Consider the following 106,550-nt stretch of genomic DNA (forward strand, 5'->3'; position numbering starts at 1 on the left):
ACTGGTCGCTACAAGAAGTTCTCGGCGAAGAAGCAATCACCGAACCAGCTCAACTATACAAGCGAAAGAAATCAAGCAGAAACTAGAAGCTACAGAAACGACCCAAAGAGTAAAATTTGCTATAAGCAAGATCAATGTCAACGGTGTGGGCGCGTATACACGAGAAAGGCAAATGTCTCGCATACGGAGCGAAATGTCGAAAGTGTGAAAAACAAAATCATTTTGCAATCGTCTGTAAATCACGTCCATCACGAGTTCCCGAAGAAAACAAAACGAAGAGAAGATAAAATCATCAGTATCGACGTCATAATAAACCATGGAAAAGAGAGACGCGAAACCGCCCTTACGTTGATAAACCAGATAACGGAGAACCATACATAAGACACATCGAAATAAAAGAGAACTCGACGGATTCCAGTTCCAATGACAGCTCGTACGACCAAGACTTTATACAACACCTTCGCATTAAACAAACAAATCGGGTGAACAGAAAAAAATAATCTAAATTTTGCACGATGACAATTAACAATGTACCAACAGAAATTGAACTAGATAAAGAATCTGACGCCAACATAATGGTTGAAGAGCAATTTGGGCGACTTCAGAGAATGAGACCCGAAATTCAGCTGAAGTAATCCAGAACAAGCTTCGAGCACTTTTGCAAGACATCCCAGTGTTAGGAGGATGCTCGGTGACCATCAGAAACCAAACGAGGGAGACGCGAACACGCATCATTGTTATCAAAGGAAAAAGTGGACTTTTTATCACCGATCGAAAGACCCACCTTATCCAACTTGCATAGGCATGGTTAATGACGAGACTAGAAACCTAGACGAGGCGGTAAAGGGAACCACCACTACAAACCCGAAACTCGAAGAGATCTTCAAAAAGTATGAAGCAAGATTCCACGGAATAGGAAAGGAGAAAGAGATTGGAAAGACATTGAAATCCATTTACCTATGAACGAGAATGCAACACCGGTAGCTCAGAAGCCAAGACGAGTGCCATACCATTTACTAGAGCCTTTAGAAGATCGCATAAGGGAGTTAATCAAAAATCACATTGTAGAGAAAGTCCCTGAACAAGAAGAAATAGAGTGGTGTTCACCCCTCATGGTATAGCCGAAACCGAAGAATCCCAAGGACATTCGGGTTAGCCTTGACCTTCCCTAAATCAGTCCATGGCAAGAACAACACACGTACAAACACCCATCACCGTTGCACAGTTTTGATAAAATCGATCTCAACCATGGTTATCATCAATTTGCACTTGATGAAGAACCTGAAGAATCTTTGTACTAGATGAAGAATCGCGAAGATGACAGCGATGCCGCAACAACTATGGGAAGTCGTTAAACTTGACCATTCCCTAATGGAGAATACGCAATGGTACTAATATAGACCCGTTTTCGCGCTATCCGGAAGTAGAATTCGCTCAATCGATTGCAATTGGACCGGTCAGAGAGAGATTAAAGAAAATATTCGCAACACATGGAATCCCAAAAGCAGTGCAAACGGACAATGGCCCACCATTTAACCCCGATGAATTTAAGTTGCTTGCCAGAGAGAATGGATTCACCCATAAACTCGTGACACCTTACCAACCAAATGATCGCTGCGATTGCAAAACAAGACCATATCAACCCTCATGAAGCAACATATGACATGCTACAAGCATATCGAAGTACACTACATCCGGCGACAAAACGCACACAATACGAGTTGTTACTGAACTGACAAGTCAGAACAAAGCTGGATCACTTTCCCACGCAAACATCATCCAAAGATGACGTTGTGAGACGGAATGACCAGCGAGACAAAGAAAAGCAAAGAGAAACCAGGACAGACGACATCGATCGAAGGAATACAGAGTAAAGACCGGAGACGCAGTAATCGTTAAACGAGAAACAAAGAAGAAAGGAGAAACGCCGAAATGAACCATATGTATATGTGATAACAAAAATCAAGAGATCGATGGTAAAAGCGAAAAGAATGAATGATCAGAAAGCGAAATGCTGAGACATATCTCGTTTCAAACTGTTAAAGACAGACAACCACCCGAAAGAGAATCGACGAAGCCCTGAAACCCTAGTACCACCACCAGCCGAAGGAGACACACCTATTCGCCAACAAGAACCCCCGAGTGCAGAAACAGAAAATGAAAGACAGCCTCGAATCGAGAGACAAGAAGAAGCACAAGGACTGTGAAGATCAACCCGACAAAAAAGTCGACATTTGAAACACATTTAAAAGAGTGTACGACATAAGATAAGTAAATGAATAGAAAGAACATATTCTGGAACAACTCGGTTGATATTAGGATTATACTGTATAGAGAAGGCTATACATTATTACGTCGGACGCGATAAAAGTAAACTTACTAACTGATAGGGAGGAGATGTAACCTATTACTAATAATAGATATAACATTAATCATATTACTAATTAATATACATAAACATGCCATCAAGTAGAGTTCTTATTGTGTGGATTTAAATATAACCACAACACATCACTCTTGAAAACAAAATTGCTATTGAGTGCCTGCGTTGGTTTTGAATAGATAAATGTAAATAATATAATTCCAAAAGTATTACAATAGACACAACGCTATGGTACCTACATAATTTTCTAGCGGATGCATGGGGACGAGTTGAGTGTATGGATACGAACTCTAGAACAAAGACAGACTACAGTACGGCTCAGAAGTAACCTAATGCGACAAACGCGTTCAGAACGCGTTGCAGTGTTTTCACTTAGACGCTTCGTGTGCCTTCGGAAATTCAGAATAAATTATCGAACAGCCAGTCAAGAGGGTCCCCAATAGGCCTTTTCAATCCCGAATCCCGCACCATATTTACGACCCATCCCCCAATCCCGATAACAATTTCTAGCCTATCCCGATCCCGTCGATCCAGACAAAATCCCGACTAGATTGCGTAGCAGGTGGTCAGTCTGCTACGCAAGTTAGGACAGTTAGATTCCGACTAAAATGATAATAGTGTCAGACCGTGTCAGTCTGGTGCTCTTGTTTATACTGACTATAATAGCCCCGCGGGCAGAAACTGTCCGAAAAAAACCTACAAAAATACGCGAGTTTTACTGTAGTTTTTCCAATAATTTGTAAAAAACGACTCAACAGAAAGATAATTCGTCTATTTAATATTCGACCTGTGGTCGACTAAAGTGGATGATTTGTCCAGCATAACAAGTCAAATAAATGAAGTTGAATTACAAGGCAAACTTTACCGACCCATATTATCAGTATGCCTAACGAATGAGGTGTGAGACGGATAGTTCTTTCATAAGAACAATTGCAATATTTGTGAACGGACTACTATACACGGCTAGTAGATTATAAAAAGGGGAAGCTCTAAGTATATTCCCTATTGTCCCTATTGCCAGTGAACACAATTCCACGGTCTCTAAGTAGACACAGTGTTGAGAAATGTCGATCTTGTCGATCAAAACGTAAATAACTAGATTAGCTGTTTCAATAAAAATTCCTTATCCCGATTTTTCTTCACTCCGATCCCGTATCACGTTCGTAAAACTTCGTAAATCCCGCGTCCCGCAACTTTCAAAAATCCCGAATCCCGCTCACTATTTTTTCTAGATCCCACTTCCCGTTGCCAAAATAATCGTAATCCCGCATCCCGCAAAACCTATTGGGGACCCTCAGTCAATATGCTTATGCTACGGTTCGTTAATTCCGCTTTTAGCTTGCGGGACAAGCGCTATTTTATTTCGCGTAAAAATAAGCGCATGTGTGACTTGTGTATCTCATTCGAAAATGATAGTAATATGTATGTAGCATCTTGAGAAATTCGGACTTGATGGCCTAAGGATATGCTATGCTTAACCAAAACCAGTATTTGGCTGGGAAAACGCTGTTAAAATTGCAGGACTCTTATTACCGTCTTTCATCAAAGAAACTTTCGTAGTAATAGTAATAGTAGTTCGGTACTATTAGGACTGTAGAGGGTGTGTCAAAGTTTCAAGTTTTTCTCTACGTAAAACTTACCGCTGCGCAACTCGGCCGATAATTAAACACAGTTACGATGACTGGAATCTCTTCTCCTCGGATGACGGAGTATGGTAGCGTCATTGAAACAAAGAACGGTTGAAAAGCTCTGAGTGTCGACGTTTCTGAAACTCCGATACCTGTCTTGGACGAAATAGCGAAACCATTTGCCACCCAACTTGTGATTGTACCTGGCACAGTTACTTCAATTGTCTTGTTGCCTGATTCACTAAAGAGGATGAAATTAAATTGTAAAATTGTGAAAAGATCGCTCCATATTAAAACAATGCTGAAAGGATCAGCTCCACATTAGAACAATTATGAAGGATCAGCATTTTGCGGGCTAAAATGATAAATTTGCTGGGCTGAGATATATTTTAGCCCGCTGATCTAAGCCACTGAGAAGAATGACCGAAGTGTTTAACTATTGCATAATTTTTTATACAAAAATTGCCCTTTAAAGTTGATATAATAGTAACACAGTTGATGTTCGCGGGCATAAATGTGTTTTTAGCCCGCCTCAGAACATATTTTAACCCTCGCTAAAACGGTTGGGCGAAAATGATTTCAGAGTCGGGCCAAAAACACATTTATGCGCGCGAACATCAACTCTATTCTTATATTAGAACAATTAATTATGAAAGGACCAGCTTCACATTAGAACAATTATGAAAGCACCAGCTCCACATTGGACAATTATCATACGAAATACGATTGATTAGAACTAGAATCTTCGTGCAAATCTTACTCGAGTTTTTCATTCGACCATAACCATGTCTCTGGGAAATCTTTGCGATTTTTGACCGCCTTTTGCTTCGCTGGTATTCTTTCATTCTTTATCTCAGCTTGTTCAGGAATTTCGTAGTCACTTCGCTCAACTGGTGGTGAAGGAGGGTAGTCTTTAATATTCAAGCAAAAAAACATAGTAAGTGCTTTGAAATTTCTTATTAGTATCTCTACGAATTCCACCATGGTACAAGAGTAGCCCAAAATTAATCTTTAAAGGTCTGGACCGGTTACGCGAAAGCTGGATAACGCTATCCACCGAAAATAAGACTTATTTCAATCAATCTAAAATTGCCCATTGTTTGATATAACCTGGATTAAAAATCAGTCGGACAGAACTGAATATATGAATAAAACCCTTAATTATCGTTCTAGTTTCGGCCCTGTCAACAACATTGAATGGGGTAAAGGAGGGAGCTTGAACAACTGATAGTTGCTTTATAGGTAAAGTTTAGAGTCATTTCCGCTCTCAATTACAAATGTCCCAATTATGTTTGGTAAACTAATACCTGCCCAAAATACATGCTCGGAATCTAAGAGTAGAACCGAAGCGTCGATTCGTTGTGCGTGGCAAAGGTTTGTTGCGAATTTTTAAATGGGAAATAAATCGCCCATCAACAAGAGATTATCATTTTTATTATTATTATCAATTGAATCTCAAACAATTGGTTATTCAGATCAATTTACAAGAATTTTGTTTCTAATGTTATATCTAAGAATATTATCTAAACTATATTAGGAATATTTACAATTAATGTTGTGTGTACATTATTATGAATTTAAAAAATATTCAAGATTAAAAATTTTTAAGATTGTCAATTTCAATTATGCTATTGGGCAAAGAGTTCCATAGTGATACTGCTCGATATTCCGGCAAATGATCGTTGTCCTGTAGCAGATCTATAGCACGTTATTAGTATTTTTTTCATTTACTGATGATCTTTTTTGAAATAGTCCAGGAAGATAATCAGGCATGGCCAGAAATTGCGGACATGGAATATGCAGATTGCCGTAGCAAATTTGCATATCTGTCCAAATATTATTTGTTTGCAGAACTATAAATTATATTGCGCATTCTTAAATTTCGGAAAATTTGAGAAAATCATTGCATCTTTGCAATTTGCCCCGTTTGTTTCTTGTAATTCGTGTCATATTAAAGATCCTGAAGTAATATTTTGCTGGTAAAGGTTTATGTCGGCTCTGCATTTTTATTTTATTTCTACGCTATTACGGTTTTCGTTTTATATGGTATTCAACGTGATAAATGACCAAAACTTTGTTTTGAAAACGCAGGACGAATACTGATAAAACATTTTGAAATACTGCCTCAAAATATTATGGTTAACTTTCTCTGCAACGAGCAATTAAGGCAAATTATAATCGACCACCTAAAGCTGTATTTATAGCGTTTAGTACTGTGCGCATTACAGTTTACTATAAGCTCACGAAGCTTTATTTTGACACCATATGCAAATTTAGGCAGAAGATGATACTTTCCAAAGTCTTGAAACAGCGTTTAATATATGTTCCTCAAAACTTAGTGTTAAGTTTAATTGTATACCAAGATCTCTTGCTGAACCAATTGGAGTAATCCTTTTCCCAAGCAGAATTACATGAATGTTTTCCGGTAGTCTTTGTAACATTTTGCGAGTTCCTAATACAAGGATTTATTAGTAAACTATTATGACTGCACCAGGCTGCTATATTTGCCAGGTCTTCATTAATTTTTAACATTGCTTCGCCAGTGTTTAAAAGAGAAACGAGGGATATAATTTTGAGTGATTCACATACGAATTCAATTCAGCAAAAACCGGAACTTCAGGCAGCTCGTTTAAATAAATGTTGAACAGACTTGCTCCCAATACTGAACCCTGTGGTACTCCAGGAGTAATATAGCCTTGTTGTGACACCACTGAACCTATCCTTACTCTCTCTTCCCTTCCAGTCAAGTAGCTTCTAAACCATTCCAAAGTATCAAAACTAAGACCGAGAGTTTGTAGCTTGGTTAAATGTTTGCAGTGGTCTATGCTATCAAATGCTTTTGAAAGATCTAATAACACCATAATTGTGAGTTGTTTCGAGTCCATTGCTCTAATCACTTTATCACTTTATATATATATATATATATATATATATATATATATAATGTATATATATATAATTTATATATATATTAATTTATATATATATATATATATATTTCTAGCACGTCAAGAAACTTTTTATTAAATTCATTTATAATATCGTTCACGTTATCTTTAAGGAAGATTTCTTGCCATGGTACTTGATATAAGTCTTCCAAGAAACAATCAGTCATATAGTTCTTATAAGATCTCATGCACGCATATATATGACTAGCTGGAGGTTTCGTTATTTTAAGTTTCAAGCATGCGTAAATTAGATAACGATCACTGATGTGACATAAAACCACTCCCCAGTCTTCCACTAAGTTCATGTTAGATGTCATAGTAATTATCAATAAGAGTTGATGTTACACGAGTAGGCTCCTCCAGATGAGTTAGATTTACACTCGTGCAAAAGTCAAGTAATGCAAGTGTCTCCGGCGAGTCTGGTTTCAAGAAATCACAGTTTAAGTCACCTACAACAATTATTTCGTTTCCCATTGTAAGAGCATGTGCGTAGCTTTCCACAAAACTATCCAGAAAACATGCATGAAACTGGACAAGATAGTCAGGTTTGTATGTCACAAAAAGAATTATTGATCTCAGATTCTTAAGTTGTATTTGTATCCATAACTGATGGAATCCCGATTCAGATGTCCCAGTTATGTCTTTTAGACAGCTGACGTTTATTAAAGAATGAGTATAGTTACAAACACCTGCTCCAGTCTTTCTCATACGGTCCAGTCTTGTCAATTTATAACCTTTAATTTAAACTTCTGCATTTGTCACATTAGAATTTAACCAAGTCTCTGATAGTGCCAAAATGTCATAATTACCACTTTGCATGAGCTGTCGAACCTGTATGAGATGATTTCTGTTTTTTATTGATCTAACACTGAGATGGGCGACTTTGAGTTTTGACGTGTTTCCATTGAACGATTGGTTTTATATTCTTTGTTGAAACTTTCACTGTAATTAGGTTGTTGGGATCGCGTCCACTTCCTTTGTACCATTTGTTGACTGAGGGGGTTCAGGGAGAAATTATAGTTGTAATAAAAGCCCTTATACATAGGTGAAGAGATTTTCGCCTTGGGGTACTTCATCCGTCGGCTTGACTTTAATTATTTTCCCTAATTTTTCTTTTGCATGGTTTCCACAATTTACAGGTCAAATATTTAGGCCAGAAATTTTCTGCAAGCACTTTATCTAGTACGAACGGCAGCGCAGCAGAGGGAATTTGCACCTTAGCTGATAATGTTCACGGCCTCTTCCTTGGAAAGATTGTGATATAAGTTGTATTAATATATTAATACCTCTCCTTTCAAGATAAGAACGAATATCTTTCTCACTTACACTACTGTCAATTCCGGTTAAGAATAACCTTTTCGTTCTGCTATGTCTACGTGCTACTGTACGCGGCCAACAAAACGATCATCACCATTATCATTGGTTATTTTATTACCGTTTTCTTGTAAATTTCTACCGCTTCATTGGTTTCATTTTCATTGATCTTCGTGGTCTTATTGTTCATGACTGGGGTGAGTGTAACAAATTTGGCATATATTAACTGGTTTACTTTTTCAGTCTCATCATTCATTACAGTAAATTCATTTACAGTTTCAAATTTATTTTCAGGAATTAATGCACAAGCACGGCTTTGAGGGTTAGAAAACTCATCACACAAGCTAATATTATCGCCTTCCCTGTTTGTTATCACTAGTGATTCCAATGTGGCATTCGTATGCAAACCATTCTGACTCAAATTGTTGACATTACATTCAGAGGCTTCGCTTTTTGGCGATTTCAGTAAATTAACAGAATGTCTACTGTTCTTAACCATGGAGTCTTGAAGATTCGACATTACGTCCGCCATATGCAAGACTGCATTCGACACAGTTCGTAGCTACTAACTCGCTATTAATAAGCTGATCCTCTTCTGGACTCTAAATCTCATCATAGATGCTACAATTTTTTGTATTGGTAGGCAGTTCACTACAGCAACCGCCAGAAAATTTGTTCTTTTGAACGTGCTCGTTCAACAAGTTGTCATCGGCAATACTATTTGTCTGAGAAGCTCGCTGAGACAAAGTAGAAACTAGCTTAGATTCCATAGATTTTGCATTAATACCATTGAAATGTAATAGTTTTTTCTCGCTCCACCAGACAATCCTCGGTAGATTATCACAATAAAAGACTTTCTTATCACCACCAGGAAAATCCCATTCGCCATCCAACTGTAAAAACTCAGTTGTCATACATTTGACAGACGAATAATCGCCAGTCCATGCTATCTTCAACCTTTTTTCAATGATCGATATATCATATTTGTTGTTTTAATTAGAATTAAGCGACATAATGCTTTCATCAGTTGAAGAATTCGTTGTGGAGATCTTGGAAATGTACGGAGCAGAATCACACCAGAAGACTATACAATATAGTTCCGGTCTTATTCTTGGACAATGTTTTGTATGGATTTTTAAAAGGAAATGGCAGTAGAAAACCTTTCTGTTTTGTTGAAAAGAAAATTTACACTCCTTACTTCGCAAGATATTGGCGATCAAAAACATCAGCTTTTGAGATATATCCGCCATCTTGTTTTACAATGAGATCTAATTACGTGACGTCAAAAGTAGGGTTGACGCTTAAAAAATAACAACTACGTGTTTACGCTTTAGTTTAGAACTCTTACAATTCAAACGTTATAATTTGAGACACGTGTGATTGTAGTACCATGAAACTCATCGCTTCACTGCATCGTTAATCTGAAGTTGCAAAACGAATTTTCACCCAGCTTATGACATCATGCATATCAGACCAAGAATATGCATATCCAAAATGGCGGATGGAAGATAATTTCATTCGAAAATATCTTGAGAAGTAATACAGTTAAAAATATTTTTAAACGAATTTTTTAAATAATCATGACTTTCTTTTAAAATAGAGAAAGATAATTTTCATTGCCGTTTCCCTTTAAGTTGGAATATATATTTTTTCATAAAATATACAAAATTCAATATAAATTACCATTGCTTGGATAGCCCGAACCCTCCGTACCCAATTCCAATGTACATTGTTTCGTAAAGATGTGTAGATTTGATAGGAAAACAAGACCAGCCACCTAAATGAGGGACAGTTTTGTATTAGAATAATGTCTGTATTAGAGAGATGTCTACATACATTAGAGAGATGTCTGCATTAGAGAGATGTCTGCATTAGAGAGATGTCTGCATTAAAGGGATGTCTGCATTAGAGAGATGTCTGCATTAGAGAGATGTCTGCATTAGAGTGTTGTCTGCATTAGAGAGATGTCTGCATTAGACAGATGTTTGCATTAGAGAGATGTCTGCATTAGAGAGGTGTCTTTATTAGAGAGATGTCTGGATTAGAGGAATGTCTGTATTAGGAGAGAGATGTTTGCATTAGAGAGATGTCTGCATTAGAGAGATGTCTGCATAAGAGAGAGATGTTTGCATTAGAGGGATGTCTGCATTAGCAGAGAGATGTTTGCATTAGAGAGATATCTGCATTAGAGAGATGTCTGCATAAGAGAGAGATGTTTGCATTAGAGAGATGTCTGTATTAGAAGAGAGATGTCTGTATTAGAGAGATGTCTGCATTAGAGAGATGTCTGCATAAGAGAGAGATGTCTGCATTAGAGAGATGTCTGCATAAGAGAGAGATGTCTGCATAAGAGAGATATGTTTGTATTAGAGGGATGTCTGCATTAGGAGAGAGATGTTTGCATTAGAGAGAGGTGTCTGTATTAGCGAGGTTTCTGAGATGTGTTTTGGACGATTCCTCTTAGAGGGTAAATCTATAGAATTAGATTTAATAAGATACATCAAAGGCCGCAGAGACGTCTTTGCAGTCTTCCCACAACGGCGCAATACCACGTTTTCTTCTCCCCCAGTGTTCCCAATAGTTGCACTTTGGGTTAGAAGACCATGTTTTGCTTCGATGCTCCTGTAGATATGGACGGACCTGAAACAGAATAACAATACTATACAGTCATATACAAAATATCTACTAAGAGAGTTATTTAAATACTTCATGCTACCGTGTTTTGCTGCCAATTTTACAATAGTTTCAATGGTACCGTAGAGTAATCTCACTGTTTACCTTATCCTTTGTTAACTTGTTCTCAGATTTCAAAATGTGAATGCTTTTGTCCAGGGCCACGTACGCCACACGTGATCCGGGCGAAGCCTTCAATATTAGCTTCGCTTTTTCTCCCGGATTTAGTTCATTCTCCGCAAAACTCACCGACACCTTCAAAAGTGCGATCATTGAAAAATTATACGTTGAAGTTTATACCTTAAAGTGATCTGATGTTGTACAGAACTCATGTGAGTAAAGTCAAGACTCTCCTATGTTCTCTCTCAGTTGACTGAGTTGAGCATGGTTAGATCATGCAGAGGTAGCCCATGTCCTTTAATGTGAACTATATTTAAAAGGGAGTCTCTGCGTAAAAGCGGACCACTGGATCTGAGCTTGAAAAATAGATTTCTTTTATATTTTTACCGTCGATACTGTTATCTATCCGGACTAAAAAAGTTTATCTATGTATATTTGACCGCCATTTATCTACATATATTTGACCGCTATTTTATTTTTATTATCATTTGTTACCTAGCAGTAAGTTTAGAGTTGGTTAAAGCCAAATATAACTTCTAATAAATTATATTCATTAACAATGGTTACGACAATTTAACCAACTTAATAACATTTATTCATTAAAATGGATACTTTGCTGAAACCTGTTCGTTTGGACTTCGATCCTAACTTTCCATCTGCAGCTAAGGAATGGAGGCATTGGCATAAAACATTTTCGTGTGGCAGCAATGCTTCGGATAAGTATAGAACTCAGTTAATTATGTATCCCATAATGTGTATGAATATATTGAGGTCTGTGAAGATTAAATAAATTGTTTATTAAAACGCCAAACGAAATTTTTGTACGACACTTGCTCGCAACAAGGAAACAAAAGCCAGCCGAAATGCTTGTTGAATTTATTCAAGAGCTTTGTAGAGTAAGTAAAGATTGTAATCTTAAGAGTGTTACTGCCGAACAGTTTAGCGAGTATTACTGTCTTCTGCATTAATTCGTCAGTGACTTTTGGAGAACAGTAAACTAGATTGAACATTTAGTCTGAGCATGGTAAAAAATCTTGTCATTAAATCGCTTTGTCTTTGTGTTCAGTTTCTCGCTTTAATTTATTCATTTGCCCACCCTTGCAAGAGATTAGTCACGCCAAAAGCAACGATGCATTTAATCCACTGCGCGCAACGAAATATACGTCAGCTCTATAGGGACCGTGCGTTGCTCCCAGTATGCGTTATTTTTAGCGAAACTTCGACAGTTTAATGAGTTTATTAAAAACCTTTACTACTTTTAGACGGTTAAACAAAATCTCAATTTCAGCTTCACATTTTTGCGCGCAAACTGGAAGCCCTCTCAATATCAGTGGATAGGAACACCCCTCCCGGAACATAATTTTGTTAATGCAAAAACAAACTTGCCCTAGGTATACCAGATAAGTCTTAACTATGCCTAGGAACACAAAAAGTTTCTAAATTTTGCAAATTATCCTGAAAAACGAGAATTTTACATTCGCGACATTTTTTTGATGCACCCTGTATAGGCACTGCTCGCATTTAAGAGACATGTGGTCATTATGATCTAATTTAGTCTAATTTATGACGTAATAATTCTAATAAATTTCGAGGTGACTATTGATTTTCCTGCATTCTGATTGGTCAAAATTCACTGTCTCTGAAGTTATAGTCACTGGTCAGTGACTACAGTTTTTTGTTGTTGTTTTTCAAATTTTACGTAATTATAAATTTTTATGAAATTATGTTGATTATTATTTGTAACACAATACACTAAAGCAATTAGTCGCCTTAGGCTCGGCGATTAAAAGCCTATATTAACTTCTGCTTCGATTCAGTGAATATGGGCTTGTAATCAGCTCGCATTCTGCGTGGTAAATTTGTATAGTGGAAATTATGGAGATTAAATTATAGTGCATGGTATGAATAATGTAACAGTTTGCAAAGTGTCTACTGTTAGTTATGAAAAGTACGCTTTTTATTTGCATTGAAAACAATAGAAATAAAACATTACAAATTGATACAGCGAGATATACTAAGGGTACGTGCTGCAAAACAATAATCGTTTACAATTGGTATGAATATCCTGTGGTTACTTTAATTTCCTCTTTTTCGAGCGGTGCGCTTGCAAGCAAAAAGTTGTTTCTTGATTTGACGCATCATCGCCCTTCCAGTATACCTATAGATTGACGTCTCAGAATTCAGCACAACCGTAATCTTACGGCCGTCATCTTGGAAGTAATTGTTTCGACCAATCACAATGGATTGTTCCCTGTCGTAGATCTCATCACATGGACAGAATTCTGGAATGTGATACTCCAGCTCTTTTTTCATAATACGCCTCCCTTTCTCCTTCGAGTCCTTGGAATATGCTTTGACAACTCTGAGCATGCCTCGTGAGGATTTCATTCTTGTCACTGAGAAACGGAATAGAAAAAAAAATATTACCCAAAAATAAGTGATAATGCTCATTATTCAAATATTTTTAGTATATAATTTTTTTACTAAAGAATAATTCTTTTTAGTGTATTAAAAAAGGTGATTATTACACTTTTTAGAACGCTTTTCAACTTTCTTTTGCGAAAACGTTGTTTCATTTCAATCGCCGTAAAATGTCGGGATATTTGTTTACATTTGCAAAACATGTATTTTCTACAGTAGATTCGTTTTTTAAAAAAATCACCTTTTAATTATAATAAAACAATTATTCACCTCAGACTCAGTTAATATCTCCAAATAGAGCTCACAATTTCGTCCCGGTTTTTATTGAGCGATATTCACCTTCGGTGAATATTTGTTAATTAACTTGTGGGCCGGGTAGGAAGGACAAGGTTTGAAAACTTGCTAGCAGAAAAAGGCGATGTCAACTCACCGGTACTGTTACACTCAATTATAGCATCCAGAATCTCCAAAGTCACACATCTTGGGCACTCAGCGCCAACTGAAAAATAAATGACAGCCAATACATCGAGCTGACTCCATTAAACGGAGGGTGAAGTATAGAATTGCCACTGGTGGATTTTTCTTCCCATGTGAAATAATATGAAAATTTTGGAAAATATGAAAATTCCCAATATTCAAATTAGGTATTTCGTAAGAAACCATGATCTAGGTTCATGTGTGTATTTTACACACCTCTGTTGCCATAGCATTCCGTCTCACCAATTCTGTACATCACTTTAGCTTGGCGTTCTGTAAAAAAAAGATATTGATTTGAACACACCAACTTAATTAGGATGTTCAAAAATCGAGTGAAGTTGGATAAATAAGTAGACGGTTATCTTGGCAAGCCTAGGCCGTGCATGCAAGTTTCCTTTATTAGAAAACTTGGTATTCATGAATTTTATGCTTTGAAAATATCAGGATAACTCGAAATACCGGGACCGGTTGTATCAAAACCGGATAGCACTATCCATGAGATTGTCGTTTTAACCGTTCTAAGGCCTGAGTCAAAAAGACAAATGTTTCTTCACCTGGTTCATAGTAATCATAGACTTGAACAACAGCAAGTCTCAGTCTCTTGACAAGTGTGTCTTGGTGGATGTCAATGGAGAAAGTAATATTCCTGATCTACATGTAAACACGGAAATATATGTTGGTAGTAGAAGCTAATTATTGGTTCAGTCATATGGAGAAACGACACTAGATCAATAAGAGATAATCCTTGCAAGCTCTTGTATAGAACTGATAGAGGAATCAAGATATAGTAACCTTGAAGATTTACGATAGTTACCTCATCGAAGTAAAGCTGTACGTTCTGTCCATCAATGTCGTAACGTTTGAACTTCAGTGCCGGATCATTCCTTAGCTAAAAAAAGAAATGACGAGATATGGTTACTGTGGTTTCCGAGACATCGTGGCGAATTCACGTATATCGATAGGTTTGGGACGACTGCATTTAAAATTTCTCTGTTTCATACAGAAATTGAAATCTTACATTTTCCAAAGATTCCTCTCTCACACTAAATCCAGTAACTAGTTTAATATCCACCACGGCCATGTTAGAAACATCCTGTTTGAGCAAGCTTAGGTGGAAGAAATTACGTAGAAACATTTACGTAGTTGAATAACCTTCAAAAATACAATTAGTTGAGAGGGATCGGATCGATAGGTGTTTTCGGGTTTGTAGTGGTTGTTTGGAGCTCCGCTTTTTCTCCCATACATTGAGTGTCCTAATCCTAAGTCAAAAACCAGTAACAAAAGGTTTCTAAGCGCCAATTGTGGACCCTTTTGCTGCATAAAATTGAATTTACTACAAGCGAAGCACTTCTTACTTTGTGGTTATTTCCAGCTTTAATGGACTACATTGGGTCGTTTCTTCATCAGGAGCTAAACTTCTCGTACGAACATCAACTTTAATATCAAATGCTGGAACATGTTCCGGTTCAGGGATATTATACTTCACTGACGCCTAAAGAAATGCTTCGTTTATCATTTCCCATAAAAGCCATTGGTTAAAAAGATAAACGATGAGGTCTATTGTTGCTGTTTTTTATACCTGTACCAAAGCACAGCCCACGCCCTGACCCGTTACTTCCAATTTACCGGGAATGATCTTCTGAGGAAGCTCGACAGTTTGTAATGTCAGTTTATTCGCCATTGTTACCACGAAGTTGTGGTTGTAGTGATCACCTATCTTCAAAGATCCCGTTAATTGAATTGAATTAAAATCAGTGCTGTCCCCATAAGCTCGTTTTGCAAACTCGGCTACCGCTTGCAGAGCAACACAAGTGTCCTATAAAAAGAAATTTACAATGTATCAAAATCCTTCCTGTTTTATACTAGAAAAGATCAGGAACAAGATTTTAAGCGTTCTCACTTTAGGCCGAAACTGAAATGTCTAATAATTTCTGGAGTAAGAATGTAAGATCTTTAAGCCATCCATTTTATTGACTTCATTAAAGATCTTACCTGTGTTGAAGAAAATCCACCTCGAGAGTTTCTTTGTCTCGATAACCAGCGAATAATATCCATAATTTCATTATTTACCACGCCTTCATCAATTGGCGTTTGATGTAAAATTGAAAGCAAGGCATATGCTGTCATTTCTACGTCGGCTGATGATTCATGAGGGTAAAATCTTGGATTCTGCGCAGGTTTAATTCCATTAGTCCAGTACATTTGATCCTCTGTAGAGAGGGTTTATAAACGTGTTAATTTTTAGTTAAATATGTCTGTAGGACATCAAAATAATACCTTCATGGTGCTACCTATGCATGATCAAAGCATGCTAAATCAAGTTAACTAAGAGAGAACACAGGAGAGACTTAACTCTACTCACATGAGCTCTGTAGAACATCAGATCATTCTCAGGTGGCCCACAATCAAAACATACTCTTGTTATTTGGCTTACCTTCCTTGGTTGCCTTATTTTTTAATATTCTGAGCATCCTCTGAGCGTCAGTATGGTTTGCTAATGTCAAGGCGTACGTCACAAGGGCAGTTGAATAAGTATCGGTGATCGTGTTAAATCGATTTACGATACACCTGAGAGCTTTGGACACCATGGTGCTCTGAAGAAGAAGAACATTGTATATGCCGTGAATAATAATTGGACGTTTTGAGAAAGAATTTCTTATAAAGGAACAGAAACTTTTTTTTTGTTTGGTTACTAGAATGTTGTTAAGCTTACATTTGTTGTTTCTCCAGCTTCCAAAAGGGCCGTGGTCACATAGGCTGTGATTGTATGTTCGGTGTTCACGCCCCCCTAAAACACGAACAAAAAAGACCATTCAAATGGTTTTCCAGACGACTATGAACAAGCGTTCTTAATCTGATGATGGTCTTTATTTTTTCGAGTGTTGGATTGTCTTAAGTGATCTATCTTACAGGGGATTTCTTTTGGGGAGGTTGACTCCATTTTCTACATTTATCTTAATCCTTAAGTTGGTATCCTCGCGGAAAACGCGTTAGTATCTTAGAAACTTCATGTAGCATTTCATCAATTATATAACTAGACCTTCAAATTACCTGTAGTCTTCTATTAAAAACTTTTCCGTACTGTGGAAAACATCCGTTATCCAATTGTTTGATGCGAAACCATCTGAAACTGCGTTGGACGTCAGCACCATCAACAAAAATGTATCTTTTCGCCCGGGCAAATGATCGAACTACAAACGCGGTCAACCTGAAAAAAAGTAGTGTTCAGGAATCACATGTGTTGTACTTAGGTTGAAAGAATCACCGTAATATTTTTAATATTTTTCATAGGATAATAGTACACACTTACATCATACTTCCTTCACTGTCAGATTCGCCAAACGCACTGTACGAGCCGCTTCTTCTTTTGTAAATCAATTCTCTTTGATAACCTGATGAGATAAATATCAGAGAAAATGTTGTTAAAATGGTTGAAATAATGCCCCACTTTTCAGGAAAAGAAAAAAACCCTGCTACTGTATGCTTTTGCTAATAAATTGGTACAAATCGAAAAACATCCTGCTGTTTCGTACTAACCAACTTTCATAAAGTTTTCAGCTTTACTCTTGATTCCTTCTGTCGCTTGGTTCGTCTGAGTCAAGTAATCCATGATGTAGATATTGGGTGCGAAATTTGCCATATTTTGTTCACCACAGCCATAGGGCATGCGCAGTAGGTCATCTAGGTTCATCATTGCTGGTCCCATGATGTCACCTGCATAAGAGTGGAGGTCACGTGATAGTTTTCAACCACATCTAAAACCCTCTGTGATTCTACTTTAACCTTGAATGTTCAGAAAGGCTCTAAGCATGCCTAAATCAGTCAACTGAGAAAGATCTTTCAACTGAGGGTAAAATACTGGATATTGAATTACCTATAATAGTCACTGTTGGGTATATTGATCCTGGTATGTAATTCGCAGGTACTCTGAGGTTAAACTCTTCCGTGTGTTTCTTGTCTAAAAAAAAGGAATTGTTTTACCAAAGACCAGCAGAGGAGATGAACGACCAAATCAAACTGACGGTCCTTACTTCCCGGACAGAAGAGTGTTCCCTGAGTGAACTCCTTCCGGATACCTTCAGCCTGAAAAGAACAGAATTTCAAGGTTAAATGTAACAACCACTTTCATTTTAATTAGTTTCGATCTTGAAACAACAGCGATTATGAAGACAAACGCAACGAAATTCATTTTTGCGACGTTTTGACATTGTCCGATGTCATTCTCAAGCAAGCGAATTTATTACATTATGGTGCATAAAGCTACATATATATACATAACTAAGACAGTAGCGTTAAAAGAACAAAGATAATAAGGTATTGTTCTACGCAAATTGTTTGGTGCGGACAGAGTCTGATTGTACATTGAGACCTGGTTCACACTTGCTCCTAAGAACCGGAGTTCCATTGTATTACCTTCCGATAGACAAAACATTTGGCGCACCAACGACCTCAGACAAAGGGACAAGTGCGCCCTAATATAGAACAAGTGCGCCCTAATATAGAACATCTTTATTGATTAAGGAATCGAACTTGGTGCTACACTTTTTTATAGCTTTAAAACCACTGGCAGGAGGAGCATGCAGTTGTAAGGCCATGTTCCGAAAAACGATGCTTGCGTCAAAGATTTGATGAGCACAGGTACTCGATCCGCAACCGGCAAGCATCGTTTTCCAGAACATGGCCTTACAACTGCATGCTCCTCCTGCCAGTGGTTTTGAAGCTCTAAAAAATTGTAGTACCAAGTCCCATTGCTTAATCAATGAGATGTTCTGTATATTAGGACACTTGGTTAACCCATCGTTAAATGTACAATAAGACTCTGTCCGCGCAAAACTATTCGTGTAGAACAATACCTTATTATCTTAATTGTTATTTCAACGTTATTGTATCATAACATCTCATTTGCTTGAGAATGACATCGGACGATATCGAAGACCGTTAGACTACGATATACGACAATGTAATTGGCTTTATTATATTGATTTTTGGTTAAAAATAGTGTTATTAATTCCCAAATCGCACTATTTTTTAGCATTAATCACATCATTTATAAGCCAATGAGATTGAAGCTCTGCACCATCAGATTTAGTATTTCAGTGTAACTATCTAATCAAATTACTAGGGAAAATGGCACAAAATTCTATTATTTTGAGTTTTAAATGCCCTGCAAAATTTCTTGACAAAAATAGATAAAAATTACTCACATTTTACACCGTTTACGGTTCTTTCAGCTAATAAATCGTTTTAAATTGGTTTAATTTTTTGTTAGATTTCAAAATAAATATAATAACGTGGAAATTGCATTGCGTGTTGTGCAATTTTGGTGTGAAATCAAACTTGTGATTAAAAATCGTTACATATTTTGCAATCACGCGTTTGATTTCACACCAAATTGCACTCCACTCAGTGCAATTACCATTATTAATCACACGAACGTAGAGATCACATTAATGTGTATGATCAGCAATTTTTGAATGTAGAGATCACACTTGCAGATTATGTTCTTGTCAAGTGTCAATTGCTCTTCAGTTTCTCCGACCTATTATCTATTATTTCTAAATTATTAGTTTTACCTCGACAAGTAGTTTTCGTGTGACAGCATCGTAGACTGGAATTGTGTTATTAGAACAGAGTTTCGCCAATGACGTAGTACTAGTTGCCATGACCGTGAGAGGAATGTGTCCGAGGTTAATAGGAATGATTGTGAACTTCACTGATTTTCCTTCGCTGCCACAAACGCAGAGTTTGTTGATATGATACGATGTCACTTTGTAGTCGGCCTGCTTGTGGTTCAATTCTAATTTTATCTAAGGAAGAAATCCCAGTGCTGTGTGTGAAAAACTGTTTTGCAGGATATAGTTATATGCTATAATATTGTATTCATACCAAGATTAATGAGAGGTATATCCGTTTGTAGTAACCCATTGCTAGTAATAGATATGACATTATTTCATATCACTAATTAATATAACATAAACATGTCAATCAAATCAGAGTTCTTATTGTTACAACACAACATTTAGCGACGAGAAAAAAACGGGAAAAATTCGAAAAAAGATAAAAAGGAGTATGTCAGATACCAAAGCAGCGGAAGCACAGCCAAGTACAAGTACAACTGCTGGGCCTGTAGGAGCAACCACAGAGCTCTATAACCGTAATAAATTGACAACTGAATATTGCACCATTTCAACTGACCAGAGATAGCAACGATACAGCCGTACGCTTGGCGAAATGGAAAAGGACTTATTATATATGGAGGTCAAGAAATCTAGATGACTCTTTACCAGATCCCAATCTCGAAGATGACGAGGGAGAACAAAATGAATATACGCGCTTTATTTACAAGCTCGATCAGTATTTCTTGCCGAAAAAGCAAGCGAACAAACTTGGTACAGCAAGACGGCGAACCGATAGCGAATTATTATGCCCGAATCAGAGAAATCGCGAAAAAGTGTAGCTATACCGATGAAAACGATGCGATACGAGACCATTAATTTTGATCAAAACAATGAGGAACAACGCGATTCGTGTCAAAGCTATTCGTAAAAACTGGTCACTACAAGAAGTTCTCGACGAAGAAGCAATCACCGAACCAGCTCAACTATACAAGCGAAAGAAACCAAGCAGAAACTAGAAGCTACAGAAACGAGCCAAAGAGTAAAATTTGCTATAAGCAAGATCAATGTCAACGGTGTGGGCGCGTATACACGAGAAAGGCAAATGTCTCGCATACGGAGCGAAATGTCGAAAGTGTGAAAAACAAAATCATTTTGCAATCGTCTGTAAATCACGTCCATCACGAGTTCCCGAAGAAAACAAAACGAAGAGAAGAGAAAATCATCAGTATCGACGTCATAATAAACCATGGAAAAGAGAGACGCGAAACCGCCCTTACGTTGATAAACCAGATAACGGAGAACCATACATAAGACACATCGAAACAAAAGAGAACTCGACGGATTCCAGTTCCAATGACAGCTCGTACGACCAAGACTTTATACAACACCTTCTCAATAAACAAACAAATCGGGTGAACAGAAAAAAACAATCTAAATTTTGCACGGTGACAATTAACAATGTACCAACAGAAATTGAACTAGATAAAGAATCTGACGCCAACATAATGGTTGAAGAGCAATTTCGGCGACTTCAGAGAATGAGACCCGAAATTCAGCTGAAGAAATCCAGAACAAGCTTCAAGCACTTTTGCAAGACATCCCAGTGTTAGGAGAATGCTCGGTGACAATCAGAAACCAAACGAGGCAGACGCAAACACGCATCATTATTATCAAAGGAAAAAGTGGACTTTTTATCACCGATCGAAAGACCCACCTTATCCAACTTGCATGGGCATGGTTAATGACGAGACTAGAAACCTAGACGAGGCGGTGAAGGGAACCACCACTACATACCTCAGAAGCCAAGACGAGTGCCATACCATTTACTAGAGCCTTTAGAAGATCGCATAAGGGAGTTAATCAAAAATCACATTGTAGAGAAAGTCCCTGAACAAGAAGAAATCGAGTGGTGTTCACCCCTCGTGGTATAGACGAAACCGAAGAATCCCAAGGACATTCGAGTTAGCCTCGACCTCCGAATTTTAAATCAGTCCATGGCAAGAACAACACACGTACAAACACCCATCACCGTTGCAGAGTTTTGATAAAATCGATCTCAACCATGGTTATCATCAATTTGCACTTGATGAAGAACCTGAAGAATCTTTGTACTAGATGAAGAATCGCGAGGATGACAGCGATGCCGCAACAACTATGGGAAGTCGTTGAACTTTACTTCTGCGAACCATTCCCTAACGGAGAATACGCAATGGTACTAATATAGACCCGTTTTCGCGCTTTTCGAAAGTAGAACTCGCTCGATCGATTGCAACTGGACCGGTCAGAGAGAGAGATCGAAGAAAATATTCGCAACACATGGAATCCCAAAAGCAGTGCAGACGGACAATGGCCCACCATTTAACCCCGATGAATTTAAGTTGCTTGCCACAGAGAACGGATTCACCCATAAACCCGTGACGCCTTACCATCCAAATGATCGCTGCGATTGCAAAACAAGACCATATCAACCCTCATGAAGCAACATATGACATGCTACAAGCATATCGAGGTACACCACATCCGGCGACAAAACGTACACAATACGAGTTGTTACTGAACTGACAAGTCAGAACAAAGCTGGATCACTTTCCCACGGAAACATCATCCAATGATGACGTTGTGAGACGGAATGACCAGCGAGACAAAGCAAAGAGAAACCACGACAGACAACATCGATCGAAGGAACACAGAGTAAAGACCGGAGACGCAGTAATCGTTAAACGAGAAACAAAGAAGAAAGGAGAAACTCCGAAATGAACCATATGTATATGTGATAACAAAAATCAAAAGATCGATGGTAACAGCGAAAAAAATGAATGATCAGAAAACGAAATGCTGAGACATATCTCGTTTCAAACTGCTAAAGACAGACAACCACCCGGAAGAGAATCGACGAAACCCTGAAACCGTAGTACCACCACCAGCCGAAGGAGACACACCTATTCGCCAACAAGAACCCTTAAATGCCGAAACAGAAAATGAAAGACAACCTCGAATCAAGAGACAAGAAGAAGCACAAGGACTGTGAAGATCAACACGACAGAAAAAGTCGACATTTGAAACACATTTAAAAGAGTATACCACATAAGATAAGTAATTAAATGAATAGAAAGAAAATATTCTGGAAATACTCGGTTGATATTAGGATTATACTGTATAGAGAGGACTAAAAAAACATTATTAAGTCGACACGGCGCGTAAAAATAAGCGCATGTGTGACTTGTGTATCTCATTCGAAAATGATAGTAATATGTATGTAGCATCTTGAGAAATTCGGACTTGATGGCCTAAGGATATGCTATGCTTAACCAAAACCAGTATTTGGCTGGGAAAACGCTGTTAAAATTAGATGACTCTTATCACCGTCTTTGATCAAAGAAACTTTCGGTAGTTAAGCCATTGTTTTTAGTTTTTATTTTGTACACATTTAAATAATGTATACAGTAGTCACGGTAATTACCGTATTTCGAATTTTATTCATATCATACTGTGCCTTACATGTAAAACAATTGAAGTTCCGATATTGTGAAACTAAGCTATTTCAGTTAACCATCGCATGTATGTTCATTCCCTGCACTTCATTCCTTGTCGGCGACAACACAGCATTCAAACTGTATCGAAGTCCTGCAACGCGTTCCGGACGCGTTCAAGGACGCGTTCGGAAGGCGTGCTGGAACGCGATTGGAAGGCGTTCTGGAACGCGTTCGGAACGCGTTTTTGATTAGGTTATTTCTGAGCAGTACTGTACCCTGATTGGTTTAGTGTATTCACTAGAGATGGTATAAAGTCGCTAATTGGTAGCTTTTCTATAGGACTGTAGAGGGTGTGTCAAAGTTTCAAGTTTTTCTCTACGTAAAACTTACCGCTGCGCAATTTGGCCGATAATTAAACACAGTTACGATGACTGGAATCTCTTCTCCTCGGATGACGGAGTATGGTAGCGTCATTGAAACAAAGAACGGTTGAAAAGCTCTAAGTGTCGACGTTTCTGAAACTCCGATACCTGTCTTCGACGAAATAGCGAAACCATTTGCCACCCAACTTGTGATTGTACCTGGCACAGTTACTTCAATTGTCTTGTTGCCTGATTCACTAAAGAGGATGAAATGAATTTGTAAAATTGCGAAAAGATCTCTCCATATTAAAACAATGCTGAAAGGATCAGCTCCACATTAGAACAATTATGAAGGATCAGCTCCACATTAGAACAATTATGAAGGATCAGCCCCACATTAAAACAATGATGAAAGGATGAGCTCCACATTATATTAAATTTGGCGGGAATTGCAGTGCATTTTGCGGGCTAAAATGATAAATTTGCTGGGCTGAGATATATTTTCCCCGAGCCGGTGCGGAGCACCATGCGAGGGTACTAATTCGGCTCGGATATTTACACCCACGATGTGCAAAGGCGAAATCAAAGTTGTCCGCCATTATGCAATGGACCTCACGCCATGGACGGTCTTCTACGTTATGCGCATGCGCCAGTGTAAACTACTAAGCTCTTGATTGGTCGAGACAAATATTTGTATTTTTAAACCTGCATATATAACTGTCATTTCGCAAAATTTTGAAGAAACTTATAAATATATTTTCATATTATTTATATTTTCATAAATATGGAATATATATATATTTTTAATTAGTAATTACATTAGAGGGAAACTCAAATGTGGTCAGGACTTTTTACGGTTTAACAAAAAAAGACTAAATTTTCGACCAAATTCACCGTGTATAATGAAGTCGGAAACTTTTTTTTGATTTTACACTTGAAAATAAGACCCGGCACAGGTATAGAAAGTCATTCTTTTGTGGTAAACACAACTTTAGTATTCTCAAACGTATTTCACTACAAATCTGAATGTGTTATGTGACAGACGACATTATAATTTCATTTATAAACTCCGTTTTTTTCAAAATATTCGCGTGCAAAAACCAGTCGAAGCGTAAACATAAAACTTCGGAAGTCGTATGAGACGTCTGATGTTATATTTCATGGTAATTAATAATTAAAATAATTTACCATAACAGTGACTATAGATGAGTAACCTAACTTCCAGAAAATGGTTAGAATCTTGTCGTATTTTTGCCATTTTTTTTCACAAAAATATGAGGGTAAACTTTGATTCTTTGAAAATATACGGCCGTTGCAGTGTTGGTTGCGAGTTGCTATGACTACAGTGCTTCCGCTTCCAGAAATATATTTCCATACTTCTCTTTTCACATACCAACAATACCAAGTACCCTCCAAACACCCCAACCCACAAAAAATTTTCCAACTATCATGTCACCATCCCTATGCTTAACTAATTTCGCTTAACCGAGGCGAGGGGTTGCTGCATGCATGTCTTTCTAGTAGCCCGCTGATCTAAGCCACTGAGAAGAATGACCGAAGTGTTTATCTTCGAGCCGGTGCGGAGCACCGTGCGAGAGCACTAATTCCGCTCGGATATTTACACCCAGGATATGCAAAGGCGAAATCAAAGTTGTCCGCCATTATGCAATGGACCTCACGCCATGGACGGTCTTCCACGTTATGCGCATGCGCCAGTGTAAACTACTTAGCTCTTGATTAGTCAAGACAAATATTTGTATTTTTAAACCTCCAAAACTGTCATTTCGCAAAATTTTGAAGAAACTTATAAAGTATATTTTCATATTATTTATATTTTCATAAATATGGAATACATACATATATATATATATATATATATATATATATATATATATATATATATATATATATATATATATATATATATATATATTTTATTACTTTGGACGGAAATTCGAACTTTTGATGATGAACAGGACTTTTGACGATTTAACAAAAAAAAGACTAAATTTTCGATCGATTTCAACGTGTATAATGAAGTCGGAAGACTTTACACTTGAAAATAAGACCTGACACAGGTATAAAAAGTCATTCTTCTGTGGTAAACACAACTTTAGTATTCTCAAACGTATATCACGATGTGTTATGTGATTGACGACATTATAATTTCATTTATAAACTCAGTTTTTTCAAAATATTCGCGTGCAAAAATCAGTCGAGGCGTAAACATAAAAGTTCAGAAGTCGTATGGGACTTCGGATGTTATATTTCATGGTAATTAATAATTAAAATAATTTACCATAACACTGACTATAGATGAGTAACTTAACTTCCAGAAAATGGTTAGAATCTTGTCGTATTTTTGCCTTTTTTTCACAAAAATATGAGGGTAAACTTTGATTCTTTGAAAATATACGGCCGTTGGGATTTTGGTTGCGAGTCGCTATGACTACAGTGCTTCCGCTTCCAGAAAAATATACCAAGTACCCTCCAAACACCCCAACCCACACAAAATTTACCAACTATCATGTCACCATCCCTATGCTTAACTAATTTCACTTAACCTAGGCGAGGGGTTGGTGCATGCATGTATTTCTAGTCTATTGCATAATTTTTATACAAAAATTGCCCTTTAAAGTTAATATAATAGTAAAACAGTTGATGTTCGCGGACATAAATGTGTTTTTGGCCCGCCTCAGAACACATTTTAACCCTCGCTAATCGCTAAAACGGTTGGGCGAATATGACTTCAGAGTCGGGCCAAAAACACATTTATGCGCGCGAACATCAACTCTATTCTTACATTAGAACAATTAATTATGAAAGGACCAGCTTCACATTACAACAATTATGAAAGCACCAGCTCCACATTGGACAATTATCATACGAAATACGATTGATTAGAACTATAATCTCCGTGCAAATCTTACTCGAGTTTTTCATCCGACCATAACCATGTCTCTGGGAAATCTTTGCGAATTTTGACCGCCTTTTGCTTCGCTGGTATTCTTTCATTCTTTATCTCAGCTTGTTCAGGAACTTCGTAGTCACTTCGCTCAACTGGTGGTGAAGGAGGGTAGTCTTTAATATTCAAGCAAAAAAACATAGTAAGTGCTTCGATATTTCTTATTAGTATCTCTACGAATTCCACCATGGTACAAGAGTAGCCCAAAATTAATCTTTAAAGGTCTGGACCGGTTACGCGAAAGCTGGATAACGCTATCCACCGAAAATAAGACTTATTTCAATCAATCTAAAATTGCCCATTGTTTGATATAACCTGGATTAAAAATCGTCGGACAGAACTGAATATATGAATAAACACCCCTAATTATCGTTTTAGTTTCGGCCCTGTCAACATGCATTGAATGGGGTAAAGGAGGGAGCTTGAACAACTGATAGTTGCTTTATAGCTAAAGTTTAGAGCCATTTCCGCTCTCAATTACAAGTGTCCCAACTACGTTTGATAAACTAATACCTGCCCAAAATACATGCTCGGAATCTAAGAGTAGAACCGAAGCGTCGATTCGTTGTGCGTGGCAAAGGTTTGTTGCGAATTTTTAAATGGGAAATAAATCGCCCATCAACAAGAGATTATTATTTTTATTATTATTATCAATTGAATCTCAAACAATTGGTTTTTTAGACCAATTTACAAGAATTTTGTTTCTAATGTTATATCTAAGAATATTATCTAAACTATACTAGAAATATTTACAATTAATGTTGTGTGTACATTGTTAAGAATTTAAAAAATATTCAAGAAAATAGTCAAATAGTTTACTTTTAAAAATTTTTAAGATTGTCAATTTCAATTATGGTATTTGGCAAGGAGTTCCATAATGATACTGCTCGATATTCAAATGATCGTTGTCCTGTAGCAGATCTATAGCACGTTCCTAGTATTTCTTTCATGTACTGATGATCTTTTTTAAAATAGTCCAGGAAGATAATCAGGCATGGCCAGAAATTGCGGACATGGAATATGCAGATTGCCGTAGCAAATTTTCATATCTGTCCAAATATTATTTGTTTGCAGAACTATACGTATTGCGCATTCTTGAATTTCGGGAAATTTGAGAAAATCATTGCATCTTTGCTATTTGCCCCGTTTGTTTCTTGTAATTCGTGTCATATTAAAGATCCTGAAGTAATATTTTGCTGGTAAAGGTTTATGTCGTCTCTGCATTTTTATTTTATTTCTACGCTATTACGGTTTTCGTTTTATATGGTATTCAACGTGATAAATGACCAAAACTTTGTTTTGAAAATGCAGGACGAATACTGATAAAACATTTTAAAATACTGCCTCAAAATATTAAGATTAACTTTCTCTGCAACGAGCGATTAAGGCAAATTATAATCGACCACCTAAAGCTGTATTTATAGCGTTTAGTACTGTGCGCATTACAGTTTACTATAAACTCACGAAGCTTTATTTTGACACCATATGCAAATTTAGGCGGAAGTAGAATTTTAATTATGTCCGAATTTTCTGGCCATGAAGATGTCCATTTAGACACTTGAAAGTCAAAATGCCAATAAAGTATTGCAACATGCTAGCAACAGGTAACCAGTTTAATTGTTTGAGTACTTGTGAGATAGGAGCATATTTTCTTCTCCCTGTCATCATTCTCGCCGCAAAATTTTGAACTCTTTGCAGCTTCTCAATATTTTTCTTTGTAGTACTAGACCATACAGTTGAACAGTAATACAGTTTTGAAAATACTAAGGATGAGATGATACTTTCCAAAGTCTTGAAAAAGCATTTAATATATGTTCCTCAAAACTTAGTGTTCAGTTTAATTGTATACCAATATCTCTTGCTGAAACAATTGGAGTAATCCTTTTTCCAAGCAGAATTACATGAATGTTTTCCGGTAGTCTTTGTAACATTTTGCGAGTTCCTAATACAAGGATTTATTAGTAAACTATTATGACTGCACCAGGCTGCTATATTTGCCAGGTCTTCATTAATTTTTAACATTGCTTCGCCAGTGTTTAAAAGAGAAACGAGGGATATAATTTTGAGTGATTCACATACGAATTCAATTCAGCAAAAACCGGAACTTCAGGCAGCTCGTTTAAATAAATGTTGAACAGACTTGCTCCCAATACTGAACCCTGTGGTACTCCAGGAGTAATATAGCCTTGTTGTGACACCACTGAACCTATCCTTACTCTCTCTTCCCTTCCAGTCAAGTAGCTTCTAAACCATTCCCAAGTATCAAAACTAAGACCGAGAGTTTGTAGCTTGGTTAAAAGTTTTCAGTGGTCTATACTATCAAATGCTTTTGAAAGATCTAATAACACCATAATTGTGAGTTGTTTCGAGTCCATTGCTCTAATCACTTTATCACTTTATTGCTTTAATCACTGGCTCATTGCTTCAATCACTTTATAATCACAATCACCATTTTCACAGGTGCATGTATTATAATATATATACATATATATATATATATATATATATATATATATATATATATATATATATATATATATATATATATATATTTCTAGCACGTCAAGAAACTTTTTATTAAATTCATTTATAATATCATTCACGTTATCTTTAAGGAAGATTTCTTGCCAAGCATGGTGGTACTTGATATAAGTCTTCCAAGAAACAATTAGTCATATAGTTCTTATAAGATCTCACGCATATATGACTAGCTGGAAGTTTCAAGCATGCGTAAATTAGATAACGATCACTGATGTGAGATAAAACCACTCCCCAGTCTTCCACTAAAAGCTCATGTTAGATGTCATAGTAATATCAATAAGAGATGATGATTTTTCTGTTACACGAGTAGGCTCCTCTATCAGATGAGTAGATTTACACTCGTGCAAAGGTGAAGTAATGCAAGTGTCTACGGCGAGTCTGGTTTCAAGAAATCACAGTTTAAGTCACCTACAACAATTATTTCCTTTCCCATTATTTCCTTTCCCATTGTGTGTAGCTTTCCACAAAACTATCCAGAAAACTTGAAACTGGACAATATAGTCAGGTTTGTATGTCACACAACCAGAATTATTGATCTCAGAAGTTGTATTTGTATCCATAACTGATGGAATTCTGATTCAGATGTCCCAGTTATGTCTTTTAGACAACTGACTTTATTAAAGAATGAGTATAGATACAAACATCTGCTCCAGTCTTTCTCATACGGTCCAGTCTTGTCAATTTATAACCTTTAGTTTCAACTTCAGCATTTGTCACTTTAGAATTCAACCAAGTCTCTGATAGTGCTAAAATGTCATAATTACCACTTTGCATGAGCTGTCGAACCTGTATGAGATGATTTCTGTTTTTTATTGATCTAACATTGAGATTGGCGACTTTGAGTTTTGACGTGTTTCCATTGAACGATTGGTTTTATATTCTTTGTTGAAACTTTCACTGTAATTAGGTTGTTGGGATCGCGTCCACTTCCTTTGTACCATTTGTTGACTGAGGGGGTTCAGGGAAAAATTATAGTTGTAATAAAAGCCCTTATACATAGGTGAAGAGATTTTCGCCTTGCGGTACTTCATCCGTCGGCTTGACTTTAGTTATTTTCCCTAATTTTTCTTTTGCATATGGTTTCCACAATTTACAGGTCACATATTTAGGCCAGAAGTTTTCTGCAAGCACTTTATCTAGTACGAACGGCAGCGCAGCAGAGGGAATATGCACCTTAGCTGATAATGTTCATAACCTCTTGCTTGGAAAGATTGTGATATAAGTTGTATTAATATATTAATACCTCTTCTCTCAAGATAAAAACGAATATCTTTCTCACTTACACTACTGGCAATTCCGGTTAAGAATAACCTTTTCGTTCTGTTATGTTTACCATTATCACCATTATCATTGGTTATTTTATTACCATTTTCTTGTAAATTTTCTACCACTTCATTGATTTCATTTTCATTAATCTCCGTGGTCTTATTGTTCATGACTGGGCTGAGTGTAACAACTTTGGCATATATTAACTGGTTTACTTTTTCAGTCTCATCATTCATTACAGTAAATTCATTTACAGTTTCAAATTTATTTTAAGGACTTAAAGCACAAACACGGCTTTGAGGGTTAGAAAACTCTATCACACAAGCTAATATTATCACCTTCCCTGTTTGTTGTCACTAGTGATTTCAATGTGGCATTCGTATGCAAATCATTCCGACTCAAATTGTTGACATTACATTCAGAGGCTTCGCTTTTTGGCGATCTCAGTAAATTAACAGAATGTCTACCGTTCTCAACCATGGAGTCTTGAAGATTCGACATTACGTCCGCCATATGCAAGACTGCATTCGACACAGTTCGTACTAACTCACTATTAATAAGCTGATCCTCTTCTGGACTCTAAATCTCATCATAGATGCTACAATTTTGTGTATTGGTAGGCAGTTCACTACAGCAACCGCCAGAAAATTCGCTCTTTTAAGCGTGCTCGTTCAACAAGTTGTCATCGGCAATACTATTTGTCTGAAAAACTCGCTGAGACAAAATAGAAACTAGCTTAGATTCCATAGATTTTGCATTAATACCAATGGAATGTAATAGTTTTTTCTTGCTCCACCAGATAATCCTCGGTAGATTATCACAATAAACGACTTTCTTATCACCACCAGGAGAATCCCATTCGCCATCTTATAGCTTTTTTCAATGATCGATATATCATAGTTGTTGTTTTGATTAGAATTAAGCGACATACTGCTTTCATCAGTTGAATAATTCGTTGTGAAGATCTTGGAAATGTACGGAGACATGAAGGCAGACAAGAGAGTGCAGAATCACACCAGAAGACTATACAATATAGTTCCGGTCTTATTCTTGGACAAGGTTTTGTAAGGATTTTTAAAGGGAAATGGTTATAGAAAATATTTCTGTTTTGTTGAAAAGAAAATTTACACTTCTTATTTGGCCTTTTTACATTAATTTTTTTTATCATCCTTACTTCGCAAGATATTGGCGATCAAAAACATCGGCTTTTTAGATATATCCGCCATATTGTTTTATAATGAGATCTAATTACGTGACGTCAAAAGCAGGGTTGACGCCTAAAAAATAACAACTACATGTTTACGCTTTAGTTTAGAACTCTTATACAATTCAAACGTTATAATTTGAGACACGTGTGACTGTAGTACCAGAAAATTCATCACTTCGCTGGATCGTTAATCTGAAGTTGCAAAACGAATTTTCACCCAGCTTATGGCATCATGCATATCAGACCAAGTATATGCATATCTAAAATGGCGGATGGATAATTTCATTCGAAAATATCTTGAGAAGTAATACAGTTAAAAATTCCTTGAACGAATTTTTTAAATAATCATGACTTTCTTTTAAAATAGAGAAAGATAATTTTTATTGCCGTCTCACTTTAAGTTGGAATATATATTTCTTCATAAAATATACAAAATTTAATATACATTACCATTGCTTGGAAAGCCCGAACCCCCTGTACCCAATTCCAATGTACATTGTTTTGTAAAGATGTGTAGATTTGATAGGAAAACAAGACCAGCCACCTAAATGAGGGACAGTTTTGTATTAGAGTAATGTCTGATGTCTGCATACATTAGAGAGATGTCTGCATTAGAGGGATGTCTGCATTAGAGAGATGTCTGTATTAGAGAGATGTCTGTATTAGAGAGATGTCTGCATTAGAGAGATGTTTGCATTAGAGAGATGTCTGCATTAGAGAGATGTTTGCATTAGAGAGATGTCTGCATTAGAGAGATGTCTGTATTAGAGAGATGTCTGGATTAGAGGAATGTCTGTATTAGGAGGGAGATGTTTGCATTAGAGAGATGTCTGCATTAGAGAGATATCTGCATTAGAGAGATATCTGCATAAAAGAGATGTCTGCATTAGAGAGATGTCTGCATTAGAGAGATGTCTGGATTAGAGATATGTCTGAATAAGAGAGATGTCTGCATTAGAAAGATGTCTGGATTAGAGATATGTCTGCATAAGAGAGATGTCTGAATTAGAGAGATATCTGCATTTGAGATATGTCTGCATTAGAGATATGTCTGCATTGGAGAGATGTCTGAATTAGAGATATGTTTGTATTAATGGGATGTCTGCATTAAGAGAGAGATGTTTGCATTAGAGAAATGTTTGCATTAGAGAGATGTTTGCATTAGAGAGAGGTGTGTACTAGAAAGATGTTTGAATTAAGAGAATGTCTGAATCAGGAAGCTGTCGGTATTAGAGAGATGTCTGTATTAGCGAGGTTTCTGGGATGTGTTTTGAAAGATGCCTCTTAGAGGGTAAATCTATAGAATTAGATCTAACAACTTACATCAAAGGCCGCAGAGACGTCTTCGTAGTCTTCCCACAACGGCGCAATACCACGTTTTCTTCTCCCCCAGGGTTCCCAATAGTTGCACTTTGGGTTAGAAGACCATGTTTTGCTTCGATGCTCCCGTAGATATGGATGGACCTGAAACAGAATAAAAATACTATACATTAATATACAAAAATATCTACCAAGTGAGTTATTTAAATACTTCATGCTACCGTGTTTTGCTGCCAATTTTACAATAGTCTCAATGGTACCGTAGAGTAATCTCTCTGTTCACCTTATCCTTTGTAAACTTGTTCCCAGATTTCAAAATGTGAATGCTTTTGTCCAGGGCCACGTACGCCACACGTGATCCGGGCGAAGCCTTCAATATTAGCTTCGCTTTTTCTCCCGGTTTTAGTTCATTCTCCGCAAAACTCACCGACACCTTCAAAAGTGCGATTATGGAAAAATTATACGCTGAAGTTTATACCTTAAAGTGATCTGATGTTGTACAGAACTCATGTGAGCAAAGTTTAGTCTATCATGTGTTCTCTCTCAGTTGACTGAGTTAAGCATGTTTAGATCATGCAGATGTAGTACATGTGTTTGAATAAGAGCCACCTTAAAGTGATCTGATGTTGTACAGAACTCATGTGAGTAAAGTCAAGACTCTCCTATGTCCTCTCTCAGTTGACTGAGTTAAGCATGGTTAGATCATGCAGAGGTAGCCCATGTCCTTTAATGTGAACTATATTTAAAACGGAGTCTCTGTATAAAAGCCGACCACTGGATCTGAGCTTGAAAAATAGATTTCTTTTATATTTTTACCGTCGATACTGTTATCTATCCGGACTAAGAAAGTTTATCTATGTATATTTGACCGCCATTCATCTATATATATTTGACCGTTATTTTATTTTTATTATCATTTGTTACATAGCAGTAAGTTTTGAGTTGGTTAAAACCAAATATAGCTTCTAATAATTTATACTATATTCATTAACAATGGTTACGACAATTTAACCAACTGAATAACATTTATTCATTTAAATGGATACTTTGCTGAAACCTGTTCGTTTGGACTTCGATCCTAACTTTCCATCTGCAGCTAAGGAATGGAAGCATTGGCATAAAACAATTTCGTGTGGCAGCAATTCTTTGGATATGTATAGAACTCAGTTAATTATGTATCCCACAATGTGTTATTGTGTATGAATATATTGAGGTCTGTGAAGATTACGATTCAGCGGTTGAGGTATTAAATCAATTGTTTATTAAAACGCCAAACGAAATTCTTGTCCGATACTTGCTCGCAACAAGGAAACAAAGCCAGGCGAAATGCTTGTTGAATTTATTCAAGAGCTTCGTAGATTAAGTAAAGATTGTAATCTTAAGAGTGTTACTGCCGAACAGTTTGGCGAGTATTACTGTCTTCTGCATTAATTCGTCAGTGACTTTTGGAGAACAGTAAACTAGATTTGAAATCTGCTTTTGATCAGGCTAATGCACTGGATTTGGCGCAAAAGAGTGCTGAAACATATGTGGCACCCAATATTCCTACTGCAGCAGCAGTAGCAGCAGTCCCTTCAGCCGACGAGCTGGTAGGAGCTCATGCATTAGATGATCTCCACTTGCTGGAACTTTCACAGCGAAAATATGTTATTTTTGTGGACATTCAATTCATAGCAGGAAAAGCTGCCCTGTTCGAAATTGTGTGTGTGAAAATTGCGGAAAAAAGGGACACTATGCAAAAGGCTGTAAGTCAAAAGGTACAACAAATAGCCTCACAGCTTCAATGTTTTCACTCAGTTCAATTGTTGCGGCTTGCCCAGAATCGCTGAAGCAAGCATCTGTTATGGTCTCTGCTAATGGAAAAAGGTTGACAGCACTTTTTGACTCAGGAAGTTCTAACCGGTATTATCCGTGAGGAACTGGTGAATCACCTAGGTCTTCATATCCACTCATCAACTGAAAATGTAACTATATGGCCCTTAGTTCCCTAACGTCGCGTGTTGCTGGTCATTGCTTTGCTGATATTCATCTTGAAGAATATGTATAACCATTTTTCTACTATGCAATGTAGATACCTAATTTCTGGAATAAGATAAACCTTTGACACAGGTTACAACATTTCCACTGGATTCCAGTGCTTTGACTGCATTCAACAATCTCAAACATGGGAAAGCAGCCCTCTCCCATATAGATGAGAACCTTCCTTTTGTTGTTGAATATGATGCATTTGAAGTCGCTCTTTCAGCTACACTTAACCTTAACCGAGCTGGTCGACTAGTGGCAATTATGACAAGAATGCATCACGCAGCGAATATGCGGTATCCTGCAGTCGAGAAAGAGGCTATGGCGATTGTGGACACACTTAGGAAGTGGCAGCACTCCCCAGTGGCGTTTATGTTCGACAGCAGGAAGCGTACAAAGTTTAAGAATAGTGATCCAGTCTTTGCGACTCGAGCTTCGGCTTTTCAGCTACTCTATCGAGTGTCGTCCTGGGAAGGACAACGTTGGTCCTTCACGTTTCTATGAGAAATGCGGGAAGTGACAATTTCCGGGGTTTTTCGTATGTCCGCATGATACAAAAAATCCATTAATGCACGAATCTCCAGCTTTTGTGTAATTACTTTCGCTGTCATTGCTTAAAATATTATATTCAGTTAAAAAGGTATTCTTAAATGTTCCATGTTCGAATATAAATTATGTTTAATAAAAAACCGTTATTAGTATTATTATGATCTATCCATTTTGCTATCATCGAGTTTACTTAATTTGCATTAATCTCAAGCTTTTTAATGAGCAGTATTTAAAAACTATTTTAAGGAAATAATCTTAATGCCAGTCCACGAGAATACGTACAAATATTGTTTGGGAGATAGATCAGACATTAAAGAACATTTCGCATGATTTGAGAATAGTGATGTTATTATACTAATTTTCGTAATTACAATGCCATAATTGAGAATTTCGCAATAGTCTAAATACTATAATTTTTTAATTTAAGGCGGCTCCCTACAATTTTAAGAATATTGAAAACTAATGATTTAGATTGAAATTTTTGGCAGGAAATTTCTTGCTAAACGAAATGAAATTTTCCAGATATATTAACCAACATTCTAACAGTCGAATTGTCTCTGAGTATCACATCATTACCGTCGTTATGGTAACAATGGCGATTCAATATGGCTGTCATTTTACTTATTCACGCAGTTTGCTCCAAAACAAGTTCGGTTACCCCAATTTTTTATTTTATAAAAAGTTCTCTTGCAAAAAAATGGGAAATTTGAGCAAGTTTAAAAAAATTCTATAGAGCCAAAAAACTTCTATAACGAAAAATCACGTTTTTTAATTTTTAATAATTTTCGCTCTCTTTAGTGTATCCTAGAAACACCAACCTAGAAACTCCAGCTTCAACCAAAATAAGTAGTTTTGATTGTAGAAAAAGGGAGAAAAAACGGAATGTCATCCAGGTCTCGGCAACCTCAAAAATGAGCATATTTGATCAATTTGGGTCGGTGGACAAAAATTCGAGTAACGGCTGTAAAAAACACTTCACGACGGTTCTAACTCAGGTTTCTTAGTCAGGATAGATTAGAGTATCGACGAAAATCTATTTTTGAAGCTCATATCCAGTGGTCGACTTTCACAGAGACTCCCACCCAAGTGACCTGATGTTGTACAGACCAGCTCGTGCGCATAGAGGGAAGCGTTTCCGATTCGGTCAGTATCTACCAGGAGTTCTTACGAATCGCTTCTTACCTGATTTTCCAGTTTATCTTCTACATCAAACTCCACACTATCAGCAACAACTTCCTTGTCTTCTCTCACGTAATACACCATAACCCGACACGAAGGCATCATTTCCATTGTCACTGGGAATTCGATATCGAATTTCTTAACCAGTGGTCTCGTATTCAATTTTTTAAGTCGGTCAGGCGCGTCTCTCAAGGAAGGACCAACGCTGAGCATTTCTTTTACAACGGTCGGGAAGGCACCGTTGTTGGCATTACTGGTTGTTAATGCAGCAGTAGTGGTTGTACTAGCTGTGGTAGTTGTTTCCTCGACCAGGGTAAAATTATGGTGACGTGTTTTTTTTCCAATTTTCACAAATTTGCCCTTACACATAACCTAACAGTTTAAAAAACCAAAAGTTAAAATTTAATTTTACGGCCTTAAATATGGTTTCTGCATAACATCAGATCACTTTAAAGTAGCTGTCATTCAAGAACATGTGCAAACTCTGAATGATCAAACAATATGTGAGTTGAGTTAAGCATCTGTGTTATTTCAGTTGACTGAGTTAAAGTGCTCCTACACAAAAATGAATTTCACCTCTTCGAAATCCTCGTGAAACGTAGATAACAAAAATACTAAACAAAATTGCATTTGAGGCTTTTTTAGCCGAGTAATAGCGCTTTGAAATTCAAAATATTCAAAGTTGAACGGCAAAAGATTTTCAAAACCGCGAAGCCGGGAAATTGGTAACTAATACGTCACAATAGGAACCGGTCTGGTATCTCGCTGTTCGCCGCACATTATGAACAATAGAACCTTCGCATAACTTGGCGAAAATGTCCTCAATAAGCTCAGATACGGAAAGCGATAGTTACCAAACTGACGACTCAAATTGGAATTATGCGAAGTGATCGCCAGTGCCGACGATCAAAGTACAGACGATGAATCTAGCTTTGGGCCAAATGCTGGTGAACCCGTTACCGACGAAGAATGGCTTGATAGTTATCGCGAGAAAAAAAGTCTTACGACGATCGCTTACAAGAACTTCGAAGGAGACTTGACGAAATTAAGAAATTGGATGAATGGTAAATATTTTGTTTAAGTAATGATGTAGTTGAGCGTCTTTGGTTGCGCGACAAAGTTTCGTACATGCATACAAATCTAATTTTGTCTGACAACTGTCGTTTAGAACTCTTTAGCAATGCTAAAGAGTGTCAGTGCTTTATGGAAATTGAGGAGAGCAAAGAAGCTCTGAAGAGCGAACTTGCTATACAGGAATTGGGAAAAGAAACGACACTAGCATGCATTGTCGACCTTCCTGGGTTTAGCAGTGCGTGTTTGGACAGATGGTCGCTATGTTTAATAGTGCGCACAAAGAAAAAAGAACAATATCGTCAAACGAGCACAGAAGATATTAAGTAAGCACTTCATGGCCTCATTCACAAAAAATATTTTGCTGAACAAATGTATTAAGATATGAGTCGACGAGGCTTCAGTTAACCAGTCAGCTGCGATTCGTTATTTTATGGTAAATGAAAATATTGGTCCATATATGACATACATGTATATTTGAAATAATCACGAAATTTATAAATTTGTAGATTCTATCGAAGTACAGCATATAGAAGTTTCATAGGTTAGGTTTTTGGGCACCTTGGCAATTGAAGATACCCCTTACCAGCTTGTGCATATGAAGGTATAAGAGTAGAATTCCTCCAGCAAACAGGGAAGATTTTGTAGGATTTGTAAATGAAAAGGACAGCTCATAACAATTTGTTAGATATTAAAGAACAATTATTTATTTTCATTTACAGTAGAGATTGATTGCATTACTTTTTCTTTTTTTATTGGTTTTTGGGGCATTCCTTTATATTACTGTGTCCCTTCATTAGGTTTTTGCACACCGAACATCTATATGGTGCCCTTGTTTTGCCAGAGGCTGCTTTTGCTGCTGCTTCTTGAGCAAGAACAACTGAAACTAGAAATAAGACAACTTATATAATTAAGAATTAAAAAACGAGTCGCGTGCCTTTATGCTGTAATAATGCACGATGCTTGCTCTTGCTTTTTTATTGCAAGCTCTTTGCACCCTTTCTTCTGAAACATAGTGTTCATAGGGGCAGGTAGCATCTCTTTTAAATCCTTTCTTGCATTCTTGAGTGAATTTTTGGATGATGCTTTCAAAAACGTTTGGTATATTTCCTCAATATAGTCTAAAGAGAAATTCATTCAATCCAATTATATAATATTCTCCTAATGATTATTTGCAATATTAGAGGCATATCACACAGTCCACCACTCATTTTCATACCAAAGTTTTGATCTACTTTTGTTTCTCGCACTGTAGCATCACCATCTTTAAATTTGGGGTAGGATACCTTCACTTGTTGTGTGCCATCTTTTTTAGTTCTCACTTTTCGAGACAGGTTGGCATTAAAATGAACTGTTACCAGGATGTGTCTGCGTGTGGAGAATATTTAGCGAAACAACTACACAGCAAAAAATGAATTTCTTAAGAAATTGAATTTTCTTGTTTTAAGAAAATATTTTCTTGTTTCAAGAAATAATTTTCTTATTTTGAGAAAATATTTTCTTAAGATTTTTTTCTTCTTAATTTGAGAAAACATTTTCTTGAAATAAGAAAATTATTTCTCGAGAAAATATCAGAGATATCACTTTCTTATTATAAGAAAATGTTTTTCTTAAAATGAGAAATTGTTTTCTTAAGAAAATATTGAGATGTTAATTTCTTGTTATAAGAAATATATATTCTTAAACTAAGAAAATGCTCTTCGCAATAAATTTGAAGAATTTCAGCTGAGAGTAAACTTCAAAATTACTTGTGTTTCAAATGTTCCTTATTGTTGAAGTTTGTTGATTTCAAAAAGTTATATGGTTCATATTTTATTGTTTTTCGTTTTGATCATTAGATGATTTTATCAACTTAGCTAATTATCAGTATGAGTAAAGTGCCCTAGTCAACAATGGCGTGACATATTCGGTCAAGAAGTTGTTAAAATAGAACAAAGTCATAATATAATGTTTGCAAAATGCTGTTTTCATTTACAGAAATCCAGCGTGAGATAATTCAAAGGTTTAATTCTTATTATATGGTCCAGCCTGACGCAGAGCCTGATTATTCCATTTATCCCATTATGCCTTTCGAGCGTAGACCGCGAGGGAAATTTGAATACTTAACGAAACAACCTATAACGCTATTAACGCGTATTAAAGAAATATTGTTTTTATGGCGGGTAAGGCATTTGTATCTTGTTATTAACTTTATATATTACCGATAAAGATATGGACGTTTAGGATGTGAGAAAACATACACTATATCGGCGCAAATTTGTGGTATTTCATAAGGTGAGTTGATGTTTCACGATGTCATATGCCAACATGCTGATCGAGTGTGTTATTATATACAACGTATAAGCCTTTATTTCTTAGCCTTCGTTAGCCTTTATTCCACCCTATTATAGATCAAGAATTGTATTTAGGTCTTTCTTCATCGTTTAATGATTTGCGCTATGATTTTCCATGTTATTATCTGTTTATATAGTCAAATAGTTGGCTATAGCAGGGATAGCTAAACAATACCATAGAATTCCTCAGCAATTATGGCCTAGAATACCTCAGAGGAGCAACATAGAATAGTCCAATGTTGTGATATATATAACCTAGGAGCAGCAAATGGCAGTGTTTCTAATGTCTTTGTTTGAAATGTAGGATTAGAGTTGAGTTGTATTTTCAGATTGATACTAAATCCAGAGGGGTTATTAAATGTAACAGTGCTTCTCCACAGTAGGGTTGCGACTGTTCCAAAGGGTATAAATTGTGCATCAGAGTCTGCCTATATCATTAAAATTATCACAAAGCTCTCTATTTTGCCTTCAGATACATTTATCCATACATATTTTGTTAGGGACAATTTTTGGATTTAACACCATTTGATTTCATTGGATAAGGCCTCTATCTATATATTGTTTGAATTAATTACATGCAGTTTCATGGTGAATTGATTGGAATTTAAACTCTCATAGGGAGGTAGAAAAGCAGTGCAGAATGGGTTGAAGGATGGGTGTATTTGATAATGGTCTTAAAGTAGTTTTCTTAAAGATGCCGGTATTGCAAGCGATAGCTAAAGAATAGCTTAAAATTCCCCAGAGTAGCTAAATTATCATTTACCAGTATTTTTTGTTTGATGTACTCAATTCCTAACATGATTGCAAAGTTTTATTTTAAGTTAAGTGGGAACTGAGGATTTAATTATAATTGATATTTAAAAACATGTCAAATAAACACTGGACAAATACAAAACCTTCAAAGCCTGGGTGCAATATTATATATAATCATTTCTCTGTATTTCTAAATAATCATGTAGGGCCTATAATTCTCATGTATTAATGTCTGCTGTGTATTCTATATTATGACTTATGAATATTTTAGTAAATTTACATTACATTCTTACTTATAACAAAATATCATGTCAGAGTTTCTAGGGTTTCTTGAGAATTAACTTTTCTTATTATAAGAAAATATTTTCTTGGAAATATTTCTTATATTAAGAAAAATTTCTTAAGAAAATTTTTCTCATTATGAACATTCTATAAGAAATTTTGGACTAATTTCAAGAAAATTTTCTTAAACTGAGAAATTATTTGTGTGCAACTTTTCTTATTTTGAGAAAATTTTCTTAAGAAAAAAATTCTTAAGAAAAAAAGTAAGAAAATTTTCTTATTATTCTCCCAAGAAAATTTGAACTCATTTTAAGAAAATTTTCTTAAAATGAGTTTTTTTTTCTTGAAATAAGAAAATGATTTTTTGCTGTGTAACTACAACACTCACTATTACTGATTATAGACCATTTAGTGAAACATACCTGCAAACCCTCTAAACAACTTGTTTGGTTCAATGGTGAGGCTTGTTTAATTCCGTTCACAAATGAAGTTTTCAGCACTGCACCACTTAGCTTGTTGTATGCTGGAGAGTCTATAAAAAGGGAGAAGCAAGAGTAAAGTCATGTAAGCATACATACATATAAGTGCATCACACAATGTTATATATACCAGGTAGCATCCACTTTCTTGGTGTCAGTTCACCATGAGCACACTGTTATATAGTGGATCATCCAATCCATCATGCTTGTCAACTATATAACTCAGGAATGATTTGAATTTTGCAAACATGATTCTACCATTTCCAGAATGTGTGGAGGTGGCACACCAATAGAGATGATTAATTCCTCTCCATCTGTTTCCTTTGCCAACTTAGTAAAAACCTCGTGCAACTCTACAATAGATACCATGGATATACATTATACATTTTCAGATTTGGCCATCGACTTGATTAAATAACACTGAACTCACTCTTTTTCAAGTGCCATATGTCAAAATATCCTCTTAGAAAGTTTCTATCTCATGTATTTGAGACAAATGTTGAAACAACAATACCTTCGCCCAGGAGAAAATTCATACAACTCTGGAATCCTTCAAATTCCATGGCAGCTGCTTCCTACTTCATTTCGCTATTGGCCAAAGAAAAACAATGTTTTTGTATATCTATGTATAGAAAGAACTATGTAGGTATAGTATAGTGGTTTTGAAACAAAAGGAAAAAATCACACAAAAACTTTAATATTTATTACCTGTATCAAACTAAAATCAATTATTTCATTTGAGGTGCCATGAAAAAATTGTGTAACTACAATATTTTGCACAATGGCCTATGCTGTCATGTCTTTCATCACCAGAAATAACCAAAGAAGATTCCATAAACATATTGATGACCTTGGTGGGAGATCCTCCGGACACTAAAATATCTTCTTCCAGGACTAGTGAAAGTCCTTCTTCCGAATGGAATTCTCCTGTACTCGAAATGCTATCCATTTCATCATCTGTGCATTCAGCAGTGGATTTCGTGTCAGTACCGGTTGGAATGCCACATGGTAGCATTTCAGCATCCTTACGACCACACTCTGCTTCGCTTATAATCTTACACTGCACACCTAAATAAATGCGTAATTGTAGGAACCATTTGACTATTAAGACATCGCGAGTTTTCCCTAGAGCGCATGGATTCTTTTGCTTTTTTATCCTATATAGCAATAATGCCATTAATTATACTGCTTCTCTTAACTTTACCTTAAAAATGCATAAAAAGGTCTGTCTTATATATTTTTTAAAAAACTGTAAAGCGGTATATAGCACTGAAACACCTAGCTGGCAAATTGTGTATGCTGAAATATTATATGGGTTTTCCCTGCAGTGCGTACAATACCTTTGGAACGTTTCGCTTTAGCCATTTCATCATATTTCTGGCTTTAAGCGTGACATATTTGTTCCACGTTTTCCTCTTTTCCTTTAGCAAGTAAGCACGTCCAACGCAACCACCTGTCTCTGTCGAAACACTGTTTTTCTATAAGAGTAGAAAGTCTGTTTCAGAGACGCAAGTCACGCAACAATGTAAACACAATGAGGACAATGTCCTTCCGTGTTTTCTATAATCGATTCACGCTCAGTTCAGTTGTTACGCAAATTATTTCAGTATGATATGAATAAATATGAATTGTTCGCGTACATTGCCTCGAAGCATCACTAAAGATTGCCTCGACAATCATAGCTCCATCTTTGACCTATATTTTCAATCTTTTAATCAAAACAGGAATCTTTGTAGATGACTGGAAGATTGCACGAGTAACACCTATTCACAAATCAGACGATAGACGTAAATGTTAGAATTATCGAGCAACTTCTATTTTATCTGTAGTAAGATCTTTGAGAAAACAGTATTTGAACAACTATATTATTATTTAATTGATAACAATCTTTTGTCTGGGTATCAATCAGGTTTTCGACCAAAACATTCACGTTATTGAAAATAGAAATATTCGATCTAAAAGCCAGCCTCCATAAGCATAGCCTATATTGAAACCATCAAGAAATAAAAATCCCACAGCAATATAATCACAAATCATATAATATAAATGCAACGAAAGAGTATTTACCATTCTTTTGTCCCTCGCAGAAGTAGGTTTGCATTCCGGCGACGCAACTTTGGAATTGCAACTATCCCAATTTCAACGGTGGCTAACCTTGGTACTTTGCCGAAGATACTAGAAAAAATTTCCGTAAAATCTTCCTTGGCAAAGTGAACCGAACAAATACTTAAACTGGGAGTTGGATCCCATTTGGCTCGTTTCAAGCGCACGAGGTCTATCTTTTGCTTGCGTCTCTTTTTAGTTTCTGGCCTTTCGTCGCCAGAAAACGGTATAAAATGCAGCGAGATTCCTTTTCCCGCATTGGATACATTAGAGCAACCACCTACAATACATATACTCGGCATATTTTCAATTTGCGTGCATTTTTTGCGCTGTCGCCTTCAGTGAATAATACACGTTATAATGTTTTTCGCATGAATGACCTAGACCGGTTCCTATTGTGACATCACAACATCGATTTCGCACCAATCCCTTTTGCGCGGTTTTTATTTTATTACATCGCAAATACCATGTTTAAACGGGAATAACTTCTAAACTAAAATCGCTATTGCGATTCGGTTTTCGAATATCATATATACTGCCAATGAGAATCTAAATGTCTAAAATCCATTTTTGTGTTAGGAGCACTTTAAGCATGGTTAGATCACGCACAGTTATTACATGTTCTAGAATGAGAGCTACTTTGAGTGATCTGAACCTGTACAGAGCTCATGTGAGTCGAGTTAAGTCTCTCCTGTGTTCTCTCTCAGTTGTCTGAGTTGAGCGTGGTTAGATCATGCAAAGGTAGGATATGTTCTTGAATGATCTAATGTTGTACAGAATATATGCGAGACGAGTTAAGTCTCTGCTTTGTTCTCTTCCTATTTTATGCTGTGTGTTTTTTATTTTCCGAGCTCTGTAACCTGAAACCGCTACTTACAGTGTAATAAAAATCTACTTTCTTGCCAGTGTCCTTATGAGCTGTGTATCGTACTGTCAATGAAGCTTCGTTGCCAATCTATATAATATGAAAATCGTTTCAAGCAAATGATATTTACACTGGTAAACGACAAGATCTACTAGATATCTGATAGTTTTTGTGATGATCGTCCTTACCATAGCTGGAGTCTTCTTCTTAAGTATTTCAAGGTAACTGAAGCTTGGAGAATACAAAGGTGCGCTTAAAAACCTCTTTTGCGTATTAGCGTAGTAGCGATGGTGTTTACCGTACACTACATAAGAATTTTCGCCTAAAAGTCTCGCCTAGAAAAACATAGAGATCAGGTCATCGATAAACAGCTAACCGGTTGTTTACCAGTAGCGGCGTTAATGGGGGAGGGTGGGGAAAAGGCGCTGGCGGAGGCAACTAGCCCACCAACCTACTGTTCCGTGGTTCAATGGCTATACAAGCCTGATCCAAACGTCTAATTCGACGGATATATTATACATATTATACATAAGAGAAAGAAAATTTAACGTAATAATCCATCTACTCCATATTGACTGGAATTTTGCTAAAAGCAATGTTCTGTCAGAAATAATCAGATTTTTTATACCTGGAAATGCAAACTTTTCGCCACGTAAGTTTCGTCATGGATGGAATCTGTAATCAAGCCATTTCTGACAACAAATGTTTTGTCATAAAATATAGCATCTAAGTTATAATGATAGCCGTGAGAAATTGTGACGCGAACTTTGGCCCCCGTTGCGGGCGAGTCATCAGGATGTGTAACTTTAAGCTGTTTAAAAGGAAAAAATATCGCCACCTTTAAAAACTGCCAGCAAAGTACATAAGATTAGTAAAATTGTTACAATTTAGATACCCTTAAATTTTACTATAAATTGGAGCAGTTTTCAACCACTAGGAACATATTAATTAAGCTCCTTTCGTGCCCTTCTAAAATAAGAACGCGAGATGAGCTGTGTTCATCCATCACCTCTTTTTTTCAATCAAAGGAGACAGACTACACGGTTAGGGGTAACTATTATAGCTGTAAACATGAATTTTTACGTACCACATATGAGAAAGGTAGACCGGGCTTAAAATTATTTGAATTTCCATCAAATGATAGTTTAACTGAGCGCCTCGTGAAGTCTTTTGTTACAGCTTTCTTTTTTAATGTCACCCCGGTTACGGTTTCAGTAACTTGACTATCGACGACAAATTGTGATCCATCAATATTAATTATTTTATCCATATTTAATGCCTCTCGTGACATTGTAATATCTGTGCAGCCATCGATCTGAAAATATTGAAAAATTGTCAAAAAAATACGTACTATGATTTCATTGCTAGGAAAATTTCGCTGTTCTCAATGTCATCCATACAGTCCTAATCCAGAGATCAGAATGTTTCATTGTTTTTTCATTGCTTTGAAAATCTCTGTGTTGTTCATGCCATCCAGTTATAATCCAGAGATCAGAATCTTTTATTTTCTCAATTCAAAATATAAAAATCACCAAAAGAGGAATTAAAGAAGAAAAAAACACCTCCTTTGTAATGTTTTCGCATCTTGTAAAACTGGGAAACTTCCACTGCCAATACTCATAAGATGAATGTCTCAAACACAGTTGAGCAGTTAACATTCCTTTTACGTTTTTTCCGTGGGTATACCTATAAAAATACACATAGTTCATAATATAATGCAAAGGGAATCCATTAGTCCACAGCATGCCTTGGATTAAAAATTGGAAAACACGTAAAGATTCTCTAGGATTGTCTCCCATATTAAGATAACTTACTTAGCGCAAATTGAAGTTGTAAATTCTTTCTGGTCCAAAGCCATATAGGGTGGAAGTTTCATATTTACTTCGTACTTTGGTAAAACTAAGAAGAAAATGTTCTAGTTGAAATAAATACTTTTCTTCTAGAAACTGTTTATGATCAACTCATAAGACCTGCACGCAATATTTTTGCATCTGTTCTCCATACATTAGTTTTCTATTGATCATTGATGGATTAAATCAATGAATTTGTGAAATACTTATAGTTATATAAGGTTAAGACACTCAAATCAAGAACTTAGTCTAGTGGCAGACAGAAAGCTTTGCATGCAGTATTGAATACTTACGTGGTGTACCAACGAGCTAATTTACTTATTGACGTGAAATACTTAGGCTTCGGTCTAGAGAATATTTTCATCTTCTCCACTAACCATATTTTGAAACTTCAATTCTTTGTGATTCTCTTTTTTTCTAAAGGAGTTTATGTAAATGAAATTGGGATAAAACTATCTAAAATTTCCAATTTAAAGAAGTTCATTTTTTAAAATAATAATTGTGTGTTGAGACATTATTTTTAAGAGATTTTTAATTTAATTTTATTGAAAAGGCTGCATGTTTTTGAAGCTTAAGGAAGCAAGAAACTACTTACACCAACAATTACTGTGATGTCATACTGTCCTAAAACAGGCTCCTTGGATAACTGAAGTTCAAGGCTTGCAAAACCGTCCTGGAGTTCCACATTATCCCACTGGTTAATCCTTGAAGAGGAGACGCTCTATATCAAAGTATATGGTTTATATCCACTGCACAGATTTCCCTCCCAGTGTCTGTAATAGTTTAAATAAGACTAACTGCACCATACAATTTAACTCTCCTACTGTTGACTTTGATCAGTCGTTGAAATGAGGTGCTAAACTAATGTGGGAAAAGCTGACCAAAACTTTTCATTTGCCCCTAAATTATGCTAGCCTTTAAATTCAGGATGTTTTAACCCATATTTTTAGCCCAGAAACTAGGATGATTTTGCTCCATATAGTTATCTACGACTTTCAATTGTTATGGATTAAAACGTAAATTTTTTAGTTCCTCACCACACGAACGCTGTCAATCTGAAAAACAGGAAATTAAAAAACGGACTTAATAAAACAATCATCCATAATTGTGCGAATTGAGGTAATTGAGGTCAGGGGTGGATCCAGCACTAGTGCACTAATTTGCATGACACAAGAAAACGGCTGAGAATAGCAATTTTGTTTTGTAATGCAAATTAGTGCACTAGTGCTGGATCCACCCCTGATTGAGGTTTACCTTTCCTTCTTTTGGTTTGAGTTTCCTGTCAAGTACAATGATTCTCATGCGAACTTAAAAAAAGAACATGGTAATTTCAATACCTCAAAGTCATTTCACGCCTCGTTCGATCTCGGCTAAGCGGGATCATGTATTCATGTAAACAGCCCCTAAATCTGTTTATGACATGATTGGTTTAAGAATAATACAAGAACTTGATTATTCTCTTTATTCTGTTGGCCCACTGGGTGGGGTGATTGTCCGTGACGTGGAAAAGCTCATATGTTGCAAGGCCATATTTACATGCCCAAAGACCATCCTTTTTAAAGTTGGTTAAACAACTCTTACTTTTTTGTCTCGGTTTATAAATTGGCTTATCAGTTTGTATAAAAACAATATCGTCGTAACTCCTCCGTGTTACTTTCACGTTAACTTCATCCGAATTTTTAGCGCAAACATTTGCTTGAAGTTTAAAATATTCTTTACCACTTGTTACAACGTTTGCTGGAATCTAAATATAAAAGAGAATTCAAACCATTACTTCTGTTACACTTTCGTCTTTTTCATACTGCATACACCTCCTCTTTAGGTTAAATTTTGAAAGCTGAGCATTAAAGTTGAAGTTTAAAAGTGAGTTTTTTAGCTCTTAACTGGTCAGATGCCTGTGTATGGCAATGCCTGTTTTTATATAAAGTAAAAAATATACATTACATAAATTGGGAGATTTCCCCGTTCTCCTGGCTCAAAGGTACCATTCGCTGAGGCAACTAACCCAGAATTATATCTGGATTTAAGTGTAACATTCACTGCACAAGGCTTTGTTCCAAAAATTTGAACGTTGATTGTTTCATTCTGGTCAGTATAATAATGATAAGGCGTGGTGATGAGGTACTGGGTGTTCTCAAGGTCAATCGCGCTATATTTTGAGAGGAAAAGATTTTCTATAGTGTTGGAGAAATGCAGGCCGGTAAGCGGTGAGGTGTGTGGGCTTATGTGGTTCATGCAGTTGATTATTCTAGCTCAGTGTCGCTTGTATCATAGAGCAACCATAGAGATTATAAATAACACTAAAGGAGCCATAGAGGAGTCGTTTCAAACAGTAGTATATTTCGCGCCACTACACACTTGCGACGACGAAAAATAAAAACAAAACAAAAACAAAATAAAACCAAGGCGAATTTTCAACTCCGGAGTAATAAGACCCCACCAGTGGTCCCCACTCAATTCTTATCCAGGACGCCATATTGGATTTTTAAATTAGCGCTAAATCACGCGTGGCACTTCTATATTGGCCTGTGTAAGTTTGGAACTGCGAGTCTATGTTGTGTTCGTTGGTGACAACTTATCACATAAATGATCTTTAATCATTTATCTCACGTACCATAGAAAATTAAGTTAACTAGATTTATGCATGGGTAAGGCATGCAGTTGGCTCAAAAACTTGAAAGTATAGTTGAGGTATTTTGGCAGTAAAGAGCTAAAGGTTAACTACGGACTACGGATTACGAACTACGGATTACGGACTGCGGACTACGGATTACGGACTACGGATTACGGACTACGGATTACGGATTACGGAGTATGGACACAATCTTTAAAAAAAATCCAATGTTGCCTTCACTCAATAAAACATTTTGGCATTTTTTACATATTTTTTCAGGCTTTAGGTAAATAAAAGATTTTAGCAAAATTTCAGCATAGGTCACCAGACAATTTGATAACATGGTGCTATTTTCTGAAAATTAATGACGTTAGCAATAACTAGGATCCTCGTTACGCGTAGTGACTATGTCACGCAGCTAGGAATTTTATGTTTTTTTGTGCGCTTTTATAGGCTTGCTTTTTCGGCAGTGCAAACTGTTACGCAAATTATTGATTTGGAGCCGTTTTCTTTGGGACTTCCTCGAGATAACACACGATGGTTTTATGTATCAGACCACCTTTTAAACGATTTCAATTTGCACAGAGTCTTTATTCATTACTCTATGAAAGGCTATACAGCAACATTCAAACATGCAGTCGCCCATACGACGTGAACGAGAATAAACGCAACACAATGTTCATGTAAATGATATAAAAAACGGCGGTAAGCACATTCAACAAATTCCATATAGTTTTGCTATAATCCCATATCCCAGCTAGCACAATCACGTTGTATGAATTCGTTGTATTAGCGTTCGTCGAACGTTTGGATAACGTTATTTATTAACGTTGGGTAAACGTTTTTTTGTGAACTCGTAGGAACGTGGTATCAACTTTAGGATTAACGAGATTGCGAATACAGATAACTTATAGTCATCTGAGCCATTGTTCGCCAGCCTGTGAATACATGTAGATTTTATGTCACTGACATTGATTAAAACATTTCTAGCAAATTGACAAGACGGCTTCGACAAGTCGCGCTGTAACGTTAATCCTAACGTTGATACCACGTTCCTACGAGTTCACAAAAAACGTTTACTCAACGTTAATAAATAACGTTATCCAAACGTTCGACGAACGCTAATACAACGTTCATACAACGTGATTGTGCTAGGGGTATGGGATTATAGCAAAACTATATGGAATTTGTTGAATATGCTTACCGCTGTTTTTTATTTCATTTACATGAACATTGTGTTGCGTTTATTCTCGTTCACGTCGTATGGGCGACTGCATGTTTGAATGTTGCTGTATAGCCTTTCATAGAGTAATGAATAAAGACTCTGTGCAAATTGAAATCGTTTAAAAGGTGGTCTGATACATAAAACGATCGTGTTTTATCTCGAGGAAGTCCCAAATAAACCGCTCCAAATCAATAATTTGCGTAACAGTTTGCACTGCCGAAAAAGCAAGCCTATAAAAGCGCACAAAAACATAAAATTCCTAGCTGCGTGACATAGTCACTACGCGTAACGAGGATCCTAGTTATTGCTAACGTCATTAACTTTCAGAAAATAGCGCCATGTTATCAAATTGTCTGGTAACCTATGCTGAAATTTTGCTAAAATCTTTTATTTACCTAAAGCCTGAAATAATATGTAAAAAATGCCAAAATGTTTTATTGAGTGAAGGCAACATCTTCGCATTTTTTTAAAGATTGTGTCCATACTCCGTAATCCGTAGTCCGTAATCCGTAGTCCGTAATCCGTAGTCCGTAATCCGTAGTCCGTATTCCGTAATCCGTAGTCCGTAGTCCGTAGTCCGTAGTCCGTAGTCCGTAGTCCGTAGTCCGTAGTCCGTAGTCCGTAGTCCGTAGTCCGTAGTCCGTAGTCCGTAGTCCGTAGTCCGTAATCCGTAGTCCGTAGTCCGTAATCCGTAGTCCGTAGTCCGTAATCCGTAGTCCGTAATCCGTAGTTCGTAGTCCGTAATCCGTAGTCCGTAGTCCGTAATCCGTAGTCCGTAATCCGTAATCCGTAGTCCGTAGTCCGTAGTCCGTAATCCGTAGTCCGTAATCCGTGTTCCGTAGTCCGTAATCCGTAGTCCGTAGTCCGTAGTCCGTAATCCGTAGTCCGTAATCCGTACTCCGTAATCCGTAATCCGTAATCTGTAGTCCGCTACCCGCGTTTTCTACCATGCCATTGTTTTCAGATCACTGAGCTATATAATAATTCCTGGAGGACCGGCTCCTAATGTTTTTTTCTCAAAAAGTGAAGCAAGAAACATGGCGGATTTTTCGTGCTGACGCCAGATATGGTCCCACTGGGCAATAGTAATGACCACTGACACGGCTCAATATTGGGCCCGCTCCAACATTCACTCCCCCCTGCATATTTTTTGAAAACACTTCAGTTTTGCCAAGTTCGGGATTTTATCCCGAGATCTCGGGATTTTTTGAAGCATTTGGGATTTTTTTGGGATTTATTTCTCAAATGGTAATCTCGGGATTTTTTTAGGGATTTTTGGGAAAGGGAAGTTTGGAATTTGGGAAAAGAAGTTTTCGTTAAATTGACAGAAAAACATATTAAAAATCCAAGGTTCGTCCGCTTGTACTTAAAATACTTACTCAAAGTCACTCAATAAAGACTATTTGTACAATCGGTTATGCAGAGAAGTACCGCTTTATAAACGCACACTGAGCGGACTGGGTACTAGGGTGCACCACGGCTGAGAACTGGGGTCGAAATTAGAATCTCGGGATTTTAGTGGAAATCTCGGGATATTTCAGGCGCTTACTTGGGATTTTTACAAAATTATAGTTGGCAACACTGAAACACTTAGCGGTAAATTGTTTTCGTTATGAATTTTTATTTTTCGACCTTTTTTCTACTATTTGTTAATTTCATTTTAAGATCTACACACCTGACACGTACTTGTCGTGCTTTAAATGTGGCATACGATTACTAAAAGCTGAAAATTTTCAGTAAATAATGGTGATATTTGAAAACATTGGCGAACTAAAATCTCGAAAGTATTTGAATATGAAGTTTTCATATCATATTTTAAGAAAACGGAAATTATTTACGTTTTATAGGTATGCTTGGTTGGCTTAAGTCGTATTACATATTCACCATTTATGATATGAGACAGAGTATTAACTATAAACTACAGTTTGACTTTGTATGTGGGAATCAGTTCATTGTCATTGTGCTCACTCAGTCTTTCACTAGCTGGTTGAAAATCTCATGCTATATCATAGTGCTATATATGTGGAAAAAAAAATTATAATGAATATCACTTAGCCAAAGGGCAGCTGATTCTGAATTGAAAAAGGGCAGCTGATTTGAACAGGTCCAAGATTGCCAAACTACCTGAATAACCTGATCAAAAAACACAGGAATATTTTCCCCATTTGTCCTTTATATTTACCTTGGCTTTTTGCCAGCTTTTAAAACATAACTGACCAGTCTAGCAGTAAGCTTTGACAATATGAAAAATCAAATTATAAAGCATAAAAAACTGAGCAGATGTATGTAAGTTCGACTATGTTTCACATTAATTAGTGACCAAGGATCACCAAGCAGATTTTGCATCTTGTGTGTTTTAATTTTAATAGTTTGAATCCTGGGTTTGCATGAAAATGGTGATAACTCAGAGCTTTGTTTTGTATTTTAACCATAGGTATGCTGGTAGAGGATTTTTGGGAACAACACTTTTACTTTTGACCTAAGCAATTAGTATGTGGACTGCATCTGCTTTTGAAATGTTAGAAATTGAGAAAGAACTGAATAAAAATAGTGATATATTAACATTACTTTGCATTATTATAGACCATATAGGGTCTATCATAGTCATAATTGGTAATTTTGTATTATGTGTATTGTGTGTAGTTTTTGCCTAGATGGAAAGTAGGCAAAAATTTATTTTCCCACAATTGACATATAAATCAAGCATTCTTCTACTGTTTGACTCAGTTAAAATAGTCTCATACTCTCAAAAAATGGCAGTTTATAACACCTCTTTTGGACATGTCTAAATTAATAAACAACTATTCAGCTTGATGGCATAGATACAGATGGATACAAGGTTTAATAATAATAAAATGATATTAAACAATGCCCAGGCAAGTGCAAGGATCTGGCAAATAAATTTAAAATATATAATTTAGGACAAGAAATCCAAAGGATTGCAAAAACAACTCTACTTATAAATTCCATATGAGAAACAATTTATAAAACTATAAGCGTGAATCTCAATTCATTTTCTATAAGAGCTGTCAAAAATGCCATCGATGAAACTTCAGAAGTAAATATGAATCGGCTTTACAGTATATGAGTCGATATTCATCCCTTCTGGAGACTAATTGCATCAACTCACTGCAAAAAGAGTCAATTGCTTTTAAAGGTCGAAAAAATTGTAGAAAATAGTCGGATTCGTTTGAAAAAAAAACAAAAAACAAAAAATATTTTTCGAAGGCAGCCGGAGGGCGAAGGAGTGCGCCTGAAGCAATGTATCGCGGTTGTCAGTGGTCATTACCATTGCCCAGTGGGACCATATCTGGCGTCAGCACGAAAAAATCCGCCATGTTTCTTGCTTCACTTTTTTGACAGGAGCCGGTCCTCCAGGAATTATTATATAGCTCAGTGTTTCAGATATGCATATACATCAACATTAATATAAGAGATTTTCTACAATTACAAGATGTCTCTAGGGCTTGTCAACAGGCGCGCGGAACCCGTCAAAATTCTACACTTCAAATATTTGTTATATACTCGCAACCCTGGCATTCTAAACTAAAATTCCTATTTAATTGTACACGTCCATTATTCTTGTCTTACCCTTGTTAAATTGTGCTAAACTTAAAATAATCATGCTTTCTAAATTTATTGATATTTCCCGTACGCATATATTTCTTAATCCCATTTAACAAGTTCATTTCTTGGTTCCAAACTTCAGATATATTGGGTAATGTTAAAAATCCGTCTTCCTTTCGAACCACGCGACTTCACGCTGCGCGCTTTTTCGTCTAAACGAACGTGTTAACGCACAACTCGAGAGTGGGAGAGTAACTTTAACAATGCATGATGACGTCAGAATATGCGACCTTCCACGGGAAAACATAAAACGATCTGTCATAACGATTTTAACTAAAAATCTGAACGTTTTAAGTCGAGAATACGAACGGATAAATAAACGTTTAATGATATGAGAAGCGTTCGAACGATTTAGGTTTATGAACGGTTTTAACGAATTAGTCTGCAGGCTTGATGCGCGTGATATGATTGACGGAAAATTAATTATTAGCTCTATATGGCTATCTTTAAAACCATGCAGGAACGGGGAATCGAGGAACGGGGAACCAGTAACGGGGATCGGGGAATGAGAATCTCCGGAATCTTTAAAACCCGGAACGAGAATCTCCGAATCTTTAAAAGCCGGAATGCGAATCTCGAATACAGGGCAAGTGGCAAAAGTCATTCAATAATCAATATGAAACTAAGAAAGGAATGTGATGTCCACATCTGTGAAAAACGTTACAAAGTGAACTATCTTCTGTTCTCTTTTGTGTAATTGGGTGCATCACATCTTCTGTGATTAAAGTTGTTGAAAAGTAAGTTTTATCAAATCTAATATTACTATAATTGAGAGTAAGGTGCTACCAGTGTATAACCAGATTTGATTGATACATTTTTTCCACCAAAGCCGGTCGAATGCACATAGACAGCCCAATCTGATTTTAACCATACCACATTTAGGCCAGGAGGGGAAGTTTAACTAGATTTGAGCAGCTTTTCAACAAATGAAATTTATCATAAACGTTTCTAATAAATTAGAAGAAAGAAATGAAAGGCCTGCTTATAACAATGTTTGGCTTAACTTCATTGCATGGTCCCTGTCACTGCTGACTAGAAATTTTCTATGTGCAACAAGTATGAACTGCACTTGATGAGCATGCCATAGAAAATTTCCAGTCAGCAGTAGCAGGAAACCATAAAATTTCATTTGTTCAAAAGCTGCTCAAATCTAATTAAACTTAATTCCCCTCCTGGTCTAAATTTGGTGTGATTAAAATCAACAGGGCTCTCTGTGTTCATCCACCTGGCTCTTGTGTAAAAAATGTAAAAAATCTGGTTACACTGGGAGTACCCGACAAACCTGCTACTACCATTAGGCATTGAAATAGAAGGGCAGGGGACGGGGCAAGGGTTTCAGTGTTTTTCAGTTTATATGAGCTAGAACTGAGTGCTAGCTGTTCCAAACTACTCTCAATATTAATAGTAATATTAGGTTTGATAAAACTTACTTTTTAACAACTACACAAAAGAGCACAAAAGATAATTCACTTTATAACGTTTTTCACGGATGTGGACATTCCTTTCATAATTCCATCGAATAACGTATGTCCACTTCTGCCACTTAATTGTCCTGTATTTCAATGTGTAAAACCAGCACAACAAAATTCCAACCACAGAACTCAAGAGAAAGGCTCATTTTATCATAAAGTGACTGTTTTTACGCACAAAAGTTGATAGCGACTAACACAACTTGCTTATATCCTTATATAGCACGGGATGTTATTTTATCACTCATTTGTTTACATTATTCCATGTTTCTCATTCCGGGTTTTAAAGATTCCGGAGATTCTCATTCCGGTGTTATAAAAATTCCGGAGATTCTCATTCTGGGTTTTAAAGATTCCGGAAATTCTCATTCCGGGTTTTAAAGATTCCGGAGATTCTCATTCCGGGTTTTAAAGATTCCGGAGATTCTCATTCCGGGTTTTAAAGATTCCGGAGATTCTCATTCCAAATTTTAAAGATTCCGGAGATTCTCAATCCCCGTTTCCTGGTTCCCCGTTCTTGGTTCCCCGTTCCTTGATTCCCCATTCCTGGTTTTAAAGACAGCCAACATGCATCTGTTTTATTAACATGGCTGTAACATCATTAGGACATTATATTGAAATCCGATTATAATACATCTTGACATTAATTGAATAACATTAATTGAAATCCGATTATAATACATCTGGACAGGATGCGTAAAAACAACTGTCCGTGGGAGGAAATGCTTTCATGAGACATATAATCGCTTTTAAAACGGCAAGGGCTATGAAATCTCATAGCATAAAATTTTTAACTGATCATAATCTATTTTGTTGATTTCATGCACCATCGCCATATTTTCTTCGCAAAGCTAAAGCTGCAATTCGCTATTTCTGTCGCCATACTTTTCGATATAAGTGATATATTTTGTGAGCATACGACCACATATGCATGTGTTATAATGTTAAACGAGTACCGCAAGTCATTTATTATTTGCTAATTATAATTTCTTGTGATATTAAATGAATTAAATTCTTGGTGGTCACTATATTCATTAGGAAATATTTTATTCCCCTCCATATGTTAGAGAAACTACATAGTCAACTGTGTAAAAGTGTCTACGCTACCAGCATGAGCCTAACAATAGTAACCTAAAGAACAAAACACATAAATTGGTGGGGCAATTTTCGAAATCTTCAATTCAAATGACCGGCAATCCGCAAAGCATATAGCAGTGCTGCCGCCCATATAGAAACGACGATGCCAAATGTATGCACAGGGGAATTTATACTCAATATTTAAAAAAAAGCCCAATCCTCAACATCTTCGAGATATCTTCGAAATTGACACAATTTGTGCCTCCTGCTTATAGTAAAATTAACTAATCAAGATTTCCCCAGGCAGATGCATGATTAACACATGCATGAAAACGTTAATTCATTTTGTCTAGCAAAATCTTTTTCTTGTCTTGCATGTGCTGTTATATAATTATATATATTTCGAGGTCGCATCTACCCACATATTTTTTGAAAAATGTCAGCAAAGTTTGTAAGCAATTGTTCATTTGTTGTTTCAATGTGAGTAAATGCATCCTATTAAATTGTGACCACCAAGCTAACAACTACTCTAACCTCATGCCAAGCCTTTTTGAAGGTCTGACAACCTTTCATCTCATGTTTATTCGTATTGGAATGATTAGATAATTTTGACCCAACTCGCAAAGAACTTCACCCACGCGCTCATGAACTTTATTAGCTCCATTTCATATTTATTCATTTCGCCGCGCTATATCTGGCACTGGCAGCCTTCAAAGTGCAATGTTCATGCATGATCAAAATTTAATATCCGGACTGTAAGTTAATCAAAATTAGTGAATATCGACCTGTTCTCCAAGCAGCTGCCAAATTTAACTTCTAATATAACAATTAATAGAGTTGATTTTCGCGGGCATAAATGTGTTTTTTCTCCGACTGTGAAGCACTTTATAGATCAGCAGGCTAAAATACATTTCATCCCGCCAAATTTATCATTTTAGTCCGCAAAATGTACCACCATGCCCGCCAAGGTTAACATATAATGTTCATTTTTTGATGAATTATTGACATGGCTTAAAAAAGTGAAGATCTTTCAAATGCGGCACTATATATAGCGAAAAATCCGAGAGCTACAGGTCGAACTTAAATGTTTTTAATTATTATCGTCAAATATTGCCTTCTTACCTTCTTTGTGGTTTTATTAGTTTCATTACTCTCATACAATCTCTATCGTTTGTAAAATATGAGGCATTGAATTGCGCGTTCCACGTTTCCGATTCGAGGAGCTGGTCGAAGGAAGTCAAATTATAACCAAACAAGACGCCTGCTCAGGTGTTTACTCCGCATGCAGCGAAATATAATGCAGTTAGAGACAATGTTGCCTTTAAAGCAAAATTCTCGTAAGCATAGTTCTTAGTTTATAAATCGCTATCATATGCGATGACCATTGAATAAAGAGAAAACAAATTAAGATATTTACGCTCTATTATACTAAAATGCATAATCTCCCTTTTCTTTAGATCGCTCTGAAAATTTGAATCACATTGTGCTAAAATGTGCATACATCAATATAATTATATGAAGTAAATTCTGTGAATTGAAAGTCTAAATAAATTTGAAAAATGCATGAGTTTTATTCATGCCAGATCAAGTCTTTTTTTTAAACTTATATGGTTGACAAGTAAGATAATATCAGGCCTGATGATATGTAACGCGCAAAATTCCTCAATTCGTTTTAATATCGGCTTTTGTCTTTTTTCATACATTTAGAGACTTCCGACAGTTATGCAATTTAATTATCACCTTCCCAAGGCATATGGCTCGTAATGCTCAATATAATTATATAGCTTGCGACGTTGTTTGTGCCCGTGGTAATCTCTGGCTTTATGGAAGCTACAGAAGTATTAAAGTACAAATTGTAATCATTGCATTATCGGCATTAAAAAAACGATAAATTTTTGAAAGGAAGCTCTTTGAGTTTTTGATGTTAATGAAATAACAGCATGCAATGAATAGTAATATAGCCTTTCATGTCTGCATGACGCTCAGACGAAATCATGAAGCGCACGAAATAGCATTCGATTCGGCTAAAATTATACAACCTCATTAAAAGCCTACTTACTATTCTAGGATTATTTCTGTGTAATACATTCTGCGCTTCTTATATAAAGTTGTTACATTGCAAATGTTAAATCTAATGTTGAGCCAAAACCAATGCGATCGAACGAAATTCCGGCAAGCGTTTCAATTAACGAACGGTAAATCAAACGGATCACGGATGAACGCTTTTGGAACAATTTTCGGGCAATTTCGAACATTGAACAATCTCGAAAATCGCTCAGCAAATCTCACACGAACAATGCGAATATAAAAGATTGTAAGGTGTATGTCTAAGTTTATACTTCAGCATTTAATAGATCAATATTACTTCAGATATAGTAACAAACTTCATACAAACCTGGTTACAGCCGCAATCAGCAAAATAAGCGCAAAGCACCTGACCATTTTGACGCAGAAGTGTAAATGGAACTATGGAAGCATATAATGCAGACAATGCAACAGAGAACAAACTGGACATCAAATATATTCCCTTTTTCAACCGGAACTACCTGCTGCACCCACACGAGCGCGCCAGTGTGATGTCAAATCTACGACGAGGACGTAACATGAAACCAGCCGTTAATTAGTGGTAGGAAACCAGTTTTAATTTGTTTACAAATACGATATTGACTCTTTTTACCTTTATTTTTATTATTTTTATTGCTGTTGTTAAACTGTGAAAATTTTACACACGTTCGCGTCATATATTTGGTGGATTTTAAACTCGTTCTGTCGTTCATCAACCTTTCAACACGCCATATTAGCTGTGTGAAATAAAAGGTTTACGTGGAAATTTAGAAGCATTTGGACATTCTTTTTCATTCAAGATTTCCGGACCAATTTGATATAATTTCGAAGACTTTTTATCTATTCATTGCTTTACTATAAGCTATAGCTGTCAATTAAGGTCCAAAAAGAATTTTGGAAACAATAGACTCGTTTATTTGCAAAAAGCGGAACTTTTATTGTGATCGACAGCAATACACAAGTCCCTGGAGTTCTGCATTTATTCGAGTGGATCTGAAATATGTATATTCACATGAATTACTAAAGTTTACGCTTGTTTTTCTTGCACACGGTTTTCCTTGATGAAAGCCAAATGTATCAGTTTTTGAGGAATGCACTTGACTGGAAAACTTCCACAAAATCAATTATTTATGCTGTACAAACTTGGCAAGGTGACGATGCAGCCGTCCTTATAAAATTATTGCTTATTGGGTTCATTTTTTGTGTGTTGTGAGCGGTGCATTAAATTATTAATTAAAGTCTACTTATAACAGCGCTTAGTTTTAGAAATATTTCGACGGATTTAAACGCAACGTGCGAGCGGCTTAAAAATACATTTATCACGTTTTAATTTTAAATGAACAAACGACCCCTGGACGAGAATAAAATCCGATGAACCGTATTGCGCTTAACCGTTTTTGTGGATTTTAAATTCGCGAAAAAAGTTCAACAAAAATCTTCAATTCTTCATTCAATCCCCAAACAGTGAGGATGTAAAATCTCGCGATGGAAATAATAAACGCTAATAAATATGTAATACAAAGACTGCACCAATAGTTACGGTACAAAAATATGGATTTTTATTTGCATTGAGAACAATAGAAATAAAACATTACAAATTGATACAGCGATATATACTAACGGTACGTGTTGCAAAACAATAATCGTTTACGATTGGTATCAATATCCTGTCGTTACTTTAATTTCCTCTTTTTCGAGCGGTGCGTTGGCAAGCCGCAAGTTGTTTCTTTCATAGCATCAAAAAATTTGATGTGATTAAAAAAATTGATGTAGAGATTTGTTTTAATTAACTTTGATTAAGCTAACCGGCTTCTTAACAACTGGCCCCAGGAGGAGAATAAAATGCGACGAACAGTGTTGCGTTTAACTTTTTGTGGATGCATTACATGTTAAATTCGCGTTCCACAAACAGCGAGGATGCAAAAATTTCGCGATGGAAATAATAAACGCTAATAAATATTATTATTGTGTAATTACAAACACTGCATCACTAGTTATGGAATAAAAATATTGATTATTATATTTGCATTGAAAACAATAGAACAATAATTGTTTAAGCTTGTTATCAATATCCTGTTGTTAATTTAATTTCTTCTTTTGCGGGTTGTGCGTTTGCAAGCCGCAAGCTGTCTTACTATCTTTTTTATTTGAGGCTTCATCGCCTTTCCAGTATACTTATAGATTGTCGTCCCCGAATTCAGCACGACCGCAGTCTCACGGCCGTCATCTTGGAAGTAACTGTTTCGACCAATCACAATGGATCGTTCCTTGTCGTAGATCTCATCACATGGACAGAATTCTGGAATGCGATACTTCAGATCTTTTTTTATAATACGCTCTCCTTTATTCTTCGAATCCTCGGAAAATGCTTTGACAACTCTGAGCATGCCTCGTGCGGATTTCATTCTTGTCACTGAGAAACGGAATAAAGCAAAAGAATATTACCCAAAAATATGTGATGATGCTCTTTACACAATTGTTTTAATAAAGGACATAATTCTTTTTTTAAAGAAGAATTCTTTTGAACTTGTGGGAGACGACAACAATGCTTGACATCCTCAGTACTAGGAGAAAAAAAGGAATATCAACTCACCGGTACTGTTGCACTCAATTATAGCATCCAGATTCTCTAAAGTCAAACATCTTGGGCACTCCGCACCAACTGAAAACAAAAATGACAGCTAAAGCATCAACCTTATAAAATATGTAAAATTGCCACCAGTGGATTTTTCATCTTATGGTCTTTCAGTATGAAATGTATTTCTTAAATAAAGTATGATTTAGCTGCATGCATGTATTTAACACACCTCTGTTGCCATAGCATTCCGTCTCACCAATTCTGTACATCACTTCAGCTTGGCTTTCTGTTAAAGAGAGATTTTGATTTGAAGCCACCAACTTAGGATGTTCAAAAATCGAATGAAGTTGGATAAATAAGTAGACCGGTTATCTTGGCTAGCCTGGACGGTGCATGTAAGTTTCCTTTATTAGAAAACTAGGAAAACAAGATTCGCTTGTTCATGAATTCTTCACCTGGTTCATAGTAATCGTAGACTTTGACAACAGCAGGTTTCAGTTTCTTGACAAGTGTGTCTTGATGGATGTCAATGGAGAAAGTAATATCACTGATCTAAACATGGAAACATATGTTGGTAATAGAAGCTAATTATTAGTTCAGTTGTATGGAGGTGCAACACTAGTTGAATGGAGGATGATCCTTACTGACACACCAGGAAGAACAGTTTTGGACTGATAGAGAAATCGAAGAATGGAAACCTTGAGGATCAACGATAGTTATTAGTTACCTCATCGAAATAAAGCTGTACGTTCTGTCCATCAATATCGTAACGTTTGAAGTTTAGCACCGGATCATTCCTTAGCTGAAAAGAGAAATGACCAGAAATGGTTACTGCGATTTCCGAGGCATCGTGGCGAATTCTTAACCCAGTTGAAGAGATATCGATAGGTTTGGGGCGACTGTATTTGACACTTCCCTGTTTCATGCAGAAATTGAAAGCTTACACTTTCCAACGATTCCTCTCTCACGCTAAATCCAGTAACTAGTTTAACATCCACCACAGCCATGTTGGAAACAACCTCCTTGAGCCACCTTAAGTAGGTTTAATAACAGTGTGAGAAAATTGGCGTAGAAATTACGTAGAAAGAGTTAGCTAACCAAGTTAAATATACCCCCATGCCATACAGTAGATTAGAGGGGATTAATGTGTTTTGGGTTAATAGTGGTTGTTTCGGGGCTCCGGCTTTTCGGTCCTAATCCTTAGTTACTAACCAGTAACGAAAGATCCCTAAGCACCATTTTAGGCCCTTTTGCTGGATCAAACATTGAACTGACTACAAGCGAAACACTTCTTACTTTGTGGTTATTTCCAGTTTTAATGGACTACATTGGGTCGTTTCTTCATCAGGGGCTGAACGTCTCGTACGAACATCAACTTTAATATCAAATGCTGGAACATCTTCCGGTTCAGGGATATTATACTTAACTGACGTCTAAAGAAATGCTTCGTGTAAGTTTATCATTTCCCATAAAAAACATTGGTTAAAAGATAAACGATGAGGTCTATTGTTGCTGTTTTTCCTACCTGTACCAACGCACAGCCAACGCCTTGACCCGTTACTTCCAATTTACCGGGAATGATCTTCTGAGGAAGCTCAACAGTTTGTAATATCAGTTTATTCGCTATTGTTACCACGAAGTTGTGGTTGTAGTGATCACCCATCTTCAAAGATCCCGTTAACTGACTTGAACTAAAATCAGCGCTATCCCCATAAGCTCGTCCTGCAAACTCGGCTAACGCTTGTAGAGCAACACAAGTGTCCTATAAAAAGTAAATTATAATGTATAAAAATCCTTCAAAGCTATCAATAGCCTTTTTACTTTATACCAGACTTGAAGCTGTGCAACATTTCTAAGTTCAACATTTTTAAGCGTTCCCATTTTATACCAGAGCGGAACTGTCTAATCATTTCTGGAGTAAGATCTTTAAGCCATCCATTTTAGACTTCATCAAGGATCTTACCTGTGTTGAATAAAATCCGCCTTGAGAGTTTCTTTGTCTTGATAACCAATGAATAATGTCCATAATTTCATTATTTACTACGCTTTCATAATTTGGCGTTTGATGTAAAATTGAAAGCAAGGCATATGCTGTCGTTTCTACGTCGGCTGATGATCGCTGATAGTAATATCTTAGACTCTCCGTACGCTTGTTTCCAATTCCCCAGTACATTTGACCCTCTGTAGAGAAGATTTTTAAACGTGTTTATTTTTAGCTAAATATGTCTGTATAACATGAAATACCTTCGAGGTGGCCCTCGTTCAAGAACATGGAATACGTATCCATCATCTAACTATTCAACTGAGAGAGAACACAGGAGAGACTTATCTCCACTCACAATCAAAACATAAACAACCTCTGCTTGATCTAACCATGCATGCTTAACTCAGTCAACTGAGAGACAACACGTAAACGACTTAACTCTTTTTACGTGAGTATAACATCAAATTACTTGTTTACAAACACTGTACGACGCAATCTTACTTCATGAACTTTTATGAGGACACCATATTCTTACCCTTGTTATTTGGCTTACCTTCTTTGGTTGCCTTATTTTTCAATATTCTGAGCATCCTCTGAGCGTCAGTATGGTTTGCTAAAGTCAAGGCATACGTCACAAGGGCAGTTGAATAAGTATCAGTGATCGTGTCAAGTCGATTTACGATACACTTGAGAGCTTTGGACACCATGATGCTCTGAAGAAGAAGAAACATGTTCTTATAGACATAAAACTTCGTTTTTCTTTTTGCCTGGATATATGGGTATGGTAGAAAACGCGGATGCGGATAGGCGGATGCGGATAGTCAGATGCGGATGGATAAATTCTTGCGGATAAAGTAGAAAATGCGGGTAAACTTTTGCAGATACAGTAGAAAACGCGGGTAAATTCTTGCGGATAAAGTAGAAAACGCGGGTAAATTCTTGCGGATAAAGTAGAAAACGCGGGTAAATTCTTGCGGATAAAGTCAAAACGCGGCAAACATATAATAGCAATAAAGTAGCAAATTGTAAATTGACTGTTATTTTAGAAGTAAGTCTCGTTTTGACAACGTTTTGTTACTTTTTTAGTTATTTAATTATTTCGATCTTCGACGATGGGCGAAATAGCTCGTTTTTCCCATATGGCCCCATGTCCAACCATTTCTAATGTTTCCACTTGACCGTATTCAGACGACGGCAAATAATTTGGTAATTTTTTTTATTTAAACTTGGAAGCTTAAAAGCCATGTTTATTAAACAGAAGCCTAAAGCTGTTGTTTTCGCATGTCTTGGTTCATGTGATTACTTGCGCCAAAAGGCTTACGAAAAGTTACAAATCAAGAGGATGGCTTTTGCTATATTTGAAGTATAGTTTAACATAAGGGTTTGAGACGTTCCCGAAAGCAAAATAAGTCAATCACGAGAAATATAGGAGAATTTAAGGCATTTTGCCGCCTGCCTTTTGAGCGCCTTTCAAAGCAGTTGATTAATTTGAATTTCATGGACGAAAGCGACGGATTCGAGTGAAATCGTTTTCATAAATGAACATATTATTAATGACTGCCAGCTGATCTAGGTATAAAAATCAACCAATCAGAAGCCAGATCTTCGACAAAACTACGTAATTAACTAAGTAATTAAATCCGTAAATATAGCTAAAGTAACAAAACCTTGTCAAAACGCAACGTAAGTGGACTATTCTCCTAAAATAAAAATTAATTTACGATTGTTCGATAATAAAAGAATTTACCCGCGTTTTCTACCATTAACCGTAAGAATTTACCCGTGTTTCCTCTTTATCCGCAAGAATTTACCCGTGTTTTCTACTTTATCCGCAAGAATTTACTCGCGTTTTCTACCATTATCTACAAGATTCTATCCTCATCCGCCTATCCGCACACAAGTTTTCTACCATACCGGATATATGTATGTTGCTAAGCTTACATTTGTTGTTTCTCCAGCTTCCAAAAGGGCTATGGTCACATAGGCTGTCATTGTAAGTTCGCTGTTCACGCCTCCCTAAAACACACACAAATGAAGCATGTGAAAAATGGTTTTCCAGACGATTAAGGTGGCTCGATACAGTTTATTTAGTTGCGCTCTTGCGCGTGGAAACATTAATAGCCTCGCGATATTTGTCTAGTTTCATTTTCGAACGCACTGCCCAAACCAGCGTGAAACATAAACATAAATACTGTTATCAAATTCAGAACAATCAGAACAGCATGCTTGGCGCGTGTTTGTTTCACGTGATGCGTGTTTTGGACCACACGCGTGTAATTGCACACGTCTTTAAAAAATTCCATTTTTTGAAAAAAAATTATTGCGCACGTTTTCGTACGTAATCGTTATTTCGTACGGTGACCTACGCTGAAATATTGCATGCTGTATTGTAGCTAATACCTACTACATATGCATGTGTCTCATAATACCAAAAAAAAATTGTATCATGGCAAAAAAATTATCGAAAAAATGTCACTTTTGCATTTTTCAAAAATTTGGCGTTGCAGATTTTTTGCTAATTTTTAGTTTTCCTTCGAAGTAAAATCCTGCACGAAAAAAGTTGGGGGTCACCGTGCTTCTTTTCCAACTATCCGAGGCAATTGGTCATTTTGGAGTGAATTTTGTACATGCATGTCACCATAGCAACGGACGATCTGTTACTAAAACTAATACCATTAAAACATAGAGACATTAAAATATATAAAAACTCCAATATCTCTGGAATAAATCATAAAAATGTGTTGTTTGAATGTGTGAAAGTGATGAACAATGGAATTTTTGAAAACTGTATCAAGCCACCTTAACAGCAAGCCTTTTTTACCTGATGTGTGGCTCTTTAAGTGTTTAATTGTCTCGAGTTATATATCAGTATGCTACCTAGAAGTGAATGGTATTTTTCCTTGGAGAGGTCGGCTCTTTAGTGCTTCAAAATTAATAATGGTAATTGCACTGAGTGGAGTGCAATTTGGTGTGAAATCAAATGCGTGATTACAAAATCAATAAAGTGCAATTTCCACTTTATTATATTCATTTTGAAATCACACAAAAGATTAAACAAATTCAAAACGATTTATTGGCTGAAAGAACCGTAAACGGTGTAAAATGTGAGTAATTTTCATTCATTTTTGTCAAGAAATTTTGCGGGGCATTTGAAAATTCAAAATAATAAAATTTTGTTCCATTTTCCCCTGTAATTTGATTGGATAGTTACACTGAAATACTAAATTTGATTGGTTATTGTGGTGCAGAGCTTCAATCTTATTGGCTTATAAATGATGTGATTAATGTTCAAAAATAGTGCGATTTGGGAATTAATCACACTATTTCTAACCAATCAGATTTCAAGAAACACCATTGATTTAAAATCTCAAAAGGAATATAATAAAGCTTTTAATCTTAGTACTTGGACAACTCACTAACACTTCGTGTAACATTTACCCCAGTATATAAGTAGACAAACATAGCCCATCAAATTACCTGTAGTCTTCTATGGAACACTTTTCCGTACTGTGGGAAACATCCAATATTCAATTGTTTGCTGCGGAGCCATCGGAAACTGTGTTCAATTTTGGCATCATCAACAAAAATATATTTCATCGCTCGAGCAAATGATCGAAGTACAAACGCGGTCAACCTAGGAAGAGGAACACCAACAAAGATTGAATGCAGTCTTAAAGGTTTATGTTCAGGTTTCCTGAGCCCGATTATGGCAAAAACATGCGTGGGACAACATGCATCCTGCATGATTCCCCATGCTTCTATGTCAAACCACTAAAAACTCTTCAATTGACTAGAGGAAGAAAAATGATAGATTCATTAGCATACGCTGCTGTCTTAAGAAATTTCCAAATTTTGACGTATTGTGTAAAACTGCTTCTCCCTACAGAGAATGCAAAAGGGAATATATTTTCTTTGGGGTTTTTATTAAATTTAAGATATTACTTTGATATACACGGTGTTTACCAAGAGTTTATACTTATTGTTTATATTTGCAAGTTTGATGTTTTATATAAATGTTTTATGTTTTTCATATGATAATAGTTCACACTTACATCATACTTCCTTGACTGTCAGAATTGCCAAACGTACTGTACGAGCCACTTTTTCTTTTGTAAATCAATTCTCTTTGATAACCTGAGGAGATACATATCGGAGCAAATGTTTTAGTTGAGGTGGTTGAAAAAATGCCCAACTTGTCAGGAAAGAAAAATTTTGGCTTTTTATGCTCTTGCTAATAAATTAGTACACATCGAGAAATATTCTGCTGTTTCGCACTAACCAACTTTCATAAAGTTTTCGGCTTTACTCTTGATTCCTTCTGTCACTTGGTTCGTCTGAGTCAAGTAATCCATGATGTAGATATTGGGTGCGAAATTTGCCATATTTTGTTCACCACAGCCATAGGGCATGCGCAATAGATCCTTTAGATTCGTCATTGCTGCTCCCATGATGTCACCTGAGAGTGGAGAGAGTTAATAAGATCACACGACAGTCGTCAACCACATTTAAAACCACCCTACTTTGATTCAATGTTAACCTCAACCTATCAGAAAGGCTCTAACCATGCTTAACGCGGTCAACTGAGAAAGAACACATTTTCATGGCTTATTGCGAATAAATTATGATTCCCATGATTTGTCGCCAGGCAACAAGAAACATGCACGTGAATGATTTTGACCAATCGCGTGAGTAGATTTAGGACAATGCACGAAGATTGTATATTAACTATGCTTAACTCATTCAAGTGAGAAAAATGTGTCAATTGGGGGTAAAATACTGCAAAATTATATTGAATTACCTATAATAGTCACTGTTGGGTATATTGATCCTGGTATGTAATTCGCAGGTACCCTGAGGTTAAACTCTTCCTTGTGTTTCTTGTCTAAAAAAACAAGAAATCTTTTACCAAAAACAAGCAGAGGAGATGAACATCCAAATCAAACTGACGATCCTTACTTCCTGGACAGAAGAATGTTCCCTGAGTGAACTCCCTTTTGATACCTTCAGCCTGAAAAGGAAAGAGTTTTCAGGTTAAATTTAACAACCACTTTAATTTTACTCCATAAGAAAATTGAGCATCTTTAATTTGTTAATTGAGCATATATTATCACATGTAAAATCTTCCGAATTTCGTTATACAAACTGAATTCGGTCAAAAAAATTTGGTTATGTTATTTGTTAACTTTGTTCAACCATAAAACGTACTGACCGTATTCGAGTTCCCTCCGATGTAATTAGAATATTTATCAGTCATGGACCAGTGAATTCAAATAAGACTGGAACGCTCACTCTGCCGGAAGTTTGAAGCCAAGATGGCGGAAGCCTATCTTGTAGGTATGATCAAGGCCTCCACGCGGAAATTTCGTAGGTAAAATGGCGGCAGTATTGGACTCAAAAGAACTGGAAGGCTTGCTCAGGCCAGAAATTTGAAGCCAAAACCTGGGGTCATGCCCAGTCGTTTCACGCAACTAAACACGCGATTTTTTTTCAAAACTTAAAAAATAACACTTCAACATGCTAGCACTAAAAATCTGTTTTAGAAGACATAAAGAACATTTTCCACAGCATTTTTGCGATCAAAAGATCCGTGATAACTACAGAATAAAGTAGAGGAGTGAAGCAGGGTCAATTCAAAAGTGTTTAATTGAATTGTTTATCAACTTACAGTCTAACAATATTTATTTAACAACAAACTACTTTTAAATTTTCTTTTTTATATGTGTAAACCACTGAGTGGTGCAAACCTTTTTGAAGTAGTGATCGTTTTCAAACTCTTTACATTTTCCTCGCAATTTCGCCGCGTCAGGGCTGTGGGGTAACGGTATTCTTTAGTTATAATCTGAATTGATTACAAAATTATAGCTTAAATCGTCAAAATAAACGATAAATCTGAACGAATGTAACTTCGCCACTAAACAGTTCATGTTTTCCTTATGCTCACTCCTGAAAAGACCCTCGCGAGAATGTCTCGCAACATGTACACGCGTGTCTGGGGGTAAAAATTTGCCTTCAAGAGTTTTGGCTATTTTAATCATGAGGTAGCCTTCCAGTTCTGCTGAGTTCAATGAGGCTTCATGATCCGCCATCTTGGCTTCACTCATTAATGAGGGACAGGCAGAGAGCGAACGTTCCAGTCTTATTTGAGTTCACTGTTAAAGACTCCATTTATAAATACATTTATAAATTTTATCAAAATTTTGTATCGTAATTTGTACCTTCGCATCGGCTAGGGAATAATTAAGTTTACCTCGACGAGTAGTTTTCGTGTAACGGCATCGTGGACTGGAATTGTTTTATTAGAACAGAGTTTGGCCGATGACGTAGTTGCCGTGACCGTGAGAGGAATGTGTCCGAGGTTAATAGGAATGATTGTGAACTTCACTGATTTTCCTTCGCTGCCACAAACGCAGAGTTTGTTGATATGATACGATGTCACTTTGTAGTCGGCCTGCTTGCGCTTCAATTCTAATTTTATCTAAGAAAGAAATCCCAGTGCTGTATGTGAGAAACTGTTTTGCAAGATAGAGTTATATGCTACGATACTGTTTCTCATACCATGGTAAATGAAAGGCATACCTTAAAAATTAAATTGCTATGGAGTGTCTGCATTGGTTTTTGAATAGATAAATGAAATCCTATAAGAGTTACATTTGTACGGCATTTGCACCTCAGACAGACTATCCCGTTTGTCGGTAGCGTTGGTAGCATTTCTTTTACCAGGGACCGGTGGTTCGAAAGGTGGATGAAATTATCCGCTGGATAAAACTACTTATATTAAATTTATAATTGTTAAGAGGCATTTTAACTTCAAAATTGTGAAGTTCAGTCTTGGGCATGCCATTTTTTAACGTTTATCCAACTTTCGCACAACCAGCCCCAGGACTGTACAGGATGTGTCAAAGTTTGTCTCCACTAAACTTACCGCTGCACAACTAGGCAGATAATTAAACACAGTTACGATGACTGGAATCTCTTCTCCTCGGATGACGGAGTATGGTAGCGTCATTGAAACAAAGAACGGTTGAATAGCTCTGAGTGTTGAAGTTTCTGAAACTCCGATACCTGTCTTCGACGAAATAGCGAAAGCATTTGCCACCCAACTTGTAATTGTACCTGGCACAGTTACTTCAACTGTCTTGTTGCCTGATTCACTAAAGAGGATGAAATTAAATTGCAAAATTATTTTTTAGGCTGAAATAGGTTGGATTTAAATCTATGTAACCAGATTCATTATGAAAGCACCAGCTTCCAATTAGAACAATTATATGTAAAAGCGTCAACTCCACATTACAACAATTATGAAGGGATGAGCTCCGCATTGGATCAATTATGAAAGGAATAGGTCCACTTTATTCAAAATCATTATAAGATTGGAAGTACAAGACTTTGTTTAAAAATCTTACTCGAGTTTTTCATCCGACCATAACCATGTCTCTGGGAACTCTTTGCGAATTTTGAACGGCTTTTGTTTTGCCAGTATTTCTCTTTCACGATATTCTTCCTCGCATTTAATGTACAAGCAAAAAACACAGTAAGTGCTTCTTCTTAGTAGTATCTCTACAAATTTCACTATGGCACAAGAGTAGCCGAGATATAAACTGGGGCCGGTTGTACGAAAGCTGGATAATGCTATCCATGCACCGATTAATTTCAGTTGCTCTAAATTTGCGCATTGTTTGATATAACCTGGATTACACCTAAAATCAGTTTCAACAGTCGGAAAAAGTTCACATGGTGGGCAAATAACTTAAAACCAAAAACCAAACAAATTTTCCACCAGCATTCTGTAAAATATACAAAATTTAACATGTTACTACCCTAGACTTTCTCTGGACTGCGTTGTTGCCATTGTTGGGCTATAGATTTGTAAAAATGAGAAGATTTGAGAGGAAAACGAGACCAGCCGCCTAAAATGAGTAAAATCGAACCGTGCTTGTGCTATAGCGTTTGCTTCCGGAAGAAATCTAATTTCAAAAAACGTTACAGAAGGTTTTCAATAGTAACATACAGTATATCTTTGCATATTTTACTTAATGCTTTGGGATTTCGTATGTTTTTCCGAACTTTTCTTGCTATAAACGCAATATTTTGGTCGATAAATTAAACTAACAAATCAGCTAAAAACACAAAATATTGGAAACCTATACGGAGACATGAGAACAGACAAGACAGAACTGGTTCGTGCCAGCACACTATCATATAGTTCCGCTGTTCTGGTCTTGACAATAATTTTTAAAAATAATATAAAAATTTTCCAAAGTTAATATGTTACCGCTTTCTGGAGCTTCCGTAACGACTTCTGGAGCTTCCGTAGAGGGTCCCATACGATAATCCGGTTTTGGACATGGTCTTGTAACAATACGAAGATTCGAGAGGAAAACGAGACCAGTTACCTAAAACAAGCGACAATTTAACCGTGTGCTATAGTGGTTTCCTCCAAAAGAAATAATTATATTGCAAAAGGTCTTCCAGCAGAAAACGTTGCAAAAGGTTTTCAACGGCAACATATATCTTTTGTATATTTGCCCGAATGCTGTTGTAATTTCGTAAGTTCTCTTGAACTTTTCTTTGCTATAATGGTAACGTCGACTATACAGTGGTTCTGGTCTTGGGCAAGGTACTTTATGGATTTTTAAGTTGGAAGTAAATCTTACACCCACATTCCATAAATATATAAAATTTAATATATATTGCCATTGCTTAATTCCATCGCGCATACGCTCAAGGCAACGACGGCAAAAGACCGCCTGCCAAGTTTGGCTATGTATTTTAGAAATCGCCCGCTTTTCAGCCCTAGAACAATTACCCAATCCACAAGCATGTTTAAAATATTCTAATAACAAAACTGTGTTCTAATAACAGAACCGTGTTAATAACGGGGATATATTATTTTTCGCCTGTAAATTTATTTATGAATCGAAGTTTGGTTCTTCGAAGTTGCAATATACAGTATAATTGATTAATGACAAACACCAAAGACTTTATCATCAAGACAGTATCATCAAACACTTCATTAATTTAGAGAGCATACGTGTTTTTGGCACCTTATTTATGTCAAACTGCGCTCTCCAATCCGCGCTCGCATAAATATATTGAGGTAGAGACTTGGGGACTTCTGAAGCATTTTTGTCCAAAAATTTTACTGCTGAGAAACCCATCGAAAGCATTTCCGCTCTTTGATTATAGACTTTAAAACAGCGAAAAGATAAAATAAAGAGAACACTACTACGCTCAGCTTTTATATTCATGTTTGCCAATATTTTCCTATTTTCTCGCACGTCTTACTTTACGTCACGCATATCACGTAAAGTCACTAGTAAATAGAACGGTATCATAACTATTAGGTACCACGGCTAAAACATGCTTTGCAAGGAGTAAATCTTTGTCCCACGCCAGTGGACGGGGTTTCTAAAATACATAGCCAAACCCGTCAGGCGGTCTTTCGCCGTCGTCGCCTTGCCCGATTTTAGGGACCGCCTGCAATGCAGACTTTGAGCGTTTTCCTAAGTGAGGAACAGTTGAACTTCTATTTTTCATTAGAGATATATGTGTATTAGAGAGATGTCTGTATTGTAGAGACGTCAGCATTAGAGAAATGCTTGCATTGGAGAGATATCTGTATTAGAGGGATCCCTGTTTAAAAGAGAGTTGTCTTTATTTAGAGAGATGTCTGTGCTGCAGAAGTCTGTAACTGAGAGATGTATGTATTAGAAAAATTTCTGTATTAAAGAGATGCCTGTTTTATAGAGATATTTCCCTTCGAGAAGTCTGTATTAGCGAGGTTTCTGAAATGTGTTTTGGGTGATGTCTTTTAGAAGGTAAATCTATAAGATTAGAACTAACATACATCAAAGGCCACCGAGGCGTCGTCGTATTCTCTTCTCCACGAGTATCCCGAATGGCTACACTTTGGGTTAGAAGTCCATGTTGCCCTTCGATGCTCCCAAAGGTATGGACGGATCTAAAACACAGTAAAAATGTTATAAATTATATTCATATACAAAGAAGTGAGGTATTTAAAGAAGTGAGATATTTATTTTAAACTACCGTATCTTGCTGCCAAGTTCTCAATAGTTTCAATAGTGCCGTAGAATAATATCATCAGTCCTAATCTTACGTTGTATTACAATGAGGAGTAATGAGGAATAATGGGAAGTCTTCTTACCTTACCCTTTGTAAACTCGTTCCCAGATTTCAAAATGTGAATGCTCTTGTCCACGGCCACAAACGCCACGCGTGATCCGGGCGAAGCTTTCAATATCAGCTTCGTTTTTTCTCCCGGCTTCAGTTCCTTCTCCACAAAGCTCACCGACACCTTCAAAAGTGAGGAATTGACTTCAAATTTTATGGCGAATAATTAAAGATGATACGTTGAACTTATACGTAAGTCTCTCCTTTGTTCTGTCTCAGTTGACTGAGCCTACATGGTTAGATCATGTAGAAGCAGTTCTTGTTCTTGAATATGAGCTACCTTTAAGTGATCTGATATGTTGTACAGAACTCATGAGACTAGAGTTAAGTCTCTCCTGTTTTATCTCTCAGTTGACTACATGGTTAGATCATGCAGAGGTAGTACATGTTCTTTAATGTCAACGTCTTTAAGTGATCTGATGTTGTACTGACAAAACATTCCGATTCGGTCAGTATCTACCAGGAATTCTTATTAATCGCTTCTTACCTGGTTTTCTAGTCTATCTTCTACATCAAACTCCACACTATCAGCAACAACTTCCTTGTCTTTTCTCACGTAATACACCATTACCTGACACGAAGGCACCATTTCCATTGTCACTGGGAATTCGATATCAAATTTCTTAACGAGTGGTATTGTATTCAATTTTTTAATTGGGTCATGCGTGGGTGTCACAACGGATGGAAATGTACCGTTGTTGTCCGCGATATTGGTTGCCGCTCTGGTTGTCTTAGCTGTGGTAGTTGGTTTCTCGACAGGGATGAAATCATGATGCTTTGTATGTTTTCCAGTTTTCACAAATTTGCCCTTACAGATTACCTAACAGGTTATAACCAAAAGTCGAAATTTAATTTGACTGCTTTACATATGGTGGGATCGTGATGTGATACAGAAGTCATGTGAGTAGAGTTAAAGCTCTCCTGTGTTCTCTCTCATTTGAAGAAGTTAATTAAAATGATCTGATGTTTTGCAGAACTCATGTAAGTAGAGTTAAGAAAAGAACACAGGAGACACCTTTTAATTTACGTTTTTTCTGACCTCAGTAAACTCATAACCAGAAATTCAGAACATCAATTACCATAAAAGTTCATAATGCCAGGATTTCGCAATCAAAGAAGGCCGCCTTGTTATAATAGAATTATATAAGGCACGAGACCAAATTTGAAATTAAAGCAAATTCTTACATATTCCAGTTGCGGAGATCGATTCAAGACGGCCAGAGTACTATTTTAACAATTTTTTTTTCTAATTTTTATCTTACCTTTATAAACAGGTTTCCAGTAATGTCATCTCAGCAACGCCGCGTTAGCTCTTTGAAATATAATGGTTAGCAAGTTGCTGAAATGACATATTGCTGGGGAACATGTTAAAGGTAAGATAACAAGGCAGCCATCTTTGATTGCAAAATCCTGGCATCATGAACTTTTATGGTAATTAATGTCCGGAATTTCTTGTTATGTAGAACCGCTACTTACAGTGTAATGAAAATCGACTTTATTGCCAGTGTCGTTACGAGCTGTGTATCGTACTGTCAGAGAAGCCTCGCTGCCAATCTATAAAATACGAAAATCGTTTGGGTAAATCTCATTTTTACAAATAAATGAAAATATCTACTACATGATAATTTTGCTGATGAACGTTTTACCATAGCTGGAGTGTTCTTCTGAAGTATCGTGAGGTAACTGAAGCTTGGAGAATACCAGGGTTTGGCGAAAAACGACGCTCTTGTAAAACTGTAGTAGTAATTGTTTCCAACTTTCACTGGATAAGGATTTTGGCCCAGAAGTTGTGCCTAGGAAAACATACACAGGTCATTGATAAGTAGCTAACCGGTTGTTTACCAGTGGTTGCGCCAAATGCCCCCCTAACCCAATGGCCCATGATTACTGACGGTACTAATGGCTATACAAGCCTGATCGAAGCGACAAAGAGAATATATTTTGCATAAACAAAAGATAATTCAGCGTAATCATCCGTATTTATACATATTAACTGGAATTTTGTCAAAAGGACTTGTTCCTACCTCGAAAACCAAATTTCGGGCATTGTAAGTTTCGTGATTGATGGAATCTGTGATCAAGCCATTTTTCACGACAAACGTTTTGTTATAAAATTGAGCTCCTGTGTTCCGGCCGCGAGCAATTGTGACACGAACTTTGACCCCCGTTGCCGGCGAGTTATCAGGATGTGTAACTTTAAGCTGTTTAAAAAAATATCGAAACTTCTAAAAACTGTGCTCAGCAGAGAGCGTCAGATTAATAAGGTCGTTACAATTTAGATACAGTTGACAGTTGACACCTGCTCTGCTCAAATAAAGATAGCTACAAAGTCAGCTGTGTTCATTTATCACCTATCTTTTTCAATCAAACGACACAGACCATAAACGGTTTAGTTTGACGATTATAGCTGTAAATACGAATTCTCGAATTTTACGTACCCCATATGAGAATGGTAAACCTGGTTTAAATTTTCTTGAAGTTCCATGAAATGACAGTTGAATTGAGCGTTTCCTAAAGTTATATGTTACAGCTTTCTTTTTTAATGTGACCCCTGTTAAGGTTTCAGTAACTTGACCATCGACAACAAAATCCGCTCCGTGAATATAAGTTATTTCCCCGATATTTAAAGTCTCTCGTGACACTGTAATATCTGTGCAACCATCAATCTGAAAATATTGAAATATTGTCAAAAATATGTCCTGTGATTTCATTGTTTTGAAAATCTCGCAGATTTTTCACGTAATCCAGAGATCAGAATGTTCCATTGTCTTTTTATTGTCTCCAAAATCTCGTTCCATTGGCTTGGAGAAGTCATCCAGTCATGATCCACAGATCTCAATTATTTTGATTCAAAAGATCGATGTTGCAAAAAGTAAGGAGAAAAAAAATAATAAATCGAAGAAAACAAAAAACACATACCTCCTTTGTAACGTTTTCGCATCTTATAAAACTAAATCTTCTTTCATTCTTCCGCCAATAATCAAAAGGTGAGTGCTTCAAACACAGCAAAGCATTTAACATTCCTTTTACGTTTTTCCCGTAAGTATACCTATAAAATACACATAATTCATCACGAAAATGGAATCTGGCAGACTCCAGGCGACTCCAGACTGAGTGCTATGGATGAGACAATTACTTAATGATTTCCGTATTTGGCTAGCCTGACCCGGTCACGCAGGGATTTTGGAACATTTCCAAGTGATTGGATCAGGCCATTCAAACACAGGAAACCATTAAGTGATGGTTTTATAAAATAGCAACAACAGGTTAGTGTTCCAGGTTTGATTTCAAACAGCGAGTTAACTTTCCGTTTTTGAATGGCCTGATTCAAACAAGGGCTTCGACCAATCAGAACACGCGTTAAAAAGTTTTTTTTAGCATCAAATGTGGTATAACAACTGCTTCAAATAGACAAAACCCTTCTCGACGTTTCGACCTGAGGGCCTTCGTCAGGAGAGTTAGTATGAAAATAAATAAGGGAGAATACATGTTTTGTATGGGGGCAGAACATGTGATAAAAATGGGCTAATAGAAAACCAAAAATGAAAACAAATTGGAATACATTACATTGCCAAAGAGACGCTTGATTGTGGGCTAAAAATAGCCCGCATTGAGGGAAGCCTGATCAACAACGAAAACGTATTACAACCAGCTTTGATGTAAACAAAGAAATGGGAGTCATATTAATCTGGGTGAAGTAGCTTAAATGAAAGAGAGTCTTTCATTTATGCCAGAGGAATTGAGACTGCCAAGACTGTGGATGAGTCGCATTTCTGATCGCTTACGGCTATCGTTAGTACCGGAAATGGGACAGAGGGCTCTAATTTTTATGTCCGTAACACAATGATTACCAGAAGTAAAGTGTCTGGCAACAGGCTTGGTGTTATCGTGGTTGTTAACCGACCTACGGTGTTCATCAAACCTTGCCCCTAGAGATCTTCCAGTTTCGCCGATACATAGTAAACCACATTTGTTGCATGAGATGCAATAAATGAGGTTGGAGGAGAGGCATGTGAAATGGTGCCTGATGATCTCTCAGGCGTCTCTTTGGAAATGTAATGTATTCCAATTTGTTTTGATTTTCTGTTTCTACTGGCCCATTTTTATCACGTGTTTTGCCCCCATCACCTCTGGTAATCATTGTGTCACGGACATAAAAATTAGAGCCCTTTCCCCATTTCCGGTACTAACGATAGCCGTAAACGACAAGAAATGCGACTCATCCACAGTCTTGGCAGTCTCCATTCCTCTGGCATAAATGAAAGACTCTTTTTCATTTAAGCAACTTCACCCATAGTAATACGACTCCCATTTCTTTGTTTACATCAAAGCTGGTTGTAATGCGTTTTTCGTTGTTGAAATTTTGTCTTAAAAACAGGATGCCTTAGGCAGCTGCAAAGTTCTCATGTCAATCAACTGTGTTTTTTATAATGCGCGGTCGAGCATTTTAAGGATTACGTCAGAGAAAGCTTAATTCGATTAAAATAGTTGAATAAATAGTTACGTTATAAAATAAGGTTCACAGAAACAATGTTTGATAATTTTAATGCTTGTTGATGATAAATATTTTAAGTTGTGAACATTTGAAAGTATTGATCGATAGAGTCAAAGACCAACTCGACTAGTGCGTCAACGCCTTAATACACAAACAAGATATGAGAGCTGGAACGAGCTTCAAACGCCAACCCACATTTCTAACTAACAACGCTGATTGGTTGGATAAGGATCAGCCCACTCTGGTTAATGACGTGTGCAGATGTCCCTCAACCTTCACTACAAAAGGGCGTGTGCAAAATACGAACCTTCAGTGGACTAGCGGAGTAAAAAGCATATGAAACGTTAGAGAAGCTCAACCTTCACAGAACCAACGACCAAAGACAAGAACAGAAAACAACGAGGTTCCGAAAGGACGAATATTTGAAGAGAAGAGAAGAACGAAGCCAGAAACTAACATTAATGAACATTAGTTAACCTATTGTAAAAGATCTCCTACCTTGCGCATATAAAATAAAAACTTATAACAATTTTCATACAAACTCTCCTGACGAAGGCCCTCGGGTCGAAACGTCGAGAAGTGTTTTGTCTATTTTAGGCAATTGTTTTACCACATTTGATGCTAAGTTGTGTGAAGACGCTGCCGCGCTGCTCCCTGGTTATTGATGTTATTTTATAATAACAATTTTTATAATAAAACTACTTACTTAGCGCAAATTGTAGTTGTAAATTCTTTCTGGTCTAAAGCCATATATGGTGGAAGTTTGATACTTATTTCGTATTTTGGTAAAACTAAAACGAGAATGGGATATAAATACTCTTAGACTAGTCTAGAAATTGATTATGATCAACTTCAATAACGAAAGAACGCAATTCTTTCACCTGACATCACATTTGTATTTGTACTGATGTACTGCTGGGGCCGGTTGTATCAAAACCGGATATCGCTATCCACCGGATAGTGATTTTTTCAACCGTTCTAAAAATGCTCGAGAAGCGATAAAATTTCAGCTTGGAAGCGACAATTATTAAAGAGGATCTTCGATTTAGGAATACTAAGATTTAATCAAAGTTGTAGCAAATAACGGGCGATTTTGAAGCGATTGAAAAAAACACTATCCGGTGGATAGCGCCATCCGGCTTTCATACAACCGGCCCCAGGTGGATTAAATGGTTATTGTTAATGTGTTAATTATTATATGGCGAGAAAATTTAATTGATTTTGAAGTTAATAAGATGTCTCCAGACAGTTTAGGTAAACTAAATAATTCAATATTTTGTTTTTGTTTTTATCAAATGCGTACCAGGCTATTAATACGAATTCATGCATTTCTTGTTTGTTTCAAGTGCAAAAATACATGCCTTATGCCATATTATAAACTTTTTATCAACCTCGCTTACTCGGTCTTTACCGAGAACTATCGGACCTCGATCTTTTTGTACAAACCTCGATCTTCGAGCTCGGTCTGTACCAAAAGACCTCCGTCCGATATTTCTCGGTAAAGACCACGCGCTCGGTTAACAAGAAGTTATTAATACTTTCAATTATAATGCTAAAACACTTATTATAAACTGTATTTTGAGGTAAAATACTTAAGACAAGTCCTTAATCTATAGTGGTATAAAGCTGCCAAGAACAGCTGTGATGGGGTCTGAAGTTTTATACCACTAAAAAGGAGGACTCTTTCCTATTGATCAGCGGTATAGAATCCTTCCTTATGCATGGATTAAGGTGAAATACTTAGGCTTTGGGCTCGAGATAATCCTCTCCTTACTCCACTAACCATATTTAGAAACTTCAAATCTTTGTGTTGTTCTTTTTTTCTAAAAAACCAATAAACAGTTCGCTTGTAAAAGGAAGTATTTCTAGGCCTATTTAATTTCCAACTTTACATGAATCATTGGGTTTTGAGATATTATTTTGATAGAGTTTAAATTTCATTTTATTGAAAAAGCTACACGTTTTTTAAGCTCAATGGAGCAAAGACATCATTTACTTACACCAACAATCACTGTGATGTCATATTGTCCCAAAACAGGCTCCTTGGATAACTGTAGTTCAAGGTTTTCAAAACCGTCCTGAAGTTCGACATTATCCCACTGGTTAATCCTCGAAGCTGAGACGCTCTATATCAAAGTATATGGTGTTATATCCACTGCACAGATTTGTCTCCTAGTGTCTATAATGGTTTAAATAAGCCAGGTTCATTTAACTGCACCATACAATTTAACTTCCTTATGGTTGCCTTTTGGCAGTTGTTAAAATGAGGTGCTAAACTAAAGTGGGAAAACCTGAACAACCCTTTCGTTTGCTCCCAAATTATGCTAGAATTAAATTCAGAATGTTTTAACATCTCAGCTGAAGCAATTATCGGAAATTTTTAGCGCAGAAACAAGGGTGATTTTGCTTCTTATAGTTGTCTACGACTCTCGATTATCACGGTTAAAAGTAAATTTTTAAGTTCCTTACCACACGAACGCTGTCGATCTGAAAGACAAAAAAAGAAATTAAAACACAGAGAACACGGATTTTATACAAAAAGATTGCTAAAAAAGTCGAACGCTCGTTGACATACATGTATACTGGCATACAGTATAAGATTGCAATCCTAAACTTAATATTATGTAGTCGAGTCGATCGTTTACCTTTCCTTCTTTTGGTTTTAATTTTCTGTCAAGTACGATGATTCTCATGCGAACTTGAAAAAATAGAACATTAATTCTCATTTAAATATCTCAAAGTCAATTCACGCCTCGTTTGATCTCGACTATGCGAGATCATGAAAACATCCCCTTAAGGCCTTATAGTTTGTTTATAACATGGTTGGTTTATGGATAAATAGAGATTACTTCACGGTTGTCGAGTGCGTACGATTTTTATGCACGATAAAAATCCTACGAATGTGTCAACCGTAAAGTAAATTTGTTTATTAAATGTGTATAGTCTATAAAGTTCAATTTAACAACGACACGCTTTTAATATACTATATACAACTTAAAACACCACGACAACGAGCAACAGAAATCGAAATTTTGCGTATCAAAACATATGTATTACCGTTCAGTTTCTTTGTAATTTTGTCCAATAGAAGTTAGTTATTCTTTCCGAAAGATTTCATAATGTGCTGAATGTGATAATGTCTTGAATTTGAGAATTATGTTTTAAATCTCACTCCTATATTTCGACGCCATCTTGAAAAAAATGTTAACAAATTGCCGCCAAAATGACATACGACAATTTTTCACGTGTGAAAAATATCGTACGTCCAATCAAAAGCCGTGTATGGCGTTTTTTCACTTACACAGTGAAATACACACAATAATACAAAATATCGATTTCATTGTTTCTTAAGCTTTATTCTACTGTTCGTCGACTACTTGAACTGAACTGAACAGAAATGGAATGTCCTTGTCGTGGACAAGATCATATATTGCAAGGCCTTATATACTTACACAAAAACATTTAAAAATACGTTTTAAAGTCACCTAAACATCTCTTACCTTTTTGTCCTGGATTATAGATTGGCTTATCAGTTTGTATGTAAACAATATGGTCGTATCTCCTCCCTGAAACAAACACGTCAACTTCATCCGAATTTTTACCACAAACATTTGCTTGAAGTTTTAGATTTGTTCCATAGTATGTGCGACGACCTGTTACAACGTTTCCTGGAATCTAAATATGAAAGAGAAACCTTTACTTCTGTCCACTTTCTTCCTTTGTATATAAACCTCTTTATTGACGTAGTCGGAACGCATGGTGTGAAAACTGAGCGTTAAAGAATTTTCCAAACGATTTTTTCTAGCTCCTAACAGGTCCCAGCTATAGATTCCTATGGATGCGTGTTTTCATAAAGTAAAATATATACATTACATAAATTGGTAGATTTCCCCGTTCTCCTGGCTCAAAGGTGCCATTCGCTGAGGTGACAAGCCGAGAATTATATCTGGATTTAAGTGTAACATTCACTGCGCAAGGTTTTGTTCCAAAAATTTGAACGTTGATTGTTTCATTCTGGTCAATATAATAATGATAAGGCGTGGTGATGAGGTACTGGGTATTCTCAAGGTCAATTGCGCTATATTTTGAGAGGAAAATATTTACTAGAGTATTAGGCAATGCATTTCAGAAATCCTATCAGTTCTAAACTTTTCTTTCTAAAGGTCGAGTAAGGATCATCTCTTACTGATCCATGCAGTGTCACTACAGGAGGAGACCTAAACTAAACTTTATTTAAACTCGATAGCTCTAATGCTCTATCATTTCTAAACTGTTCTGCTTAGAGTCCAGTATGGATCATCTCTTGATCCAGAGTTAGTACATGAGGTTAGCCTAATCTTAACTGGATAACTCTTGATTAAAAAGAGGCAAAGTAATCGAGAAACCCAATCAACAAACAATAATTATATTTAAAGCGCAAGGTCAGATAAGGGCGCGTGATTGTTGATATCATTAAAACAGGACTTCTTAATTGATACTTTTAGTGCTTTCGTGTAAATTTCTTTGAGAAATTGAAGCCAATCATTGTATTTTTATAGATGATTGTATGACCTTGTGGAAAATGTTTGAATACTCTTCAACTATGCAAGATGATAGCTGCATGTGATAACATGATATTGGGAAATCGTTTATCTAAAAAATTTCACAAAGGATTTAATTCATTAATCCGCCAAATAAACAATAAGAGATTTTCTATATTGTGTTCAAGAAGTCTCTAGAAATTGTAGAGCAGTTTCTAGGATGTTATACATGCAAATATTGCGTGCGCTGAATCACATTCAGACACCATTGACGAGCAAATTAAGATCAACGTAACAGTAGAATCTGTTCTTAACACATTTAACACAACCAGAGCCTGAAAATCCTTAAAATGGCGACGAGGCGACGAAAATCCTGACGAGGCGCTTAAAACATCGCGTTAAATTGTATTTGGCTAAGACGTGAAAGGATGAGTATTATAGGTTACACAGTTGAAAGTTCAATTAGGTTGTTTCTCTTGTGTTGCACGAAACACCAACCACTGTCCTTTTTTGAAGCGCGCAATATGTTCGCGCACTAGCAAACGGACGTTCAATTAAATGGACTATATTGCTCAGAAAATCTCACACAAACAATTTGAATACGAGATGATAATGTGTATTTATCTAAGTCTATACTTCGGTATTTAATATATGAATATACCTCAGATAGTAACAAGCTTCATACAAACCTGGTTACAGCCGAAATCAGCAAAATAAGCGCGAAACACCTGGCCATATTGACACGGAATTCTAATTGGAAACAGACACTGCAGATAATGCAACAGAGAAAAAATTACACATCGAATATAATACTTTCTTTCAACCGGAATTACGTGCTGAAGCAATATGAGCGCGCCAGTGTGACGTCATCGGAGCATAATCAAGCTTTCAACACGCCATCATACCTGAGAGAAATGCAATGTTTACCTGGAAATTTATCTGGAAAGATTTCCGGATCAATTTGGCAGATATCTAATATAATAACTTCGCGAAAAGACCTTGTTTTCAATCCACTGCTACACTGTAACTGTGATCTGTGAAACCCTTCCTCTTTGACATGCGTCATGCTCCTTAGGTAAAAAAAAATTGGGAAACAGTAGACCCATATATTTGCAAGAGAAAACTGGGTCCTTTAAAGTGTTCAACAGCAATACACAAGTCCGTGAAGAAAGTTGAGAATTTATTAATTCGAGTGGTGAACTGCTTCGTTTTACTCTTGTTTAAAATCTGGAATATATGTATTCACATGAATCGTTGCCAAATTCAATTACTTCCCAGATTAAATGCAGATCCTGACAAGCGCAATGAAATCAAAAGGTACGGGTATAGCTGTCTCCGAACAGAACCCAGAGGAAATTGTGGGAGCAAGAAAACGTCTATATACGCATATCGAGATGAAGAAGGCAAGAGACGCAGGCACATAAATAATATATTTATGGACAATTATACAAGGAATCCACAAGGAATCCAAAACGACATGGCTAGACTAAGCCAATTAAGATTTAATCTTTTTCAATCGAGTAAAAATGTAGCATTTTCTGGCAATAATTTAGAACGTGATACCACTTTTAACATAAGTAATATATGCTGCGACTATTTTCTACCGAAAGATTTTAAGACGAAAATTAAAAGAGGAAAAATGCATGGAAAAGAATTTTTTGCGACAATAAGAAGTATAGCACATAAATTCGATGCTTTAGATATACCTTAAAAGGACTATACTAGGATAATCGGACTACCTGAGACTTGGCTGAATGACAATTATATCATGCATGGATTGTTTTACTAGTAATCATGAATATTTTGGCTCAAACAAGCCAAATAAAAAAATAGGTATGTTAACCGTACATGTATCTGCTCACAACAATCTAGTTTGGACAGCAAATGGACCATATGGATTAGGCCATGTTTTTTGATTTCCCGTCTACTGCATGGTGAATGGGGCTTGATGATTACCTACACTATTTCTTACCGCTGTTCAAGCAATAGGAAATATGCTTAGAAATATGTAGTAATGTCAGTCATTAGAGTGATATAGAGTGCTCTGTTTTGAGAGCTTGGAGGTCTTACTGGCTTGTTTGCGTTACCTATATATTCCATTGCATATGCTCTTCGCTTTTGCTTAGCATCAGGGTTCTGTGTTTCATTATCTTGTTTTTCCTTCATGTATTTTTTCATATATTCTGCTCTTCTTTGCTTATAGGCTGAGAACCATGAGTCTTCAGTGTTATTTTCAATTATCCTCTCAGAATTAGCCTTCATATAAGCAATGCCAAATACTCGAACTTGTAGATGGTGCTCAGGGTCTGAGACACGGCTCGAAAAAAGCAATCGCCATCACCACCAACATCAAATGGTCTTAAATGAAAGCGTTGTAGCGTTTGCTAGTGGGACTGTTGTCTTGAACAGGATCAGGATTTCTGTGAATATCCCCTGACAACATTAGTTTTTTTGAGATATGTGATATTGGGTCATATTACCTTCTATCTTTTGACTATATAAAACATTGCAAAATGATTTTTTACTACATAAATGTAATTCTACTAAGTTGACAAAATGCTTTAAATATCCGAATGAATTGATAGAAATATGTCGCATTGGCACAAATTGAAAAGAACATTGCTCGATATTACTAGCTATCTTATTTAAAATGGATGACCTAGGGGCATTTCTTACAAAATGTTGAAAATATTTTAAGCCGATTTTTCACTAGCGATACTTTTTGCGCGCGAATCGACATTTTACTTTTGTTCCAGAGCTCTCAAGTGCACCCATCTGGAACAAACTGCTCAAAATACAAAAGAATAAAGTCGCTTCGCGCGAAAAATATCCGGCGCTACAGGAAAACCGGCTTTACAGTAAAGTGGATCTACTTTTTCTCTTTCTCACAGCTCATATAATTCTCTTTAAAGGCAATTCTTTCTTTGTCAATTTCCGTACAGTCGGTCCGTGGCGACAACAAAAGCTACGCGTATAGCAATCTGAATTTATGCACTTAACGCAGCTGCTATCTATATAATATAAATGTGTAATGTTTTGCTGGTGAATTTCTTTAGATTTCGTTAATCATCCCGGAAGAGACTATTTAGATCTTCGAATAGATTGTTTTGATCTCCGAAGAGATTGTTTGACTATTTACCTCATGAGGATAAGTTTCCATGTTCAGAAAAACTTTGTTAAAAAAACACAGAACAAGATTTTTGAAGCCAAAATTTCAATAAAGAGTCCAAATTCACCCAAAGTAAGCAAAATAAGCTCCAAATTCACCGAAAAAAGACAAAAGACATGTTTATCGGATCAACTTTTAACATTAAGAATAAACTGATAGCTCAGAACGTTAACCCAATTTTAATCAATAACACACCAGCTCTCAGAACGGAAAACTATACATGCTTGGGTGTTGACGAACGGCTTAATTGAGGAAACATTTTATAGATCTGAAACAAATTATAGATCTGTGCGAGAATTGGGGCTGGTATTGGAGTTATGGGGTTGAAGCCTTTTGTGCCTCAGGAAACACTCATCGACAAGCTGATATAGCTATAATCATCTAGAGCATTATATTTTAATGCTCTGGTGCAACCGTATTTTGATTACTGTAGCCCCCTTTGGGAGTCTCTAGACGTGAGACGTAATAATATTAAATCAATTTACATGTATAAAATAATTAATGATCATACAGCTCCAAATTTAAAACATTTATTTCGACGATGCAATGAGGCGATCCCCCCTATGATCTTTAAAATCGTGAATCGGATTTAATATTACCAAAACCTAAAAAAGAATTTCTGAAAAGAACTTTCAAATGCAATGGAGCTTTCCATTGAAATAATGTATCTTTTGAAGCAAAAACTGCGGATTCTATTCAATCATTTAAACGGATAATAAAATCTATTTTGAGCTAGGTGAAGCTGACTTGTCCTCATTCTCATATCGTTCTTTCTCTATTGCCTATTTGTTGTATAATCTGTTTATTATCCCTGTACAGTATGTTATATATAATTTATTGTTGATACCAATAATGTATAATGATAATGTATCGCAGATACAAAAAGGCGGTGATGTATGTCGGTTTATATGTTTCAAAACAATTAGAGTCGGATTGGTTTTGACAGAAACGTAAACGATGCAGTCGAAATGCGATTAATTGAATAAGTGTGGCAAAAATATCATTATTGTTGTAATATAATTTATAGACCACCAAATTGCAATTGCGAATTATTTAAAAGATCGATGAAATAAATTTTGGAAAATATAGATAGGGAAAATAAATTATATTACTTGATGGGAGATTTTAACATTGATCTATTCAAATTGGAATCTTGTGATTCAGTTTACCAACCATTCTATTGAACAACTTTTCACATCATCCTTTTTCCCGTTAATCACGAAAATTCTTGATGAAAGTTGATGAAGAACTTGATGAAAGTGTCAACGGTATTATTTTTAGCGATATTTCAGTTTATTTGCATGCAATGTGCATAATTATGTTTGTACAAATATATTTAGTAAAAATACCATTAAACGTGATAAAAATGTAACATACCAAAGAACATTTATAAATAACACGAACATGCAAACTTGCAATTGAAACCTTACCACAGCAGACAGCACCTTATACACATACTGGATGAAACAAATAACCCAGTATACATAGTAGGTTCCTGGCAATATATGTAATAAATTAGGCGAACGTAATAAAAAAGATTTACTCGGTTAATTTACGCTGCTTTTTTGTGCACACGATTCATCCTTGCTGATAGGCAAATATATGATCAGTTTTAGAACCATGCACTTGAATTGAAAAAAATTGTTTATGCTGTACACATGCTTGGCAAGATTCAGCCGTCCTTATATTACTTTAATTTGTCATTGCTTACTGCATCATGTTCATAATTATATCTTAGTCGCTCTCTCTTGAACTCTCCTTCTGGCCAAGAATTATTCCTTTCTTTGCTCCCCTTGCATGTGAGAGTTTAGCTATGCAGGGGTGCTCTGTATATTTCTTCGTAGTTCAAATATATACACGGTTGTTGTCGCGGCTTACAAGAGCAATTCAATATTAAATAAAAAATATAATGACTGCAAAACTTGCCATTCCCAGTATTCAAAAGCACAGGTGACCACAAGCGCAACATGGAGATTTTTGAAGAAGATGTTAAGAGATTACTGTTCGCTGAGTAATTACTACGACCCCGCAAAGTCAACTGAAGGAAAAAGATGAAATAAGACCTACAAAGGAATAGCTTGTCTTTGAGCCTCTTCAGCGAGAGCTGTATATATTTTACAAATACAGTCTATAGGTCTAAGCTAGCTATATATGGTATATAGGACGACCAAAGCGGTTTATTCGCTTCCTGCAACATCATGGTGAATCGATAAGTTCATGGGAGTCGCGTTCGAAATCAAAGTTCGAGCTCAGTGTCGAGAGTATTGAAGATGGAATCATGCGGGACCAGTTTATATCGGGTTTAACATCAGAATAACTCAGTGTTAAACTTATTGGCAAAGGTCATATTATAGACCACAATTGACATAAGGAAGGTGAACGTGCCAAAGTTACTTTGCAAGAAGTTGTTGAAGTTGCAAAAACGTTCGACACAAATACAAAGGACGCGATATAACTCAGCACTAGAATGATTGAATTTTAATTTCTAATAGAAGGCGGAAGTGTTACACCGGACGTATACAAATGATCAACAAAACATAAGTTTTGGATTATTATAGGTTACAAGTAGCCTCTTACAGACGAGCAAGTTTTCTATGACAAGTTTTTATGAATTATGTGACAAGTTTTAATTCTACGTCTGTACGCTCAAGTGTCATAGAAAATTTGCTCATCTGTAAGAGGCTTAAGTAATGGTTTTGTGTCCATGCCTTTCTTAGTTATCTGTCATTTTTATCCTGTTTCTTCTTGTGAAGGGTATTATTAGCAATTTACGTGGGCTGGGTACTAAGGCCACGTGGTTGTATAAATAACGATTCTACAAGTTCTCAACTAGATTCTTAGTTTTGATTTCATATTGAACGGATCTGCGGGGACAGAGTTTTCACGTGCTGTCGAACGGCGACGAGATATAGTCCGACTGTAATAAACGTGATAAAGCAAGGATTTGCGAGTTTTGAGGCGTCGCCCGTCAGGCGGTTTAGTAAACTCTACCGCAAGTTACGTCTGATCCATTACAGTAAAAACTCTCCCGATCGAGTAATGCTTTTCTGCATGGTCTAGAGAGAACAATGATCTGTAAATGAGTCTCTATATATGCATGTGGCGGTCAACATGGCATATGTGCAAAAATCTGAATCCGGGACGAAAGTTCTGAATATGATCACCTGGAAAGAGCGCTGTCGTCGCAGCTTTCAATCCCGAGCCATTAATTAAAGCTAGGGCCTTTCTGAATTGTTTATATATGTTTCATAATTGTTGCTTTTAGAGGTTGGCACTTCAGGGTGAAATTAGCCTACGTTTCATAAATTACAGGAAAGTGAATTTGCAACATCCCAGGTCAAATTACAGATTCACCTGACAAAGTCTAATTTTTCCTATTTTCTGAAAATTTTTGCCATAATATTATGATAAAAAAAAACGATGGCTTCTTTTACCATATATAACTATAATAAAAGTCCTAAGAAATAATATTGCTTTGTTTTAATAATTATGACACATTTAATATCACTTACCCCTCGCCAGAACATGATTGCATTTATATTTTGCCAATTTGATAATCGTTTTTCCCCGTGTTTAGCAAGCATCATCCAAATATGATTCCGATTTAACACAATTCTGGTTAACTAAAGAGATATTCAACCAATTTTCTATGGGTTTTGGAGTGGTGCCATGTAATATTAATTTTTTTCCGCAAATTTGTGCCCATTTACATCACATTTATGTCACCATGGCAATGTCGATCTTGCCGCTTTTCTGCCCGATAAATGCCACTTCAGACAAGGCATAGAGGCTTTCTTTCTATATTTTTTGCTTCCCACCTTCCCCAGCGGGTTCTTTTCCTTTCCATTGTAAATGTTGAAAAATTCCATGTGTGATAATTATAAAATGGATTCTTGAAACTACGAAAATATAACGGAGAAGTATATATCAAAAGCATTTGTCCCACTTGAAAGAAAAAAACTGCCCCTCAATCATTGGGAGTGAAATTTAAGTGCGAAAGATTCGAAATAATTTAAAAATCTCGCGACAAGTCTTTGTGGGCAACATTGCAGAAGCCGGGGTCAGCATTATCACAAACACCCCTTAGTTTCCAAGCTTTAAAAAAACGAAAAAATACAGTTTAAATGCGAAGATTTGTATATTTTGTCATATAACAAACATAAACAGTGGAAAAATATATCAGTAATCGCTTCAGCCTTCAGGCGAGGGGATTTTGCATGCATGTATTTCTATTTATAAATTTAAACATCTTGGGCCGGTTGTTCGAAAGGCGTTTAGCTTAAACGCGGTGGATAAGCCAAAGTAAAACGGTTGATAAGTTCAAAATGGAAAGCAAAACTATTTATTTATTTAACAACTGAGCTAAAATATTTCGATGTAAATAGCTTAATTGTCAATGGAAGTACATATTTAATGCATACGATTCATATTTAGTCATTCACAAGATGCATGAGAGTTTAATAACAACGTAATTGGTCGTGGATATTTAAAGAATATTTTAAAATAAAAATCTATACCAATAGGATTACGATTTTGAGCTGTGGTAGTTTTTTCTGCCTAACCCTGAATCCGCCACCGGTTAAACCTGATATACTCTGGATATTTACTGGTGCTGCGAAGGAAAACGTGAGTATCACGTTTGTAAGTAGGGTCGCAGCAGTGACATGCATATAATTATTGGGACCGTGTGACGTCCAGTTGACCAGTTTCTCAGACATCCAGGGAATAACAGTCAAAATGACTTAATTAATGTGCTCTCATTACAAGACATGTTGACAATTTAGTTAAATATTAATATTATGTGAAAGAGGAGAAAACATGTCGTTAGTATAAAGTATGAGATAAGTTTAAATAATGGCAGCTATAAACATTTTGTGTAGAAACATTATGGACTTGCCGAATACCTATTTTGTTTTCATATGAATTTCATATTATCCATAAAAAGCTATGAGCTTTAGGAACTTTTTCCTAAATCCACGGTTTATGGTATTTTAGACTTGATGTAGCTTAACTTCTTTTTGAGACTCACTATCACTTACATTCTGCATAGGTACAAAATATACGTCGATGATAAAGAGCAATTTTTGACCATAAGCATACCATTTCATAAGAGATATTGACCATATCAATCCAGATATATAAATATAGCTAATAGACATGCAAGTGCAAAAGTCTGTCAGTAAAGTCTAATTAAATCCTTGCAGAAGAATATGCTATTTGAAGTAATCGTGATTAATGATGAAGATTCGAAGAAACTTGACAAGGAATTGCGCAGTAGGGAACTGCACAAACATATCTTCGAACCTATCTAGCGTGTATTTTGAAGTTTTATCATTTTTGTTTGTTTTGAAATTCGGTCGTATACACATTTTATGATGGTATATATTATACTTATTACTGGCAGACTATTGTTTACGTTTTAAATATTAGGAAGTTTGCATTATTTTGTCGCCCTCAGACTTGGAACTTAGAAGTTAGCAATGGACATGTATACAGAACCGCATCGGACCGAAGCGCTTTAATTGATGCTTTGTTTTCTAAACAGTGACAGGTATAATTGTTCTTTACAAAACAAAAGAATACGTAAATGCAGGTAAGATATGTGTCATATCGATCAAAAACAAGCTTGAAACGTTTGATTTGGCATGACTAAGCGATTGTTTCATATGATTGTTTATTGTTTATTATTGATGGTTGAAATGTGTGAAACTAATTGTGTTTAAAGGCAAACAACTACTGAACTAGCCTTTCTCACGATGACGAATATGCCGCCATTTTGGGGGTACAGTTTTTAAGTCAAAATCGTGAGCGGAGGACCTTGTTACGGCGGCTGTGCTTGAGTTTAATTCAATCTTTAATTATTGCATGAGGCCTAATTTAATCTTCAAATGCTTTTATATTGCTATTATATTATATATCCTCATTCTGAGCTAATTCATGATGTTTCAAACGCATACTAAACAAACTTTTGAAATAATTCACGCTTCAATGGGAATATTTTGCGTCGAGACACATTTCATAAGAGAAGTTATTATTGTTCATTTTAGAGTGCAGAGTGATGTCGTGAACGTGATAAAACCTATATACTTCACTTACACATTCTGTATGTCACTTTAATGACCTCGACTCTCAGAAATATTATATTAACTTTTACTTGATATCGTTCTCGTATCTAGTTACATTAAACAAATGGCATGCAATAGATTAGTATTTGAAGGCGATGGATTGGCACCTCCCAGTTTATTGTGTAATATGTATAGGTATTATGTTCGCTTTAGTAATCATAGAGCCCACACAGACCAGATGCGATTGATACGGTAAAGTGACGCGAACGAACGACTACCCCCATTTCCCTCCCTGGCGACGCCACTGCATGAATTAAATTCGCGTGTGTGAAAATTAAATGTGAAATCTATGGCCACCAAAGCAGTCAAAATGCATTATCGTTAAGTAATCTAAAGAAATATTCTGATAGATTAAGATTTATTTGCTTTTAGAAATTAAAAAAAACTTTAAAAATTCGCGTCGCGTTACCGCATCACGTCCGGTCTGTGTGGGTCTTTAGGGGCTGTTCATATCATCCCGGTTAACCGAAGATCCACGGCGAAGCGTGAGATGAATTTTGAGGTACTGAAATACGTCTTTATGAGACCAAACGATGTTGAGATGTGTAGACAACGGATCACCGACTACGTATATACGGTTGAATTGTTTTTTCCACCACTTGCAAATACTGATTATATTACTTATCATTTCAATCATCCTGGATTTTACACGCGCATGCCCCGTGTTTCGTAACTCGTAAGTTTCAAACCTAAATTGTAGGTTTATAGGGCTAGTTGTATTAAAGACTAGTTAACCTTTAACTGTAGTGTTAAGAACAGATTGGTCAATCAGAATCGTGTATTTCTGAGCTACCTAGGATTTAACTATTCAAAATAAAGTTAATGAGTTTTATACAACCGGCTCCAGAATAGTACCTAATACGTCAGTTGTAAATAAATTTTAATTTTTGACGATAAACATGCATTCCATAATACATGTTGACCATAATTATATTAATTCATACATAAACAGCGTAACTGATAATAGGCGAGTACTATATAAAAATAATAATTAAGCAGGATTTAGGCTAGGGATTAATAAACGCTGGTGCCATTTTCACTTTCCTCTGAATCATTCTCATGCATAGGTGCTCATGAAGAAAAATTAAGTAAAATTGAAAATGGATATAAAAATTCTGGAATGCAAAGTAACAATTTTGCGCGTAGAAGATCTAGAGTAAAAGACTAGTTTTTTATATAAGCCTCGACACGATTTTGCAGAGTATTCTATGCATGATGCCGTAAACTTGATATAAACATGACCTCGACTCGACAGATCAGTTTGCCTTATAGTTATACCTGACTTAGACATAAGGATGCTTTCTATTTACATATTTTTACGCGGAGTAAAATAAGAAATGCATGCAGAAAATTTTGACGATATATATGCACTCCATAAGACAGGTTGACGATGTCAATTCAGATATAAACATCATAACAGACGAAGTAAACTCCTTAGTCCCTATCCAGCAGACCATGCTGTTTGAATTATAATTTTAAAATGATAAATATTTGAGGAATTAAACTTCTTGCTATTTTCACATTCTTCCGAAACCTTTCAAACGTATGCTCGACAGGAAAAGCATTAGTTTTTTTGAATATATAAATAAATGCTGTATGATGCTGTAAACTTGATATGAACATGCTAAGACCTATTCTTGATCACTGAGTGCAATCCGTGTGATGAATAACCTCGACTCTGGCAATTCTTTTATATTCACTAAGATCGGATTCTTTCTCCTTTATCCAGGTTTTATGATTTTTACGATAGCTTGCACAACATTTATTCAAAAATGCATGCAAGGCCGGTCTCCACTTGCACTCACATCTGCGCTTAAATCGCACGTACGCCGGGCTTGCGCGTTAACGGCCGCATTGATATAATTCTACTGTCATACGCACAAAAAACTCGCCGCGATGGCCGGCTTAGTGAAAGTTTTGAGTCACGGAGCATGCCCAAAATCGGCCGCACTGACAACAGTACGTGCAAGTGGAGACCGATCTTAGCAGTCTCCAATTGATTCGCAAATTGACAAAAATCTGCTATCATGCATGCACCAATAATACATCAGTTTTAAAGGCAAATTTGCAGATGCTTGTAGCATATATTCGGTCACAATGGCAATTTGGCAATGACGATTAGCACAAGACACGTTAAGGCAAACAACATCAAGTGACATAAAACTTGTTAAAGCAGTCTAAAAACTGTTAAAAATTGTTTACAAACTGATTCGCCCACACAATCATCTTTGACGAGCGGAAAGCCTGAAAAATAGTTGCCTGGGCTTGCAACGGAAGTCCATGCAAATATAAACTCCAGATCAATGGTGCAGTCTAAATTTCGCCCAAGCAAGCCCAAGCACAGATTGATCTCTGGCAGGATATAAAAGCGCGTAATACCAGACCCATCGCATTATGATAGAGGTTGTAGTCGATGCTAATTAGTGCAGTGCTGATAAGTCTTTGCGGCTGATTCATTGCATACCAGTTTTTTATACTCAGAAATCATACAGCATCTTGAAAGAAACGGATCAAAAGGTAGGCCTAGAAAACCTTTGATTATTTTGGCTAGAGAAAGTTTCATAGAAAGTTTAGAGGAAGTTTCCCAATTGTATGTGCTTTGCATGCCCTGAAATATATTTTGCTGCATTAACACCACACATTGCAGTGGTTCGTGGGCTTTGAATCTTTTTGTTCACGATTAAATTGAAGAAAATCTATATATGTACATGCACAAAACTGTCGATTAATAATGGATGAAGTGTAAAGAAAAATACTTCTATCGGGTGCAAAATGAGCATAACAATTTCTAAAATGATGGGTTTGACAATGTATAGATAGATGCAGCACTAGATATCCAGAGGATGCAGATACTTGATTTGCGCTATCCTTGGATCCCTGTAGTTTCTTTTTTGCATACTTTGCGAGGAAGAGTGAGGAAGACAGTCTAATTTCAGTAATTTGCATGGCCCCTCTCACGTGATATGTTCTCGAACGATGGAATACTAGAAGTCTGAATTCGACTTGGACTATATATTTAGCTAGCGTAACTTTCCCTTTATTGTCAAGTGCACGGCGAGCGGTGAGAGATTCAAGCCGGCAAGAAGGGGGGGGGGTGGGGGGACTTAAAAAAACAAACTTGCACAGTTTAAAAAGCGATTTTCCTACACGTGCATGGGGCTGAAATCTTCCCTGTGAGACTGGCTGATGGAGAATGCCTCGTCAGACAAGATTAGTCCCTCAAACTCTATCAACAGACAGTAAAAAGATAACCAAACCTTGAAAGTGTGTTTACCCATGTCTTGAACTCTGAAATACCTCCGCAGGGCCTTACGTTGCACACACAACCAGTGGAGTGGAGAACACGACTATCTAATTATCGAAAAAATTTTACCATGTTTGATAAAGTCATTTCACTTTGAGATTCTAATATTCGATGTATACAGTGTAAAATGCGTATTTAGGCGAAAATCATTTATTCCTAAAAATAGCTAAGAGGTTGTTTTGTTACAATCAGATCCGTATAATAAAATAATATTAAATAAAATATATTTGTAGTACATCAACAATGAAATACAAGATTACAGTCGAAACCGGGGATCTCCTTGGTTCAGGAACTGATGCAAGTGTCTCAATCAAACTAATTGGTAATTATAGATAATAGACTGCAATTTCCATCATTAGCCATGTTCGTAATTGTTAGCACTGCGCTATGGGAGGAAATAATGTTCACTTTTTAAAAGTTCATTTGCGGGCATGCATGAATATAATAAGCTATAAGCTTCCCGAAAATGTGGTGAAATGTTTTTTTGTTATGAAGAGACCCCCTAGGGCCTCCACAATTGAAGGAAATTTCCTTCCAAATGACAACCATGAGGGAGAGAGGGATCTGTGTTAATAGAATATATTGTGCATTATTTTCAAAAGTTATTTGTTTCTCTGCTATCCTCCTATGAGAACAGCCATATGCAAATAAGTTGTGGAAGCCCTGGAAGAGACAATTCAAAGCGAGACAACAGAGCAAATGAGTACAATGGAATTAAAACAATTGCTAAACGAAGTATAGAACAATATTGCCCTTGAAACGAGCCCCGAGTGTTATTGGTTGTAAAACATAGTTAAAATATTTTCAGGTGAAGATGGAGCCGAAACATCCAAATTCTGCTTGGACAAATATTTTCATAACGATTTTGAAAAAGGTGAAACTGATACTTATGAGGTATGCGGCGATGACGTTGGTGAAATCGTCATGGTCTCGTTGAATAACAATAGCATTGGCTTCGAGTGTAGTAACTGGTATCTGGCTAAGATTGTTATTGAAAAAGAGGAAGGGAGCAAGAAGTACATATTCCCTTGTTATCGCTGGGTTATTGATCAGTTGGTAGTTTATGAAGGGAAAGGTACAGTATAATTATATATAAAATGTAGCTACAGAAAAGTTTGTTTGGGATTTTTTTTGCCTTTAATGATTGTTTTGCATCGTAGGACATTAGTTAAGCAATATTTTTGATAATTTGTACTAACCCAAACGTAAAATTTGCTAAAAATCGTGCAAATTAGCGTTAAAATCGAGTATTTATAGTGTTTAGATTTCATCCCGCCAAGCGGGATAGCGCGTTCATATTGGAATCGATTTATCCCGTCTACCTATGATCTCGCCTCTCAAAGGCGAGATCCCGGCTAGCGGGACAATTTGTTTTCCCATATGAACGCGTTGTAAGTTTTACTAGTAAAAGTAACACACGACGAGATCATAGGTAAGCGAGACGTCCCGGTAAGCGGGGTCATATGAACAGGGCCTGATATACATATTAAACAATTATTGAATGAGGTTGAGCATGATATCCAGAATAATCGAGGCCGAGGTTATGTTCTCTACCAAGGTCGGCGAAGGCTAGGTGGATATAACACAAAACACAGGCCTTAAATATGCTACAGTATATGTCAGACCTCATATAGAATCCAAAACATTGCTAATGGACCGGGTTTTTTCCAAAATTCTATAATTTACATACCTCTTCTTATAATTTAAAGGCTCACCAGTATTGTTCAAGCTTTATTTTCCTTCCAGGTGACCTTTTCAAAATACCAAACAAAACATGTCAAAAATAGTGGACACATACAATGTCAATTTTACCCCTTTGGCGCATTTTTCCCATGTTAAATCTTAATTCTAATAAAAAGGCTATAGATAAAACTTCGATTTAAGCCTAATTTCAGGATGTGAGGATACCTTAATTTTCGAGCTGTACTTCAATAAAGATGAGTCGATCGATTTGCAATAAAATTCGTTAATAGAGGTATATTGACAGCTGTGTCATATCCGCAAGATTGAGCTTTGGAACCACTTTTGAGACATTTTACTGACGCTTTATTATATGAAGAACAAATGCGACTTACCTTTTAACATCAGCTTGAATTCAACTAGCCCTGTAGCTGTGGCAATAATCCTGTATTTAGTTTGCATTAAAGATGCAATTATTTAATTTTTTGCCGGCCAAAATACATTCCATTTCGTAACGGATTTCGACGCATTTTAGTTCATCGTAAACCGCTTTTCTTTCTCAACAACAGTAGCGAATTTTTAATGAACATGCTTTAGAGTAAATAGCAAAATATTGCACCAAAGTCTGTATTTTTAGTTTTTCGACGCGAAAATGCAAATTGAAGAAGAAATAAGCCCGCAATTTTCGGTCAGCGCTAAAAAAATGCCACCTGTCCAGCGTGCAATAATACTTTTTTCAGCTGAACTTCGGTCTAAAAATGTGTTATAGCATCGCCTTTGAAGTCAGGACTTCAAACAACGGGTCAGATTTACGTACCAAAAATTACCTGAGGCAATTCGACCTATCACGAAAAGAATAAAATTTGACTATAATTATAATAAATGTGTTTATTTAATTTTGTTCTTCTCGTAACTTTTAGCGATACTTCCCAATTCTGAAGACAATGTAGGACCAATTAATGAACAACGGAAGAAAGAAGTGAGTGAGAATAGAAAGTTGTATAAGTGGGGAACAGATTCAAGATATATTCAAGATCTTCCTGGGTTCATAGAAGCCGATGACCCCTGCTTACTTCCAAAAGACGTGCAGTTCACCGATGAAGCCACGCAATCTCTTTTAACAGCTGGCTTGGAAGCGTTCGAGAACCTTGGATTGAGTCATCTCTGGGGTTTGTGGGACTCTTGGGATAATCTTGATGATTTTCGCACCCTGATCACTAAAGCCATCGATTCTGATCTTCCTGATGCTGCTGAGTATTGGAGAGATGATGTGTGGTTTGGTAAACAATTTCTTAACGCCTCAAGCCCTGAAGTGATCAGAAAATGTGAAGAAGTCCCACACAATTTCCCTGTGACGAATGAAATGGTGGACAAGCTACTGGATAGGGGTTATACTTTGAATAAGGCCGTCAAGGTAACGTGCCAATTATCAATATGATCTAAAACTTAGCCTTGATATAACCGTTTGTTTAGCCCATTTGAGTGATGGTGTTTTACCATAATACCCAAGAAACAGAACTGAGAGAGCAAACCGCGTGTTGTTATTGCTAACAATTAAAAAAAGCTATAAAAAGTGGATATGAATAAGCCACAGCTTTTATTTTACATCACAGGAAGGCCTTATTTTCATCGTTGACTACAAAATTCTTGAAGGAGTGGCAACAATGGACACGCCAAAAGACAAACGATACATAACACCAGCAATGGGACTGTTCTACTTGAAGAATAACGATGACTTGATACCTATAGCTATTCAATTGGGTCAACAGCCTAGCAAAGATGTTCCAATATGGACACCTTTGCAAGACACCGAATGGGACTGGATTACGGCGAAACTATGGCTTCGATGTGCAGATACTCAATATCATCAGGTTTGACTTCATCAACAGACTCGTCGTATTATTACAATGATTCTATTGAAAACATCTTTTATCAATGTGCATGAAATCTAAAATATGGTTACGCGATGCAACGAGCTTGTATTGCGTAAATTCTCCCCATATAAAACTCACCAAGAAACACCATTCTATAAACATTTTCATGTAATGTGACACGGCCATAAAATATTAGAGATGATTATTAAAATGTAATTGTAATTTTAGATGATAACACATCTTCTTCGTTGTCATTTAATGATGGAACCAACTGCTGTGTCTTCTTGGCGAAATCTTCCATCAGTTCACCCAGTATGGAAGCTTCTGTATCCTCACACAAAGGGAATTTTGGCCATCAACGCACTTGGACGAAAGAAATTGATTCCTGAAGATGGTGTTGCTGATCAAGTGCTTAGTGTTGGTGGAGGTGGTCACGTTACCTTGATGCAGAAGCACTACAGAAGCGTTACATTTGATAGTTATGATCTGGTTAAGAATCTTACTGAGCGGGGTGTTAAAGATTTACCAAAATTCCACTACAAAAATGATGCTTTGCTTCTTTGGAAAGCTATCCGCCAATTCGTGGAAGACATCATTGTTATTTACTACAAAAATGACAAATTTGTTCAAAAGGTAATTAATATGATTAATATAACGTCTATTTGTTATTACACTGAAAAATGGCTTCTTTATTAGATTAATGAAACCCTACTGGCACGTGAAAAAATTTCCTTCACTACAGTATATCTCCAGGAACAAAACCATGGAGAATTATTCTAAATTTTACGGACCATAATCCATGAGCTTAAACAGGAAAAAAATACCACTCTTTGACAAGCTATAAAAACTAAAGTGTTTCGCCAAATATCCCTAGTTCCAGCGAGATTTTACACGATCGTAATTATGAATTATACTATAACAGTTAGGAGGAGTCCATAATCAGTAGCGTAACCGGTACCAGCCCGACGATTTGTCCCGCTATGCTAATATTTTGGTGTTTATGACTTTTTTTTACTTTGAAAACAATGAATTTCTAAAGAAATGAATAATTATAATATCACGAAATTTACATAGCGGGACAAAATCGTCAGGCTGGCTACGCCACTGTTCATAATACAGTTAATTTTACTATTTCTTTTATTGAAGAGTTGATTGTAGGCTTCAACCTCGCGTTTGCACCATTTATAGGATAACGAAATTGAAGACTGGATTCGTGATCTTCGTGAAAACGGATACCGTTCTGGAAGTGACAACGTGGATAAGAAAGTGCCGGAATGTTTCAACAAACGTGATGAATTAATCCATTTTCTAACAATTGTGATCTTCACGTGTTCTTGTCAACATGCAGCCGTCAACTTCTCTCAAATGTCCACCTATGGTTACCATCCCAACTCTCCCAGTTTGATGAGACAACCACCACCAACAAAGAAAGGCGAGACCAACCAACAGACCGTCATGGACTCGCTGTCAAAAAAACATCAAGCTGTAGCGATGGTTTCAATTGTCAATGCTTTGGTTACGATTTATCCCACAGAGGTATTTAAATTATCGATTTTGTTTATTTTTTAGTCTATTGATGCTGCGAAACATGTAAAACTAGGCTTCAAGATGCCTTTTAAAAGCACTTAAAGTAGTTGATAGCTTTGCATCTGTAAAGAGCGAATTCCATGTTACAGCCCCTCTATACTTAAAGGTTTTTTTAAGATATTCGCTCTTAGGTTTAGAGATAATCAAATCAGTTTCCCTATTTCGTAATTCATAGTTATTTTGAATATCATTCATTCTAATAAGGGACATGCATCGGATAGGTTATATTATTATAGAGTCTTTTATATTGTCCACAAGGACGGGATTATGAAAACAGCGACCTAAATTCAAAATCTAGATGGCGCTTAGTATTACTCTATTCCCAAAATTAATAAAGTTAATACATCTATAATTTAGAAATTTCTTGGAGATTATGCTGATAATCTATTTGGTGACGCTTCGGCCCAAATAGCGTTAGCAAAGTTCAAGAGCGAGCTTGATAAGATTACATCAGAGAAGATCAATAAACGAAACGAAGGCATGGTAACTCCGTATGAATGGCTTTTACCTGGCCGTGTTCCAAACAGCATCGCTATTTGAATCCTATATATGAACTACATGTTGACGGAATTTTTTCACTTTAAAGTAATTTTATACGCATTAGTTTGATTAATGAACACATTGCAAGCTTTATAAGTATAACAATCATTAAATCAACTGTGGGGAGTCTATATTAGCCAGGCTTGATAGTTTTGATCACGAAAGTGGAATTTGAAATCTTTGACTATAATTTATAAACTCAAAACGATTCGTTCAATGAACGTTAACAAGATTTATTAAAAGCTTTAGTTTGGTTTGTAATTAAATAATTTCTATTCCTATACTTTGTTTCTGTCCCAGAAATAATTATATCTAGTTTGTTGACAAATGTACGTTCTTTGCCGTCGCTGAGCTTTTTTCCTGGTTTAGTATGTTTTAAAAATTCAAACGCTTCAACACACGTATTCAGTAAAAGTGTAATGACCGTCGGGTTTTTGGAGGACTGGCTGGTTGGAGGACACCCTACATGTCATGGACCGTGGACGTTGAACCACAGTGAACTCAAATAAGACTGGAAGACTCATTAATGAGCGAAGCCAATATGGCGGAGCATGAAGCCTTTCTTGTAGGTATGATCCAGGCCTCCGGAGCGGAAATTTCAAAGATAATTAATCATAATTGCCGCCATTTTACCTATGAAATTTCCGCGTGGAGGCCTGGAACATACCTACAAGATAGGTTTCATATTCCACCATCTTGGCTTCAAATTTTCGCAGAGCTAGCGTTCCAGTCTTATTTCAGTTCACTGCGTTGGATGTTCAATGGTCATCGTACTTGTGCGCACGCGCAAAAGTTGAAGGAGTAAAGACTGGTAATTAGCAACTTGCTGATTGGCTAAGACAAAATGTTTGTATTTCAATGAGAAACGTCAGCAATTTAACCGTCATTTTGCAAACTATTTTTTCAAAAAAACGTTTAGTAAACACAATACGAAATGTGGAATCAAATAAATGATATAAACACTGGGGGAGTGACTACAATTTTTCCTTGCAGTCACGAAGCTTTGTTTTTAAGCCCCGTCACGGTCGCATGGACAGAATTTCAAAGGCCGCTTCGTCCGCGCGGGTGAAGCGAACGGTAATGGAGAATAGCCTTTAATCAATATTTTTATGGACTGTACTATCTACTTTAGAAGCATCAAGAAACATTTTGAAAATGTTTGCTTAAAATTGAAAACTGTTTCATATCAAAATTTCAGATTTTTTACTCTTGAAATTTAGTGACAAAATAGCTGTCGCTTGTGCACTAATTTGAATGTCATCTATAATGGCCTTAAAGTTTTAAAGAAAAAAAATTTGAGTGAAATCGTCGCGACCACAGATTTTGAGCACTGTTTGCCGAAACTGTCTTAAAACTTCTTCCCCAAAATTTTGGGCATATAGCACTATAACACGATGTTCATTGTTGGTTGTTTCTGGGTGGCTGGTAGTTCAGATTTTCATTAAAATGTACTACTACTAGTGTGTGCCGAAATCAGGAAAAGCCAGTTACACTATAAATATAAGTTCCATCATAAAATTTATTCATGTGAAATAGTTCAGATAGATTAAGAAGAGTAAGAAACCAATAATTGATTTACCTGCAATATGTGCTAATTTAGCCATGAGAAGTGGGTCATTTTTGGATGCCAGTCATCATAATGTTGAATGAAAAGCTTCAAGTTCCAAGCTTCCAACATCTGTGCATGAGCATCGCTCTTTTCTCTCTTAGAGGAAAATGGTTAAAAGGCTTTTGTTCCTGCTCGAAAAATGTACAAATTCATCGGAAGAATAAAAGGTACAAAAATGTAGACCATCTTGCGATTTATATTTTACGAGGCTGTAAAAGTTACAAAATTACAACGTACCAACTTGACGCCAAAAACGATTTTCGAGCTCGTCATGAGCTTATCTTGGAAACAATTTTTCTGGGTTTTCATACTTGTTTGTGACATGTCTTACAGTGGATTTTACGGAAAGTTCTGTAAACATGCCACAAATCATTAAAGTGTAGGCTTCCTTCTCGGAAGTTCTAATCCACTTTGCGATCCCTTTATGCTGATCACTATATAAATATTGGAATTTGTAGCACACCATCCTTTAGAAACTTGATCATGATGTGTCGTTGAATTTCAATTCCATAGCATTCCTTCTGCCTGGCTGATTTGAAAATAATGGAGTAGTAATTGTTTCTTAAACCCCGAGCCAAGTAAGTTGGTTAACTGCTTGATCATTTTTATACTCGATTGGTTGTTGGGTTGGAGCACGGTGTGGGTAAAGTTTCCTTAGCCGGAACGAATGAAGGGGCATTCAAAATACCTTGACTTGGCTTGTTTCCTACCTCTGTCGACGGACGAGTGTTCCGAAATGTTTGCGCCGCGACTTCAAGTTGCTCTAGTCACTGCACCCGTTCAACAGGCCTCGGGACTCTTGTAGAATCTTATTCACCAACGACTTGAGGCCACCAATTGGAAAACAGGTTCCAATGAAACGCCCGTAGAGTCTCTCTTGTAGTTGAGTTATCAGGTAACAAGTAATGTAACTAATAGCAAACGTAAAGCAAAAAAATAATTAAATTATGACCGAGATACCACTTTTGGTGAGCTCTTACGGTCGACTTCATCGCTCGCTCGTAGTGAATTAATACCCTGTCACATGAGTTACCACTGGGCCATACCCTTCGATCACGTGGTTTCCTCGTCACGACACGACGTCACTAAGTCAGTTTCTACGCTGTTAACCTTGGTTATTACATAACCCTATAAAAATGCCACATTCGGGCGAAATTTTGAATTCGTTTCCGTCGACTGAGTGTATTCAGTGTACTCGAAATAACCAGTAAAACGTGAAGAGACCGTTCGTGCTAAAAAACAAATATGAAAATTTCAGTTTCAGTACCACTTTATTCTACTGAATGATAATAAAAATCAGAATACATCATCAATCTATGGAGGCATATGGAGCTAGAAATTCAGCTGATAAAGTGCATAAAAAATTTAGGGGTAAAGTGAAGTTTGGTTTGAAAATAGTGTAAAAGCCAGTTGATAAATTTTGTATTAAAGAGTATTACGCATAATAAATCGCTATCAATTTTTCAACAAGTTGTACACTGGTAAAGTATGTTAAAGAAAAATTCAAATTTTGACATTGAAATCATCATCAGTCGCGACAGTAATGCGATTTTTAGAATTTGGTCAGGTGACAGTATATACATGCTTGCAGTTATGAAAGAAACTGCAGGAAAAAACAAAGAAGGCACAATTCGGTCAACTTTCTCAGTACTTAGATGTATATACATTAAATTGAATATACTTGATTAACATAAAAATGAATCACTACAATTTACGAAGATGAAATCAAAAATTGTGGTTTGTTGTGGTTTGTGAATTCTACAAATTGAGAGGTACAGTAAATCTTTCAAAATTTTACATTTAAAGCGCCTGGGTACGAGGCTGCATAGCTCGCAAAAAATTTAATCTAATTGAATCTCAACTGTGCCCCATACGAAAGTTTCCTTTATGTAAGTTTTTCTCGTTTTATCGCATATTTAATTAATTTTTAATATATGCAACACATTCATTATTTTTGTAATGTATTTTTTTTATTCTTGTCGAGTTTTTTCGGAGTTTTTACGAGTTTTCTTATTTGGCCTAGCAGTTTTTGTTTTAGCAATATTCGCGTGGGCACAGTCGCATTTACACACCCCAACTTATAGACAAGAGTTTGTATTTTATTGCATTTTTATAATATTGGTAATTACTAATTATCGCAGAAACTATTTACAAAGATTCATGCTAATATATCCTGTCGCGTTCTCAACACATCACGAGGTTGCTGATGCGTCAAGTTCGCATGTTTTAACCACTCAGTTGTGCACAACACTCCATTTTTAACATTGATTTATTCAACAAAGGTACAGTCACGTAAACAGAGCGGTAAAAACTATGAATAATACAAAGAAATATGTAAATAAGAGCTAAAAACTGCGACTAAAATTGTATGAAAAAGGTGCGCAAATAATCATGACATAACTTACTTCTGATATCGACGATAAACTTAAGCTATAAGGTAGAAACTTGTAAGACTTAAATCAAATTTAAACTTGCTGTATTTTTCGATCAAAGACAAAACGTGTTCGCAACGTTTCTTATTTTGTTCCGAGCGTCCGCAGAACTCTAACCAGCGGCAGTAACCGCGTACTTTATTTAACTAAAAAATATAAACTTTAATAAACGTCACATATCCACTTCTATATTCTCCATCTGATCAGCTACCTTCCCGAAAAACTTTCAGTAGAATACATAAATAAGCAGACATATCAATTTGGAAAAACGATTTCGGGCAGGTAAAGACAAGATTCCGGGTATGACCTCACACAACATAGAGTGCTGGTTTACAGGAGGGAGGAGCAAGCATGCAGAATTAAATAAATAATATACAGTCTATATAATAATAAAAAGAAAAAACCCCAATACCCGGAAACCCACCCATCCCCAGAAATAGTAAAGAAGTACACGACGACTATATATACAATATCGTAATGGTTCTAGAAATGGTTCGTAAATCCATCTTGGAAAGTGGAGGGGACGCCTCAGTTTGCATAAATTAGTTAATGCATATGATGAACTGTCACGTAAAACATTTAGGTTGTATTCCTTGTTCATACTTGTATTGTATAATTATGACATACGGTGCCGGGTACAAGCGTACACCGTTAACAAACTTTTTTATGGAATTGTCGAATGTTAATAGTTTGGACTTTCGAGTTCACATTTGTGAAGACCATTTCTTGATTTCTTTATTTAATACTAGAAATACATGCATGCAGCAACCCCTCGCCATTTTAAGCGAAGCAAAATATTTCGTGCGCTACCTAGACCTAACTTTCTACGCTAATATTATGAAATAACTCGTGCAAATTTTTCGGAAACAAAGACAGTCGTAAAGGTGAACAGAAATCACCTGTTTGCCTACTGCATTACGTTGCAGTTTCAGTGAGTATATAGGTAAACCTTCAAAACATCAAGACAGCACAAATAATTATAATAACCATACAAGCACTAAACGTCGAATGTTGTTTTTCAATTATTTATTTAATTCAATGATTTTAGCGACTATATAAGCTGCAAAGTGATATTTGTTTTATCAAAACTCTGAAGTACACTTTTGAGAACTCTTTTTAAAGTTTAAGCGATGATGTAAAGCCTTAAACGGTCGGTTAGCTCCTTGTATAAAAACGACATACCAAGCTCGTACTTGTCAAAAAAACAATGCATTCTTACAGCAAACACTGAATAAGCAAAATATAGACACCTACCACTTCAAAGATTATTCGAGTCGTTCCTATTTCACCAACTGTTTCTGTGCTGTGATGATCTTTCAATCTTTTATTATTGTTTTAATATTTGACTGCATGATTTCATTTTATATTTTTAAAAAATAGTTCGAAAAATGACGGTTAAAATGCTGACGCTATCATGCATGCTCTCTTTTTGTCTTAGCCAATCAGCAAGTCGTAGACGACCGTTCTTTCTTCGTTTAAATTTGGCGCATGCGCACAACTACCATGACCATTGAACGTCCATGACATTTTGGCAACTTTGGATTCCGCTATGTTCTCCCGGGTCCCGGGTGTAATTCCTAATCTCCGGGCGGAATTAGTATAACTTAAATGAGACACTATGGTATAAAAATGAGGGGGGGACAATTACATATTCGTCCCCTCCTACTCCAAAAGTGCCCCTAAGATTTACGCCCTTGTGAGGTACAGTCAACCTAAGCTGACCTGCGCTTGAGGATTGACCTTTATCATTAGGTTACCCATGGGTATAAATGCTGCCTGAAAGAATGTCAGTGTTCTGGTTGCCAATCTCGTTTAACTTAATTAACCTAGTTCCTAGTTGAATTTTGAAAGATTTCATTCAACCCTGATCCCAGTGTTTGCTATTTCGATTGCAATTTACTTATGGCGTAGTTTGTTCGCATATCTATAAACTCTTTGGAGTGAAGTTATTCTGACGAAGATTTCCATACAACATTGACGTGGTTTAACAGAATTCGATTATAAGTGGCAAATGATATTTCAGCCAGCCAGCGTATAGAAATTGTTGGCGCATTCTTACGTTTATATATCGATTGCATGCTTTGTTAGAATTTACGCTCGTTTTCGAAGGATCGATAGATCGTAAACATTATTATGGCCAGCTCGTTATCCTGAAGTACATTTCCCGCGTTTGCCACGCAACGA

The 106,550-nt window shown here is 36.4% G+C and overlaps 3 protein-coding genes and 1 long non-coding RNA gene across 10 annotated transcripts; 1 reads left to right on the forward strand and 3 right to left on the reverse strand.

Moving 5' to 3' along the window:
- Positions 1 to 12,844: 12,844 nt before the first annotated feature.
- On the reverse strand, positions 12,845 to 58,770 carry LOC114529526 (alpha-2-macroglobulin-like protein 1). Of its 3 annotated transcripts, XM_028551342.1 has the most exons (36): positions 58,610 to 58,770; positions 48,147 to 48,351; positions 47,784 to 47,946; positions 47,457 to 47,509; positions 47,240 to 47,257; positions 46,798 to 46,923; positions 46,580 to 46,619; positions 46,167 to 46,251; positions 45,915 to 46,038; positions 45,440 to 45,667; positions 44,981 to 45,163; positions 44,541 to 44,687; positions 44,365 to 44,442; positions 36,470 to 36,838; positions 33,000 to 33,149; positions 32,720 to 32,860; positions 31,847 to 31,940; positions 26,348 to 26,498; positions 23,446 to 23,674; positions 19,538 to 19,771; positions 17,996 to 18,047; positions 17,839 to 17,922; positions 17,502 to 17,678; positions 17,275 to 17,356; positions 17,016 to 17,172; positions 16,678 to 16,752; positions 16,399 to 16,558; positions 15,957 to 16,174; positions 15,544 to 15,780; positions 15,320 to 15,456; positions 14,983 to 15,070; positions 14,779 to 14,853; positions 14,519 to 14,615; positions 14,181 to 14,237; positions 13,918 to 13,986; positions 12,845 to 13,462 (listed from the first exon to the last, which is right to left on the reverse strand). In XM_028551342.1, the coding sequence occupies exons 1-36, from the start codon at positions 58,654 to 58,656 to the stop codon at positions 13,143 to 13,145; spliced, it is 4,950 nt and encodes a 1,649-aa protein (XP_028407143.1). In that variant the 5' UTR covers positions 58,657 to 58,770; the 3' UTR covers positions 12,845 to 13,142. The 3 variants fall into 3 exon arrangements, with proteins under 3 accessions (XP_028407143.1, XP_028407142.1, XP_028407144.1); XM_028551341.1 differs by lacking the exon at positions 58,610 to 58,770 and having other exon boundaries at positions 48,147 to 48,940; XM_028551343.1 differs by lacking the exons at positions 12,845 to 13,462; positions 13,918 to 13,986; positions 14,181 to 14,237; ... (2 more) ...; positions 14,983 to 15,070; positions 58,610 to 58,770 and adding an exon at positions 15,088 to 15,223 and having other exon boundaries at positions 48,147 to 48,942.
- LOC114529527 lies at positions 41,284 to 44,355 on the reverse strand. Of its 2 annotated transcripts, XR_003687645.1 has the most exons (7): positions 43,452 to 44,355; positions 43,025 to 43,147; positions 42,725 to 42,862; positions 42,093 to 42,452; positions 41,899 to 41,972; positions 41,515 to 41,737; positions 41,284 to 41,437 (listed from the first exon to the last, which is right to left on the reverse strand). It is a non-coding gene; the product is annotated as an uncharacterized LOC114529527 (long non-coding RNA). The 2 variants fall into 2 exon arrangements; XR_003687644.1 differs by having other exon boundaries at positions 43,025 to 44,355.
- A 1,075-nt stretch (positions 58,771 to 59,845) lies between the features above and the next one.
- LOC114529579 (alpha-2-macroglobulin-like protein 1) lies at positions 59,846 to 82,834 on the reverse strand. Of its 4 annotated transcripts, XM_028551390.1 has the most exons (36): positions 82,736 to 82,834; positions 81,400 to 81,604; positions 81,027 to 81,201; positions 80,172 to 80,224; positions 79,996 to 80,013; positions 79,527 to 79,652; positions 79,310 to 79,349; positions 78,233 to 78,317; positions 75,951 to 76,080; positions 75,470 to 75,697; positions 75,056 to 75,232; positions 74,678 to 74,824; positions 74,508 to 74,585; positions 73,519 to 73,851; positions 73,006 to 73,155; positions 72,688 to 72,801; positions 71,113 to 71,233; positions 70,244 to 70,337; positions 69,763 to 69,991; positions 69,088 to 69,315; positions 67,797 to 67,848; positions 67,639 to 67,722; positions 67,120 to 67,296; positions 66,893 to 66,974; positions 66,318 to 66,474; positions 64,782 to 64,856; positions 63,394 to 63,553; positions 62,820 to 63,037; positions 62,382 to 62,618; positions 62,153 to 62,289; positions 61,801 to 61,888; positions 61,584 to 61,658; positions 61,312 to 61,408; positions 61,086 to 61,142; positions 60,872 to 60,940; positions 59,846 to 60,691 (listed from the first exon to the last, which is right to left on the reverse strand). In XM_028551390.1, exons 1-36 carry the CDS (start codon positions 82,780 to 82,782, stop codon positions 60,363 to 60,365), a joined length of 4,872 nt encoding a protein of 1,623 aa, XP_028407191.1. In that variant the 5' UTR covers positions 82,783 to 82,834; the 3' UTR covers positions 59,846 to 60,362. The 4 variants fall into 4 exon arrangements, 3 of the variants coding, with proteins under 3 accessions (XP_028407191.1, XP_028407192.1, XP_028407193.1); XR_003687647.1 differs by lacking the exons at positions 59,846 to 60,691; positions 60,872 to 60,940; positions 61,086 to 61,142 and having other exon boundaries at positions 61,385 to 61,408; positions 61,801 to 61,825; positions 61,861 to 61,888; XM_028551392.1 differs by lacking the exons at positions 59,846 to 60,691; positions 60,872 to 60,940; positions 61,086 to 61,142; positions 61,312 to 61,408 and having other exon boundaries at positions 61,640 to 61,658; positions 61,803 to 61,825; positions 61,861 to 61,888.
- Positions 82,835 to 93,398: 10,564 nt separating this feature from the next.
- LOC114529580 (allene oxide synthase-lipoxygenase protein-like) lies at positions 93,399 to 100,576 on the forward strand. Its single transcript, XM_028551393.1, has 8 exons — positions 93,399 to 93,857; positions 94,878 to 94,966; positions 95,453 to 95,719; positions 97,245 to 97,738; positions 97,938 to 98,195; positions 98,427 to 98,831; positions 99,387 to 99,734; positions 100,143 to 100,576. Exons 2-8 carry the CDS (start codon positions 94,888 to 94,890, stop codon positions 100,323 to 100,325), a joined length of 2,034 nt encoding a protein of 677 aa, XP_028407194.1. The 5' UTR covers positions 93,399 to 93,857; positions 94,878 to 94,887; the 3' UTR covers positions 100,326 to 100,576.
- The last annotated feature ends 5,974 nt before the right edge of the window (positions 100,577 to 106,550 follow it).

This window comes from Dendronephthya gigantea, unplaced genomic scaffold (genome assembly GCF_004324835.1).
Source record: "Dendronephthya gigantea isolate DGI-Jeju-01 unplaced genomic scaffold, DenGig_1.0 000057F, whole genome shotgun sequence".
Classification (NCBI taxonomy): domain Eukaryota; kingdom Metazoa; phylum Cnidaria; class Anthozoa; order Malacalcyonacea; family Nephtheidae; genus Dendronephthya; species Dendronephthya gigantea.

Excerpts from the sequence above, each read along its gene's own strand:
- LOC114529526 (XM_028551341.1), bottom strand. The coding sequence starts at position 48,437 with ATGAACCACATAAGCCCACACACCTCACCGCTTACCGGCCTGCATTTC. Across the intron at positions 31,941-32,719 it reads ACGTCTCTGCGGCCTTTGAT|GTGGCTGGTCTTGTTTTCCT; the intron begins GTAAGTTGTTAG and ends TCCCTCATTTAG. Across the intron at positions 13,987-14,180 it reads GGAATGCTATGGCAACAGAG|TTGGCGCTGAGTGCCCAAGA; the intron begins GTGTGTAAAATA and ends TTTATTTTTCAG.
- LOC114529580 (XM_028551393.1), top strand. The coding sequence starts at position 94,888 with ATGAAATACAAGATTACAGTCGAAACCGGGGATCTCCTTGGTTCAGGA. Across the intron at positions 95,720-97,244 it reads GGTAGTTTATGAAGGGAAAG|CGATACTTCCCAATTCTGAA; the intron begins GTACAGTATAAT and ends CGTAACTTTTAG. Across the intron at positions 98,196-98,426 it reads CAGATACTCAATATCATCAG|ATGATAACACATCTTCTTCG; the intron begins GTTTGACTTCAT and ends TTGTAATTTTAG.
- LOC114529579 (XM_028551390.1), bottom strand. The coding sequence starts at position 82,782 with ATGGCCAGGTGTTTCGCGCTTATTTTGCTGATTTCGGCTGTAACCAG. Across the intron at positions 75,698-75,950 it reads GCGAAAACGTTACAAAGGAG|ATTGATGGTTGCACAGATAT; the intron begins GTATGTGTTTTT and ends CAATATTTTCAG. Across the intron at positions 63,038-63,393 it reads AAATAAGGCAACCAAAGAAG|AGGGTCAAATGTACTGGGGA; the intron begins GTAAGCCAAATA and ends TCTTCTCTACAG.